This window comes from Scardinius erythrophthalmus, assembly GCF_964197995.2.
Source record: "Scardinius erythrophthalmus genome assembly, chromosome: 9".
Taxonomy (NCBI): Eukaryota; Metazoa; Chordata; class Actinopteri; order Cypriniformes; family Leuciscidae; genus Scardinius; species Scardinius erythrophthalmus.
Window position 1 is genome coordinate 28,092,128 of NC_138229.1, and position 116,672 is coordinate 28,208,799.

The following is a 116,672-nucleotide window of genomic DNA, read 5'->3' on the forward strand; positions in this document are numbered from 1 at the left end:
AATAAATATGAGCAGCCATTTACTCATCTCACTTGCAAAAAAACAAACAGAACAGATTTAGTATTACTCAAAATTAATAAAAACAGTGAAATACAATCTCAGAATACTACACAAACCTGCAATAATGAAATATATTAAATTACACAAATATACTTTATGTATTTAAAGCTGCAGTCCGTAACTTTTTTGGGTTAAAAATTATCCAAAATAAAATGTTGAGCAAGTACATTACCAGCCAGTGTTCAAAACTATCTGCTTGCCTTGGCTCGATTCAAAACGGTAAGCTTGTAATGATGTTTTTAATTCCAGTGGTACTGGTGTATTTCAGGAAATTCAAGCATGTTTTTGTGTCATTATGTCACATCTGTACACATAAAGAAGGTGTCTCGGCTAGTAGGCTATATTGCGTGTGAGGATGTTGGAGGTGGAGATTTATAGCCTTTTCTCACAGCACTTGATATAATTAAACTTATCAATTTGATGGCGGATCCAGAAAGGTTCAAACGACAATCACCAGTAACAAAACTGGAGATTCACCCGTTGTAAAATGCAAAAGACTTCGGAGTGGCTACAGAAAAAAAGAGACTACAACCAGGCCCATGAGAAAACAAGGATAAATATCGGAAGGGCTTTTGTAAGGTGGCGTGAACTGTGACCACGTGTTTTGAAGGGGTTTCTAAATGGACAGGTCAGAACCAGTTCTAAGGAACATTCATTTGTTGGAATGACAATTAGAAATTAGACTGCACCTAAATGAAAACTGAACTACAGGTAGCCCTAATAGACATTAAGGGCCCATCTTACAGCGCGATCCAAGTGTTTTTTGCTAGGTTCAGTCCGACACAGTTATCATTTTCACGTCCTGTGCCACGTTGTTTAAATAGCAAATGCATTTGCACCCATTTGTGCGCCCATGGGCGTGCTGGTCTGAAAATTAATCTGTTCTGGCGCATTGTTGGCACATTGCTATTTTGAGGCAAAAGAAATGGACCGCACCATTGACCAACTGAAACCTGGTCTGAAGTCAATGGCGCAATATATATATATATATATTTGTTTTGTTATTTAAAGAGTGCGTTAGTAATGTAAGCCTATAGGCAGGTCCACAACGCGCGTACACTCTTCTTATTAAACACACAGGGACACAGGTATAGTATAGCAGCACACAAACATGCCAAATATTTTAAATAAAAGGATTACAATATGTATAATTGTGTAATTGTTTACAAAGTGTAAATTATTATTGTGTACATAAAGATATGGTGGAATCCCGTATTTTACCGTAGATTATCTACTTGCGTACCTCACGCACGAGCAGTTCCTTTGCACTCTGGAGACGCGTTCGGTCTTTCCATTATCAAAATCCGTCATGCAGGCTAAATAACAAATCTGCCGTGGCGCGAGCGCAACTGGCATTTAAAGGGAATGGGAAATGAGACTCTGATTGGTTTAACGCATGTAAATCCCAAAACACACCCATTAGGCCTAGGGACAACCCTTTTAGACCATGGGCCTGGCGCGCTGACCATTTTTCCCGTCGTTAAACTAGCAAAAGTGGATTCGGTCACACCCTAAGTGAACTTAGCAATCTTAAGCGCGTGAGACCATGCACTTAGATCGTTAAAATACCCAGACAGCAACATAGTGTCGGCCCAGATCCGGGCCACTTCTGGTACATGTGGATTCAACGTGTACCAGATGTGGGCCGGATCTGGGCGACACTATGTTGCTGTCTGGGTAGGGCCCTCCCAGCAAACACATTTGCGTTGTGGCAACGTCTGTGGCACGTTGCATTTCTGCTATGGCAACGTCGTTGTCTGTGTGCTCGCAACATTGTAACAAAGTAGAATTGTAAGATGTTCCAGGGCTGTAGCAAAGTTGTTGCGCGACATTCAGCAACTGAGAGACGACGTTCTGGCCATTTTTTTTTTTTTTTTTTGTAATGCTATTATTATTATTATTATTATCTATAAATAGATATATACACCAGATGTCGCCTTGTCTACGGCAGTTCATTGGAACGAATGTCTTTAAGGCGACATCTAGTGTATATATCTATGCACCAGTCTGCGTACACGTCACACACCAGGATGCGCCCGCGCCCTCAGATTACTTGGACGTGGCTGTGTTTTAAGAGGTAAAAACGATATAAATACTGTTCGTTTTCTCACACAAACCGCTCGTTTCATGTCTTAGGCCATCAATGTGTACTTACGATGGGGAATTGTTTAATTTGGACGATGGGGAATTGTTTTAATTTGGACTCTGTGCATGCTCTTTGAGACAGTGACCACAGACCTGCATGATATGACTGACAGACAAGAACAGTTTGACCTAAAAATATCAAAATTGAAACTACTGCGGAAAAAAAGACACCTACATCTTGGATGCCCTTGAGGTAAGCTAAAACATACCAAAATTTAATTTCAAAGTGAACTATCCCTTTAAGAGTTTTTTTTTTTTTTTTTTAAGCTTCAGTCCCGTTCACTGTAATTGTATGGAAAACAGTGTTTACATTATCTTCTTTGTCCTCTGCAGAAGAAAGAAATTGAAACATTTGAAATGACATGAAGGTAAATCAATGAATACATTGAGCACAATTGAATTGAATTGAATGCATTCCTTGTTTTTTAGTTGTGTACCATTATTCAGAATAGCCCAGATTTATTTTCAAAATATAAATGACTCTACATCTGCAAATTTACAATCCACATAGTAAATCTTTCATTTTATTTACACAGTTCCATCTCCCAAAGACACCATTCGTCAAAAACCTTTATCTTATTCCATGAGGCCGTCTGTTTACATCCTGTGTTTTCTCTCTAGAGGAATCTGCTGAGACTTTTCTCAGCAATACAGATGTTTTTGTCTGGTGCGTACGGTTTTGTCATTAAACAATAACAACCTAAAAGCTGGGGAAATCTGAAATGTATGTCATTTCAGGTCAGTCTAATTATTATTGTTTACCAACACCGTCATGAATTCACATCTTATTAAATATATAACTGAGATCGTCTTGAGTTTTCCCCAAACAAATGAATAATATTTAATTATTTCCAGCTTACAGGCAAAAGCATAGATCATTAATGAGGGCCTAGACTCAGTAGTATTTGTCATGAACAATAATACATTAAAAAAAATTAACTGACAGCATTTTAATATAATAATAAAAAAAATGATATCCCTAAAAATCAACATAAAAGTTGACAAATGTCCTTTATTTAATACAGACTTTTGCACTTGTTGTACATTGTCATCATACAATACTGTATCTTTTTTTTTTTTTACTTCTATAGAATTTCTTGAAACATTTATACTTCTGCTCTGTAAAAGGCAGAAATGAGAGCTGTAATCATAGTGTTATTGGTGGAATCACTTGTGTGAATTGTAATGAGAGGTAGAACAGAAGAAGGATGGAGTCTTTGAACCTGGCAAGGCTGCAAATTCAGTATTCAAGGCCCAGTGTATGTGACAGCTCAAAGTTAACCCAAGGCCCAGTGTTAAAACTCAAAGGTATTCATAGCAGTGTTTTTTTGTGTGTCACTCTCACTGTGGCTGCAGTTTGGGTTGATAGCTGAAAGATTGAAGGTTTAAATGCAATGCAGAGCAGTCCTTGAGAGGGGCTTGCCCGCTACCTTTCTGCTTGTCTGTAGGACTTGTTTCCATCAATACTCAACATAACCAAATACTAAACATCTACACGCTGCAAGTAGATCCCAGGTCCAAGATCATAGCAAATGTTTTCTATTAATAATGCAGTGAAATCCACGGATTAAATTCAATAAAATAACAATATAGCAGAGTGTTTTTGAAAGTTTATTTTTTATTTTTATTTTGTTTGGTTTAATAATTAGGCCAAAAGGAGGAGTGGCACATTAACTTTGCAAGTATGACTGTGCTTTCACAGTTTGCAGTTTAGCAGATCTTGCACCCAACCACTGCAACATTGTTTATGGATTTCTAGTGACTTGTCAGGTCACCTTTATTTATAGCGGTTTGTACAATACAGATTGTTTCGAAGCAGCTTCACGGTAATAAACAGGAAATAACAATCAATGATGCAAACTTAATCAAATATCAGACAAAATCTGCTGTAAAGCAGCTCTACAGAAGACAATAGTGTCATCATTTAGCTTAAGTCACTTCAGTGTTGGTTCAGTTCAATAACTGTGTTAAGTTCATCAATGATATCAAATGAGTTCAATTCAGCAAAAACAACATAGTTTATGATGTCCGGATATGTGAGTGGAGGCATACTTCGGGGTCTGTAATCCAGTCTTGGACTGCCAAGTCATATATGGGTCTATGTTGTTTACAGTCTTTAATTTGCCAAATACCATTGCTTGGTACTGGCATTTAGCTGGTACGAGTCTCTTCTCTTTTTCTTTTTCCTTATCCATATCATTCTTTCTCCCTCCATATTTCAATGACTTAGGCAAACAAAACAAAATATAAGCAGGTATCGGTATCAATTTCAGTAGCAGTAACAGCGAGTGATCCTCACAAGATGGCGCCGCCATCCCAGCATGCAACACGGTGTGACATATGTTCACATTCTCTATATAGCACAGTCAAGAATGAAGAGGACAGATGCAGAGGATGTACTCAAATTTCAATATAGTCCTATTCTTATGCTTACTTTGGCACAAATTTTACTTTCATTCTCTGTGTTCTGTTTGTCAGAAAATCCACTATCCTACCCACCAGATTGTGACTCAACTCAAAATTCTCCGTCAGTCTCATGGCTAAAATGTGAGGTTGGCTAGTGTTAGGTAGGCCGAGGAAAAGTCAATAAACAACAGTCTAGCATGAGTTTTACTCCCTTCTAGGTGTTTAAACTCATCTCCTCTGTGTGCCCTAGGCAAATTGCATAGGATTGAGTGCATGCTCAGTTTGCCTTGCCCGCTCTATCTTCACAAGCTTTTTAAAAGTTTTCATTACAAGAGAAGTGAGGGCAACCGGCCTGAGGTCATTAAAAACCATAGGACTATTGCTACTGTTATTTCCACAGGTTAGGTAGTCTACACATTGTAGGTTATAAAGACATATTAAATATCATAAGCCGCATTTCCACCGCAGGAACTTTCCCCAGGAACTAGGGACTTTGGGGTGGTACTCGGTATGTTTCCAATGGAGGAACCAGGGTCTAAATGAAGTTTCAGGTAAATATTTCCCCCTCCAAAAGTCCATTGCAAACTTTTTCAAAAAGGGAATTTCAGGGGTGGGACTTGGGCGCTGAACATGCTGATTGGTTGAGAAAAATACAACTGATGGACCGAAAATGAGGTTCAGGTTTTATTAAGCTTAAATTCAGAGGATGAAATTCAGTGGGAACTGTGAAGTAGCGCGCAGTCCTACGTCACCGGACTAATTTGCCTAATCTTCACAGTACTTTAGACCATGGTGGAAATGCAGACAGCAAGAGGTCTGGGGGAAAAAAGTTCCTGGGACAAATTGTTCCGGGTAATTTCGGTGGAAACGCGGCTATAGAAGATAGAACTTAAATGCCTTGCTCAAGATTTCAGTAGTTTGCCAATGATATAGTCGGGACCAGGACTTTTATTTATCTTTAGAGAAAGGAAATATTTTTCAATTGCTTTCTGCTCCAGGGCGAAATGGTGGTTTCCACTTGAGGTCTAATGGAAAAGCTGGAAGCAAATCCAGTTTTTATGCTCTAGAAAGGCATTTCCACCCTTATTCTTCTGAGGCATGCTCTTCTTGCTTAACCTTTAAACATGTCCGTCATGTCTGCTGAATAGGCTTCATATCTAGGATGTTAAGTAAAGGACAGAAAACCAACCCAATTTTACAGCATCTTCTGCCTCCTGCTGTTTGATGATAAGCATTGGCTTCATGCTCACAGATTGGGCTTTTTACTGAGGGTGCTGGAGTCACTGCAGGGACTCAACTGGCACTCAATGGATTCATGTGGTCCTATTCTCACCGGATATGAACATTTCAATACCAGTAATACAAAGTATGTCTATACTGTGAAGAAAACATGAGCTTTTGGTCACATCTCTCAAAGTCCACTATTAATAAGTGTGCATTTATAGTGCAATAAGTGTGCATAAACATAAATACAGAGTTATTCTTTTACTCATCTTGTGTATAAGAACAAATACTTCTGAAAGCACATGGTGAATGCTAACAAAGCAAAACTTTATAGCTTCTGAAATGTTTTGTAATGTGCTGATACCTTTTCATACGTTTATTTTTTTATATCTATTTTATATGAATTATACATTATTCAATGTAAAATTATTTCACTCCACTGCAACTGGGTTTGGTGAATTGTTTAGACTATATGTATGAAGACAGCGGACAGAGGTATTATTAATGCAACACTGTGCTTTACTTTATCTTACTGAATTATCTTACTGACTCACTCACTGCGGAGCATGGTGTTCGGATCCCGGCACTTGTGTCTAATTTAATTTTGGTTCTGTGTCGAGGTTCAGACATTCATGCTCCATGTGTTTGTCTTCTGTTGTTCTCTGGTCTCATGGTGCGAGCGTGCAGTTTCGAGTTTGCTCGGGCCTTTCTTTCTTCGTGTTGTTTTCTGTGTAGCTTGGGGTTCATGTTTATATCGGACACATGCTTTCATGTTGTGATGTTTTGTGTGGACACAAATGGTGAGTGCTCTCATTGGCTGCATGTTTATGTCCTGTTTTGTTTGAGCACATTGTGTTCATTGGCCATGTGCTGGATGATGAATTATATCAGTTTCTTTATATCAGACTTTTCCCATGATCATCCAGTCCCATTCTGAAAACGTTTGAACACTCTAGCTAACTCCAAGCCTGTGTCAAAGCCCTCCACGGACTTTACCATCAGGACCTCCACTCCAGAGTCTGTTCCAGAGAGTGAAATTCCCGAGTCCATTCCAGTGACTGAAATTCCCGAGTCCATTCAAGTGAGTGAAATCTCAGAGTCCGTTCCAGTGAGTGAAATCTCAGTACATTCCAGTGAGTGAAATCTCAGTCCGTTCCAGTGAGTGAAATCTCAGTCCGTTCCAGTGAGTGAAATCTCAGAGTGCGTTCCAGTGAGTGAAATCTCAGTCCATTCCAGTGAGTGAAATCTCAGTCGGTTCCAGTGAGTGAAATCTCAGAGTGCGTTCCAGTGAGTGAAATCTCAGTCCGTTCCAGTGAGTGAAATCTCAGTCCGTTCCAGTGAGTGAAATCTCAGAGTGCGTTCCAGTGAGTGAAATCTCAGTCCATTCCAGTGAGTGAAATCTCAGAGTGCGTTCCAGTGAGTGAAATCTCAGTCCATTCCAGTGAGTGAAATCTCAGAGTCCGTTCCAGTGAGTGAAATCTCAGTCCATTCCAGTGAGTGAAATCTCAGAGTCCGTTCCAGTGAGTGAAATCTCAGTCCATTCCAGTGAGTGAAATCTCAGAGTCCGTTCCAGTGAGTGAAATCTCAGTCCATTCCAGTGAGTGAAATCTCAGAGTCCGTTCCAGTGAGTGAAATCTCAGTCCATTCCAGTGAGTGAAATCTCAGAGTCCGTTCCAGTGAGTGAAATCTCAGTCCGTTCCAGTGAGTGAAATCTCAGTCCGTTCCAGTGAGTGAAATCTCAGAGTCCGATCCAGAGAGTGAAATTCTAAAGCAAGCTCTTCCTGTTGGTTTGGGAATGATCGAAGAGGGGGTCCTTTCACTATAAGTTGCAGTTGCTATGTGTGTCTAGGCCAGATACATATCCGCTCTGACCCATGAGCCCACTCCAGAGTCCGCTCCAGCCCATGAGCCCGTTCCAAAGTCCGCTAAAGCCCATGATCCCGCTCCAGCTAATGAGCTTGCTCCAGCCCCAGAGCCCAGTCATGAGCCCGCTCCAGTCACAAGCCCGCTCCAGCCCCAGAGCCCATTCACGAGCCCGCTACAGCCCCAGAGCCCAGTCACAAGCCCGCTCCAGCCCCAGAGCCCAGTCACAAGCCCGCTCCAGCCCCAGAGCCCAGTCACGAGCCCGCTACAGTCATGAGCCCGCTCCAGCCCCAGAGCCCAGTCACGAGCCCACTACAGTCATGAGCCCGCTCCAGCCTCAGAGCCCAGTCATGAGCCCGCTCCAGCCCCAGAGCCCAGTCATGAGCCCGCTCCAGCCCCAGAGCCCAGTCATGAGCCTGCTCCAGCCCCAGAGCCCAGTCATGAGCCCGCTCCAGCCCCAGAGCCCAGTCATGAGCCCGCTCCAGCCCCAGAGCCCAGTCATGAGCCCGCTCCAGCCCCAGAGCCCAGTCATGAGCCCGCTCCAGCCCCAGAGCCCAGTCATGAGCCCGCTCCAGCCCCAGAGCCCAGTCATGAGCCCGCTCCAGCCCCAGAGCTCAGTCACGAGCCCGCTCCAGCCCCAGAGCCCATTCACGAGCCCGCTCCAGCCCCAGAGCCCATTCACGAGCCCGCTCCAGCCCCAGAGCCCAGTCACGAGCCCGCTCCAGCCCCAGAGCCCAGTCATGAGCCCGCTCCAGCCCCAGAGCCCAGTCACGAGCCCGCTCCAGCCCCAGAGCCCAGTCACGAGCCCGCTCCAGCCCCAGAGCCCAGTCATGAGCCCGCTACAGTCATGACCCCGCTCCAGCCCCAGAGCCCAGTCACGAGCCCGCTCCAGCTCAAGAGCCCAGTTACGAGCTGCTTCAGTCACGAGCCCGCTCCAGCCCCAGAGCCCTGTCACGAGCCCGCTCCAGCCCCAGAGCCCAGTCACAAGCTGCTCCAGTCACAAGCCCGCTCCAGCCCCAGAGCCCAGTCACAAGCCGCTCCAGCCCAAGAGCCCAGTTACGAGTTGCTTCAGTCACAAGCCCGCTCCAGTCACGAGCCCGCTCCAGCCCATGAGTCTGCACCAGAGTCCGCTCCTACCCCAGAAGAGCTTGACCAGGAGGCCACTCAAGCCCCAAAACATTTTTTTTTTGTCAAGTAAAATGTCCTCACCTCATGTCTTCATCCACACCCTGACAGGAGGTTTCTGAAATACAGACCCTATTGAATATAATCCAGCTTTTCTAAAATCATGCCAGTAGTTAACCTCTTAACATGTTTTGTTTTAGCACATCTGCCAAGTCTGCCAAACTTAAGTCTGTGCTCCAAAGTATTCAAGATTTATAACAATTTAAGTTGGAAATTCCATTTTGGGGTCTATGCTCCAAAAATGGGACTTAAATTTGATGTTTAACATCTGCCGTTTAGATACAGTCCCTGTCAGCTTTGTCAAACATTTGTAATGACATACTGTTTTTACTGTGACGGACCGACAAATGATAGTCAACTCTAACATCAGGCTGATTAAGCACAGTACCACAATAACATTATAACATTAATGTAATCAGTTGCATTACAATACTTGATTTAATAGTGGTAGATGAATGTTTTTGAAAGCATATTTTATATTTTTCAAAGAGAGATACTAACTAAAAACATTAATTATACAACACTGCTTATACAACTTCTTTTCAACAGATGAAGAGATCAGGATAGTGTGTGTGTGTGGTTTAGCTATGGGGACAAAATGTCCCACAAAGATGGCAATAGCAGAAATCCTTGAGTGACATTTTTTGGTCCCCATGAAGAAATTATAAATCAATAATTTCAAAGTGATTGTTTTGAAAATCTACAAATGCAGAAAGTTTTCTCCTCTATCACATTCAAGAAATGGTATACAGTGTCACACTGCCCCCTGGCCAAGTAAGGTAGTAATAACTTTGCAAAAAGCCTCTTATCAACATATTTCACAACCTTCCACCTTATATAAGTTATATAGATTATTTTTATGTCAGTTAAAATTTTTATGTTTAATATTTTCAATGTTTAATTTTTATAGTTTTATGTCAATTTTGTGTCTGTGGGCTAACCTTCTTTATAGACACATTATAGACGCATTTTTGGCTTAATTTAAAGTTGTTGTTTTTTTGTTTTTTTTTAAGTAACGCTTTTGAACTTAAGGCATTTGGATAAAAAAAACTGTGCAGGTCAGCCAACAACAAGAAGGGGATCTAATTGCAGCAATCAGGGCTGTCGCTGTAGGAGTGAAAGGTGGTGTAGATTCTAGGGGCCCATGGCTCTCGGGGGCCCCCACACTATTTTGGTAGAGGGGGACCACATAACCTAACCCCCTTCCCTGGAATGGGATTCTGAGGGGGGCCCTCAGAATTTTTTGTGTTTTGGCTGTTCATTTACACTGTTCATTTTTGGGGGCCTGAAAACAAGTGAAAGTTTTTGAGTGCAAGTTTTCAAAGTGCAAGTTTTTGAAAACGATACCGTTATCGTCACAGTGTGAAGTACAAAAATGAGAATTTGTGAAAACGGCAAAGTCATGCACATGCGTATTACGTGTTCAGTAATATGCATAAGCGTGTAGTTTTTCTTTACAAAGTGCCGTTGCCAACTACTGGCCTGGCAGCAGAATACAGCAGTTTTAGTCTTTTTCACTGATCCGTGTGAACGGGGATCGTTTTGACAACGTTGTCATCTTTACGTGAAAAAAGGAAAGGAAACACTTCCATCGTTGTTGTGTAAAACGTACCCTTAAAGTCCTACAGAAAAACAGAGCAAAACTAAACCCTGACAGACACTTTAGGAAGGAAGTTATTTAAACCACAATACACCCTATAACCATATGAAAGCTTATTTTCGCTTCAGAGTAAAAAAAAAAAAAAAAAAGGTAATAGCGAGGTCTTAAGTATGATATAAAAACTAAATAATAAAAAAAAATTTTGCCTTTTAGGTTTCCATTTATTCTGCAGTTTTCATTTTGATTGATGTAATCTAAAATTGGACTGCATTGTCAAAACTGGAGAAATAATCTGTTTTGTGGTAATTATGCAGCATAATTGAGATTTCCTCATGATAGAAAACATAGGTAGACTTGCATTAGCCTTCCTCTCTGGTGAGCATCTGTTTGAAATCACCTTCTCTACTGAGATCTAAAGTCAGACATATATATTTATAGAGGCAAAAAACATGCATGAAAAAATAACCCAATAAAAAGATCATTTTTTTATCTGGAAAAAAAAAAAGCAAGTCTAAATCTCCCATAATGTGAGATGAATGTTGTAATTCAGACTATTTTGTATTCTCTTTTACAAAATATGTTTTCTATTAGGCCTACATATGGGTGAATATAGTGCACTTTAAAAGTGTTTTATGCAGCTCCAATATTAACTGTTTAAAATCAACAACTGCACAAATGACTTGACCAGAGAAAATGTGGAAGTGAATGCTGTTAATATTTGTTCTCTTTCACACCATTGTCTATAAATATTTATCTGAATCTATGATGGTATATTTTTAATTTAAAGTACATGCACACATGCACATACAAGATTTTAGTATTTGCACAAGGAAAAGATAAATAAAACTTGGTCTGGATTTAAGAAGTGTTTTTGCAGTTGGTCTAACTGTGTCTATGCTGAAAGCAACGTAAACATGGCAGTCAACATTTATGGAATTTAAGCTGAATGTCACTTCAAAATATTTATCGTTTTGTTTTTAAATATATTTCCAAACACTGTAATCATGCAGAGGATTTGGCCTGAACTATAAATTTGTTCTCAGGTAGCCATTTTTAGATAACAAATTATTGTTAAACAATTTACAAATGCTACTGTAAGGGCAGCATTTACACAAGAAAATAAACTTTGTATTGTAATATCAGGTGATATTTAAAATGTTATAAAAATTAAATTACATAAGGGAAACCAGGATTTGTTGTCATACCTTTTACTGCAGTGAATATTTCTCATGATCTTTTTTTTTAAGTCAACAAAAGCTACAAAAGGCATTTAAACTTTTTCACTATATTGCCCAAAAATAATGGGAACCTGCAGTATAATTAAAAATGTTTATTCTGAATGAATATAGTAAAACAGGTCCTATAGAAAATATATTAAGAATTTTAGTTGGAGAACATAATTATTAGCCATATTCTAAAGTTTTTAAATAGGTTTCAAACAAAACCATTGCTGAAAACTGAAAACCTCAGATTTAGGAGTCAATACTGAAGTTGTATTATATTGTAGTATCTCTAGAGTCAACCACGAAGATGTTGAAAGAAAATACATAATGTAGGCTAAAACTGTTATTAGGCCTATTAAAAAACAAAACAAAAAAACACCAATTACATCTTAAGTCAGTCGAACACAACCACATGACCCCATGGCCTGGATGGAGACCGTGTACTGTAGACCAGTCGACCGGTTCCTGTACGATAGTCCATTCCGCGTTTTGCAGAAATTCTGTGCGTGTTAAAAAAAAAAAAAAAAAAAGTCGCCTCACCTGCTGAGCGCTCCAACATATCACTCCGCAGGGTCAGTTTATATTATTTTTATTTTACACTGGCGTTTGTAAACAGACTCATGTGTTAATTAAAAATACATTCTAATGTTATTATGAAGGATTATGGTGTGCACTTCTAAATGAGAAGGTGTCGTTCCTTTGAGTGCCGTGCCTAATGTTGTGGCACTATTTAGCATGGTGTCGCTCTCACAGTGCGTGATTCGGTTACACTCAAATATGGCTACCATGGAGTGCAAGCTACAACTTTAATATTTGTACTAATGCAGAAATGTAACGTTTTATTTCATTCCCCGTTCTACAGCCGCATCTAATTGTCGACTTTTACGTGTACACATTGTGAATACCCAGGCAAGGATACCATCTCGATGGGTTTAGCGTTATTAAAGTATAGCTCGAAATTTGCAGCTTGCTCCCCGAGCTGATCGAAATCGTCAGGATTGAAAGCTTGAAAGCGAAATCTGCTTTCGGTTTTCCCTCATTTGGGGATATTTTTTGGCTGTATTTCTCCGAATGTGTCCAAAGATCGGCTCCTGTCATCGCCTCGCAGGAGCTCAGATAGCGGTCGGTATGGCTTGTTTTCGGATGAGGGATGTAACCCGCGAGGATTTGGCGATGTGGGATGAAGCGGAATAAAGAAAAGTGATCCGTTCGAACCGAAGGAAAGCGGATGCGTTCTGCCTATGGATTAAACATTATAGTTTTTCTGTGGATTTTACTGGAATTCGTGTACAATATCGCCGAAGATATCGCTTTGTCACGCTGGCTTATTTTCCAGAGGAATAGTGGTGTATTCCTCCCCAACCCCCCAGCGCCATCCACAAACACTAAACAAAAGTACTATATGTCACGTATATGACGGTTCTTGTCATGAAGGAAATAAATAAAAATTGCTAGGGTCGAAGAGGTAAGTAAATATCGATCGACGAGTGTGTTGTGTGTGTTTCTCGGCACCATTTGCGAGTGCTTTTGTCGTTTCTGTCGCCTTTCTGCATGCGAACACTTGATTTCGACCGAGTGTGCAGCTTTTCTTCTTGTACTCTCGCTAGTCTCCCAATTACCTCTAAAATCATAAAAAGGTGTTTAAAAACGTCCTGCATCTTTACTGTCCACTGCCTTTAATGGTCCGTTATATGATTCCTGCATGGATAGGTGACTCCAAGCTTGAGTAATGTTTCCAAGTTAATCAGCCGGGCTGCAAGGCCTCTACTGTATCCACTTATAGCCTTTCTTGCGCATTTACAGTCATCTTTCCACTGTAACACCATCACATCTAAGTTGACACTACATTGCACGCGATGATCATCTGCCGAGCGAAAAATTTTGGACAGCACCGATACTTTGTATGCAGGTAGGTTTAGCCTTTGGACTACCCTAAAGAGTGCAAATCCGCCTCTCTCATTTAAAGTCGCCGGCTTGTCCTTGTTTTTTACCAATTTATATAAAAAAGTATTAAGTAGGAAAACCGTATGAGTATTTCATGGCATGATGGTATTATTGGCACCCTGCGTATGTAAGGCTCTGAAACACAAAGCTCTGGAGACAACTGAACAAAGGCAAAAAGCTGGACATGCCCCCTCATGTGAAGAAGCACTTGCTTTGTGTGCTTCTGCTGTTTCAGTACGGCTATCCCTTGGTTCCTGTATGTGTTATTTAATAATTTCCATATATATATACTCTCTGTATAACTTCAAAAGAAGTCCTCTATACGAGGCTTAGACATTTTTCATAATTTCAGGTAGATTGTGGCTGTTTGTTTTTCCTTAGCTTACCCTTAAAATTACTATTGTTGGTGTAACAGTTGAGTCATATTAAATAATTTTTTGTTTGAATTTAACTAGTTAGATCAGATGTTATCACATCAAGTACATTTTTATGCTACTTAGAAAAATGTGTACATTATAGTTTAGAGGGTTATGTAGATCTCTAATAACCCTGATGGTAAATAGCAAAATAGCAGGAGGATCAAGTGTGAACAGCAAGTATGCAGTTATATGACCCAAACATAATGCACATGTGAATGCATTAGCTGGTGTTGCTACCATGTTTGTTAGAAACACCTGTTCATTATCCGTCTGATTAACAGAAAACTTTGTTGCTTGTAGAGATGCATTTGCAAACTACATTTCTCAAAATGAATCCAAAGACATTTATAATTTTGTACAGCTGCGGTTTAATTGAGTGAACAGACGGAATGATCCAGAGTCTCTCTTTTTGTAAGCTTTAACCTTTTAATTTACTGTACTCTTATTTAATCTTTATAATTCCCTTGCAATACCTCCACCATACTCTTTCCTAGAAGGTTAAGGAAAAATCCTTTACCCTTGCAGATGTTAACCGTGGGCTGATGTTGACTATGGACTCAGACTTCAGATCCATATGTTGATACTTTCTTTTCTGTTAAAGAAAATGGAGTTTTGTTCATGTCTCATTTGCTTTTAGTTGACCAAATAAACATTTAGCAGATGTATGCATTTCTAGTGTTTTTCTTCTGTGAAAAAGTATGATGAGTCATGTTGCACACAAGGGCGCATCCAAATGTTTGTCCAATCAAATGCACTCTAGAATGATAATGTCCCTCCCCTAATATTGCCTACATTTGGCTAGCAATAGCATGTAGCAAATAATACTTCTCAGCTGTGACTTAAACTAAAGCCTATTGGCTGTTTTGTTTGTTTTCTTCAATATGCCCTCCCCCAGCTTCCAGTTTCAATCAGAAATCTATATAATAAAATAAAAAAACACTTGCCAAGCCATTTCATAAGGTTTTTAAATGGCCACCACAGACAATGTGTATGTACACAATAATGGTAATGCACACGGCCTCATTGAAGGCTTGACTCAACCATGTGAGGTCTAATTGTTTACTCAAGGCAGGATACAATGAGCGCAACCCAGGGAGGGATCCCACGTAGTTCCCGGAAAAGACAGCATCCCGTTGGCAATATGCCTTGTCAGCTGAGTGGACAGGTTGGCAGAAGCACCACGCAGAGCAGGCGCAAGGGTCAGCACTGGGGATCCGGCAGAGCAACAACTAACAATGTGCACAACATTCAGAAAGACTACAACAACACAACCAAAACATTGGTCCGTCAGTCTGTCACTTTCAACTGAGTTGTTTAATTTTTATTGGATTGTGAAGTCCGATGCTGTGCTAATATGCCACAAGTCAAAAACATTAAGTAGATGATGAAAAATATGAAAAAAAATATTTGCCCCTCTTAAATTGAGGTGGAAATGTTACTAAAAGCGTGTCTAGTGTAACAAAAAGCGTAATAGCATTGTGTGGATTGATTTTTATTGGAATGAATAAAGTGTGCTGACTCTTGTTTTGAATTTGTATGGAACTTTTGCTGAGTTGTGAGTTAGACTCCACAGTCCACACTATGAGCAAATTATACAAGTGTATTAAAATACAGTTTTAGTATTAACCTCAGGGATTATTTTCTCCTCCGGCATTGCCAGGTTTTTAATAAAATCAGAATTAAAACCTCACTGGTTGGAGAATGTGTTTTGAAGGTGTAAATTGCTGCAAAGCTGGAAAACTTGCTGTGTTGAAAGCTTTCCTGGAAATGTACAATTTTGTCAGCCTACAGGATAGCTGACATGCATGATGTTATAAACTTATTTGTAAAAATAATGTATGTGTTCACATCTCTTTCACAGAATGTCATCAGAGGAGAAAAGTCTGGACCCCTCTGACAAAGGACCCTCGCCACCTCCTAGCAGCTCTGGGGCCACTCCCACTGGAAGTCCGGCCCCCACGGATAAGCGGCCCCGGGGCCGCCCTCGCAAGGACGCATTATCCACGGCAACAACACTTCCATCTGTGCCCAGACAGAGAAAGAAGTAAGTTCAATTAAACTTCTGGGGTGCTGTTTTTATTAGTCTGAATAGCAATTTAAATGTATTTAGAAAGAAATGTTGATTATTGGTCTTATAAGATAAGAATCTTATGAAATTCATCCAGTTGGTCTAACTCTGTGCCTATGCTGGGAGCAACGTGAACTTGGCTGTCAACATTAATGGCATTTAAGCTGCGTGTCACTTTTTATCAACCACGGACCAATCAGTTTTGAGTTTGTGTGTCCCATTTAAAAAAAAAAAAATGGAAATCCGTTGGTGTAAAATAAAATAGGTTAGTTTTTAAAGTAAAAAAATGACCAAAAATACCATAAATAGTGTGTGTTATGTACCAGCATGGAGCAAGGTGGTTGAAGGCGAGGGGTTGAAAGGCGAAACATTGCTGACATTATTTATTTTTTATTGAATAATTATTTTTCCATTAAGATGACCTTCCTGTCAACTAATGCTGACTTAAACTTAAAATCTTCAATAGACATCAATGATTTAATAATACTGTTTAAACTAATCACAAAACAAAGACATTTTCATTCTGTACATAATTTTGAGTTGCTAAATTCACTTGTAGCATTGAAATGGACTGATTTTGTGTGTATGTGTGTATTTTTTATTTTTAGTTATTCTCAATATTGGTGCATGCATAGTCTGCATACCTAGCAGTGTTAGCAGTGCAGCACATCTTGAAGAAAAACTGAAATCGAATGCACTGTTTTATGCCACGATGGGCGCTTTCCATGATAGACGTCTTTGTTGATTTATAATGGGAACATTCTAGTTTTGATGCACCGCTCATGTCCAGGGTAGGCATGGTGTAAAATTTTGATTCATGAAAAGCCTTCCTCCTATGCGAGACGCAATGCATTTGACCAATTTAGCTTCATGGACACATGGCAGTGGAGGTCTCCTCATCTGCTCTGATATCTCTCTCTGACAGGCCGCTTTAAATTATGGTGCGTTGAATTAACCCCTCTAAGCCCTTCAGCTATTTACCCATAGAACACATTAAAGAGAAGCACCTGTTTGCCTGACTGGCATATTGATCCAGGATGGGACTTTAGGCTAACCAGAATCCATTGAATGTACAGAAGCAGTTTTTGAACGGTAATCCTGGCAGACTTCCTCTGTTTCACAACTGCATTTGAGAAGAGTATGTGCATCTTTCTTGACTCAGATAACTGTCTAAATGGAGGGGAGGTGCTTGGCATTTTTCCTGAGGGGATTAATTATATAGGAGTCTTTTAAATGAAAAGCACAGGTGCCTCTGTCAGCTTAGGAGCTTTACTATGACTGTGTAAGGTGTGAATGTCTGTGGGACGGTCTGATGCAAGGTGCTTTCGTTAATAGATCTCACAAAATCATTTTCTTCAAAAGAAGAAACTACCTACTACCTTCCATTCAAATGTCTACAAACTGTTGATTTGCTATGGTTCTTGCTTAAAACAGTTGAAATAACAAGATTTGGGCTTTTTCTGAAGACATTGCTAGTGTTAGTGCATCATAACTGTCCGCTCGTGTATCTTTTGGTTGTTTATGACACGATTTGTAAATGTTTTTGAAAGAAGTCTCTTATGCTCACTGAAGGGCCCTACACACCGGGGCGAATATCGGCTCGCGTTATTCGCCAGCGTTTTTCAACGCGTTTTTTGTGTTCACACCCAAGCGATTTTCGCTGACGATGAGCCGAGTGAACATGCAAATTCATTCCCTGACATTAGATGGCGCTTAATGTAAAACAGAAACCACTCCATAACAGTTCTCTTTTATCAAGATTTTTGTAGTCGCTGTCGCGTTTGTCATATAGTTCTTTATGTTCCGACACCAACGAGACCAGCAGCTCTACAATCATCTTGCCTTGCATCTTCCTCGTCTTATTTCTTCCCGGCAGTGTAGACGCTACTTGGTGTATATCTTCTTCGCCATTACGTATGTGTGCTCGGCAAGACCGTTTTGTGTTTGAGCGCCCCCAAGTTGTGTTTAACTGTAACTTCAGAAGCTCCAGACACGTGAACAAAAGCGCCAATCTCATTGGTCGGATAGTTTTTGTCGCGGCGCGTCAAACCAAAAAAACAAACCCGAGGCGTTTTTTAAAAAATGACGCTTTTACGCGTGGCGTTTTTCGCGCCGGTGTGCACACTCACATTGGCGCCCTTTGTTTAGTCACGAGGCGTTAAACGTCGGCGAATATCGTGCGCGAAATTCGTCCCGGTGTGAACAGGCCTTGAGGCTGCATTTTTTTTTAACAAAATACAGTAAAAAGAGAAATACTGCTTAAATACTGTTTTTCTATTTTAATATATTTAAAAATGTAATTTATTCCAGTAATTTATAATTTTCTGCATTATTACTCCAGGAATTATTACTCCAGATCCACATGATCCTTCAGAAATCATTCTAAAATGCTGATTTGGTGCTTATTTCTTATTATTATCAACGTGGAAAACATTTGTGCTTCTTAATATTGTTGTGGAAACTGTGACATAATTTTTTTTTTATAATTATATGTAACATTATAAATGTATTTATGTATGTAGACATTTTAAATGGTAGTGTATTATTATAGAATTCATGTGGTCACATCACCACAGTTGTGCTTATGCCAGCTATTTTACATCGACATTTAAATATGGCTAATTTCAAATATTCATTAATATTTTTTGTGAAAGTCTTTCATAAATGTGAAGATGTCGACTTGTGCTTGGTGTCCATCAACTTCCAAATAAAAGAAACTAAAAGATAATAAAAAATAAGGACATTTTATTTGGAAAGTCAGGGGTGTCTATACAGCATTTTTCACAAATTTTTTTTACAGAAAGCATTTTTACAGAAAAGCATCTCTAAATATCTTGAATGTCTTTGGCTGCATTTACATTACATGGTTCAAATGACCCAATTCCATTTGTTCCTCCCATGTGGCACAGATCGGATATGACCCACGAACGTGTAAGCAGAAAAAAAGCACATTGTTTTCTGATATTCTCAGATCGGTTTCAGGCCTCATTCATATGTGGAAATAAACCTGATGTGAATCGGATACGTGCATTTACGTTTGCCATGAAAGCAGACATATTGGATAATCCCTTGCCAATGCCAGTCACATGTCATTGAAAAAGCGCATTGGGCATCAAGACCTGCAGTGTAAATGCGGCCTTGCAGGAAAAACATGGCTTTAATGCTTTGTGAAGTTTTTAATTAAATTGATCACTTAAAAGAAATTATAATTCATGGTTATATAATACATTCAAAAATGGGTTACATTTCCAACAAAAATCAGTGAAGAGTGATATATACCCTAACTTAAATAAAACATACCACCCATTCATACCTGAGAAAAAGCTGCCACCATGATGCTATGGTGTTGTTGGTGGTTACTATGCAGTTGCTAAGGTAATACGAGGCTGATGTTTTGTTTACTAGCCTAAGACAACAGATACAACCCTAAAGAATAAAATTCCACATTCAGTGTAAGTCTATGGGGTTTTTCACTTGTCCGCCAAGAAGTCTGATCACTTAGAAAAATAATAGCATACCTCTCCTCAACAAACCACATTATTTGAGGTATCATCCATGTCTCTACCACAAACAATACAGGACAAATGTTATTGGTTTGTTCAAATCCTAATAGAAATAGCGAGGCTTCCCTTGGCAAACACCGGAATTCTTCAGTTTATTGTTTTCCATTCTCTTTTGTTGCGTACTTCAGTTTAGTGTTTCTCTAAGGATTTAATTGAATTTGGTCCCATATTTTTGAAAGAAAACCATTGGATCGGTTTGCTTCACAGAATCCAGTCTTTGAAATCCATTCCATAAAACTCCACTCCAGATTTTATACTGTAGTTGTGTGTTGGCTCTACTTTCTAAAACAGATCTCTCTCTCTCTCTCTCTCTCTCTCTCTCTCTCTCTCTCTCTCTCTCTCTCTCTCTCTCTCTCTCTCTCTCTCTCTCTCTCTCTCTCTCTCTCTCTCTCTCTCTCTCTCTCTCTCTCTTTCTCTCTTTCTATGGTGGGATCATGGGGATAAGTTATAGGTCTCTGGGCTTGGGGGTTGGGTGCCGAGCATGCCTAAATGGACCATGCAGTTTCTATGTTCTCTTTTTTTCTTTTTGCAAAAGCATAGACCAATACCAATGTGTATGTATATTTACACAAATATGCTTAATCTTAAACGTGTGTGCAGAACGATTTTTATTTTACCTGTGACATTTGATGCTTTGCAGAGCCAATACAGGATTTTAAAGCAAACAACGTCAGCATTACGTAGTGACACATGACTGGCAATTGCAGGTGGACACTAGATGACATCACAGCTGTCAGTCCTAAATGAGACCAGGGTCTAGTTTTATAAATTTGTACCTATATTTTGCTGCATCAGCCATCAGCATTGTCATGATGTCATATTCTTAATTAAATTTTTGTCTAGTTGAATTTGCTGTTTCACATATGGAAGTATGGAAGTAATATTGTTTGTGAATGGCTTTTCCTGTTGACTTTATTGTTCCATTCGTCTATATCAGTAAAGACTGTTCATAAGTAGGACATTTTCATGTTCCCTCATCCAGACGGAGAAGATGTTTGGCTGTCTGGGAATTGTGATGCATATTTAATCCTCTGTCTACTACAGAGGCCTACTAAGTCATCTTGGGGTTGGGCGTTAACACAATTTATTTCTATGGTACCTCCATCCAAACGATTTGAATAGCTGAAAGAGATTTACTCTAAAGGTACACATACCAAACCAATCGAATCGATCCTAAAGTGCATTATGAATGACAGATTAATGACCTGTCAGAATAGTATCATCTTCATTGTGTGTTACAAGGGTATGCTAAATTAGCATGTTTGTGTTATATGTGTACTAAATGATTTCTTCTTGAAATCATAAAGGGCAAGCTACTGGCTACCTTGGTGCTCAGGTTACAATGTAACCTTTGTGGCCTGACAAGTGACATTTTGAAGACACATTGAGCTCAGACTGTGTACACTTTGTTCAGGTATAGCTGCCCACTGCTCTGAGTGTGTGTGTCCACGCTTTGCAGTGTGTGTGTGTGTTCACTAATCACTGCTGCTAATGTGTGTACACTAATTTGGATGGGTGAAATGCAGAGGATAAATTCCGAGGATGGGTTACCATACTTGGCTTTCACATGTCACTTTCTCTTTCCCTTAACATAATTTTGTTGCTTACAGTGTCATATATGAGATGAGTCAGAGCAACAAAAACATAAACGCATTGTGATTTGTCTTCTTTCATTTTGTTGGCTTAATGCGAGTAATATTCCATATTTGTGTCTCCACGTAAAGTTCTTTAGAATACTTGCAAGTAATTCTGCAAAGCCAATTTTTTAAAGTTTGCCCTTTTTGGCATGCTTGGATTAAATGAGTGATCTTTTGGCATTATCTGCAAAAGATCACTAACCTATAGGTTGATATGTTAATCTTTTTGGATTTTCGGCATCAACCTATAGGGATCCTAGCTTGGTTGATAAACATGAATGGTCGATACTTCCAACTTGTGGCATGTTTATCTACTGATAGCTTGACAAATGTGGTTAATATACATTTTCTATTATGTGTGTGTGTGTGTGTGTTTTGAGTAAATATAGTACAAATGTTTGTATTTTACTTAGCATAAATATGTTCACTGTAATTCAGTTAATTTGTATTATTTCTGTATGTGTATACATGTATATATATATATAATACATATATAAAAATATATATGTATTTATATATATATATATACTGTATATATATATATATATATATATATATATATATATAGATCGACTTCTTAAACCCGGACATGTGGTCTATGGTTCTGAAGGTTTTGCTGCATGTGTCTCTATAACCTCTGGGGTGAAAACTGTCCCATTTGTCTGCATTCAGCCTTGTTAACTGTCTGGTATAGGAAGTCATTTGCAGGGAGGAGTCATTTTTGGCATGGGACAGACTGAGATTTCTCTCTCCAGTGGCACTGGTAATTACCCATCCGTCCCTCACACACTCCCTCCTTACGGCAGCCCTAGAGAGGGGCTGGCTTCCCTTTCAACTCTGCTTGCTGTAGCTCCTCCGTCTTCAAACTGTGTGACTTTAATTTGAATGCCTAACAATTATCACCCCGATGAAGTGATACATAGATCAGAGAAGAAGAGCCCCCGTGGGAATCTGACAGCCACGGATCTTCACTGCGCATTTGTGGGGCGGATATGTAGAAACGCGAATGGATGTTTGGCTGTAGATGGATGCGTGCTTGTTGGTTGGTTCTCAACTGGTGGATCGTGATCCAGAATGGGTCGCAGGTCTGTTTTGTTAGGTTCGCTGACAATAGGGGGAAATGATTATGCTACGCCATATGTATATGTTATAGGATTGGAATGGGTGTGAATTGAGAATAAGATATTGAATTTCTTGGAAATTAGGAATGACTCACAAACAGAAACTACTAGCCATTGACACATTTATGACCTGTTCACACCAAGATGAAATTTGACAGACAAAAATTTGGTGTGATAAGCATTTTAATCGGAATGAATGCATCTGTTCAGACCGACACAAACACTTGCATGACGTCAGACCTAATTTCCTTTTCCATCACATTGCGAAGAAAACTGCCCAACCAGTAGGATGTGTGCTTTTGGTCACATGCCAAGAGCATTCGTGTTGGTGTGAACAGGCTTTTAGAAACCACGATTTACAGTCTCGTGTCATTTGGTTAAGAAAAATTTCCATAAGAATAAAATTTAACGTCCATAAAAATAAGCATTTATTAATGGGGCTATAGGAAACTATTCGTATTCTGCAGTTGGATAACAGCATCATACAAAATTTGAATAAACACTAAGGCTCTACAAGTTCTCAAACGCAAAAAAATTGAGCAACATGGCCAAAAGGAAGTGTCAAACTAATTTCACACATTTGAGTTTGAACTAGAGGGTTCTCTTTTTGAGGGGAGGAAAACGCAATAAAGGCAATAACTGTTCACAGTTACACCTTGTTTGTGGCAGTCTGGTGAACCCTAAATGCTGGAATGGCATATCTTCAACTAAATTAACCATCTAACCATTTATCACAAATTACTCCTATAGCAATAGTGTTAGAAATGGCATTCCTATTAGAGCTTTTTGTTATTGTACATCTTGTTGTTGTTCATGTAGCTGTCATGTTGTTTTGCACACGTGTTTTAATGAGCTAAACAAATATCACCATCATGGGGTTTAAATGATCAACGTAACTAATTCAAATAACTAGTTTATGGATTAAATACCTGTTTTTTCCTCCCTATTAGTCCACAGTAAATTTTGTGATGTTGTTTTTCATACTTAACATTGTTTAATGTAAGTATCTGAAAGTGTACACTTGACAACATTCATCCTAATGGTTGTTGAAATTGTATGTACCTTATTTATTCGCTGATTTTATATATATTTAGAGAAACCTCGTGTAAACATGTCTAGCTCATATTCCATGAATAAATAAATAGTAGATTTAGAGAAAGCATTTTACTTTTGAGGGTTTTTTGTGATTCCCATAATTGTCAATGATGATTTTGTTTGATTCTCAAACCTGTAATGCAGTCAAATTTGGCACACAATCTACACATACACACACACACACACACACACGCACACACACACACACACACACACACACACACACACACACACACACACACACACACACACACACACACACACACACACACACACACACACACACACACACACACACATATATAAATCATTACACCATCATTGTTGCAAACATGCTGTAGATTATGCATATCATCCTCTGTAAAATCACTGGGGGCCCCTAGAATTGTCACTACCTTTAACCCCCTCAGTGACGGCCCTGTTAAAATGTACCTTGAGATTTCAGTCTTTTTAATTCAAATAAATAGTAGCTGTACTTGCATGGCTGGAAATAGCTGCCCGGGGTTGTAACCAAGATGGCTGCCGAATGAACTGTCTTCCTGTTGAAGGGTTTTGACATCTCACAGGGAAGCTTTAATAGTACTGTAAACACAAAGAGGAACTACAGTAACTGAATATATGTGCTAACGGTTTCTAAATGTTATATAGGGAAGCTGCATATAGACACGTAACCATTGTTCTATTGTAGCTGTCTGTGAGGCATTGGACCACCCAACCTGATCTCATGAGAAAACGTAACCATTTCATGAGGTGCCGATTTCATACGAATTCCTACAATGTGATTTGAATGGAAATGTATGATTTTTTTATAGAGAAAATTAAGGATGCAAGTCCACCCCTAAACATAAACGTAGTCAAAAATAGCAAAATATTTAGTTGCCTTTACTTGTCTTAACCATTTTAATCCCAAATCACTGGTCAGGAAATTAGCAAGCACTGCACAAATACTGTAGATAAAGTAACTTAGCACGGAATAGCCTTCCCAAACTTGCAGACGGCTTTATACAGGAAGAAGTTGTTCCACTCAATGATAATGCTGTTCAAACTGTTCATGAGTAGTTGAAAAATGTCTCCCAGTTTAAGTTTAAGTTTAATGTCAGACTAAATATTCACTATAGGGTTTAAATCTGGACTCTGACCTGGCCAAAACATGAGCTTGATGGACTTGTGCTCAAGCCACTTCTTGGTTGTCTTTGCAATTTGGGAAGAAGCATTGTCTTGTTGAGAAATAACATCTGATCATTCCTCTTTAGATAGCGTCTTTTCAATTGTGGGAAGCAAGCCATTCTGCAATATTCAATGCATTAAATGACTTTTTACAGTGAAGCAGCTCCTCACACAATGACACAGTCTCTTTCTCCATGCTTCACTGTGGTAGAGATGCATTTATTATTATATTTCTCAGCAGATTTTCCAAGACACCGCTCTGGAGCATCACCATGCAACTCGTGTATCATTGTGATTCATCACTTCTCACACAATTATATATATCCCATATTCTGACAAAAACTTAATTCTGCCTTTGATGTTTTTCTGAGATGGCTTTTTAAGTAGTGCATTTGCTTACATTTTGCTAATTTCCTGACCAATAATTTTGGGTTAAGACAGTTAAAAGCTTAGTATTTAGCCATTTTGGGCTTGGCCCATTTTCTTTGCCCAGGAGTTCATACTGTACATCAGATACTGTCCTCTGAGTACTGCGTGTTCTGAAAGACTAGAGCGTCACGCACAGTAGCACCATAGCAACAGCTTTAGGCTGGGCTCTCTCTGAGGCCAAACTCATGTGACTGGCAGCCTGTCATGCACTTCTTTGACACCGAATCCATTGAAAGGGTAAGGAAAAATGGAATACTTTATTGGCTTCAATAGTCAATAACATCATACAATGGAGAACAATAAGCTTTTTTAAAAGACACAACACAGAAGACATTAAAAGTAGTGCCAGTTTTAGTTGTGATTAAGTTCTCCTAATATCCCCAGTTCCAGACAGATCCTTGGTCAATCAAACCTTGAAAAAAATAATAATATTTTTTTGAACTCGTGGACCTATGCGGTTTATCAGCAAAATGCAGCTGGTGAAGTAGGTTGACTAAGGGGACATACACACAGAATTAGTTTTTCCATTCAACTGTGCTACTTTTCAATTATTTTCCCTATGAAAAACACACTAGATGGATGCATTTGAACGCTGCTTTTGCAGTGTCTTTCTAAAAATTCTAAAAAGCAGCACTCAAGTTGAAGGGAAAGTTCACTGTCATTTCTGTAATTAATTACTCACCCTCATGTCATTCTAAACCCGTAAGACTTTTTATTCAACACAAATGGAAATCTTTTTGATTTAAATCTGATAGCTTCCAGTCCCTCCATTGACAGCTACGCAACTACAACGTTGACGCTTCAAAAAGTTCATGAAGGGATCGTAAAACTAATCCATATGAATTGAGCGGTTTAGTCCAAATTTTCAGAATAGACTCGGATCGCTTTAAATGATGACCAGATTGAATTTAGGCTTTTATTCACTTTTAAACATTGATCACCAGGAACAAACAGAAGCTCAACGAACCAGCCAGACCCGCGAGAACAAACATTTTCCAGAAACTCAAACGCGTAATGCAAGAATTAACCTCATTGGTTCTTGCTGATTCTCAAACATGCTGCGTAACACATGAGAATGAACCTCATTGGTTCTTGCACGTCAAGCGAACATGCTTGAGCTTCTGTTTACCACAGCTGATGTGTGAGTTGATGAATGTTTATATCTGAATAAAAGCTGTTCATCTTATAACGTGTCAAAGGGTCAGTTGCGTATCTGTCAATGGAGGGACAGAAAGCTGTCAGATTTCATCAAAAACATCTTCATTTGTGTTCCGAAGATGAACAAGTAGACTAATGGGTTTGAAATGACATGAGGGTGTGTAAATGATGATAGAAATTTCATTTTTGGGTGAACTATCCATTTAAGCTTCTAGACCTTGCAGGGGTTTTTTGTTCCACTGACCTCCATCTAATATTTTTAACTGCAAAAACGTGTTCTGTCTGAATGGCCTCTAAGGAAGTCTTGCTGGTTAAAATCGATTTAAATCAAATTTCTTGGTCTTATTGTGTACAATTCTATGGAAGTCTGTTTTTGCCTCCAGATTCATTAAAGTAATGATAATAATAGATAAAAGGTACAGTTTTGGGTCCGTACAATTTTTTTAATACATTTAGTCGACTAGGATGCATTAAATTGATAAAAAGTGACAGTAAAGTATTTTATATTGTTAAAAAAAAAATATATATATATATATATATATATATAAATGCTGCTCTTTTGAACTTTCTGTCCATCAAAGAATCCTGGGGAAAAAACATGATCACGAAAATATTAAGCAGTAGTGTTGAACTTTTTTTCATCATAGTAGAATAGTAATAAAAGATGTTTACTGAGCACCAAATCAGCATATTAAATCAATTCAGCCTTGTTGAGAATAAGACATTCAAAAACATTAAACAATTTTTTAAAGGTATTGTAATTGCAAATATATAAGGGGATTTTGTATCTCGCAAAGTGACTATATTTTTCACAGTTGCCACATTCTTCACAATAAGTCTTACTCTGCCTCTGAAATGAATTTCCTTTTCACCCAAAGTCTCCAAAGTCTTTTATTTTTCATCCCCTCCCATCCAATCACCTGTCATATAGAGACCACTTTTCACTTTTCTGGTTGGATGGCTATTTTCCTTTCGAGACACATGTAACTGGCAAAGCTTTAAATATCTAGGCTAAATGAAAAAATATCTAGGCTTTAAATAAAAAGGCTAATTAATGTCAAATTACAGATCACACAGACCACATTTGCTCAAATTGGATGAAATGCAGTGATCAAAACCCGATCTGACTGGACACTGCTCGTGCAAATGAGTCACCAAGAAGATTAAACCCTGTTCAGTGTGTAATCTAGGTTTGAGTGGCGACACCAGAGCAGGGTTGTGTGTCCGCCCTCAGGGCTTCTGAGGAAATGAGGAAATGTCATCTTCATGATGCTCCTATATTGAGCGGCAGCTTTAATGAGAGGTCTCTCGCACCCGTTACTTCCCCCTCAGTGCATGTAAACAAATGTGCCCGAACACAAACACACCGTTTTCACATGGCCGTCCCACCCTTGCTCAGGGCCACGGACACTCAGTTGGGAACCAGAGACAACTGGTACTGTATTTAAATAATATAGTGCATTAGTGTCAATCCACAGCTGCGTTGGTATTTTTTCCATTCTTTTTTCCCATATGGATTTAAAACGTTTATTTAAAGCATTTATCCAAGCCAGTAAGATACAAGGTGAATTACAATATTACACATTTTTATTGAAAGCAAAAAAGTATTTGAAAGGTGGGCAAAAAGACAAAGGTACAAAGATTTAGTGAGGGAAAGAGCTACAATCCCAAGAAGCATTGCGAATGACATATTCAAATTAAAAACGATGGTGAAACGTAAATCTATTACAGTTTAACTTCGCTCATTTTCAACCCGCTTTGTATTATTACAATGTCTGTAGTATATGTGAATGAACATGTTTACTGGTTGTGGTTTGTGGTCAGTTTGAAATGTTGACTACAAACACTCTGTGAACTCTGTGGACTCAAATGAACTCTGGTACGGTTCGAATTTCTGTCCAATGAATGGATGACCTTAGCACACGTGTGGTTTTGTTTACAAATTTTGCTTCACTTGCAAAAAGGGCAGTGTGAAAGGGAATCACACCAAACAAAAAGAAATCAACATTGTAGGTCAAGGACCAAAGCAAAAGTGAACTAGCGGACTTTCCTGGTGTGAATACACCATTAGTTTGCTAAGAAGTATTTCCTACTAAAGCAAGGCGGTATTTGACTCTGGGCAAGCTTATCCATAGCACACTGAAGGGAGTGGGCTTGGACTGCAACATGCCCAGTGCATTATGGGTGTTGAAGTTTTCCAACCTATTTGACAAAAGGGAAGACAACAGCCTTTATTCTCATTTTTTTCTAGTCAGCAATTTAAAAAAAAGAAAAATATCGCCTTTCCACTGTATAGGCTGCCAAGTTTTATTGAAAGCCCATTTTGCCAGCGGTGAAGCAACTCTTTAATTTAAAGTAATGAAGATTAATGTAATGTAGTTTAAATGTGATTATTTTATTGAAAAAATTTAATTTGAAATAATACGAACAGATGTCTTATATACCTTCTCTTATACAGTATGTCCTATAAGCAATCAATTAATAACCTCGAAACTCACAGAAGGTCTGCCTTTGAGATGTGTAATTTATAGTTAAAAAATCAATATCCCTATGGAGAAAATTGATGAGTTTTTACTTCCGGAACGAACGTTGCACCCTCTTCATGATCAACCAGTCTTCCCTGAATCTAGCGTGGCAATAATAAACATCTCTTTCTCAGGAATCGGGGGCGAGGAAAAGCTCTGGTGGAGGATGAAGACAGCACAGATGGAATGGAGACAGCAGAAACAGGAAGCACACAGGAGACAGGTAACTGCAGCCCTCTTTTCCTTTTCTTACTTTCACCCTTTTCTTCTGGCTTCCTCTCCCACTCTTTCCTCTCTTTTCTTCTCTCCTCCCCCACATATACCCTCTTTAAACTTCTTTTCCCACCGCTCTGGGTTTCCTGTGTCAGTCTTTTCTTTTCAGCCGTCACATCCCCCTTCCTCAAGAGTCAGAGAGCGAGGCTACTTCTCCTCTGAGGCAGTTCCAATGATAAACAAAATCACAATGTGGAGCCCTGAATTGATTTTCTTTCCCAGCTGTGCAGTCAATCTAACTCAAACCTTGGCCGGCCGAGGAGGAGCTTTCAAGAGGCTCGGCCGTCCACACTCCTTGAGCAGGATTGATGAGATTTTCGCCCGTCTCCACATGGCTCCGCTCTCTAGCTCTAATTGAAAGGATTTGACTCTAGCCACAGCCTTTCTGCTCTGGAGTCTCCCCACCACCTTTCAAAGCATGTGATTGAGGTTCGCAGCAGCCAGTGGAAGCTAATGCCCACTGAAAGCCTTTTAAAATCTCGTCTTGTGCATTTTGCCCTCATTTTCTCGGCCCTTTTGCCTGCTTGTGGCTGGCGGCCTTCTGTTGAAGGTACGATGTGCATTCAGGTTCACAAGCAGCTTAAAGACTTGTTTTGGTTGTGATTGAACCATTTAACTTTAGAGTCATTTTTAAATTAGTGGTGCTTTCCATGTGAGCAGCGCGTTCCGGGTTCGTAGGATGCAATTTTTTTTTACAGACCAGCACATGAGAACAATTTCCATCCGAATAGGGCTTTTGACAGCATTAAAATTATACTGTAATTATTGACTGCAACAAGCTGAATATTTATATAACTTATCATTCATTTACATATTACCAAATTTATATCATTGTTAAAAAGTTTGGGATAGTGTTTGAAAGAAGTCTCTTATGCTCACCATGCTGCATTTGTTGAAAACAAAAACAGTAATATTGCTAAATATTATTTTAATATGTTTTAAAATGTATTTCATTCCTGTAATGCAAAGCTGAACTTTCAGCATCATTACTCCAGTCTTCAGTGTCACATGATCCTTCAGAAATCATTATATTATGATGATTTGATGCTCAAGAAACATTTCTTATTATTATCAGTGTTGCAAACAGTTGTGCTGCTTAATGTTTTTGGTGGAAACAGTGAATAATAAATAAAAGAACAAAAAAGTTATTTAAAGAATTGAGCTGTAAAGTTGACTAACGCTACAGTGCAATGTAAAAAACGAACAGAAAAAGTATCTTGTTACTGGAGAAGCTACGCAATACACACTATCTGGCATGCTATTTCACTCATCTAAAACTTAAAGTAGTAACGCTGTAAGGATAAAATCTGTTTTTTTTTGCAGTAGGTTATAGGCCATTATTCATTGTTAAATTGGTTGAAACTGTCATAGTAGTTTCTTCATTCATTCTGTGAAGCATACATGGAGCTGTAATAACCAGCTAAATTGTCTTGACACTGCAGGAGAACTGACGCTTTGAATGTCAAGTCACGTTCACCTTGGAGGTTGGAACACTCCCTCACAGTCAATAATATGAGCTAGCATCATTAAAGGTGCTGTCAGTAACTGAACCTAGCCTCCTGAACCTTTGAAATAACCTTTGTGTCAAGGTCACCACTGAAGTAAATGGCACCATAATTATGAAAGACCCTTCAAGTATATAGAACCACTACACTACTAAAGTGCTGCTTCTTGGATGAAGCTGTCTGTCAGGCGTTTTTATCCTTTTCTTAAGTCCACTACATTTTTACATTTTCTAAAGAAAATTTGAGTGATGTTTGCCTGTGCAAAACTCACTGGTTCAATGCTAGAATGTTGCAGACGGTTGCCAGGGCATTGCTGTTTTGTTGATAAGGTGTTCTGAGTGTTTTAGCGTGTTTCTATTCAGTTTATAGGGTGTGTTCTGAGTATGTGTAGCATATTACAGTTCAGATGCTAAGGTAGAATTTATTAGCATGTTGCTATAGAGGGTATGCATTGACATCACTTTCCCGCCGAAACACAACCCTCAACCGGACTGAGTGGAAAAACATCCTGCAGCATGACTGGCTTTAATAGGGGAAACTGCGAAAACTGGAGTAAAACAAACAATCACTTTCTTAAACTAAAGGAAGTTGGACTTGACAGTTTTCTCTTGCTAGACAACACTCTAATTACGATATAGGTAGATCTAAGTCCGCATGATTACTTATATCATTGTTATATATTGATATATCGCCCAGCCTTAAAACTTGCATTTATATATATATATATAACATTATGACTTTCTGTAAAGCACCCTGTAGAGGGTATAGAGCTGGTCCAGTGTTCCACGGTCTGGATGAAAACCACACTGTTCCTCCTGGATCCGAGGTTCTACTATCGGCCGTATTCTCCTCTCCAGTACCCTGGCATAGACTTTCCTAGGGAGGCTGAGAAGTGTGATCCCCCTGGAGTTGGAACACACCCTCCGGTCCCCCTTCTTAAAAAGAGGGACCACCAACCCGGTCTGCCATCCCAGAGGCACTGTCCCCGACCGCCACGCGATGCTGCAGAGGCGTGTCAACCAAGACAACCCCACAACATCCAGAGACTTGAGGTACTCAGGGCGGATCTCATCCACCCCCGGTGCCTTGCCACCGAGGAGTTTCTTGACTACCTCGGTGACCTCAGCTTGGGTGATGGACGAGTCCACCTCTGAGCCCTCAGCCTCTGCTTCCTCAATGGAAGACGTGACAGCGGGATTGAGGAGAGTTCATGGGAGTTTGCCCAACCAGTCCACATGTGCTTTGTGGATTTGGAGAAGGCATTCGACTGTGTCCCTCGCGGCAGCCTGTGGAGGGTGCTCCGGGAGTATGGGGTCCGAGGTCCTTTACTAAGGGCTGTCCGGTCCCTGTACGACCGAAGCAGGAGCTTGGTTCGCATTGCCGGCAGTAAGTCAGACTTGTTCCCGGTGCGTGTTGGACTCCGGCAGGGCTGCCCTTTGTCGCCGGTTCTGTTCATAATTTTTATGGACAGAATTTCTAGGTGCAGCCAGGGGCCGGAGGGTGTCAGGTTTGGTGACAACACGATTTCGTCTCTGCTCTTTGCAGATGATGTTGTCGTGTTGGCCTCATCAAGCCAGAACCTTCAGCATGCACTGGGACGTTTGCAGCCGAGTGTAAAGCAGCTGGGATGAGAATCAGCACCTCCAAATCCGAGGCCATGGTCCTCAGTCGGAAAAGGGTGGCTTGCCCACTTCAGGTTGGTGGAGAGTTCCTGCCTCAAGTGGAGGAGTTTAAGTATCTTGGGGTTTTGTTCACGAGTGAGGGAAGAATGGAACGGGAGATTGACAGACGGATCGGTGCAGCTTCTGCAGTAATGCGGTCGATGTACTGGTCTGTCGTGGTGAAGAAGGAGCTGAGCCACAAGGCGAAGCTCTCAATTTACCGGTCAATCTACGTTCCTACTCTCACCTATGGTCATGAGCTTTGGGTCATGACCGAAAGGACAAGATCCCGGATACAGGCGGCCGAAATGAGCTTTCTCCGCAGGGTGGCTGGGCGATCCCTTAGAGATAGGGTGAGAAGCTTGGTCACTCGGGAGGAGCTCAGAGTAGAGCCGCTTCTCCTCCACATCCAGAGGACCCAGCTGAGGTGGCTCGGGCATCTGTTCCGGATGCCTCCTGGACGCCTTCCCGGGAAGGTGTTCCGGGCGCGTCCCACTGGGAGGAGACCCCGGGGAAGACCTAGGACACGCTGGAGAGACTATGTCTCCCGGCTGGCCTGGGAACGCCTCGGTGTCCCCACAGAAGAGCTGGAGGAAGTGTCTAGGGAGAGGGAAGTCTGGGGATCTCTGCTTAGACTGCTGCCCCCGTGACCCGGCCCCGGATAAATGGAAGAAGATGGATGGATGGATGGACTTTCTGTAAAGCTGTATGGAAATGATGTGTATTGTGAAGCGCTAGGCTGTACAAATAAGCTTGACTTGACGCTTGGCCATACTTCAAGACGGGATTTGTTGGTGAAATGAAAGGGGACTTATTATGCCCCAAGATGTAAAATAAGTCTCTGATGTCCCCAGAGTGCGTATGTGAAGTTTTACCTCACAATATCCCACAGATAATTTTTTAATAGCATGTTAATAGCTCTTCTTTCTAGAAGAAGCCGGGGCTTCAAGAGCTCATGCAACCACTAAACAGGACAATATCACGGACTGAAAATGTTAGAAACTGTCAGAACCAGTGTTCAGCCTTTTATGGTCAAATAAATGGGAGTTGGACAATGATGCCTACAGTACACAGCCAGAGAATATATGCTGCATGGAGATTGGTATAGTTTAGTGTAATTATGGTTATAACTTATGTTGTCATCTTGCTTTTATCCATTATTAGTACAAGCCTTTTGTAGCGGATCCCGTTCGAATGATGGCCAAAATCATTCCAAAAGATGTTTACGTTTCGCTGCCTGAATTCCAGTTGCTTCTGCAAAATGCAGCAATCCATTTGCTTCCATTTCTTGTTGAATCTGTTTGCACAGTCAATCGCACAGCTCTTTCCCATTTTAGATGTATTTTGTGTGGTTTATCACTGCATTCACGCTGAACATCAACCAGTCTTTGTGCCACTCAGTGGGTGTAACCGCAGTCATTCGCACCTATTGTGACCTCCTGTGCATAACCTTTATTCAGTTGTTAGTGTGTTTAGCAAGTGTTCTGAGTATGTGTAGCAAACTGCTATTCAGATGCTAAGGTAACATGTTGCTGTTTTGTTGTTACAGTGTTCTGAGTATTTGTAGTCCATTACTATACCGTTGTTAAGGTTTTATTCACCATGTTGTTAAGTTGTTCTGAGTTAGAGCATGTTGCTATTCAGTTTATAGGGTGTTCTGAGTGTCTTAACACATTCCCACTGTTTATAGAGTGTTCTGAGTATTTGTAGTATATCACTATTAAGATGCTATGGTATTCTTAGTGTTCTAGTGTTTTTTAGCAATTTGCTATTTAGTTGCTGAGGTGTTCTAAGTGTTTTAGCATGTTGCTATTCCGTTTGTATGGTGTGTTTTAGCACATTGAGGTGTATGAAGTGTCTAGGATGTTCTGAGTGTATGAAGCATATTTTAATTCAGTGTTTTTTTGTTTCTTTTTTAGCATGTTGCAATTTAGTTGCTATGGTATTCTGAGTGTTTTAGCATGTTGATATTCAGTCTTTGGGGATTGTTCACCCATTTTATATTCTGCCACAGGGAGACTGATTGATTAGAAAAGTAATAGCACACCTCTCCACAACAACTCGCACAATTTGAGAAATCAATTCATGTCTTCTTAGGTACGAACATTATGAGCGGCTGCAAGTTTAATACAAAGTGTTTGGGCTTAAACATAAATATCCCTAACAGTAAATATGAGCTATATCAATGCTAATGTTGCCTTAAGAAGCACCAGTACCCTAGTTTTCTTTCCAAATTGACCATAATTTGTGGTGTCTGTTGTAGTTCCACTAAAGCTCTGTAAGATTAGACTGCACTGGATGAAGTGAGTAACCTGCAGGAGGTGGTTGACTGCAGCTGTGGTTGAATGCGGTCTATTTTAGACCACAACTAGATCTCAGCTCACTAGGCGCTCTTAGTCACAGGTGACTCACACCTCTAATTGTTCACATTGTGTACGTTCTGAGACAACAGTTTTCCCAGTTTCTCTTTTATTAACACATGGCACATGTGCTCTGCATATTTCCACATAAATCAAAATGGATAGGGGTACGTGTTTGTTTTTCGAACAGGGAAACCAAAGATCCTGGGTCTTTCTACACTTTTGCTTAGCAGGCTGCTGTTGACATTATACAAATTCAGCCATTGTTCACACGTCATTCGGGATCTTTAAAAATGAAGGATATTGGCCTGGATCTGAAAGGCTGGTTTACTGGAAACAATTAGCATGGTTCATGATAAATAAACATTTCATGGATGAAAATTAATTTGAGGCAAAGGTACACAGTCAGAGGTCATTCTGGCTTGTCACTGTGTCAGTCTCTGTGACATTCCTTGTGAGCAATGCAACACGTAGACTGACTTGTAAATCTCCCCGCTCATTTAAAAGAACCAGTTGTCATTTTTGATAGATGCATCGTCTGTTTGTTTACTCCAAAACACATTAGCTTGACCAACCTAAAACATACAGTGCTTTGGTGTCATTTGAGGTAAAGAAGATTTTTGTCTTTCCCAGGGGACAACTTAAAAATAGTAAATACATCTATTAATTAAAAGATTAAAATAATACATAAGTTAATAACTTTTCAAATTGGCAAATAGGCTATATAGACAATAATATAATACATTAATAAATCACTTATAAAATAGACATAAATAGACATTTAAAACACATTAAAACACAAAATACTACATTAATCTATTTTTATGCAATTGTCATGCAATTGCAATAATGATTTATCAGTTTATTATTTGTTACATTTAAATAACCCACCTTATATTAAGTGTATATAACTGAACTAACAAAAATGATAATTTGATCTAATGCACTTATTGTGTACATACATGTTTTTACATTGGTGAATAATTTCTGTAGTTACATCTATAATTACATTGTTGACTCTGCCCGTAAACACAACATTGAATTTAACCACAAAACCTGTCCTAACCTTACCCGTATCCCCCCTTAATAGAAGCGAAAGTGACCATAAAAGATCATAACTGCGTTTTTCATATGTTTTTTTTTTTTACTAATAAAACGATAATTTATTTTTATTCTGAAGTGATTTTCTGCCTGAGAGCATCAACAAGATGGCTGCTGAATGAACTAACTTGCCTAAAAGGACTTTGAACTTGCTCCATCTCATCCATCCAACAGAGTATCAGACTGCAATTAGCGATCCATGTTCTTTGATGCTGTTTGTGCTTGAGAACTTACTGAAGTGCAAGTGAAATCGTGATTGGCAACATAAATAAATGATGTGAAGTTTGTTTTTAACAGGATTTCGTTATTTTCCCCAATGTAGATATAGTGAACCACATTCTATTATAAATGACATGTAAAATATATAAAAACTTTTTAAATACTTTATTTATACTTTGACAGTTACACTATCACCTGTAGTGTGTACTTCCATTTTTATTAGATAAATGAATTCAGTTGGCGAAACGATCATGCATTTAAGGGTTAATGATCAGTTTTAGCCAAAATGTCGGTAATGGATGCATCTCTCTTTCTGTCTCTCTCGTTAGTCACTAAAGGGCAGCAGGAGGAGACGGAGGACGCCTCTGCCGTGGCAGTTTCAGCAGAGGGGGAGGAAGAGGAGCAGCCGTCATCCCCTCTTCCTCCGAGCTCTGAGACGGGGGCGGCACAAACATCATCAGCCTCTGGAGAAGCTAAAAGCAGGTCAGAGCAGCATCCTCTCGCCAGGCTGAGTCACCGCCGGGCGTGGGAAGCGTGCGCTTGTGGACGTGTGTGAATGTTTGTGAATGGCTTCGTGTTTTAAGCCTTTTTGACTCTTGCGCCTTTCCACCAAGATCTCAAAATGGAAGGTCAAACGATAGCACACGTGTGCTGAAGTATGTGTCGCTGTTGGCTACCGTTCTGTCTTTACATGGGGGATGGGCACATGATCAGCTTAATAAAAGAGCATTCTGGGTAAAGAAGACTGCAGTGCAGGAAGCCTGGAGTAAGTGCTGCCGTGGCACAGCTCTCCAGCTCAGAGAGTTCACTGTGTATCTAGGAGCACAAAGATCAGAAACGTGCTACATTAGGCCAACTGCAGCATTCATGCAAATTTTCTGTTTCCATTCCCAAAATGTGTAATATGCTGTCAAGCACTGTATCCCACATTGCAGGGGGGACTTTGATTTACTCAATTTGACCTCTAATTTCTAGTGTGACATTGCAAAGATTTTTTTAATTAGCTGGCTATAAGTGGAATATTTCAGTCATTCATTGTTCAGAACAGAATAGTTGCTTACTAATACTGTATGTTGACTATTATTTTTTGCATAGAAACCGTAGGCATTGTGTACAATAAATATTTCAAACAGAAGTATGCTACATCAGTGGTTCTGGTTTGATCATTAATCACACAACATACCAGTTACGTAATATATTACGTATATTTTTGGTAATTTCATGACTTGCTAAATGACAACATAATAATTTCATTCAAGCTCAGGACAGGAAAGTTATGAAAATAGCGTTAGAATAGTGACACTTACATATATTCTGACAACATCTTATCTGACCACAGATTCTGAATCAGGACAACCGTGTTTTTCTCAGGCACTCTTCATTTAAACTGTTTGACAAGAGTCAACAGCTTTCTCACACGTCCTTCAAAATAAAGGTCTTGCATCAGAAAAACATTGAATTACGTTTCTTGTTATTTCTTTGACTGCACACTCCGCGACCCACTAAAAACGGTCTTGTGAGCTGTTGAAAGCTGAGAAACACTGTGCTACATTGTCAAATCATGAAAAAAAAAAGAAACAGAGAGCTGAAAAAAAAAAAAAAAATATATATATATATATTTTTTTTTTTTACAATGGAAATCAATGGTCAAGTCAAGAGCATTGCATTATGGGATACCATATTCACTGTTGCATACTCCACATTTTGGCAAGTGTAATATGTTAGTATGCTATTTTAAACATATTTAATTCTGGACGCATCTTTTTCTTGGAGTCCCGTCTCTGGGTTTGTTGGTATGTATGCGCCGTGTCTGTTTGTTTATGCTCTCAGCTGAATATGCCTCAATGTTGATGTTACACTACAAATTTAAGGTTCCCCTGCCACACATGCACAAACATACATAAACACACAAACCCCTGTCCAAACAGTGAACTCACCACGGCCGCAGGTCTCCCAGGCTTCAGTCCATGAAAGGTTGCTAACAGACTGAAAGATAGCTTTTTAGGATGGACTCTACTGCCCATGAGGGCCAATGATGTGGAGACCAATTTTATATCTTGAGGGCTGCTCAATATTTACTGTTTTCCTCCATAAGCTGTGATGTCAACACAACGAGCCTCACTGACAAAACTACAGAATCTTGAGGATTATTGCAGTGACACTTTTTAAACAGAAATCACGCACTCACCATCAAAAGAAATTTGATGTAGCGACATTGCAGCACAAAAAAATAATGTTTTGTCCATCAGTCTGTAGCAAATTGTGGCAGTTTTTTAATGTCATGATGATGTGATCATTTTCATTTGAAAGTTGTAAAATAGGAATTAATCATATTGCTGGCCGTGATTTCACTGTTGAATCTGTTGTGTCTAAATGTTATGTAGCTATATTTTGCGAAGCTGTCTCCTCACTTTTATTCCAGTGAGGAATGGATATAGTGGCGTTCTTGGATGGAACATTTTCATAGACAAAAGACACAGCATGTGTGAATTCTAACACTCCCACATACTTCTTAGTATTAGAAACTTTGGTTTTGCAACTTGCTTTTTTCTCCTTTGAGTGTAACAGTCAGAGACTCTCTGGTAGATATGCATCTATTGTAGTGTATTTCATTCATTTAAAATGTATGGTACAAATTTAAATATATCAAATATTTTATTGTTATTGTTGATAGTATTCCTTAAATGTTTTTTTTTTTTTTAGAAAGCCACAAGTTATTAAAAATTATCTTTATACATTTTTTTTTTTTTTAAACAAAAACAAAAACTGGGCATTCTAGGTTGCACAATTTCACTACTGTTATATTTAGTGATAGTTCATCCAAAAATGAAAATTGTCATAATTTACTCACCCTCATGTTGTTCCGAATCCAAACACATAAGACTATATCATTTAAAAAATCGTTATAAATGTAAAAGAATGACAGAGATAAACGATATCGTAGGAATCACTTTCACAGCGATTTTTTTCCCCAGTTAAACGATAAAAACATTGACAGCCAATCAGAATCCAAAAGTGTATTAAGAGCTTGAGCATTTAAAGCAAACAGAACGTTATCGTGCGTTGGTGTGGATGCTAATACCTATAGTTCTGTCATGAAACTCTAGGTGGGGTAGACTGATAGGTCCTTAACTCATTTGGTAGCGATCACATCATTATCTACATAGCATAGCGAATTGGTTGCTGTTGCATCAACAGCCAATGAGTTGCAGGTCAACATTCAAATACTGGTCATGTTTGCTGTAGCAGACTGCAGTGCGCTTTCAGAAACCCTCCCCCTTCCCCATCTCCACCTGTATAGATCTGCTACAGGGGGTTATTTCATGCATGTTACATGTGCAGCAGCAGCAGCAGCATGTCTGTGAATGTATTGGCAGTAGCAAGTCTCTGTTTATTGCTCTGTAGCAGTAGCAGCGTAGCAGATCTATTCCGCCAAGACCAAATACATTAACATTGCCATATCCATTACCATGCCAATCTCTATTACCATATAATCTCCCAAGAGATGAATGACAGAAATATAGTTATCGTTGTAGTTATGAACAGGCCATTACGTTCATCTTCAAACACATTGAAGCCTGACAACGGCCTTCTGCTGTTACCGTAAACCATGGTTTCACGGCACTTTTTGCTTTATTAAATATTGGGAACGATTTTCTAATTTGATCTATAACAATTAAGCGTGAATTTGGCATGCTGGGAGATCTAAACTGTCCTTTCAATAAGCCCCACTCTAAAAACATTTCTGGCCAATCCTACCTTAGCAACTGTCCTTGACTGACATTTTCTTGGACGAGCTTGTGTTCTTTTCTAATGCAAGTCTATGGTACATCTTTGTGTTTGGGTATTTTTAATAGCAATTTTATGGAAATCAACTAAAATATAATAAACTGTTGTTGACGCTCATAACAGTGGTACAAGATACCCGGAAAGGATATAACTGTTTTTTGTTTAATCTTTAAATAAATCCTGAGAAGTGCATAGTGTGATTAAGCAATGTATCAATCCTCATTCCAAAGATACATTTACTCCAAGTTTCAGTTGACAGTGAGATGCATTTGACTTGATACTTGATAATGAGTTTTTAATCATGTTATTGTGAAGTTTAATAGTTTCTTTAAATAGAAATGGCAGATAGAATGGTTTGCAATGTCACAATGCCAACTAAAAATAATATCCAATCAATTTCACAAGTTTATGAGCACATTTTACTGAAAATCTCTCAAAAATCCCCTGTTCACTCCTATGGGATGTTCTGTAAAGCTAGTCTGAATTAGCACTGACCGAGGGGGAGTTTAGCGAAAGGTCAATTGTAATTATTTTCCTGCCGAAGTGTGAGCTGCTGTAATATATAGTTTGTATGTTAAACATTGAGTGAATATTTTGTTGTTGCAATTTTGCTATAGTGGGTCCCTGGGTGTTAAAGGAAAGTTCTGCATTTAACCGAAACATTCCATTAAACCCATTACGTTGCACATGTTCAGAACTACAACATGTGCCATCTCGTTTCATCCGCTAACCGCATTCCTCTCATCTCCTCACAGCGAACAGCTCTGTGCCTTCTGTTACTGTGGTGGTCGAAGCCTGTTGGGCCAGGGGGATCTGAAGCCATTCAGGGTCACGCCCGGATACAACCCTCCACTCCGACAATCCTCGACAGAAGAGGGCCATGACCATGACGACAAGAGTGGGGCTGCCAGCCAATCAGGGAGACACAGGGGCCCAGAGAGGTAAGCTGATTGGCTGGGGCAAGTGGGGCTGTTGTATGATGTGTAGTGTAATGTTGAAATGAGCTCAGCTAAATGGGGCTTCTCTCACGACAACACAACCCTCACGTTTCTTCTTCTTGGTCGGCCCCTGTGAAGTAGATCAGATGGTATTAGCCGTTGTCAGAGAGAGGAAAGTGTTACACGAGCCGAAGGATGTGCGTGTGTGTGTTTGCACTCTCTGTGACGGTGTATGTAAGGGCTGTTCTGAACGGTAGGTCTGTTACAGGCAGCAGGGCGCTGATACCTGACGTCACTGGTTGAATCACCCTCATCTGGATGAAATTTCAGGCAGACACTGAATACGGATCATTCCAGTTGAAAATTGCACTCATTGCTCTAGTATGTGTATGTTTTTGCTTAATATCCTGGAGACAGACTCATGAGAAGCAAACAGTATTCGTCCTAAAGTGACCCTTTGTGTCGTCTTAGCAAACGGCAATGCTTATTTATCCCACATACTTTGATTTAAAGCACATTGTAGCTGTTCATTGAGTAGTAGTAGTAGTAGTAGTAGTAGTAGTAGTGTATACTGGCTTTCAGGTTATAAGTTTAATGTTCGTGAAATATTATTACAATTTAAAAATGTAACCATTGTTTTCTATTTTAATACATTTTAAAATGCAATTTATTCCTGTGATGTCTAAGCTGAATTTTTAGCAGCCATTACTCCAGTCTTCAGTGTCACTTGATCCTTTAGAAATTAAGGCTGCCCCCTAATAGTCGACTAAACGTTAATTGACGAGGCCCAGTCGGACAAATTTTAATTAGTCGGTAGGAAAAAAAACTCCACAGGAAGTGGCAAAGTCACGCAGTCCGTGACGAACAGATCATTAACAGGGCTGGTCCATGTGGTAATTATGTCGGGCAGGAAATCCAAACCGTTCGCCTGTTATTCATCAACCTCAAAAATGGCTTATCTTTTGAAACATTAACCTAAATAAACCTAAATTGGTACAGCACTTACTGCATGACATTTAACTTAACATGCATTTCTCTCTATAGGAACATGCACTAAACTGTAGCGTCATCAAATTCATCTTTGCAGCCGAAACACTAGTTTATTAATAAGATATTAAAATGTTCAGGTGGTCTCCTTTCTTTCTTTTTTTCTCGACAGCACTTAATTTATATTTTAAAGGCTCGATTCTATGGTTTAGTATTTCTCTGTTACAAAGAACAGTGCTAGCAATGTTACACATAATATTTTTCTCAGCCCTGAAACTCAAACCATGTTCCGAATCCACCACCCAGTATATATGCGAGTAATTAAATTAATATCATAAATGTGCTTGCCCATTTATTTATTTTGTGATATTGACCAACTGAACATATTTAATGGATAAATACAGTTAAACCAGTAATATTCTGAAATAACTGTTTTCTATTTTAATATATTTTAAAATGTAATCAGGGCCCGAGCACCGATGGTGTGAGGACCCTCTTGGAATTGCTCCTTTTATTTATTCTTGTGATGGCAAAGCTGAATTTTCATCAGCAATTACTGGGTCACTGTAGGTGTACGTAAAAGGAATATAAAAGATTATTGGCATAAATTACCATTTATGTCGTCCTCCACATTGTGCACATAATCGAGCCTGTATTTTGCGTGTATGTAAGCAAACGCCTGTCATGCTTGAGTTACATTTAATGGCATAGTGCTATACAACCCCAATAGTATGGCATTAACCGGATAGATCTAAATCCTGCGTCCTGTGCTTCATTCAGAAAGGTATAAACACACACATGGCTGTTGGCTATTTGCTTTTCATATGTGGCTCTCTGCGAGCGTTCTCCCCTAGCTGATCATTACCCTGCAGCTATTGGGAGTCACAGAGCGAGATGTGAGACGCCGGCCCCAGCATGCGCTCAGTCCAACAAAGGGCCCTCTCCCTGCTCTCTCGCACAGCTGCCTAATTTGTCTTGGCTCTTTGGAGCCAATCAGCCGTCTCCCAGGGGCACGTGTGACGTAATGTGCTGCCAGTCTGATGTTGGCGGTTAGCCAGCCCTGCTGAGCTTTGTCATCTGTGGCCCGCAGTATCGAGCAGCAGGTCTGAATGTGGAGTAGCTAGTCGGAATGGTGGAAAAACACAATTTAAAGAGAATTTTTTGGTTCATTTACAGCAGCATGTTTTTTTAATTTTTTATGAAGCCTATTTAAAAAAAAGGTTTTTTGATTTCCATTATGACATTATTTTTATGTAAATTCTCTTTTTTACTGTTTTCTCTTGTTGTTGTTTTTCCTTTTGGCAAACATTATAATCATTTATAGGTATGTGACTGAAGCCGAATACTTTATTCGGGCACATCCCTAAGCATTAACCTTATGATAAATAGTGTATATATATATCTATAGATATATATTTTTTCTCCATTCTAACATTTATTTTACAACAATTATTGTCCTTTAGACATTTGTAAGTTTGTTCCCACTACTTTTTTGTAATCATTGAAATAATCATATATTGTAATATTTACATTTAGGCACAATCAGTTCCGTATTGAATATTGGCTGATGTTAGAGATATTTTTATAGTATTGAAACAAATTGAATATTTTATTGTTCATGCTCATTTACCGTTCTCACATAAAGATTCATTTTGCTGTCGTCTAACACTCAAAGTTAACATAAAATTACACTAAAATGTATTTAATACCACTATTAAATGTAATATTTAGCCATTTCAAAATGAATATCCACTTTTCATAGTGTGTATTATAATATTGTTCTGCCTAAGTTCGCTTGTAGCGTTTAAAAGAATGTTAAACATGTTTTTATTTATTAGTGTTAGTATGTTATTTTTAATTTATTAAGACAAAATATAATTGAATTGTAAAAATTATTAATTGATCAACCACAACATCATTGGTATATCAGTTTTGGCGCATCCCTTCTTCCGTTTTGTGTCACTGTGGTGCAAAGATTTTTTTTTTTGCATGCCACATGAAGCTCTTTCACCACTGCGTGGTAGCTATATGTTACCAAATATGTTATTTATGGAAACCTGTTTGTTTGTGTTGGTTTCCATGCTCGTGATATTGATTTTGCCTAGTGTACATCATTTAATTGCATTGTTAGGTTATGTAACATAGCATGAAACCCCATTTGTATTTACAGTATGAGCACTACTAGGTAAAATAATACGGCACTCAGAAATTATATTTCGTTTCATCCTCATCTATTGTCATGGGATTACACAGAATGTCATTCAGCTGCACACTCTGCATTTGAAATCACAGTTGACCCCTCGTATATGTCAGCCGTCCCGGCAGGTGGATAGGGGAGGGGTATAATGAGATGCGCCGAGCTGTGATGGATGCATTTTTGCCCCATGATGTGTTTACGATGAGTCATTTCTGTGTAAGTGGTTAATCAATCAGCACAATCCCACGCATACCCCCCCCCCCATTCCTAAATTAAAATGGCTGTGAGTCAAACCCCTCCAGTCCCTGAATGTCAAGAATAAATTAACACTCTCCTTGTGCCTGTGGTTCATGATAGAGGGCCAGCAGTAATAGAGATCGTGTTCACATTCATCTCACTCTATATATGGTCCATAGAACTTGGGGCTGTGAAACTTTTTAATTGAATTTAGTACATGATGTGCTGATTAATTAATATCAAATAAAAAACGGCTTATAATATTTTATTTCTATAACACTGTACAGCGACCTAGGAATTTGCAGGTGTTAGTAAAAGCTAACGGAGAGATGGAAATGCCCATTTTGCTGCTCATTCCATCATTAGTGGTGTAAATTTAAAGGCAGAGCAGCCAGAGACAGATTGTTTGGGGAATATTTGGAATTAGATGCAGTTAGGTGATCTAATTTGATATTTGGCAGTGACATTGTAGCATATTTTGCAAATAAGCTGGTGCCCGACCAATAATGGTTCTGTAAATGTTCCACGTTTAAAGGGAATATATTTTGGAAAATGCTGTTACTTGTTTTCTGTGGCATTATTAATTGTTATTACAGAAATAGTCCATTTGTATTGCTCCTTGATATAATATTTGATCTTTTCATTAACTTAGAAAACCATCGTTGGTTTGACACATCTTCATTTGCTCTTCCTTCTCTTCTGATACCATGATCCAACAAGGCATGACCAAACAAAGTGCACCCTGAGTTTTTGTCCAAACCAGCTACAACTGTGACAAGCATTTTAGCAATGGAACATTCGGATGGTTTCCATTTTAGCCGCATCTTTCTGGGTAGCCCGTCTACAGTGAAATCTCATTGGTCCAAAATATTGGTCAACACACCTGCACTGTTTATTAAGGTGAAATGTCTTAAAGATACACTAAATAACTTTTGGCCCTCTAGCCGTTAAAAACCGTTTGCATTTTGCGGAAGAACATTGTTTTGGTTGTGCTTATTCAATCAATTTTGCAACCCTTTTTCTTGGCGGTGTGAGTAAATTTTGTTAGAGGTCGCAGTGGTGTGATCACCACGTTGCCCAACTGATAAGAGCTGCCATTTCTGTTGTATATGAAAAACATCAAGTGGCAAATGAAACGTTTGAGCTGCACAGCGCTGACGGCTTATTAGCTCGGATGAATATTAGACAGTGAAGCAAGAGTTCAGAACAGGTTTACTCGTCGACCGATCTTGATCACATGACTCCGTTACTACACAGCGCTGAGAAATCCAACGAGAAAGCGTTTGAATTCATCGCAGCACTAATAAAATCGCTGCGACATCTAGTGAGAAGCATTCAAATTCGGCTCAGATTTCTGTTATAAACCATATCATATCAAACAGCGCAGACGTGGAAACCTGGAGAAACATTGTGCCGTGAACGAACAAGTTATAGAAGGCTTTTCAGTCCCCAAATCACCAACATTCACCATGGATTCAATGTAGTTACGCTAACTGTAACCATGGTTTTGTGGCAGAAATAGTCGAATGTTTTGACGTTTTGACCTTTTGAGAGTGAAATTCAAGGACTTTTCAAGGACTTCCAAGTGCCTTGTCTCATTTAAATGTTATTTTTAATGTGATGTCCAAAAATAAAAAAATATTTAAAGTTTTTAGGTTTTTACATGTTTCTGTTTCACTGTAAAAAAATTCTAACCCTCCCAAATCAAAAATTTCAAGTGACCGATAACATCTAAATTTTTCAATTAGCCCAAGTGAAATTCTGTAAATTATAAAATTAAATTTACAGAATTTCACTTGGGCCAATTGAAAAATTTAGATGTTATCGGTCACTTGAAATTTTTGATTTGGGAGGGTTAGAAATTTTTTACAGTGTTTTAATAAAGTTAAATCTCAAATTAAGCTCAGTGCTTTATTGTCAAATTTGCATTTCCAAGAACTAAACATGTAATATTATTAGTTGCTGTGCTTATTAATGCAAAACATAGCCATTTTATGATTAAATTACCTTTATGATTAAAAATCCCTGACTCATTATTTAAATTTAGTTCATTTGTTACGTAGTGCACCTTTAATTTCATTCACCAAATAAAAATGCAAAAATAATGACTGTTTTCAAACAAGATCACTTTTCCCCGTCTTCCATTGGTTGGACAAACAGATAATCATGGTTAGGACATGGTGTGAGACTAAAACCTGATCACCACTAATCACTCTGTGTCTGTCTTCAGTGTCGGGGCAGAGGAAGCAGGAGGCAGATTCTGGGATGAGCTCAGCCACGTCGGCCTGCCAGACGGCATTGACGTCCGAACACTCTTTGAGGAGTCAGGTAAGCACTTGTTAAAACTTCACCAAGGCACATTCAGAGAAAAGCAAACTGTAGAAACAATGTTGCCTAGACTGTAATTTTGAGTGTTACTTTTAAGTAATAAAGATTTTATAGAAGAAAATGTAGTTTCGATTAAGAAACCAGGTTTCACTCTCATATCAAGCGGTTGAAAACAGAGGACGATTTAAAGAAACTAAAAAAAGCAGCCTTTCAGAAAGCAGCCTAAATGAAACTTATTTTAGGTGAGGACCAGAAATTTGCTAGTCCAATAAAATGAACTTGAACTGCTGTTCTGCCAATAAATATCTGCACTACGTTGGTCAGAAAGGGATCATTCCAAATTTGGGTGACTTTATTCTGTGAAACACAAAATGAGAGTTTTGGCAGAGTGTCTCCTTTTAGGTTTAACAGATGAAAGAATATAATAAAATTTGAAAAGACTAGTATATTATGAAATTTCCCATGCCATCTTCTAATTCCTTGTCCAACTTTCTTGTGTTGGCAGGTCAGTGCTGGGCCCATCAAAGCTGCGCGTTGTGGTCAAATTTTGTGTGTCAAGCGGAGGATCAATCACTGCTAAACGTGGACAAAGCCATCCACTCAGGGAGCACAGAGGTATGCTGGGATAACTCGTTCATGTTCATCTTGGCTGAAGCATGCAAAAACTCATGAATAAAATAATGACTGTAAACTTCATGCAAATATTACATCACCTTACTAGAGTACTTGAAAGGTTATGCAAATGAGGGTTAAAATGCTCAGCTCTCTCTTAATGGTGTTTTCCCCCCTCCTTTTATTGATTGACCATAATGTGCCTGTATTTTAATTTTATGACAGCTATCTTTCCTGTTTTTAGAATTTGTCCTTAATGGCTTCCAGCAAAGCTGGACACCAGATTATGTAGTGTTATTATTATTATTATATATATATATATATATATATATATATATATATATATATATATATATATATATATATATATATATATATATATATATATATATATATATATATATATATATATATATATATATATATATATATATATATGTGTAGCTTTAATTTATTTTTTATTTCAGTTTTAGTGATTTTATTTTAACTTATTTTATTTATTTATTTATTTATTCAACTTATTTATTTATATATTTTACTTAGATGTCAAGGCGACATTTCAGATTTTTTATATTTTATTTTATTTCAGCTTTATCCCAATTACTAAAAACATTTTTTAATGGTTTTAGTAAATAATAACAAGTTATAATAATTAATAATTTTTGTGTAAATTAATTATTTCATAATTACTGTTTTTTGATAATCCAGTTAATTTCATATTTTACTAATTAAATGTATTATTTTTTTGGACACAAACCAAAGAATAACATTACAGTTCCAATATAATCAGTATAATATAATACAAAAATGTATTTTTGCCCAGCCCTAATTTTTTGTTTATATCTTGCTCTTGTTTAAAGGAGTAGTTCACTTTAAAATGAAAATTAGCCCATGATTTACTCACCCTCAAGCCATCCTAGGTGTATATGACTTTCTTCTTGCAGACGAATACAAACGGAGTTATATAAAAAAATTGCAACCAACAGTTTGAAGCTCAAAAACGTGCATCTATCCATCATAAACAAACTCAACACGGCTCCAGTGGGTTAATGAAGCAAAGCGATGAGTTTGTTTAAGAAAAATATTCATATTTAATCGAAACGAACAAACATACGGAATCGACTTAAGTCTAAGCGCAACTTATGCGAGTAATGCGATGCACTGCTGATATTTACGCTACGCCATGACGCACTACGCTACTTCCGACGTCATAAGTTAGTAAGTTGCGCTTTTTACGTAAGTCTACTACTGTGAATGGTCGTTTGTCTGGAAGCTAGAATTTTACATGTTAAATATGAATATTTTTCTTACACAAACTCATCGCTTTGCTTCAGAAGGCCTTTATTAACCCCCCAGAGCTGTGTGGAGTTTGTTTATGATGGATGGATGCACTTTTTTGAGCTTCAAACTGTTGGTTGCAATTCACTGCCATTATTAAACCTGGAAGAGCCCAGATGTTTTTTAATATAACTGCGATAAACTCATATACACCTAGTGAGGTGTGAGCGAGGGTGGGTAAATCATGGGGTTATTTTCATTTTAAAGTGAACTACTCCTTTAATATCACTCTAATGACACCTGTTAGAGTTCTTCATATACCTGCTGACTCTTATGGCCATGCTGCTGCGTTTCTGTGAAACACTAGAGTTGGATGAGAGATCTAACTGGCTGCTAAAGGTCGCCGTTGATCAGCTGTGAAATGGAAAAGGTCACGGCACTCAAAGGGGCAGTGGCGTCATCAGCTTCATCACTTAACACCCCCCATGCAGCAACTCCCTCGAATCACATTCCTTAATAGCGCTCTGCCATTTAATCTTGTGAATTTACAGCAACGCTGCATTTAATGGTAAATGCCAGTTGAGAGCTCAATTAATACGTGTGTGGGATTTGTACGTTCATATGGGTGGTTCGCCAGATTGACATGCTTTAGTGGAATCCCCCTTAGATGGATGTGCATAAATCGCGCACCGCTCCATTTGAAGGCATGTCTTATCAAAATCCATTTGCTGTGGGTGCGAAACAACTTGAGGTGTGAAACAAAATGCGCAGTTAACAAGACGCGGAGAGCAGCTGTAAACATGATGGCTGAGGACGTGTCAGGTCTGGACTCATCTCGCAGTGTTGGTTGACTTTTAGCGTACATCTGGTTTCTGAGGAGCTCATTAAGCAGGACGATGGACAGAGACGCAGAACAGATCGATTCAAATAGAAAAAAGGGAACATTGGCCTAGTGCTGGTTTTCAGAGGGAAATATGTAAGTGTTTTCAGGAAGATGTTATGGGTTACAGTTATAGCTTATGCAAATTGGAACCTAACATTAGGGAAGAGTAGAGTACATCTGGCCCATGAAACAACCTGCAATGTCGGCAGGAGTTAATGAAATGCAACTGTAGAGCTGAGATGTGTGACCTCTAAGGAATTACACTCTTTTGCTCTCCCTGAATATTCATTAGGAATCGTCTATCCGCTCTCATAGTACAGGTTTGAAAGGTTATGTAATTCGCAGTGAGGCCACAGTGACAGTTGTTTTTGTAAACAGACATTATTATTTCACAATTATTGTGTTGTCTGAGGTCTTGCATGCTCCAGCTGCTGGTTTTTGCCAGTGGTTGTTGAGTGCTGCAGGCATTTAATGAGGGTAGATGTGGGTATTGTTGTAAAAAAAAAAAAAAAAAGTTACATTATATCAACAAGTTTCACAAAATACTTTAAATATAAGTAAATTAACGTAGATACTGTTCAAATTGAATGCCCTTAATGTTGTGGCAATTTTTCCCTGTGGTTCCGAAAATGGTATTGAATAGTAATATTTTTCAAGGTATAATATCAAAATGAGAAATTCCAGTATTTTTGATAACACTAATACTGAGAGTTTGACAAGTATGGTGAAAAGTATGGAGAGAATATAAATATGATGAGAGACTTTTTTATGGTGATAAATATGATGAGAGGGAACTTTGAGCCAATAAAAATGTTGTCATCATTTACTAAACCTCATATTAAGAGCATACATTAAGTATGATAAAAGTTTAGGTATGATAAGAGTATGGTGAGAGAATGGACTAAAAAATAATGCCTGATTTATTTAAACATGCTGACTGCGTTGTTTAAAGTCCCCCTGTGGTGAAAATCAAGTTTTTAATGTTGTTTATATGTCTATGTGGTGTTTTTAATATGCTTTAATACAAACCATGTGCAAATTCAGAAGTAAAAACCATTGTTGAGTATTTTCTCTTTAAAACTGCGGTGAACCAAAGACAGTAATGTGTTGTTTATATGTCTATGTGGTGTTTTTGATATGCTTTAATACAAACCATGTGCAAATTCATAAGTCAACACCATAGCTGAGTGTTTTCTCTTTAAAACTGCAGTGAACCCAAGACACGTTCTCAAAAACGCGGTTTAAAATCGCTGGTGTTTCTGACGTCACAAACTACCTTGTGACCAATCACGTCAGTGCCGGCGGGCTTTAGCGTGTCATTAACAGCGAAGCCAGGTTATCCCAGTATATTTTTCTGTTGATATGAAAAATCGGGTAAGCGTGTTTCTGATGATTTTTAGAAGGCAGCTGTCTGACTCTGAGATGGCGAACGGGAACATGGTTTGTGTAACATTAGCAAGACATTATTAGCTATTTGATAACATAGTCAATCAAAAGGTTACCGTTATGTGTCCGACATTGTGAATAGCGATACCATTGTGCAGTGTTTACCTCAGTAAGTTGGCCGAGTGAATCTGTGAGCTGGTGTGAGTGAGTGGAGGCGGGGCTAATTAGCATATTCATGGGTCCACATATACTATATGAAGCAAGGGTGTAGAGTTACATTCAATCTATTTTAAGGCATGTAGAATTTTTTGGGCACAGGAAAAAACGTTTAAATATGTCATTTTGGTGGTCAAAAATGAGTTTAATTGACTACAGGGGGTCTCCCAGTTCACTAATGGAATTATGCAAATCCAGTAAATGCCCCAATTTGCTCGTCGCACTGTAAAAGATAATTTGTTGTTTCGTCTTAAAAAAAAAAAAAATTGAGGTTGTCAACTTGAAATGTGACATTGTATTAAATGACTTGGATATTTAAGTTATCTCAACAAGTAAAAGTTATTCTAGCACTAAATTTTAAGTTGTGATAGCTAATTGCAACAATCTTGCAGGCTGTTAAGCAGATTTCTGTGGAGGATGCAGCAGGCTACTGCAATCTGCTGTACTTTACTCTCTATACAGATGCACCACTCTCATTCAGACACCTGAATCAGCTCTTTAAAATGCAGTGCACTTGACTTACTGCACGTCTAGATCAAAGTGACTTAATTTTAATACACATGCCTCTGAGATACTGCACACAATAGCGACGCAACTGTTTAGTGAATTGGTCCCTCTCCTCTATGGTCTGTGGGAGATTACAGGCATAATAGGATAATTACACCTCAGTCAGTCTGTCATCGATGTGGTTTGTCACAGCTCTCGCTAGCTGTTAGTCTGACCACAGGCATTACACTGTCAGCTTTCATGTCTCATTGTATAGATTTGTTTGGTTTAATATTAGTTGACAGAAATGTAAGCTTGAATGTTGATTGTGATGAGCAGTTAATGCATGTAAGGTTTCAATTAAGGATTATAGACTGTTAAAATAATTGATGCCCCCTCTTTTAACATGTTTTAGCATCAAAACTGGAGTCTGCATTGTCAGTGGTCTCATCAATTATGTCTCATCTTTTATAGCATTGTGCATATTGTAAGCGCCTTGGAGCATCCATCAAGTGCTGTGAGGAGGGGTGTGATCGCTCGTACCATTACCCCTGCGCGGGGGCCGCCGGCACCTTTCAGGACTTCAGGAGGCGCTCTGTCCTGTGCACAGAGCACATTGAGTTGGCCATCAGCAAATGTGAGAGCTGTCTTTATTACTATTAATTCATGCACTCTTGTAAAGGAACGATTGAAGTTTCTGACCACTTATAAAATGTGTTCAATGTGCTGCCCATTGTGTTGGATTGTCAATGCAACCCTGTTCTCCCACTCTTCACACACTGAATGGCCCCCAAGGTCTCCCGATCTGACCCCCTTAGACTTTTATCTTTGGGGTCATCTGAAGGCAATTGTCTATGGTGTGAAGATACGAGATGTGCAGCACCTGAAACTACGGATACTGGATGCCTGTGCTGGCATTTCTCCTGCGGTGTTGCTATCAGTGTGTGAAGAGTGGGAGAACAGGGTTGCATTGACAATCCAACACAATGGGCAGCACATTGAACACATTTTATAAGTGCTCAGAAACTTGTAAATAACTCATGAACGAATAAAGTTACGTTGAAACCAAGCACACCATTGTTTTTCTTGTGACATTACCAATAAGTTTGATGTGTCACATGGCCCTCTTCCTATTGAAAAAACAAAAGTTGTATCCAAGATGGCCGACTTCTAAATGGCCACCATGGTCACCACCCATCTTGAGGAGTTTGCCCCCTCACATATACTAATGTGCCACAAACAGGACTTTATTATCACCAACCATTCCCGTGTTATTACGGTGTATCCATATAAATGGCCCACCCTGTATTTTAATATATTTTAAAATGTAATTTATTCCTGGGGTGGCAAAGCTGAATTTTCAGCGTTCATTACTCCAGTCTTCAGTGTCACATGATCCGTCAGAAATCATTCAAACACGCTGATTTGATGCTCAATAAATATTTCCTATTATTATCAGTGTTGAAAACAGTTGTTTAATGTTTTTGTGCAAACTGTGATCGATTTTTTTCAGGATTCTCTGATGAATAGAAAGGTCGGAACAACAGCATTTTGAAAATGCCTTTTGTGACATTATAAAAGTCTTTATCATCCCTTTTGATCAATTTAATTCATCCTTGCTGAATGAAAGTATTGATTTAAAAAAAAAATAAAAAAAAAATCTTACCAACCCCAAACGTTTATTTTCCACAGTGTATGACTGGCCACATTTAATTTGATATTCGTCACTTTTTTCTTTCTTTTTTTACAAGCTAATTTAGCTTTTTCTGGCCAAAGAAATCTAATTTGTCTTAGCCTGAATGTTCTAGATGTTTCTGTTGTTTTTAAAATCCCATAGGATCTCATTGGTGACCAGACAACATAAAAATCCTTTAGATTAGGAATGCACTATACCATATTGGTTATCGGCCAATATGACATTGTTTTTATCAATATTGGATATTTAATTGGATATGTAATATAGTAAAATATTTAATTTAATTGAATAAGTGATTGGAAATTGGATTAGATTAGGTAAAGTGAGCATAATGTGCACCATATAGTGCAAAATTAGACTAGAAGCTTGGATTTAGATGGTAAACAGGGTTCATGTTGATTTCTTGTCTCTGTCTCTCTCAGATGAAGAGGAGTCGAACTGTATATTGTGCGACAGCCCCGGGGATCTCCTGGACCAGTTTTTTTGCACCAGCTGTGGGTTGCACTACCACGGCATGTGTCTGGACATCAGCGTCACTCCTCTGAAGAGGGCAGGCTGGCAGTGCCCCGAGTGTAAAGTCTGTCAGACATGCAAGTGAGTTGCAGCCAAGCTTTGCCTTTTATTCTCCTGAGTCTGTATGGCGTGCCTGCGCTGTTACTTATTCCTGTAGATTAATCCTCAATAGCTCATCTTTATTTGTTCATACATCCTTTGAGGTTGCAGTAGTTTGCTTTTCAGTGGAATAAACAGACACCTTCTCTTCTTGTCTTATATGGTCTTCTTAATTTATAGTCCCTAATAAGACACATTCAATTATATGCTGTAAAAAAATCTGATTGGTGGCATAGGCTATGTCTATGTTAATCTGGAGAGTGGAGACGTCTGAACGGTGTTTTTATTTCAACCTTACCGTTTTCCGTCGTTTTCCAAAAGCTTCTAATAATCCACATTGGAAAATGCTTAAATCATCTTACAGCATATGTGTAAAATATAATAAAAGCTCACTGAGATGATACAGAAAGATCAGATTTAAAGTTAAAATAAAGTTCTCTTGCTATTTTTCTGGCACAATCATTTTACTAGCAAAAAATATCCCACCACTTACTGGTGCGTCCAGGTCACACACAATCGCCATTCTGTGTATGGTTGAAAACGCAATTGCTCCCAAGTTTTGAAGTAGGACAACAATTGCGAGTGAATTTTTCTCTCATCTTTGCAGAAATGTAATATGAAGATTTTACAAAGTAACATTTATCTTAAGCAACATTCAAGTGAATAGCACCATAGTATAACCATAGATATCTATTGGTACAATATGCGTCACGTGACTAAAAATGTTTCATTGTTTCGGAATCCCTCAGTCCACATTATAATGCAAAAACTGCGTTTTAAAATGTATCCATTTGGGAGAGCGTCTTTAAAAAGCTTGACAAAAAGGACATAGTTTTCAAATGTATTTGGATTAATGTAGACACAGCCATGGAGATGAATTAATTTAAGAAATTATGGGCCTTTGGAATCAGTTGTACAGAATTGACTGTGTACTTGTATTTTTCAGGGAGCCTGGAGAAGACACTAAAATGCTAGTTTGCGATATGTGTGACAAAGGCTATCACACTTTCTGCATGCAGCCAGCTATGGACTCTATCCCCACCAACGGCTGGAGGTGTAAGGTATGGGCGGCTCTGGTAGACTTTGTTGTTGTCATGACAAAATATGTCCCATTTCTTTAATGCAGTATAGCTAATCATAGCTGTGTGCTTTGTAGAACTGCCGGATGTGTGTTGAGTGTGGCACCCGGAGCAGTGAACAATGGCACCACAACAGCCTACTGTGCCAAAACTGTGGTGATCAACAGGACACTACCCTCCCCTGCTCATGTTCCAGCGACGTAGATCCCGAAGCCCACAAAGACCTGCTTTCTTGCCATCAGTGCAAAAGGTACATTCACTTTAAAGATCTGTACTCTGGAACAGGATTGTTCAATATACCTTTAAGCCAATGGTGTCCAAACCTGCTCCTGGAGGGCCACTGTCCTGAAGTGTTTAGCTCCAAGTTTCTAGTGTGCCTTGGAAGACCTTTATTAGCTAGTTCAAGTATGTTTAATTGGGGTTGGAGCTAAACTCTGCAGAACAGCGGCCCTCCAGGAGCAGGATTGGACAACCCCTGCTTTAAGCAGATCCAAACATTTTCCATTTCTGGAACCTGATTTTAGATGCAGTGAAAAGGTGAATCATTGGCTCCCTCTTGTTTTTCAGGTGGTTCCACCCAGAGTGTGAGCGACCAGGTGAAGGTCACGCAAATGCCCAGCCCAAAGAAGATCACATATGTTCCAGCTGTAGAAACGCCGGCTTTGAATCAGATCCTGTGCGCACGGATGCAGAAGGAAACCAGGCGGAGACTCAATCACACGTGGACGTTGAAGAAGACGCACAGCTAGTTCCATCAAACAACGATCCTGAGCCTGCCAAAGTTCAAGACGTAGAACCTCATCAGCCTGTCAGCGAGATGCCCAGTGAAGAGAAGCAAATGGATGAAAAACAAATGACGGGTGAGACCAACTTTAGTGTCTGCATTGGGAAGGCTTGCAGTTATCATTCTCTTTCCTGCCACGTTCCTGTAGAGTTTACCTCCAACACATTTGCCTGGAAGTTTCTAGTATTCCTGGAGGCATTGATTAGCTGATTCAGCTGTGATTAATTGGGTTCAGAGATAAGCTTTGCTGGATGGTGGCCCTCCAGGAGCAGGATTAGACACCCTTGCCCTAAAGTATACAAGTCAAGTCTTCGATTGCATGCTTAAACGGTCAAATACACACAGTCAAAAAAGGTTCCCGACCATGTTTCTCATCCGATAGTGTCAGTGCAGTCAAATCGATAACATTAGTGCTTAAATAGTATATTTTAACCTTTTCACAGAGTACTGCCCCAGTGATAGCATTTGTACTATTTGAATGTGTTGTTTAAATGTACAGATTGGCTGCCTTATTGCCTCTTTTTGAATGGCCCAACAAATCTATTTTTTTGCCTTAGCATGAATCATTTAAATTAATCGTTTTTGTAAAGGCTTATTATTGGCTTGGTTTCTGAGAAACTCTTTGTGGTTTTGGAATGGAATCTTTAAAGTTTTTATTCGATTTCAGTGTCTTTTTGGCTTGGTGTTGGCTTTTTACCGTTCACTTACTTTCACAGTGGTCCAGTAACTGTGAGTCCAGCTGGGAGTCTTTGAAACTTGAGGACAGAGCTTGCTCTTTGAAGCACCCCAGTCCTTCAGGCCAGAAGGTGCTGAAGTGGAAGAGTAGACCAAAGCATCCCATAGGCCCACATGCCTCAGATCTGTCTGGATTAGCCTGGACTGGTCTTGAGGAAAGGGGTATTTGAAACTTGCCTGGACCTACTTTGCCTGGGGAAGGCTTCGACTCTATGAAAGTATTGCTTATGTGATATTTTCTGCTTATGTGCTTTCAAATATCTGGATAAAGTCTATAGTGATTCATTGAAATAGCTCATTATTAAATAAAAAATGACAGTCATGTCATCACGTTCCAAAGCCGTATGTCTTCCGTGGCACGCAATTCAATTTTCCACCTAAATACCGAAGACCGTCTCACTTTACAGACCTGCAGGAAGTTTTACTTTCCTGCCAATCTCCTCCATGTGTAATATTCCATCACAGCTTTGCGTTTAACCAGCTTTTGGTGTGCGGTACATTAACACCCCGCTGTCACTGTACAAATGCTCAGCACAGTGTCAGTAACTCAATTCCTCAACCTTTCGGAGAGCAGCTGCCCACAGGCCTTTTACAGCATTATTCGTCCTGGTGCAAATCTCTAGGTGTAGAGGTGAGAGATCTGGCCTCATCCCACGCTGGGTTCATGGTTATTTAGTGTGCCACAGGGCGGCCTGAACATGTGTGCTTGCATTATGCTGTGTGTTGTAGCTGTACTTTGAAATGGTGCAATGGTGGAAAAAATAATTCGGACAGAATGTGATAATCCAAGTTTGATTTCACCCTGTGCCCAAGCAGGTCCCTTTAATGCATTATTTGGGTTAGAGTCGCAGTATGGTTCCATCATCAGCCTCAGTGCCAGGATGAGGACTAGTGGCAGCTGTTTAAAAATATATCTAGAGATAACTAATCAGGAGGAAGGGTGCCAGTTGCGCCACGTTATTAAAGTATTTGGCTTTTTTTTTCTCTCTTAAACTTAAAGGGCTTTTCACCCAAAAAATGAAAATTCTCTCAGTAATTGCTCACCCTCATGTTGCTCCAACCCTGTAAGCTAAACCAAACTTTTATTTTGGCGGTTTGTTAGTTGTTAGTTTCATCTTTTATCAAATGTTTGTCATCGATATTGTGGATTTATTTTTGTTGATACATTTTTCGATATCAATTTATCTACTTTATGAAGTCTACATAATATATCTATATATATTTTGTACATTTTTGTAAAAAATAATTGGTATTTTGAAATTTGTTACGTGGCCATAGGTGGTGGTGTGGATGATGCTGGATGAAGATGATGACTTTACCGCAACTATCTTTTTAAAGACTTCAAGGCTTCAGCTCATTGGTCTTTGACCCTCACATCGATTTTAGAGTGGCTTGTTTACAGCTGAGAGTTAACCTTGTTCACCTTTGTAGATGATGCCCAATGGCTCTTGGTCATTCTCTTTAGCTTTTACTCTGCTCTCTCTCTCTCTCTCTCTCTCTCTCTCTCTCTCTCTCTCTCTCTCTCTCTCTCTCTCTCTCTCTCTCTCTCTCTCTCTCTCTCTCTCTCTCTCTCTCTCTCTCTCTCTCTCTCTCTCTCTCTCTCTCTCTCTCTCTCTCTCTCTCTCTCTCTCTCTCTCTCTCTCTCTCTCTCTCTCTCTCTCTCTCTCTCTCTCTCTTCTTTTTTTATCTCTTTCTCCATTGCATTACATTAAATTACGTTACATGTCGAGATCTAGCAGTGTTCACCCATCAGAGAAAATCCCCATATGTGCCTTATGGATTATGAATGAGAATGAGAGAAGCAAACCTTCCATGAAATAAACATTACAGTTTATTTTGTAATTATTTAATTACTTTAACTAATTCATTACTATTTTAAAAGCTTTCTTATTAAATGTTTTTAAAGACAAACTTAAAGGGTATGATGGATGAATGGTAAAGGCAATCTAAATGTAAAAACAGAGGAAATGAGCAATTAAATATCCAATCATGTCTGATGCCAATAAATTAAAAACAGGTCTAAAATCGGTCATTAACCTATATGGTACCTATTGTGAATTTCTAACTCAAGAAAAAAAAAATCTAACAACAAAAATACATGAAATGGCCCTTAAACTTGACATTGACATTGACATTAAATGACCTGGATGTATAACCGTCGTCTATTACCCAGAACCGACTTTATCTGACATAACAACCCTCAAGTAGCAAGTATCACTTCTTCCCGTAATTAAAAGATGTGCTGAATTACCGAAAGCATGAGTCATTATTGTATGCCTGTATCTTCTCTCTATTAAAGCAGTCACAGGTCCAGATCAGAATCATGATCTATCTCTGCTCTTCTGATTAGAAAGAAACCTGCCCTCTAATTACTACAGATGGTGCTCCGCTAATGTCAGCCGCTCCGCACAATAGTCATTTAGTCTTCTGTGATTATGTGATTTCTGTAATGGTTGGTTATCTGGTCCTAGTGGAGATATGAGGTGATTGATCTGATAAGACCCTCAGGATCAATGACTTAAAGTGCCTGAGGTGGACATTTGTTGTTCCAGACATACACTGAACAGAAAAGAGCAATGTTATAGACAGTAAACGGACAATAAAGTATGCTAAAGTGTAGTCAGAGGCACAAATCAAACGTACAGCGTGTATATAATGAGACACTGGATAAATTGTCTTAATAGGAGGCGAAGATTACCGTCAGTATTTGTGTACTGCTCAAAGCCATTGTATTCTCTTGAGCGCAGTGTTTTCTGAAAAACACACATGCCATATGTGCCTGCGTTCACACTTTCCCCTGCACTTTTCTATCCTGTTGAGTTGTTTTTCCAGTCCTGTAATTATTTCCACTAGTGCTTAGAGCAGTTTGTATTACATAACATAAGTCGGGACACACTATTGATTTTTTTTTTTCCCTCCTCTAGAAATTGGTGCAGACGCTAGTGGCGATTTAGCCAAGCCAGAGTCCAGCGAGACCTCACACCACAGCACAGAAAATGAAAGGACTTCAGGTACTCTGTTTGCTTTCAGTGACACATACATATATTTAATATTATTGAGGATGCCCTTATCTTAACCATAACCGAGATCCTGTACATGTTAGTTGTTCAAAACAAGTGGTTGAGAATGAATTTGTTGAAAAATTCAAAAATCCTTTGACAGTTAAAGGAACATTTGATGATGACATTCGAGGACACTCGTCTTCCACAAGCAATTAACCAGTCCATAACCATAAATTCTGAAATAAAAATTGAAGTCAGCATAAAACAGCATTCACATCCCATTTTATTTATGTAATCTGACATATTCAGGGCAGGATTTTCACTGAGAGAAAATGTAATCGGACGGATGTGATTTTGTACATTGGGATTCGGTCGTGAAAAGTGGATGTTGCATATCAGAATGGTTGTTAATTATACATTTTGATAAAGATTATGTAGAAACGTTCTTCCTTTGTTTGGTACAAGTAGTCTATAACAATAAATAAATATATAAACAATTACAAATACATTTTAAATTGGAAAGAATTTTTTTTATTTGGCTTCTCTAGCTGTGTACTGCCCTGCTTTAGTATTCAAATTCTTATGTTTTTAATGGCTCCTGTAAGGTTAATTTCTTGTGTTTTTCCACTTTGGATAAACACATCTCCTGAATAAATAAATGTACATTTAATTTAAGGTTGATTTTTGGAACATTAACATCATTTTTTATTGCATGTGTAAGCTCGCGCTCGATCGGCCCAAAACCGGCATCCGACCAGCGCGGAAGGTCTTTACGTGTTACTGTCTTTTTCTCGAGGCGAAGTATTTTTTGATTAAACGTAATACATTTGAAAATGTATTTTCTCGTTATTTCATCTGACTCCATAAATGAAAAGGTTTTAATGATATCTTTGCATCATTAAATGTGAGCGAATGTTTGACTATTCCTTTTAACTCTTTAATGAAAATAATGTCAAAGTCAGTTAGAATAATCAAATGTAACAATTTATTATGTCAGGTAAATGTATCATGCCAATTTCATAATCAGTTGAAAGATAATCGATACAAAACATCAAATGCTCTGGAATAGAGAGAAAATGCAAACCCAACATTAAGATATACATGATTTAAATGCACAACATTTTCTCTAATGATGAATAGTCCACTTTGCTTTCACATGCCAACAAAATACATTTTATTGTATCTGACCAAATGTATAAGGTCGTCATTTCTTTTCTTTTCCTTGTTCTTTTTTCCCAGGTTACTATTCACCAGGTTACATTTACAAGACCATTTTTAATTATTTTGTAGCGTCTAATGTACAAATAATCCATTAACTCTCTCAATTAATATTTTATTTGAATCTGTCACTAAAGCTGCATTCATTATATACCATTAGTTCTGCATCAGTTCTATACCATCAATATTTCAGCTCTGAATAAAGCAGTAGTAAAATAAGCCCAAACAGCCTGCTTCTTAATATAATAATAACAATATGGTCATTATTGTAATAATAATAACATTATGGTTCAATTTTACCTTGTGACCCGCAGTGGAAAATCCCTGTGTATTTTTGTAAATCTTTGGAAGTCATTTTGAATGTTGATTTTGGAATGTTCCATGCTTGCAGTTACATCTCCTCAAAAGACAAAAGATCCTGAAGATTCAGAGCCGCACGAGCAGAAACTGGATTCAGCTCCGGAGACGTCCGCGGTCCAGCAGCTTGTGACGTCCTTTGAAACAGAGGAGCTTCCAGAGACTTCAGCTACATTCACGGAAAACATTTCCAAAAGTGAGGATGACAGCAAGCCCTGCCTGGAGGAGCAGAAATCCAACCTATCACCCACCAAAGAGCCAACTCCAGCCTGCACTTCCCATGAGGAAGAACCCATGGAGGTTTCCTCCACAGAGGAACCTTCCTCAAAGGCGCATGGAGTTACTGTAGAGCCTGAGGTCAGTACTGATAAGACTACGCCAGTAGTTCAGAGCCAGGAGGAAACGGATGTTATGTTGCGGCAGCACGACATCATTCCTGAGAGGCGCACGGAGGAAATGGACATCTCTATGGATGTTGATCAGCGATGTTTAGCCAAGCTGAGCTCACTGGTGGAGGAGAGGACGTCTTTACAGCAACCTCCATGCAGACAGCCTGAGGGGTTGCCCTCGGTTGGGCAGGGGGCGTCCCAGCTCCATGCCCTGGCCCAGGCTGTCTCAGGAGAAGCCATTAGCAATGTGCCTTCATCCACCTTCATACCATTCACTCCAAAAATCGGCATGGGCAAGCCGGCCATCTCTAAGAGAAAGTTTTCACCTGGAAGGCCCAGAGTCAAGCAGGTCAGTCATATACTTTATGATCAATTCATTATCTGCATTTTTTCTTTTTTTTTTGTAGATTAATTAATAAGCATAAAGTTCTGTTCAAACAGACAATTAAATTCAGTTGGGTTCAATTCAATTCAATGTTTTTGCCGTGTCCGATTCTGATTCGTTATTTGTGATCTAGACAGCAAATAAAACCAAAGCCACAACTTCGACTTTATTTCTTGTAATTGTGTGTATATCTTATAATGCGACTTTATATCTTATGAAATGTTTATATCTCATCATTTGATTGTATATCTCACAATTGCAAAAGCATTTCTCGTAGTTGCAACTCTCGTAACTGCATTAACAGTGACTATTTCTCATAATTTATATTATATACCTCAATACGACATATCTCTCAATTGTGAATTTCGTCCTGTAATTGTTGTGGGCCGTATATCTCACAATTGACTTTATTTCATGATTGCAACATTATTTCTCATGATTGCGACTATATTTCAGCATGACAGTGTATCACACAATTATGTTTAAAAAAGTCCTGTAATTGTGACCATATATCTTACAATTGTGACTTTATTTCTCACAATTGCAACGCTATTTCTTGTAATTGCGACTTTTATCTCAATATGATGTATCTCATAGTTGCAATTTTTTCCTGTAATTGAGACGATATATCTCACATTTGTGAGTCTGCGACTTTATTTCTTATGATTGCGACTTTATTTCTCGTAATTGTGACTTTATATCTTAATGTGACATTGCATCTCGCAATTGCAATTTTTTCCTGTAATTGTGACCATATACAGTGCTATGCATAAGTTTAGACACCCATGCTAAAGTTGACTAAAAAGAGGAATAAAAAATCATCTTTTGGAAATTGAACTTAATGCCTTAATTAAAATAATTTGGAAAAATCCAACCTTTAAGGACACCAATTTTCTTTGTGAATGAATAATGTATCGTAAATAAATAAATGTTCTTCCTTAAAATACAGGGTGCATAAGTCTGGACACCCCTATGTTAAATTCCCATAGAGGCAGGCAGATTTTTATTTTTAAAGGCCAGTTACTTCATGGATCCAGGATACTATGCATCCTGATAAAGTTCCCTTGGCCTTTGGAGTTAAAAAAGCCCCACATCATCACACACCCTTCACCATACCTAGAGATTGGCATGGTTTTATTTCAGTTAGCCCAATAGCTGGTTTGATTTGCATTGAGAGATGATCTTATGGAAAGTACTCCATGCCAATCTCTAGGTATGGTGAAGGCTATGTGATGATGTGGGGATTTTTAACTCCAAAGGCCAAGGGAACTTTATCAGGATGCATATTATCCTGGATCCATGAAGTAACTGGCCTTTAAAAATAAAAATCTGCCTGGCTCTATGGGAATTTAACATAGGGGTGTCCAGACTTATGTACCCTGTATTTTCAGGAAGAACATTTATTTATTTACGATACATTATTCATTCACAAAGAAAATTGGTGTCCTTAAAGGTTGGATTTTTCCTACTTTTTTAAATTAAGGCATTAAGTTCAATTACCAAAAGATGATTTTTTATTCCTCTTTTTAGTCAACTTTAGCATGGGTGTCTAAACTTATGCATAGCACTGTATCTCATAATTTTGACTTTATTTCATATGATTGCATTATTATTTCTCGTAATTGCGACTTTATATCTCAGAATGGCATTGTATCTCACAATTATGATTTTTTTCCTGTAATTGTGACCATACGTATATATCTTACAATTGTGACTTTATTTCTTGTAATTCCAATGTTATTTCTTGTAATTGCGAGTTCATCTCAATATGACATGATATCTCACAACTGCAATTGTTGACCGTATATCTCACATTTGCAACTTTATTTCTTTTAAGCGTGACTATTTCACAATTGCGTATTTGTTCATAATTGTGACTATTGCTTGTAATTGCTACATTATACCTCACAATTGCGATTAGCCGTTTCATGTTTTACTCTTTAGCATGTTTCGATATGTTTTAGTCTAAACACTCAGATATGCTCTCTACTGGAAATATTGGTGATTTGTGAGTGTAAAAGTTTAATTTTGTGCTGGAACACAATAACAATAGACAACTCATGGGAAAATGTGAACTTCCATGGTTGGAAGCCTGAATATAGACAATATGTGTGATAAATTGAACATTTTATGAGATATGACACAGGCTTCAAATATCAATTCAAAGGGAATTATCTCAGCATCAGACCTCTCACATACATGTCATACTCAGCCATCAGATCATCATTCATGCATCACATCCTGTTTATGATTGTGTTTTCCTGTTAACCAAACGGCCTACCTTCCTACGTATACTTCCTAACAAGGCAGCGTTTCTCCTGACAGACACGGAGAAAGATGCACCCAGAATGCTCCTCAGAGCAACTACATTCCAACTAGCGTATACACGCATTTGCATATTTGTTGAAAAACAGACGTGTTAATTTCACTTCAGGCAGCTTTACGTTTTAATTGAGCAAGTCTTAAGTCACAGCCATCATCGTGATTTCCGGATGATCGCTAAGTATTAATTAACTTTATAGCCACACACGGATTAATTAGAGGAATTAGGCGGCTGTAAGAGGCCTGCTCTTTTGCACCCTTTGTGCGCTCGAGTCATGTGTTGTCGTGCTGGCATAATCACATGCGTTTGTAAACAAGACGGAGAGTGTCTCTGTTGTCATGGCAACAAAGGTAGCACAGGCATTCTGATGCCAGGCCTCTCTATAACAGTAAAGGCCTGTTCGCAAGCAAAAGTGAAACGAATCGCAGACGAAAGGTCTATTGACAGCAAGAGAAGTGAAAGTCATTCCAGTGCTTTAATGCGAAATACAACTCGCAACTCACCTTTATAAAAAATATTTAATATTAATATTAATTAATTATTCATTAAATATTAAATGTGAATGCATGTCTGTGTGTATGTGTATATATGTGTGTATGTATATATATATATATATATATATATACAATTCAATAATTACATAGAAATTAAATATAAATGATGATAATTAAGAGTAATTTCTAAGACAGTAATAAAATAAAAAAGTAGAAAATTACAAGCAATAAAGCAAATGAAGACAATAGAAAGATATGCACTGTCTACCATTCAAAAAGTTTAGGGTCAGTACATACTTTCAATTGTTATTTATTTCATTATACATTATTTATTTAATAAATTGATCACAAGTGACAAGTCTTATTTGCTCACCAATTCTGCATTTATTTGATTAAAAATACAGTAAAAACTGTAATATTGTGAAATATTATTGAAATTTAAAATAACTATTTTCCATTTAAATATAATTTATTCCTGTAATTAAAGCTGAATTTTCAGCATCATTACTCCAGTCTTCAGTGTCACATGATCCTTCAGAAATCATTCTATTATGAGGATTTGATAGAAGAAACATTTATTATTATCATCAATGTTGAAAAATAGGTGGATTCCAGGAGTCTAAAATGAATAGAAAGTTCAAAATAATAGCATTTATTCTTGTAATATAAAAAAAAAAAAAAAACAGCATTAAACATTTTTACTGACCCCAAACTTTTGAGGCACAAAGACTGTGTTTGGACACACTTGACCTTTAAATATTGTCTGTTAAGGCACTGATGACATTTAAAAAAAAACACGTCTCATCTTCCCAGAGCAGAGGATTATGTTTCGCTGGTCTTTTCCATCATTTGCTCATGCAGTCTTTCAGAAAACAGTCTTACCCTAGAAGCAATACTTCTAATTAAAAGGAAGTTTTTTTGTTTGCATGCTCGAGAGCAATTTAATCAGATGTATGTTTTTTTTTCAGGAAATGCTTTGTCTCAAATGTCATTTTTTTTTAGTTCATTCACAGCTCTAATATGCCACATTCTCTGTTAACCATGTCTGTTCGTACATGCATGTATCTGTATGTTTCTTTGCTGGCTGTATTTAAGTTGTTGCATGTTCTCGCCCACATCTCCTCCTCCTCCTCCTCTTTCTCTCTAACCCACCCCATCTTCAGGGAGCATGGAGCGCATCCCGCAGACCGAGCTCCCCCTCATGGTCCCTTGACCCGACTGAGGGCTGGGACGGGCCAAAGAGCAGGCAGCCCCACAGCATGGCCGCCTGGATAATCCGTGTGGTAAATACAGCTAAATATTACACAGACCCTCAGCTGGGAGTTCAGCTACAACTTTGCGACATGACGATACTAAATTGTTCTCAATATAGTCAGTCAATAAAGCTGTCTACACTGGAAATAGCTGATTCCGCACACCTTCAGCTGATGTACTTCCCTCCTTTATTTATATTTACAGTTTTTTTCTTTTAATTTTTTTTATTTATGGCTTTTTTTTCTTTTATACATTTTAGTATAGTTTTTATATATTAAATATTACCAATTACCAATTTTGTATATATATATATTAGGGCTGTCAAAAGATTAATCGCGATTAATCGCATCCAAAATAAAAGTTTGTGTTTACATAATATATGTGTGTGTACTCTGTATAGTTATTTTGTATATATAAATACACACACGTGCATGTATATATTTAAGAAATATTTGCATACATATACTGTATATATTTATATATCATTTATATTATATATAAATATAATTGTTTTTATATATAAATTACACATTTTTCTTAAATATATACAAGCATGTGTGTGTATTTATATATACAAATTTAATTATACACAGTACACACACATATATTAATTAAACACAAACTTTTATTTTGGATGCGATTAATCACGATTAATCTTTTGACAGCTCTAATATATATATATATATATATATATATATATATATATATATATATGAAGAGTTCAGATGCAAAAGCCTCTAAGTGCCATCTGAAATTTTCTTTTAGAATGATCATTTTTATCAAGCTCATATATTTAAGTTCAGTAGTTACACTTAAATGACAATTAATAGGTCATTTTCATTGCTATTTAAGTGAAATTACTGAACTTTAATATACGAGCTTGATAAAAATGATCATTCAAGAAGATTTCAGATGCCACTTAGAGGCTGTTGCATCTGAACTATATGTGTATATGTATATATATATATATATATATATATATATATATATATATATATATATATACATATACACACTGGGGTGAAAACCTTCTAATAATTAAGATTTTTAATCTTTTTTTTTCATTTTTAATAAAAATCCTTTATTCATTTATTTATTTGATCAGTTTTTGTTTGATTTATTTTGATTTATTTTTCTTTTATACATTGCAATATAGTTTTATAAATTAGCCTAAATAATACAAAAATACCAATTTTATTATGTAAATTATAAATAATAGTATACATTATATGTATAGAAATTACATTTGTTTATACTTATATATAATTTAATAATAGTATTTTATCGTTGAATTAGTAACATTACAGAGTTACTAAAGTTATTGAGATATTTAAAAAAATATATAAAAAATACATATATATATATATATATATATATATATATATATATATATATATACATACACATACACAGGGATGAAAAGTTTGGAATAATTACGATTTTTAATGTTTTAAATAAAATATAAAAAACGTTATATTTGTTTAACCATTTTACTGTGGCCTGAATCTAACATCAAGTCTATAGTGCCATCAGAAATAAAAACTGCCTGCAGGGTTCATCTAAACCTGCTGATTGGTCTGTGCCCCTTCAGCACTTCCAGTGCAGACAGTCTTGAGTTGATATGGATATATGAATATATAGTCACTGCAGGGCCAACACATTGAAAAGGTAGTTATAACAATGCTCATCTTGGAAAGATTTGATTTGGATTTTGACTAGACAAATTCTATGTTGCATCTTTCATGTCAGAAACAGCCGCAGCACTTTATGAAAGTCACTAACATGGTCTGTGGCTAACCGATTTTTTTCCCCAGCATGCACAGTGCTTTTCTTTCTATGAACTGGCTTGACTTGGGCTAATGAATGAAAATGAGTTATGAATGTCTTCACGTTGTGAGCCGTAGCCCATGGGTAGGAGCAGATGTGCTGCGTGTTGAGGGGTCAGGGGCTTCGCAGCGGCCATGTTGGCTCTGGTAGGGGTCTCGCTGGCCTACAGGTCCATCTGTTCCTGAGCCGCTGGGGCCACACGGATAATCATCTGGGCGCGGGGCCAGACCAGGTCCCATTATCGTGTCTTGACAATGAGCGTGTTGGATAGTATTTGCCACATGCGAAGGGTCACTTAAAAAAAATAGTGAGATTATGATGGAGAGGAAGCAGGGAAATAGGAAGAACAAGAATAGGATTTAATGGAAAGGAAATAATTACTGAAAAGTGGCATTTTTGAAGTGAAGATCTTGGAATGTAGATGTAATTGTATATGAATATTGTGGTAATTATATGCCTTTACTGGAGTGAATATTCACAATATATTTGCAGTGATTTTTCTTGTGATAAAATGTGAATGGGCCTCATTCATTAACTAAACATATGCACATATTTGTGCATGACACCTTTTTTTTTATTCAGAATCATTCTAAGTACAAACTAACTGATGATTTATATAATGAGTAATACTGAGTAATATTAATTAACATGTACTATAGGGTTGGGTTTATAGTTAGCTGCATGTAATTATGCATAATTTACTGTAATTACTTCTGCAAGGACACTGTAAAATAAGGTATAATATTTATAAATATTAAAATAAATATATTTTAAATGTATTTAGATATCTAAATAAACATATTTTAAAACCTGACTATAACAATAAGGACATGATATTTCTGGTCTCTTTTTAAATTTAAAACATCTCTCTTTTTTTCTAATCATATAATTATGGAAGCTTGTTTCCGCCACAAAAAAAAAAAAAAAGATAATTGCGACTTTTTATCTCACAATTGCGAGTTTACATCTCGCAATTCTGACTTTATTTCTCAGAATTGCGAGATATAAAGTCAGAATTGCGTGAAATAAAGTCACAATTGCGTGTTTTAAAGTCAGAATTGCGAGATATAAAGTCAGAATTGCGTGAAATAAAGTCGCAATTGCGTGTTTTAAAGTCAGAATTGCGAGATATAAAGTCAGAATTGCGTGAAATAAAGTCAGAATTGCGTGTTATAAAGTCAGAATTCTGACTTTTTTTCTCGCAATTGCGACTTTATATAACGCAATTCTGACTTTATATCTCAGAATTCTGACTTTATATCTCAGAATTCTGACTTTATATCACGCAATTGGGAGATATAAAGTCAGAATTGCATGATATAAAGTCGCAATTGCGAGAAAAAAAGTCAGAATTCTGACTTTATAACACGCAATTGTGACTTTATATCTCGCAATTCTGACTTTATATCTCAGAATTCTGACTTTATATCTCAGAATTCTGACTTTATTTCACGCAATTCTGACTTTATATCTCCCAATTCGGAGAAATAAAGTCAGAATTGTGAGATGTAAACTCGCAATTGTGAGATAAAAAGTCGCAATTATCTTTTTTTTTTTTTTTGTGGCGGAAACAAGCTTATATAATAACATAAATTATTATAAAATATATATATATATATATGAAATAAAGTCAGAATTCTGAGATATAAAGTCAGAATTCTGAGATATAAAGTCAGAATTGCGTGATATAAAGTCGCAATTGCGAGAAAAAAAGTCAGAATTCTGACTTTATAACACGCAATTGTGACTTTAAATCTCGCAATTCTGACTTTATATCTCAGAATTCTGACTTTATATCTCAGAATTCTGACTTTATTTCACGCAATTCTGACTTTATATCTCCCAATTCGGAGAAATAAAGTCAGAATTGTGAGATGTAAACTCGCAATTGTGAGATAAAAAGTCGCAATTATCTTTTTTTTTTTTTTTTTTGTGGCGGAAACAAGCTTATATAATAACATAAATTATTATAAAATATATATATATATATATGAAATAAAGTCAGAATTCTGAGATATAAAGTCAGAATTGCGTGATATAAAGTCGCAATTGCGAGAAAAAAAGTCAGAATTCTGACTTTATAACACGCAATTGTGACTTTATATCTCGCAATTCTGACTTTATATCTCAGAATTCTGACTTTATATCTCAGAATTCTGACTTTATTTCACGCAATTCTGACTTTATATCTCCCAATTCGGAGAAATAAAGTCAGAATTGTGAGATGTAAACTCGCAATTGTGAGATAAAAAGTCGCAATTATCTTTTTTTTTTTTTTTTGTGGCGGAAACAAGCTTATATAATAACATAAATTATTATAAAATATATATATATATATTTTTTTTTTTTTGTAACTATTTACATTACTACGACATGTAATAAAAAATAAAAGTGAAAGTAAAATCTTGATATTGACACATATCTTGAATATGATGCAACAGAAGCTGAAAAACCCTAATTCAGGGTAAAGCTACATCACAGTACCGTGGCATTACTATCCAGTGCCATCACTGTACAATGGTACCCCCACAGTCTTTTTTTGTAAAGTCAGGTAGAATAAAAGAGATGATGTAAAGACCAATTTAAAAAGCATCAAGTCTGAGTGGCAGAGGCAGAAGTTGAAAGAGCGAGTGAAATTACGGTCCAGTGAGAAGAACAGTTGATGGGGGAGGGAAGGGAGAGAGTGTAATTCTTGGAAAGGGTTTTCATTGTGACAGTCAGAATGGCAGCCCCTGAGGAAAGGAAACGTGCTGACAGCATAATAGAAGTGAAATCGCAAGAATAACACGGCCGAGGCCTCTCAACAGCCTGATAGCCGTGCTGGCAGCTCCCTCAGATGCCATCTCACACACAGTGTCACAGTCTCTCCAAAATTGGTGTCATTATGGGGAATGTTGCTCCACTATGACAGCTAGTTAAATTGAAGGAGAGTCGTGTTTGGTTCTGGTTGGTTATTTGATCACAGTGCATTAAAGTTGAGCTGGTGGGCCATTCGTTAAATATAAACACAAAGAGAAAAGAAAACGTTGGACATTTGTTTCCTGCTCGAGTGAAAATTGCTTCAGTCCTGTCAATGCAAAAGACCTAAATTGCCAAGAGCGTTTGAAAAAGGCTCTTTGAAGTGGTATATAGAGAAATTACATGAAGTTAGTCTTCTCTTTTGTTTGACCAACTTCGAGATGACAGGAAAAGTAGTTGAAGGCTACACCGTTTGGACCATTACATAATGTGCCTTTCTTTTATCGCTCCATTTAATCACATTTCAGACATGTTTGTTAATCTAGTCAAATCATTTAACAAAGTACAGAGTATATTTTTTTAGGGTAGCTATAGCAAAACTGTCATATACTTGAAAATCTTTTCTTTGCTTTGTAGAAATCCTCTTCACAGAGTTCTCACCTTCATCCCTCGCTCATGTCATTAAAAAAAATGCACTTTGGAATGGTTGGAAATGTTATGCAAATGAATACAAAAATCATGGAAATTTCTATAGTCAATAGAATTTTTTTGTACTTACGCTAAGCTGTAAAGTATTAAGGAACAAAAAAAGGTTTGGGGTCCATAAGATTTTTTTAAGTTTTTGAAAGAAGACTCCTATGTTCACCAAGGCTGCATTTATTTGATCAAAAATACAGTAAACCAGCAATAATTGTGAAATTGTATTACAATTTAAAATAACTGTTTTCTATTTTAATGTTTTAAAATGTAATTGACTTATTATAGCATCATTACTCCAGTAATCCTTCATCAATCATTCAAAGAAATGGTGGTGATGGCGCAGTGGATAAGACACATGCCTTTGGTGTGAGAGACCCGGGTTCGAATCCACTGTGAGACACCAATGTGTCCCTGAGCAAGACACTTAACCCCTAGTTGCTCCAGAGGCGTGCGACCTCTGACATGTATAGCAATTGTAAGTCGCTTTGGATAAAAGCGTCAGCTAAATGAATAAATGTAAATGTAAATGTTCTCATTATTATCAATGTTAAATATTTTTGTGGAAACCATAATCATTTTTTTTTTCAGGATTTCTTTGAAAATTTTAAATTTCAAAATGACAAAATTATTCGAAATATCTTTTTTGTACTTTACTGTCACTTTTGATAAGTTTAGTACATCCTTGCTGAATGAAAGTATCAATTTCATAGGTTTTTTTTTTGTTTTTACTGACCCCAAACTTTTAAGCAAATTTTGTTAAATCCTTACCCAGTAATTACAAGATTGACCATGTGTATTCATAGAAAAGGGATTAGGATCTCTTTATTTAAAAACTATCTGTGATCTGTTGCAGAAATGTGAAATTAACCCATTACAAACAATAATGTTGTCAGTGTAATTACTATTATGTATAAGCACATGCAATTGAATTTTTTTGTAATTTATCACACTTATAAAGCTATTACTAGCTGCAAGAAGCTCCCGGTGGGCAAAGTGCAAGCCAATGCATTAACAAAATCCTTTAGCCCCTTCTTCTCGATGAGAATCACTCTCTGCCAGCGAGGATGACCCTGATGGTACCTCTGTTATGTCACCAGGGCAGAGGATCTGGCTTCCCCGGCAGGAGACGGCCCAGGGGTTCGGGTGTCACAGGCCGGGGAGGACGTGGCCGTGCCAGAATGAAAAATGGAGTCCCTCCAATCCCAATACCAGGAGTATGTCACATTAACTGTCAGCTAACACATTTGTTCTGATATGTGAACTATAGCGTGACTGTTTTTCCATTTATTTGCATGGTATGTTTGTATCTCTGCAGGTCAACATCATGGAACCAATGTGCATATTCAAGGAAGAGGAGGAAAGCGCCATGCACAGTACAGTGGTGATTTTCTCTAGTACAGACACGTTCACACTGAAACAGGTAAAAGTGAATGTTTCTGAGCAGTCGGTGCTGCTTACAGCCGTATATGTGGAGTGTGCTGCTCTCTTACAGTGGTATGTGTCGGTGTTTGTGTTCTTTTCCTTAGGATATGTGTGTGGTGTGTGGAAGTTTTGGACAGGGCGTGGAGGGTCGACTCCTGGCCTGTGCTCAGTGTGGACAGTGTTACCACCCTTTCTGTGTTAACATAAAGGTGAGCACTTTTCAACGCCACAGCACAACAGAGCACTTTACAGGATGAGGCCATCATATCCTTTTTCTACATGTGTTTGAGGTGATGTTTGTAGCGTTAATTATGACTGGGCAAAAAAAGAAAAGAAGAAAATTAAATAATGGAAAAAATTACTGAAATGACTCTGATGAGACATAGATAGTAGTGTTGTCACGATACTGGAATTTCCATGTTCGATACGATACCTTGAAAAATATCGATATTATATAACACAGGGAAAATATCTTTTTTTTTTTATAATTTAGGTCATTTTATTGTAATAGCTTACACATAGCACATAATAGGTTTTTTTTTTACTAAAAAAAGTCAAGTAAACATTCAGCAATAACAATAACAAATAAATACAAATTGCAAATGATTGCACAAATAAATACAATCGAATAAAGAGACAAATTAAATAAACATGGCTTTAAGTTTTTCAGGTGGGTCTAACAGTATTCAGGTGAGAAATACTACAGAAATGAAAGTAATCAATTGTAAAATAACACACAGATTAATGCTTAAAACTAAAGTTACAAAAGTTATTCAGGCAAGAGCATAGAGAGATTTTCTTTGTCTTTTGTTCTTTGATTAACATGACAGCAGCAGGAATATTAGATTGCTGTCACTTTAAGAGCTTATGCACAGATCCAAAGCACTGTTACACAACATTTGCGTTCCAAAACTGACTATTTATACTCTCCAAGACAGACATTTTGACATTTACTGTATTTGACTATTAAAGCGCAATAAGCACATTGCATAACACTTGCATTAACACTTTTATTCAACAAGGATGCATTGAATTGAGAGTTAAGACATTTATATTGTTACAAATTATTTCTATTTCAAAATTATTTTGAACTTAATTCATCAAAGAATCCTAAAAAAAAAAATCAATGTTTCCACAAAAATATTAAGAAACACAACATTGATAGTATTAAGAAATGTTTCTTGAGCATCAAATCATCATATCAGAATGATTTCTGAAGAATCATGTGATACTGAAGACTGGAGTAATGATTCTGAAAATTCAGCTTTCTTTTTTCTCTGTGAAACAAAAAGAAAGAAAATTTCATTTTGAATTAAAACGATGCTAAAAACTACTGTGTTCTTTTGTTTTTTGGAAAGTTCTTTGGAAAGTCTTCATATACATGCTGCCTCATGTTAAATGAAATGCATTGGTTGTCAGATCACTAAGGTGGTGTTGAGTAAAGGCTGGCGGTGTTTGGAGTGTACGGTGTGCGAGGCGTGTGGTCAGGCCAGCGACCCGGGACGTCTGCTGCTCTGTGACGACTGTGACATCAGCTACCACACCTATTGCTTAGACCCGCCCCTGCAGAATGTGCCCAATGGGAGCTGGAAATGCAAATGGTATTCCACATTGTTTCACAATTTACACTTTTCTCTTTAAAATACATATTTAAATGAATATAATGGAGAAAAAAATCATAATTTTTACATACGTTTACAAAATGATCGTACTTTAACTTTGAAAACTGCTTCAAATGTTGTTGCTGTTTTTTATACTTGTGGTTAATTTAAGAATACTTGCTAGTTACAATGGAGGACCTTTTATTAAAAAACATTTTTTTATAAGACTTATTAATGCAAATTATTTTACTTGTCATGTATTGATGTGAGCAGTTATTAGGGTGGTAAAATTGGTGGAGCCGTGTGGTGTGTGATTAATGTCATTGTGCCTGCTTGGGCCTCCCACAGGTGTGTGTCCTGTACGCAGTGCGGCGCCACGTCTGCGGGTCTGAGGTGTGAGTGGCAGAATAATTACACTCAGTGTGCCCCTTGCGCCAGCCTGGCATCATGCCCACTGTGCCAGCAGGACTACAATGAGGAGGAGATCATCCTGCAGTGCCGACAGTGTGACAGGTGAGCTGCGGTCCAGCACTCTGGGTCTGGGCTGTGCCTGTACCTGCTGGTGTGCTTGGATTCCTTTCAACTCAGGCTCAACAAATCATTTTTTGAGGCATCATTGATATCCGTAGCATAAACGCGCTGTTCCCGTGTCTGCAGGTGGATGCATGCCTCGTGTCAGGGGATCTGCTCGGAGGAGGAGGTGGAGAAGATCGCTGAGACCAGCTTTGACTGCAGTCTGTGCCAAGGCCAGACCCCTCTCTCTCCTGGTACACATAAGCTCTGCTTTAGAACAGTCTGTTTTACATTTATAAATCTTTTTTTTTTTTTTTTTTGGTTGACATTGTGTATTTGTGTGTTCATTACACAGCGCCTGTAACGCCAGCCAAGCCCAGTTTGGATTTTGTCGAGTCGGTCCTCATACCACAGAGATTCACAAAAACAAGAGATCCTGGTAAAGTTGATGTCATTTTACTAAAACGTTTATTTTTCGAACGGAATTATAAAAACGTCAGATTATAATAATTAAAAGTAATGGAATTTCAATAAAAAATTTACAATAAGGTTCAATTAGTTAACTACATTAGTGAACATGAACTAACAAAGACAAATCTTAGTCTTCATCTTAGGTAATGTTAATTTCACCATTTACTAATACATTATTGAATTCAAAAGTTGTATCTGTTAAGTAAGGGATACTGTACATCATTAGCATGTACATTTATTACACGGCTACATAAACTTGCCACACAGTAAATATTTCTACTTTAAATATTGATCCGAGTCGAAATATCCTATTAGCTCTTTAAACGCAAAGCTTCCATGGAGAGAGCAGTTGCTACTTATTACACGGTATTTCACAACATGGATACAATTATGGGGATAAGAGATATTGATTTGAGATGAAACTGTTTTAAAATTGTACCTGTTTGTTATTTTATAATCCATTACAAAATGTTTTTTATGAAACAAGAGAGAGCGAGTCTGAGATACCAGATGATATAATTAAATAACTGTACACAAAATATTGATTTGAGTTTTAATATTTTATTAGCTCAACTAACACAAAACTTTCACGAGGAAAAAACGTTCCTAGCAAAAGAAAAGCGCCAACTTCAGTGACAATTACCCGGATTGTGTTATCAGTTTTTACCGGTTGTTATCAGAATCAAGTATTCCACAGAGCCGTGTAATAATTTTATTTAACGGACCTGAACTAACATGAATGAACAATGAAGAGTTGTATTTGTTAAAGGTCCCATATTATGCCCCTTTTCACAAGATGTAAAATAAGTCTCTGATGTCCCCAGAGTGTGTATGTGAAGTTTCAGCTCAAAATGCCCAACAGATCATTTTTTACAGCATGTTTAAATTGTCATTTTTTGGGGCTCAGAAAAACGCGCTGTTTTAGTGTGTGCCCTTTAAATGCAAATAAGTTGCTGCTGCACGGCACAGGGGGCGGAGCTTCATGAGCTCGCGCTCAGTCTCTCAGGACAATTTCATCTCACGGAATGATGATAATATCAGAAACTCTCAGTAACGGTGTTCATTTCGAGTCGGACAATAATGCCTACAGAGTCAGAGTGCTGTATAGAGATGGAACAGGTATAGTTTAGTAGTTTAATTACGGTTATTATAACGTATTTGTCATCTGCTTGTATGTATCCATTATTAATAGCCTACAAGTCTGCTGTTTCGGACCAGGTCCGAATGATGATCAAACATATACTGATGAGTTTAATAAAGTTTATTGTACATCACACAAAAGATGAAGCGTCCGTTTTACTTCAGAAAATCACTGTAAGAGCTGAGTAAACACAGTAAGTTATAAGAAGTGCGCAAGTACATAAACGAATTTCGGTAGAGTTGAGGGAGCATTCCTGTGGGCGGAGGTTAGTCAAAAAACTGTTCTACTGACGTCATTAAAGAAGGAAGTAGAGGGATGTAGTCCAAATGGGCCGTTCGATGTAGGCGACTTATGTTAAATAAAATATCTCGCTTGGCATTGAAATTTGAGCTTTATAATTTTACAGATATTATTTATACTCTAACAACAACATTACACATTTGAAACATGGGATCACGAAGAACGAGACCTTTAACTAACGTTAACAAAAGGAATTGCTTCTTGTTAGTTAAAGCAATAACTAATGTTAACTAATGGAACCTTGTGTTGCTGAAATTTAAATGTTTCTGTTTATGCTTTGCTATGAAATATGTCATCAACTAGATATTGTTCTTTGTAAAATGTTCTCCATAGTAATGCTCAATTTGAGAGTGAATTGTTCTTTTGAGTTGATTCTTCGTGTTTCCATTGAGGTTCCTTAATGTTTCTGCTCCACAGACCTGTCGAGGACGTACACCCAGGACGGTGTTTGTCTCACGGAGTCCGGTCTGTCCCAGCTACAAAGTCTCGCCAATGCAGCCTCTCGCCGGAGACGCTCCAAACCCAAACTCAAACTGAAGATCATAAACCAGAACAGTGTGGCTGTGCTGCAGACTCCTCCAGACCCACAGACTGAACTCTCCAGAGATGGAGACATTGACGACATCAAAAGTACTGCTTCCTACATCTTGACAGTTTACACTTTTTTTTTTTTTGCAATAGTTTCATATCCATGGATGATAAGCGAATTGCAGTATTTAGGGGTTCACAACCTTAAAAAAATAAAACATTTAAAATAAACATTTTCATTTCTACATGTATATGTATATATACAAGTATATATTCATGTCAGTTTTAAAATAAAAGGGCCATGCATATTAACAATATATAATTTCTATCATCTAATAAATGTTTTGGTGAGTTCATGGCAAAGAATTATGGAATTATCCATAAAAGATCCATGTGATTGTGCCTCCAATTGTGAGGAAAATTAGGTATCGTAAAAGGTAACATCATTTTTCTACCAACAATTTAAAGCAGCCTTCACATTGGGAGTGCAACTGTGATACCATAAAACTAGTTATCTAGCCAGACAGCTCATTATAGTGATTTAAAATGTTATTTTTTAACACAAATGGACTGCAGTTTGCTGAACATGTTGCGTAGAACATATTAATGTGTCTCATATTCAGTTACTCAGTTACTCTTCTCGCAGAGTGAAGTTTGCTCACCTGTGTGCGATTCCTGACAGCTTTGTGTATTTGTTTGCCTGTGTGTGTTTTGCAGCAGAAGTGGAGATGGTGGATGGTGAGGGGAAGTCAGATTCAAGTCCTGAAAGAGAGGCCACAGCAGAAGATGACTCTAAAGACACAGATGCCTGCAAGAAGAGAAAGAGGAAGCCCTACCGCCCAGGTGAGAGACTTTTGTCGATTCGCATCGATTCACAAATTTCAAAAATCAGTTTTCTAAAGTGCTACATGTCTTTAACTTCGCTGTGCTACTTAGTTATTGATGCGTAGAGTGTTATCAATCACAATACGCCGCAAAAAAGGACTGGAGCACAGATCCCTAATTCAGTTCTCTTTCACAGCTTATTGCGCTTGAATGGTCAAATACACACACGGTGTAAAAATGCACATTGTGTGAAGTGTTCACATAAACACAGTCTGTTAATTCCTACGTGAACATAAACAATTGGGAACAAATCGGATGTGTAACAGCGTATTAGATCCGTGAATTTGTTCTTAAAGGGACAGCAGCCTAATAAACTGTTGCTGTCTGTTTTGTTAATTTAATCAAAAAGCAAAAAAAGAAACAGAAAATCACTCACTGCTTTTGACTGAATCACTTTTGTATCTTCATTATGAATCAATTTATATTTAACAGTGAAGATTCAATCAATTTATATTCCATACAGTGAAGACTATACTGTGTCTTATTTTTACATTTGATTATTCAATTTCTTAAGAAATGTTAAATAAACCTAGTAATAATATTCGGGGTTGACTAAAATGGGGAAGAAAAAAACAATGAATTTCAAGGTTTACAGTTAATTCAGTACGATTTTTTCTACAAGACCTATTAAACTCCTGCAGTCAAGAATGAAAAGTAACACAAAACAGTAAACTAGAATCAAATCTATGCATATATCGAATCAAAATTGAATTCAAAATGCTGAAAATTTCAGCTGAGGTGATGAAGCACATCATTTGAAATGTTAAACAATATTGAGGAGTTTCTGCTTTTACTCAGGTATTGGAGGTTTCATGGTCAGACAGAGGAACCGGATGGGTCCAGGCAGAACCAAACCTGCCTTGGTCAGGAAGGACTCCACTGGTTCTGAGACCCTGCAAGGCAAAGACGAGGGTGAGTATCATTCAACACTTTCATGTTGGATCTTAAATCAATCTTCAGTCTTTATTATTTTTGAATGTACTGTATCAACTACTGTATCAAGTGCTGTCAAATGTCCACGGCCACTGCATTAGTGCATAATGCTGGATTTGGCTCATCCTGATCGCCATGTTTTTGACAACTCTAATCTAGACTGATCTATTGATTAAAATAGATAAAAGTTATTATTACAACAAAAATATATTGCGTTGATGTAGATGCTTTGTAGATGTAAAACTCATCTGCATCATTTTTGGATTATATAGGATTTTGATGTAAAGAATGAATATGGTTTCTCTTTTCTGTTCTGATAGGCTGGGGTGATCAAGCGCCTGACACTCCAATTGATGAAAAACCTCCTTTGTCTGATTTTCACGACAATCCTGAGGTAAAAATACGGAAACGCTATAGGAAAAAGAAGACCAAACTGGAGGAGGCTTTCCCCACTTACCTACAGGTAATGCTCATTTTGTCAGCTATGTTTTATTATTATTTAGTCTTGCGTCAAATATACTTTTTAGTTTTTATCATATTTATTCAACTTTGTCCTGTTTTTGTTTAGTCTATTTTTAGACGACTAAGGCCTGGTTTCACAGACAGGGCTTAGATTAAGCATGGATTAGGCCTTAGTTCAATTAGGACATTTAAGTAGCTTTTAGAAAAGTGCCTTAGAAAAAAAATGACTGGTGTGCATCTTGAGACAAAACAATGGCACTGATATATTTTAAGATTTGTCAGTGCAAGTTGCTTTCAGTTAAAACAGCTCAAACATGCATTTTAGTCTGGGACTAGGCTTAAGCCTTGTCTGTGAAACGGGGGATACATGTCTGGGCATTTTAGTCTAGTTTTAGTCAATGAAAAAAAGTAGTCACATTTTCATTGTGGTGCATTATGGTTAAACTGATAATAATGATTGTTTTGCTCAAAATTATAATTGCAATGATTGCTGTCATTTGAGAATTTTATCTTTACATTTCATCAGAATTATTGCATTTTCACCTATAGGCCTAATCACAAATCAAGAGAATCTCAACTCATACGCATCTAGTTTCATCATTTCATCATTTAAATTGACACTCTGTGTCTACATTATGAAAACTAGTAAAACAAGAAACTTTAACAGTTAAATTCCTAATAGCAATTCCAATTATTCCAAATTACATTAATGTTTTTCTATTAAAACAACCGTAAATTCAGCAACCACAATCGCAAACAATATAGTCGAGATCTATGTTTGGATTTATTACAGTTCATCACTGGGAATGTTTGATCGCATAGTTAGCCACAGTAAATAGCACAAGTGGCTCGTGACAGAACACCGACTGGCTAAATTACACTTTCATTTAAGCAGAATATGAGTCATTCAGTGTAAGTTTGTGGGGTGTTTTTCACCCTGTTTTTCATCCACCAGTCAAAAGTCAAATCTACTTAGAAAAGCTATAGCACATCTCTAAAACAGGCCACTTGATATGAGATCATTTCTAAGCCACAGTCCTCTGGAATCAATAGAAACTTTTCAGCTGATGCTCCCTTTATCTCAAGTAAATTCCAGGGATGTCACTGGGCAACTGCTACAGATGCACTGGGAGATGCCACAGCTTTTAGTGGACTTTAGAGCACTCTGCTAGGTGAATTGGGAGCTTGTCTAGCCGAGTTTGACATGTGGACTCTTAGGGAGATGATGTAATATATCCTGTCGTCAGTCTCAAACTGATGTTTGAAAGCTAGTACAACAGATACATTTTTTTTTTAATCTTAAGCCTTTGTCCTTGACTCCTTTTGCCCTCACTTGCATACTTATAAATTTATGTCATGTTTAGGCCTATATCATTGTATGAGTCATTTTATATCATGCTCAATCTGTAAACCACAATACAGTATTTTCTGCTGGATATGTAACAGAAAATGTGATGGTATATTAATCATGTGGAAAGCCTATTTTGGGATAATCCTGTGCATCACACTAAGGATGCGTCAAATTGATCAAAAGTGGCAGTAAAGACATTTGTAATGTTACAAAAATGTACTTTACATTCTATTCATAAAATAATCCTTTCACAAAAATGAAAAGCAACACAAATGTTTTTAACATTGATGATAATAATAAGAAGAAATGCATCTTGAGCATCAAATCATCATATTAGAGTGATTTCTGAAGGATCAAGTGACACTGAAGACTGGAGTAATTATGCTGAGAATTCAGCTTTGACTTCACAGGATTACATTTTAAAATATATTTAAATAGAAAAGAGGTTTTTTTTTCACACTACAGTTTTTACTGTATTTCAAATAAATGCAACCTTGGTGAACTTAAGAGACTTCTTTCAAAAACATTTTTTTACAAAATGTTACCAACCCCAAACGCTTGAACAGTTGTGTAAATACTAATGAAAAGCACATCATCTTGTCAGATCATTTCCTCTTTTTATCTGGATGATGATGGTTGCAAACAAAAAAAGATTTATGAATATGAATAATGAATAAACCACTCACCATTGTTCAAGTAAAAAAGCAAAAACAATGATTCAAATCAGTAAAACTACTATTATTAAGCAAATAATTCTGACTCTAAATTTGGATTAAATGAGCCACTTTCAAAGTTAAAAAGCTGATATACACATCAGTTGAATTCTCTAATGTGGCACATGTAAAAACAAATACACTTTTGCTGTACTTATCAACACCCTTTAATATTGCTTTATTTGCGACCCATCCTGCCTTGTATTTTCATATTACTTCATGTTTCTGTCACCCACACGTGTAAATAGCATAAAGCAGGTCTGCACACTGATAGCTGCGCAAATGTATTTACCATTGTATAAAAGATTCAGCAAAATTGATACCGTCACACGTTGTATTAGACCATCATATCGACCAGCTCAAGAAACCAAGAATGTATGAGGTGGGAATGACGTAATTTGATGGTTGAGCTAATGCTAGCTGTTCATGCTAGCTCCTGCATCAACACTGAGAAAATCCACCCTAAAGGTGCTTCTCAGAAGAGCCACTTCAAATCAATTATTGAAAATGGAGGCTTTTAATGTCTCAGCCAGGCAGGTTCCTGAGAGCTGGAGGCTGTCAGGTCAGCTGAACTGAAATGACAGAACAGGCGGTGTGTTGGGAAGTCGTATTACGGACGATATTTTCATGCTTGTTCCTGTTATTGCCGTGCACACGTGCAGCGGCGTGTGTCTTCGTAGATTGTGCGTCCTGCGGGACTGCGCTGGAGTAGTACGAGACGGGATGAAACATGAGCTCATTTGAGGGGCTCCCATAACGTGACAGTCAGTGCAGTGTAACGGCATACGAGAGCCAGACAGTCAGCTCAGACAAACACAGAGCCATCTGGAAAATATCCACTGTACCCAGAAAAGATACTCTATCAACAATGCTTTCATTACAAATGATAACAGCACAGTGTGATTCGAGTATTCCTCTTCAGAAGATTCGCTCTGAATGTCATGATCATCCGAAGCGCGATACTGTTGTCTTTGACATGAGCGATGTTGTGTTTTCCAGCACTGGGAAATATGACATTTAGAAAATGAATCATGCAAATACTTAAATATATATATATATTAAATGTTGATAATATTCAATGTCTTCTATCCTCACCAAGTCTGCATTTGTTTGTTCAGAAGTACAATAAAAACAACAATATTGTGAAATATTATTACAATTTAAATAACTGTTTTCTATTTTAATCTATTTTTTAAATGTCATTTATTACTTTGATTGAACATCTGAGTTTTCAACATCATTACTCAATGTCTTTAATGATTAATATGACCATTCTCTTTTGATTCATTTAGTGCATCCTTCATGAATAAAGTTATTAATTTCTTGTAATTAAAGCCAATAACAGTTTACATGAATCAGTCTGAATGATTCATTTGCAGATTGGTCTGAATTTGAATGTTTTTAAAAAAACAAAAGGTCATATTGACCAAAAAAAATCCACTTGTTTGATTAACACAAGTCAATATTCTGTACTATAACAAAATCCGTTTTGTTGTCATTAAATTGTATTATGCAGTATCTGCATTTTATGGGCCATGAGATGCTCTCTAGATATTGGCATCAGCATTCAACATTAAAAACCCCATAATGGTTGACCACTAGTCTGAACAGTTATTGCTCAATTTATGAAAGCCATATTTTTTTAAAACCCATATCATCTTTACTAGATGGACAAATCAGTCACCTTGCACATTTTATACTGAAGTACTCTCACAATCTCTTCTCTTACAGGAGGCTTTTTTTGGGAAAGACCTGCTGGACAAGAGCAAACAGAGCAGACAGGAAACCACACGGCTGCTAGAAGATGACCGAGACAGGAAACAGCTCACGGCCAATCAGATGAAGCCATTGTCAAACGCATCACTCAGTGTGTCAGCGGCACCGCTGCCCAGTAAAGCAGTAGCAGCACGTACGTTTCTCACAGCTACTGGCGCAATCACACACACACACACACACACACACGGCCTGTTGCAGCCTTTTTGTCTCTTTCTGTTTGTGTCTTTTTTCCATTTGACATTCAAACCCAGTCTGATTTATAAACATATTTATATGTATATGAAGTCAATAGGAAATTTAAAAAGACCCCATTTACTTTCTTTACACACATTGTTGGAATGGGTGCTGGCGGATTCTCTGACTCTGACTTGAGAGTGCAATTTCATGTTGACTTTAAATGTGTCTAAACAATTTAGACCATTTTCCTGGAGTACAAAAGTCTTATGTCTATGTCTTTTTAGATTAATCGTAATTTGGTTTAGTTTTCCCTGCTCCCGTTTTGCCCCGTATTCCTTGGTCATTAGTTTCTGATTAATCCTTAGTTTATTTTCCTGTAAATTAACTCTCTGGGTATTTAAGCCCATAGTTTCCTTAGTTCTTTGTCCGGCATAGTATATGGTTTAACGTAGTTGTGTTCTCCTAAGTTTCTCCCTGGATTTATTATCAAAGACTGTTTGTTTCTCTGAATCTCCTGCGTCGTGTGCTTCGTACCACACACGTGACTACAATCATTAGGTCCTTATAATTACTTTCCTGCTTTATCCGCATCCACAGAAAACTCTGTGGAGCATCTAGTGGACCTCTCCGAAGAGCTGAAATCAGACACAGAGCTGCTGGGAATGTTTTCTGATAACATTGGAAAGCAAACAGAGGAGCCCGGTAGGCCATTATGACTGTCTCTAAACATATGAGAAGAAATGACAGCACATGTTTGCTGTTCTGATGAGCCCCTTTAATGGGGTCCAGCTCTCTAACTCTAATATTGTCGGTGTCTGGGAATCTGCTTTGAAATGGGAACTTCATAAGTTCATAATGTTCTCGTAATCTTAAAAACCCAGTGAAAATAAAGGCATGTGCTTAGATGACTGATATAAAATGTTATGTTAATGAATGTTCATACAAAAGTTACGTTTTTTGGGGTTGTCAAACGTAGCACGTTGGCACATGCCATCTATTTAGCAGCGTTAATTATTTTTGACGCCGTTAGCACATTAACGCATAACTCTTTTAATTTGTTCTGTGTAATTTATAAACATCTCCCTTTATCACACGCATACAATAAAGCGCAGTATGCATTTCTCGGTAAATGGAGAAAGACTTGCGTTTCATTTATTTATAAATCAAACCCAAATGGGGTGTTTAACAAAAGTCATTTGCATTGTAGGGTGGAACTTTATTATTTTAAACAAGGTAAACGCTGTCATTCGTAGAAATGTTAATGCAAACAGGTCAGCGGCAAAAACAACTGTACACGTGTAGGATTTTGTCCATAAAGACTCTACAGCAGAAATACACCTCTAATGTCTTATAGTGTACAGTCAGATGTTCATATCACCAAACAAACTTTGTTTGAAATATATAATAAAATGTTTAATATCTAAATATTTAATAACCTATAAGAGATCGTCTTTTCATTGTGTTAATTTTCTTGGCATTTCCATATTTCATTCTTAGCTCATTTTAATTTACATTGTGTATGAATCATCTGCAGAATCTTTCTTTTTCTCTTCACTGTGCTGATCCCTCATTGTGTTTGGTTTGGGTCTTTGTAGGTCTTGATTTTTGCCCTTTCCAAGTTGAGTACTCTCCTTCACCATTTGGTAAGAGCTCATGATCATGTTTTTTTGATTATTTTCTTTTTCTTCTATTCTCTCACACCCTTTTGCTTGGCTTTAATGGCACTTTTCTGTTACTGTTTGACTGTTGACACATCACTCACAATGTTTACTGCACCTGAATCCAACCATTATGTATCTGCAGTCTATTTAGTTTCACTAAGTAAAACTTCCCATAATGGACAGTCAGTAGCAATCCAGTGCTAGATTAACAGAATGTGGTCAAGGATGCTTCTTTTATACCCGTACTGAACTGAGATGTTCTATAGACCGGCATGTCAGAAAACCGAAGGCACTGATGAATGGCCTTCCCCCCATGAACAACAGTCAGGGCCTCTTTCTGAATGTATAAGTGAAAGATAGGTGCTCTGTTCCTCTGAGATCCACTGAGTCCTTGGTTTGATGAAAAGGAATCAACCCAGTAATTTGTGAAAGATGCTGAGCTATCATCCCTGCTGTAAAAGCAGCCTTGGAGGAAGAGCCCACATGAACTCCCTCAGAGCCCACAGTTATATTTCTAGTTGAATTATTTGCAGCACTAAGTTGTTTATTCAGTTTTGTCCATGGCAGATATGACGGCAGATAACAAGATCCACAACCTGCTCCTGTCCAGTTTTGCTTATTAGTTTTAGTTCAGTGTTAGAGGGATAGTTTACCTAAAAAGTTCTCTCATCACCTACTCACCCTCACTTATTGTCATTCCAAACCTATATAATTTTCTTATAGAGAACACAAAATATATTTTTGAAGAATGCATAAATTGTTTTTGTTTGTAAAATGGAAGTCAATGGGATCCAAAATAACATTGGACCCCACTGACTTTTGTTATACAACATGAGGGTGAGTAAATTAACATTTTTATTTTTGAGTGAACTATTCCTTCAATTTTTGAAGATCCACAATGACAAACCCAATTTCAGGACATCAGGGTCCAGTGGCATGTTTTGTTTGTTGAGATGAGCGTGACAATATTTGTGTGCTTTTCTGTATATGTGTTTGTGTAGGTCTGGACGTTGCTCCTTTAACAGAAGATGCATCTGCCTCATCTCAAACTCATCTAGGCCGAACTTACCCACGTCAGGTGCCCGAGGAGCCACTGGATGGCATCCTAAGCCCTGAACTGGACAAGATGGTCACTGATGGTCTGTATATAACAAATGTATGCATTGTTGAACAGTAATATTTGTTCTTGACACATCTAAATGTAAACACTGAATCTTTCTGCCATACAGAATCAATACTCAGCAGACTCTACAAAATACCAGGTAGGTTATATACTCAAAGCACCAACTGCCAGAGAGCATGTTAAGTCATTGTGTTGTTAATAACAGACCTGTTTCCTTGCAGAGCTTGGTGGGAAGGATGTGGAGGATCTCTTCTCAGCTGTCCTGAGTCCCAGCACCAGCCAACCTCCTCAGATGCATCAACAGATCCAGGGAGCTCAAACCCTGCATGGTCCCCCAGGCCATGGTTTACATCCCTCCCAACCAAACTCAGGTTTGTTGTAGGAAAATAATCAATGGTATGCTTGAGTGATATGGTTGAGACTAACAGTAATGCTTGTCTATGATGCGTGTCATTTTTTCCATGTTAAAACATTCCCATATTGATTTGAATTTGCACAGACAACTATAAATGTGACATTCATAAGTTGACTTCTAAAAGAGTATGAAAAAAAAATCTGAATTATTTGAGTATCCCCACCAGGGGTGCATTTCCCATTAAGCATTGTTAGCTAACTGTGTTCGCAAGTTCCATCGTTTCCAACAAAGTTTCAGTGATTCGCCAATCCATGGTTCCAATGAATATTCGCAAACAGCATTGCAAAGTTTTTTTTTTTTTTGGAACTACTGCTCTCAACGTGTGTTTAGAAGCATAGTTCAAGAAACCTATTTGGCAGCAGTTATTGTTTTTGTAATTTGTTGGGGATGGTAGTTGTGCAAAAATCACACATTTCACCTTTACCAGAATGCTCTGGGTTTTGTACCAACTCAGTTTTGTATAATCCCTCAAGTGCATTACTGTAAAGGCATTTTTTCTGAAGATTTTCATTCTCAGGTGAACCAAACTGACATATAACGTTGTGATAAATCTTGAAGGCCAGGCATTGTTTTATGCACTGTTGGTCAGTTGTGTTGATATGTTTTTGTACAGGAATGTCTTCACGAATGCCAGTGATGAATGGTTTGATGGAACCCAAACAGGAGTTTTCACAGTCCTCGATTGGTCCTGGAACAGGGCCTGATATGGCTCGAAATATCCCCTCAATGCAGCGCATGCCTTTCTCAGACAATCTTAGGTCAGTTATGAGTATATTTTTTTCAGACAACTGCACACCCACACATATCTAAATTGCAGTAACATGTTCTTGTTCAGTAGGTAAAAATATTGTGGCCTAGTTAGATAAAATAAGGATTTTAGATGACTGTTATCATATCCACTGTGAAGGGACAGGAAGTTCAATCTGATAGCGCAGGAGACTGCTGGTCCGTGGTCCGCTACAGGGTCATCTTCTGCATCTGCTCCAGCCGCTGCCTCGGAGGTAGAGGGAGACTCCATGTCCACCGCACAGAAAAGCACTCTGAAGTGGGAGAAAGAGGAAATGCTCGGAGAACTTGCCACTGTTGCACCCGTCCTGTACACTAATGTCAACTTCCCAAACCTCAAGGAGGAATATCCAGGTCTGCGAAGAGAATTTAAAGTGATCGGTCAAATGCAGCTTTGAAAATCAATAAAATACAATGTTACAATAAACATGAATTTCCATTAGCAGCCCATTTTACTATATTTAATATGTAATCTGATATATTATATATTAAAGTAAATAAGATCTATTTTGATTTACATGTTGAACTTAAATGACACCATCTCTTCTTAATGTGTCTCATTGTTAGTCTTCTAATAGATCATTTTATTTTTATGTTATAACCATACAGATTGGTCAACACGAGTGAAACAAATCGCAAAACTGTGGAGAAAAGCAAGTTCACAGGACCGGGCTCCATATGTGGTAAGTTGCACAGTATCAGCTGTAATACAATGAGGACATCATCATCACATTATTATGCTATGACAAAAAGTACTTTATAGTTCAGCAGCACTGTAAAATGCCTCTCTCTTTGGCTTTTGAGGGTCTACAAAATGTAGATAGAAATTTTTGAATCAATTACAGAAAAGAGCAGCATTAATTGTTTTTGTGTTTTGGGTAGCTGGTTTGCTGGTGAACCAGCACATGCAGTGTTTTGAATGCTGGTGTGCTGGTTTGTCGACTAGCTTCACCTGCTACATTTTGCTGGTTAATAACATGGCTATGATGGTCTACCCTCTAGAGCAGCATCAGACCACCACTAAACAGCATAAACCAGCATGGAATTTATTTCAGCTGGTTATAGGGACACTTTAGTGTTGCTCAAAGTCAAAAGAATAAATTGGGCCCTAGGAGCTCATTACAGTCTGAGAGATAAATAAAAAATAAAAAAGATATGATTAAAGGGAACATTACCTTGACATGAAGGAGTCTAGGCCGACTTAAAATTATGATAAAAAAGCTTTTAGACAATTAATCTTAAAACCATGTCATTTTAGCAAATGTATACAACCATTGAATTTCAATGGTCTTCTTTTATATCAAACCTGCCCGACTATACCATTTACAGCAAAAGGCCAGAGATAACAGGGCAGCCCTACGCATTAACAAGGTCCAAATGTCCAACGAGACCATTAAGCGGCAGCCGACCCAGCCCCAGCAGCCTTTAGAAGAGTTTGATCCTGCTATTCCACCACTGGACCCAGAGTTACTGTTCAAAGATCCACTGAAGCACAAGGAATCAGAACATGAACAAGAATGGAAGTTTAGACAGGTAAGTCTAATATATGTTTGTGTTTGGAAAATGGCTAAATGACAGTTTGTAAACTGTTATCTCAACAGACTAAACATACCACTGGACCCTGATGTCCTAAAATTGGGTTTGTCATGGTAGATCTACATTAAAGGAATAGTTTACCCAAAAATAAAAATGTTAATTTACTCACCCTCATGTTGTTCCAAATCTGTGTACCTGTTCCTTTTGTGGACCACAAAATAATATATTATATATATTTGAAACTGTTTGCAACAGCTGCATTTTGAGCTCCAGTTTTTAATGTTGTTGAAATGTTTGCAGAAGTGACCTTCAAAATAAACTCTACTAAAGCATTTATTTCAGAGGGCAGAAAAGAATATGAAACTTTTGTGAAACGTCATGTTCTTCAAGCATAAATTCACACATCTCAAGATCTCCTCAGAACAAATTAATTACATCTGTGTTCTCTTTTGCATAGAAATAAATAAACTGATCAAATGAAAAATATAGGCTGCTCAATTATGGGGCACAAATCATAATCACAAATATTATGGTCAATATTTAAATCACGATTATTTAACACAATTATTGGTGGGCGATATGATCTGTGGTTATTCCATGATATGAGTAATTTTAGAAAATTTCTACATTTTCAATTGGCTACTTCAGCAAAACCTAGTAGTAGGTTAAGTAATGTACAGCAGCTAAGTAAAAGGCCCTCAAAACAGTTACAAAAGACAAGTTCTTATAAAAATACTTTATTAATTCTCACTAATTACTATTACAAGATTTTTACTGTTACTGTGCTGCATTGTGTATTTTAAATGAATCATAAATTGTACATTTTCTTACTATTTAATCATTAGAATATATATATTTTCGCTTATTGTTGCAGCAAATGAGACAGAAAAGTAAGCAGCAAGCTAAGATTGAAGCTACACAAAAACTGGAGCAGGTGAAGAATGAACAACTTCAACAGCAGCAGCAACAACTCCCATCAATCAGCCAATCTGAGGATGACTCTTCCAGTGGCCTGAAGAGTCCCGTCTCTGTGCATTCTAACAATGAGAACATGTCTCCCAAGCAACTCAGTTCAAAGAATGGGGTTTCAAAGTCACAGCTGCCTGGCACGCCTACATCATGTTCTCCTGATGATGTATTTTTGCGCCCTCATCCTCCACCCCCATCTTCGGGATCTCAGCCTCAATCCCCTCAGATGTTCTCCCCAAGCTCCTCTGGCTCTAGACCATCCTCACCCTGGGATCCCTACACCAAAATGGTAGGCACACCCAGACCACCACCAACTGGTCAGGGAACTCCACGCCGTAACTCAGAATCAGGGAAATCTCCCAGGGGTCTTTCGGAGCCAATTGGCTCTCCAACAGCCATATGTAATGATCCATATGCCAAGCCCCCAGACACTCCAAGGCCAGCAGGAGCTACAGATCCTTTTCTCAAGCCTATGTGCCCTCCTAGAGCAAGTCAAACTTTGGAAGGAAGACATGTTGTTGGCTCCCCAGGCCATGATCCTTTCTCTAGGGTGTCTGTGAGAAAGGAAGCCTACCAGAGAATGCCTCAAGGCAGGATGATACTCTCAGACCCTTATGCTCGTCCTTTACTCACTCCTATCCCAGGCAGCAATGAATCGGGGTCCGTCCAGGTCTTTAAAACCCCTATGCCGCCACCTCAGGCTCAGGAACAATATGCAGCTATGCATGCACGGAGAGTAAGTGGGGATCCCTTTGAAAGATCAATGATGCCCCCTCGTTCCTCTGAGGGATTCTCTCAGAATCAACATAATGATCCTTATGCACAGCCTCCGCTCACTCCACGTCCTGCAGTAAGTGATGGCTATGCAAATCAGAGGGTTTCACGGCAGCCCCAAACCCTCCCATTTCCTCAGTCTGGACCAATTGCACGCCAGCCTTCCTGTAATCCATATGCTCGAGCACCCTCTACTCCTCGACCAGACTATTCTCAGTGTGATCCCTATGGACAACAACCTGTTACACCAAGACCTTCGAGTGACCCTTTTGCCCAATCTCCGTTTTCTAATCCCTACGCCAGAATGCCAGGCACACCTAGACCACATGACCCTGAACCCTACTCTCAGCAGCCTACATCTCGCCATCCAGTCATGATGAATCAACCCTCTCAGCAGCAGACTCTTAACCCCATAATGTCCCCTATGTCAATGGACCCTTATGCACAACCCCCTGGGACCCCACGCTCAGGAATGGCAGACCGGTTCCCCAAGTCTCCAAGTCACCAAAGGACTGCTGATCCTTTTAGTCAATCTCCTGTACTGCCACGGTTGGTAGGGCCTGATCATCATGCACAGTCAATGGGAAGGTCCCAGCTATTACCTAATGATTCATGTGCACATCTAACACAAACACCTCACCCTGGAGGTGTCGGACAGGGATTGGGACCTGGGCCCATGTCCAATCAAGATCCATTCTCTCCTCAAGTGCTGATGCAAGACACATTTGCCAGTCCAACAAAACATGGACCTCAGACCCTCAAACATCTAGGTATGACAGATGATACCAGATCTCAGCAGCTATCCAGTCAACCTAATCAGACTCCCATCCATGACCCCTTTGAGCAGGCCGCCATAATTCCCCATTCTCAGTGTGGAGAAAATAAGGAGCAACAAGGATTAGTACAGAGTATCAGTTCCCACACCATGGGGCAGCCCAACACCGGAGTTCAAACAGTACCACTTGCTGAAGCAGAAGAAAGACTCAGACAGGTGTTGTTTTATTTTATTACTTTATTTAAGATGGTTTTATTTTCAATGAGGTGCATTATATCAGTTACAATGTATAATTTGTACAACACCAATTAACACATACCATTAATTTGTTCACAGCGTCAGCGTATTCGAGAGCTAATCCTCAAACAGCAACAGCAGAAAAGTGCCATACGTCAAGACAAGGGTGTACAGGATCATCCACTGTCCATGCCTCCAGGAACCCCTCAACACTGGAGTCAGGAGTCTACAGGCCAGCAGAATGAAATTTTTAATCGCCCACCACCACCATATCCTGGTCCAGGAGCTGTAAGAGCCCCTCAGAGATTTCATGGGCCATACCCAGGGGATCAGCAGGGGCATTTCCCTGAAGGCCACTTTCCTAGACCACAGTTTCCTGGGGATGCTGACTCAAATATAAGGCAGCTTGGGCCAAGGTGGGTGAATTTGCATATTACCAAACTTGTAGCACTTTGCATTAATGAAGGGACTACATTTGTTCAAAAATGCAAAAATGGTAATCTTCTTTTGTTGATTTTAGGATGCCCCTCACTTCTAGTGTCCAAGGTCCTATGGGAGCTCCAAGACCTCATCAGATGCAGGACTCAATAATTGAAGCTCATCCACAGATGAGAAGATCCATGTCTATGGACTTGGGAAAATCAATAGGTTGCAGCCCTTTAGTAACCTCACATTTGCCACCTCGTGGCATGCACATGCAACAGCATAACATTATGGGGGCTTTCATAGAACTGAGACACAGAGCACCAGATAACAGACTGCGGCTTCCCTTTGGACCACCTGTTATGCAGGGAAATCGAATGGAATCGCCCTCACACCAACGACCCCCAGGTTTCTTGGTGGGCCAAGAAATGGGATTCCCCTTCAATCAGGTTCCAAAGACAATGAACACAACAATGAATCAGTCTCAGGTAGCTGTTACACAGATGCAGGCATCTCTGAGCTTGGGTAATTTACAGCAGGCCAATATTCCGCTGAGAGCTGGACATCCACAAATCCCCCTGACAAGGTCTATTAGCCAACCTGCTTCCAATGAGACTCTCAGTGCTCCCTTACTCACAAATATTGCTACATCTGCTGTACAAAATGATGAGGTCCCTTTATCCTCAAATGAAGTACCCGAGGAGAAAATTGATACTGATGAATCTGCTGTGAAGGACCTTGAAGATGTTGAGGTGAAGGACCTTGTTGATGCCGATTTAGAGAACCTAAATCTTGACCCAGACGATGGAAAGGACTTGGATCTTGAAACAAATGACCTGCATCTAGATGACTTCTTAACATCTGGTAAATTTGATATTATTGCTTATGCTGATGCTGATTTAGATCTTAGTGAGGACCTGGATCTCAGTGATCCTATGGAAGACCACCCTGAGACGTCTGATGTCCAAAAGACCAAAGCTGAGAAAAAGACTGAAAGTTTTGATGACGCATCCTCATCATCATGTTCTACAAGTGGCGAAGTGGTGGACAAAACTGCCCAGTCTCAAGGTCACATCAGTAAAGACGTTCCTCAGGATCAAGTGTTGGTTTCTCTGAAAACAGAGGATAGCAAAAATGGAATTAAAGATTGCTTGTCCCAAAACACTTCTTGTAAGAATCAGATAAATGATAGTGCTGCCATTAATCAAGCGGGCTTTGAAAGTGATATTGATGCCAGTTTACAGGTTTCAAAGACTGGAATTCACCCTGATGCTACTCCAGTGCTTTCAAGTATGCTGGTCAATGTACAACCAGAAGGTGAATCACTAAAGCAGGAACACTGTGGTCAGTCAGCGGCACAAAGCAACCCTCCAAATCAGGAAGCTACAGTGTCACTCAGTAGTTCTATGCTGGAGCAAGGAAACTTCTCAGTGCAGGGGATGGATTCTGGCATCAGTATTGGCCAATCGTTGGTGTCTTCTCACGGCGAAAGTGAATTAGAAGTCCCGGGCTCCATTCAGGAACAGCAGCAAAGCCATATTTTCGGTATGGATCAAAAAGATGCTGTACTCTCAGGGGAACAACACAGTATTCTTACACAACAGGCAATGTTGTCACAGCAAGGTCTTCTGAACAGACCACTGCTTCTGGAGGAGCAGCCACTTCTTCTCCAGGATCTCCTGGATCAGGAAAGACAGGAGCAACAACAGCAGAAGCAAATGCAAGCGATGATAAGACAACGTTCCAGTGACTCATTCTTTCCCAACATAGGTAATGTTTAGATAATATAAAACTATGTACTTTTGTTCTTCCTTGATGCCTCAAGATTAGGCCTTTCTCTGTTTTACATGTAGTAAACAGCTGGTCAGAAACTGAAAAGATAAGAAACTCATTGTACAACATTTGACTGTTTCAGTGTACACATAGAACTACTTGCTACTTGCTTACAAACTGGTAAATTCAGTTTTGAACTGCTGCTTGCCTGGAAATTCAGTCTGTTGGTAATTACATTTGTAATTTTGAGTAAATGGCATTTGAGTAAAAAGCATTTTTCATGTCATTACATATATGAAACTAAAATAACACAAAGTACAGTGTTCAGTGTTATTCCAGCACAATTTTCTAGTCCTGATGTGTACTGTCAAATGCATTTTTGTGATTTACATCATAAACCTTATAAAATCAAATTTCTTAAAGAAAACAAAACTAAGTTATGTAATTAAAGGAATATTCCGGCAGCATCCTGTTGTGCATTTCCACAGAAAATAATTTGAACTCATTTTTATACATTTACATGTTTTTACAGTTTTAATTTTTTTTCAAACAAGCTTATTAACAGAAATGCACTTATAATTAAAGTCTGTAGGATTGCCCCATAAACCTTGATTTGACTGTTTTTACAAACTGAGGTCTAAAATTATTGTCGGTGATAATTAGTAGCATGCTACAGATACAGTCAATAGAGTTTTACTTCTATATAACCCAAAATAATCATTTAAAATGCATTCTGTATGTTTTATCCCAAGCTAAATAATTTATATATTTGTACGTTATATTTTGTAAGAAACATATTTTGACTATATACATGTGACTATAATTTACATAAATGTGCATACTTTTTTTAATGATTTATTCAGATTTCGATGCTATCACTGACCCCATAATGAAGGCAAAGATGGTTGCATTGAAAGGAATCAATAAAATGATGGTTCAGAACAACATGGGAATGACTTCAATGGTCGTAAACAAGTGAGTTTATAGTCTTGTTTGTTTAACTGAAATATTATTAGATTTATTTCAGTGTGTATGTGCATGTGCACTAATGGCTCATCCATTATTCCCCTTTTCACAAAATCCCAATTAGTGTCCAGACAGGGCAGGCGCTACCTGGCCCTGATGAAGTTGTATCTCCGATGCAGTTGGCTGGACAGGTGAGACTCTTTGCAGATTAGAACGTCTGGTCTACACATCCTCCACCGCTTTCGTGTTTGCTTATTAAATGTTTTGGCTAATTTACTTTTCCTTTAGAAACACATTTAGTGTAATATTCTCAGCTGTAGTTTCAAAGCATTTCTCATAATTTCTTTCTTAATCAATGCATAAAAGGTGTGCAGATCAAGTCCATAATGATTGTGTCATTTTGTCTTAAATCTTACATTTAGGATGGCAAACTTGCTCCTCAAATGGCACTACCCAATCCCCCAAATTTTGGAACAGCATTTGCCCGTAAGTTGCCCGTAATAATTATTGATATCATTATACAGTTCTTACTGTTTATCCTCCAGTTATAGGGCAAACATTCTGAATATGAATATGTATACTGTGTAATGTAATTCCAGATTAAGCATTTACTGAACATATTTAAATGTTATTTTACCTTTAATCACAAAAATGTACTCTTTAAACCAGTAATTAATAATTCCAACCTTTCCCCCATTAAGATGACACACAGAAGGTTCAGTATGAGGACTGGCTCAGGGAAACCCAGCAGCTGCTTCAGATGCAGCAGAAATATTTGGAGGAGCAGATTGGGGCCCACAGAAAGTCAAAAAAGGCCCTGTCAGCCAAGCAGAGAACTGCTAAGAAAGCAGGACGGGAGTTTCCTGAAGAAGACGCAGAGCAGCTGAAACATGTGACAGAGCAGCAGGGGGTTGTGCAGAAACAGCTGGAACAGGTAAAGCACACACATAATATCAGTCATCCATGGTTTTATCTTCATGAGCTGATTTGTTTAAATGTGTCTCTGGACTCTTTCTGAAAACTAAACCTATTAAAACACTTCTCAGTTCATAAGATAATCCCAAAAAGCATTGAAAAGTACATTTAAAATACATTTCATGATTGTCCTTTAACAAAGAACTATTCACTTATACAATATCTATAAAGACAACTATAATGATAAATATATTAGCATCCTAGCTAATGCATGATAACCTGCCAATTTAAATGTTCAAGCTTTTTAAAGTAAGGTGGATTCTGATTAGCTGTCAATGTTTTTATCGTTCATCAGATGGAAAAAAAAAAGTTCTGGGAGTGATTACAACGTGTGTCAATATTGTTATAGTGGTTGTGTGGACTACCCTATTATCATAAAATTAAAACGATTATTAAAACTTTGTAGTTATAGATAAAGTTATAGTTATCGTCCTTGGTGTGAACAGGCCTTTAATCTTCTCACCCTTCAGTAGTTTTTCAGAATGTTTTAACAAGTGAATACAAATTCCTTGAATCCTTAAATATTTGTATGACTATTTCCCTTTGTAATAGTCAAATAAAGAATTTTAATAAAGTAAGATTTTTTTTGCAGTAATCAAGGACAGAACATGTTCCAAGAAAAATGTAAATCATTTAAATCTGTGGTTCAGCTATGGTCTTTACAATTTGAAAAAGTAATTTTCTATAAAAAAACAATTTCTGATGCAAGAAATACTATTACATTTACTAACAATTAATGTCTAATGAAGAGTAGTAGTTTTGACTGTATATTATTTCTAATATACAGTTGACATTATATATAGTTTAGATGTCATGTCATTATCTTTCAAATCTCCCTCAAACTTTGTGACATTTTCTTGTAAGTTCAAGGACATTTTGGAATGAATGGGACAAGTACATGTTGTAAATGTTTCAGTCCAATTTAAAAAGATTTTTCTCTGCTTTTTCTAGATTCGCAAGCAGCAGAAGGAGCATGCAGAGCTGATAGAGGAGTACAGAGTTAAACAGCAGCAACAGGGTGGCATGCAGCCCCCAGTGATGCCTGGAATGCCACCAATGCAGCCTCATGCTGGCATGATGCCAGTTGGGCCCCCCATGAACCAACCTATGATGGGTCCCATGATGCCCATTCAGCTTCACCCTGGCCAACCAGATGCAGTTAATGTGTCCAACACAGCAGGCTGGCACCCTGGTGCACCTGTTCCTAGTGGAGGACCTCAAATGCCAGGAGTAATGCCTGCTCAAGTAGTCCAGGCACAGCCTCCACAGCCGACAGTGGCTAGGCCCAGTCAGGGGCAGGCAGGTGGCGAGTCTCCTCACGTGAATTTCGATGATACCAACCCATTTAGCGAAAGTTTCCAGGAGCGTGAGCGCAAGGAGAGACTACGGGAGCAGCAGGAGAAGCAAAGAGTTCAGCTCATGAAGGAGGTGGAAAGGCAGCGTGTGAAACACTGCATGGAGCAACAGCAGGTTCCTAACTGCCAAGATGGTACCATGAGGGCCCTGTCCCAGATGCCTTTTTACAACCAGGACCTACCGCAGGACTTCATGCAGCCACCCAGAATGCCGCAGCAGATGCAAGGGCCACCATTTCCACAGCAACAAGGCATGCAACCAGGGTTCATTGGAGGACCTTCCAGACCAATGATGGGTAACGGTCCATTCCCTCAGGAAATGGGACCGGGATTTGCTTCTGAGAACTTAGCACCCCATGGGCCTAACTTTGTCCAGGCACAAGCTAGACCTCAGAGATATCCTGGGCCAAATATGATGCCTCAAAATGCAGCTCAAGGGCATCCATTTCCAATGGATGGACCCACGCCCTTGCCTCCAAACTTTCCAGTTCCCGGTCCATCACTTATCCAGCTGTACTCCAACATCATCCCGGAGGAGAAGGGTAAGAAGAAAAGGAACCGCAAGAAGAAGAAAGATGATGATTGTGAGTCACTGAGAGCTCCTTCTACACCTCACTCTGACCTGACAGCCCCGTTAACACCCTGCGTGTCAGATACGTCATCCACACCGACAAGGAACCCAATGGTCTTCGGCGACCATGAGTTCTGCGAGATGTCCCAACCTGGATCGTCTACACCAGGCTCCATGAGCAGCCAGCCGCACTCTGAGCTGGAGCGCCAGCTCTCTGAAGGCAGCTGTGGTGGAGGGCCAGAGATGACCATGAGCCATCAGGAGATGCATGACAGGATCCTCTCCAACATCAAATTGGAGAAGGTGGAGGCGAGTGACTGTCATGGACATAAGGGAATGGAAATGGAAATAGGAATAGGCATGGTCAAGGTAGAAGGAGAGAGGGAAGGAATGATGCTTCATCATGCGAATCAAAGTCCAGCCAACAGCTTGAAAGGAGAAGCTGGGAATGAACTCCTCAAACACCTCCTAAAGAATAAGAGGACTCCACCTCACCAGAGGTCTGAAGACAGTCTGAGGTCAGAGGAAGAGGGATCCACGGACAGCAAAGCATTTCTGCGACAGTGCTCCATGGATAGCAGTGGGGTGAGTGATTAAGGATTCTTAATTTTCATTTTAAAACATGAAACATGCAAACGCATGACTGTGTTATTTTCCCTTCCCCACAGACATTCTCGGATTCAAACCACCCTGATTTCCCTGGACCATTACTTCCAGAGGACAAGAAGAAACAGAGGAACAAGAGGGCACCCAAGAGCGGAGACAGACCCGCCCCCCGCTGTAAAAAGAGGAAGAAAGAGGAGGATGAGAGTCAAGCAGTGTATTCCTCGACTGAGACAGTGATGACCCAATTAAAACAGGTAAGATGCAAAATCCTTAATCTTTTCAGTCTAGTAGGGTCGTATTTACTTCCACTTTTTTGACTAATTTTATACTGGTTATCATTTAGCATTTTTAGCAATGTGATGGCTGAATTTTCAGGATCATTACCAGTCTTCAGTGTCAGCGTGATCCTTCAGAAATCATTATATTAAGCAACTTTCTTATTATTATCAATGTTGAAAACAGTTGTGCTACTTAATTGTGCTACCGTGATTTTTTAAATGTACTTCTTTGATGAATAGTAAATTCAAAAGAACATCAAACTTTTTGAAATTGAAGTAATTTGTAACATTTTAAATGTCTTTACTGTCACTTGTTCAATTTAATGCGTCCTTGCTGAAAAAAACCTGTGTTCTTGAAAGTCTTATTACGAAGGTATTTTTATATTGTAAAATAATCTTCTTTTTGTAAGGATATCTAGATATTTATTTGGGGGGGGGGACTAAATGCTAATTAAAAAGTAATTTTTTGCAGTAACTTAAACTTGTTTAATTGCTGAAACTTTTCTTTAGTTATGCACAGTGGTCTGATTTATGTGTGTAGGTTATAACAATTTTGACATGCAGTTTTAAAATGAATCTAGAATGTTTGCAGACATGATTACAGAGAGGCTGTGCTAAATTAACTCATGACAAAAGGAAGATGGTGCTGTGAAACATTTTGAACGCTTATCACATGAAAGAAAGTCACTGGTGTAGACAATGAGCTCTATGATTGAGGAATCTGAGGCCAATTACAGCAGTTTTGCTCCTGACTTTTGAAAATAAAGATTTCTCAATCAAAATTAAATTGTTTGTTTATTTGCATGTGTATTTTTTTAAATATGACAATTTAATAAAAAAAAAACAGGAATCAATACTCTTATTTAAAAAGGACACATGATATTTAGAAATGACAGTAAAGACATTTAAACTGTTTTAAAAGAGTTATTTTTCAAATAAATGCTGTTCTCCTGAACGTTATATTCAAGAGTTAAGAAAAAAATATATTTCCACAAAAAATTTAAGCTGTTTTCAACATTGATAATAATCAGAAATATTTATTGAGCAATGTTTACTGAAAATATATTGAAACAGAAAACTTTCACATTTGCTGTTTTTACTGTATTTTTGATTGAATAAATACAGCCTTGATGAACACATACTTGACATACTTCATACCTCTTGAAAAAGCACCCTTATTTTGTCTGATCTAACTATACACTTAACAGAAACAATACTATTTTTGACAAAATATTTTAAAATATTTTTTAAGTTTATTTTATCTTTTATCATAATAAATTCTCATCACTTAAGAAGTTGTCAGGTTTCTGACCGTTTTTTTACATTTACATATGACCTCGGTAGCACAGGTTTCTCTCTTCTAACGCTTTTTCAAACATGACCTTTATCTCCCATTTCCCATATGTTGCTCTTTTTGTCTCATTGTTTCATTGCAGCAGCAGCTCTCTCTCTTGCCCCTAATGGAGCCTCTGGTGGGGGTGAACTTTGCCCATTTCATGCCCTATGGGGGCGGACAGCTGGATGGAGAGAGCCGTCTCTCGGGCACATTTGGAAGCGCCTCATTGGACGGTGTCTCAGACTATTACTCCCAACTGATTTACAAGGTAATTAAGAATAGCTAATAAAATACTCCATGACTACATTTGCTACTGAAACATCAAGCGATCACTTTTATTACTTACATAAAGTCTCGTGATATCAGCAGTAAACTTCACTTATTAGATTTCATTTATGAGATGTGCAGATGGTCAGTCATATTTGTATCTCTCTACAGCAGAATAACCTGAGCAACCCGCCCACTCCTCCTGCCTCCCTGCCCCCGACACCTCCTCCAGTGGCACGGCAGAAGTTGCTCAATGGCTTTGCCACAACAGAAGAGCTTGTCAGCAAAGGTGGTGTCATTGTTGGACATGATGGTGAGTGGCAAATTTGAATTTGATGTTGATAGTGATCATTTTGACTAGATATGGACAGGCCAATGAACTGTTTACGCTTGACTAGAGATAATAGGTTTGGCCAGTGATTTTTAGCATTAATCACATATTTATCGTTTTTGGTCAGTATTGAGTCTTCCAAAAAACGCCGCCATTTAGAAACGTAGCAGTTTGTAGTAGTAGCCCAAAACAAAAATAAATTTAGATCACAAAACATAATATTTCTAATGCACAATGGGAGCTAATAAAAATACACTACTGACGCTGGCTGTTTTTTTTGGGGGGGATTTGTTTCAACAGTCACCAAAGGGTTGCTTTCTCGACCGCTGCAGTTTAAGGCTGAGGAGGAGCTGTTGGCTCGAGCACTGGCTCAGGGGCCCAAAACTGTGAATGTGCCGGCCTCTCTTCCCACCCCACCTCATAACAACCAGGAAGAGCTCAGGTCAGTACACGGATACCGAGAACTGGGATTACAGTTAGTCTAGCACAGTGCATGTAAAAAGTTTATTTTAACAAATAGAAAAAATAGATAGAATAGAAATAAAAAGTGTAAGTATTAATGAAAAAGATGCATATTTAGCCGTTTATTGAAAATGGCTAAGGACTCAGCAGCTCGGGTTGAGTTAGGCTGGTCATTCCACCAGCTTGGAACAGTCAAGGTAAAGGTCTGTGAAAGTGATTTTGTGCCTCTTTGGGATGGCACCACAAGGTGCTGTTCACTTGCAGAATGTAAGCTCCTAAGTTTAGGTATAGAGGTGAAGAGCCAGTGGTTGTTCTGTAGGCAAACATCAGTGCCTTGAATTTGATGCGAGCAGCTTTTGGCAACCAGTGAAAACTGATGAAGAGAGGCGTGACATGTGCTCTCTTTAGCGCGTTAAAGACCACTCTTGCTGCAGCATTCTGAATCAGTTGCAGAGGTTTGACAGTGCATGCTGGAAGGCCTGCCGAGAGCATTATAATAGTCCAGTCTGAATAGAACAAGAGCTTGGGCCTGATCTTCCTAATGTTGTATAAGGAAAATCTGCAGGGCCAGGAAGTTCTAGCAATGTGGTCTGATCATCAATCACAACTCCATGGCTCCTGGCTATCCTGGAAGGAGTTGTGGTGGATGAGCCTAGCTGAATGGAGAAGTTGTGATGAAGTGTTGGGTTGGTCCAAACCACAAGCAGTTCTTTCTTGGCAAGGTTGAGTTGAAGGTGATGGTCCTTCAACCAGAAAGGAATGTCTGTTAGGCAGGCAGAGATGTGAGCAGCTACCCTCGGATCCTCTGGCCGCAATGGGATTGGCAGTTGTGTGTCATCACCATAGCAGTGATAGGAAAAGCCATGTTTCTGAATGGCTAGTGACATCATGTAGATGGAGAAGAGAAGTGGTCCAAGCACTGAGCCCTGAGGCACCCCAGTAGCTAGATGATGCGACCCTCCAAGATACCCTGAAGGACCTACCTGAGAGATAAGACTTGAACCACTGGAGTGCGGTTCCTGAGATGCTCATTATCATTAGGGTTGACAGGAAAAATAAAAAAATTTGTTTACTTTTAATTAAAGGCAGTGTTGAAAGTTGACATTTCTCTATTTTTGGCTTGACTTTTACCCAGACCTTTAAACTTCCCTCTATAATAAATTTAGTGTCATAATCAGTAAAATTGTATCATCATTATTACACCAAAATCCACTCAAAGGTTGATCAAGGCCTTGATCAGGTCTTTATTGCAGAGCAAATGTTTTAACACAGATGAAAACTTTTTTAAGGAGTTTAATTTTCCAAAGCTATCAAAAGTGCGTAAAGGTAATAGTGGACAGTACTTTGAAATGTGATTGTGTATAAACATGGCACACAAATATCTTGAATTACGTATTTTCTAATTTCTGCACATTAGTCTATTTTCAGTTTCTCAGTTAAAATGTAACCAATCTATTTCTCTCGTACACACAGGGGACAGGAGCACTGTGAAGACAGAGACACCCCAGACAGCTTTGTCCCATCTTCTTCCCCAGAGAGTGTCGTTGGCATGGAAATCAGTCGCTATCCTGATCTCTCATTGGTCAAGGAGGAACCTCCATCTCCAGCCCTGTCTCCAGTAATTCCAATGTTTCCTGTCTTTAGGGGCAAAGGTAACTAGCTCATTCCCTTTTGTGCCTACAATTACAAAATTACAAATGTTCTGGGTGCTGCTGAGTGCCCACAGTGGATTTGATTGATTAAGACATTTTTATTTATTCCTCTTATTTTCAAGGCTCTGAGGTCAGGTTACGAGAGGTCAAGACGGAGCCTTCATCTGTGTTCTTCGGCTCTCCATTTGGATCGGTGCAAAATGGTTCCAACACTGGGCTGGTGTCCATCGCCATCACACTGAAGCCAGCTGCTGCTGAGGTGAGAAACACTGTTGGTTTACCAGAGAAATTTGTTTCTGCAGGGGTACCTGCAGAATTTGTTTCGATAGACAGCACAAGAACAGTACATAAAAAACAACACTGTACAACAAACATGGAATAACAAGTACAACAATTTCCATACCGCAGAATGGGTGCAAAGATGGGGCACTTTGACACAAGATTTGACAGATAATTTAAATTCACAGAACAAGAAGTCAGTGGGATTGGAGTGAGTACAAATGGTATAAATAACTAGACTTTTACATTTTCTGAAGAAAATGTGAGTTGTTTTTGCCATGAAAAAACTTGCTGCCTCAACTCTTAAGTATGTGTACTAAGAATAGTGTTGCTTGCATCAGCAAACACATATCTATACTGCTCTCATTCCTCACTGTGTGGTTTCCTTATGCTTTTTCAGAACATCACTGACGTTGTCGCAGCCATTGCTGACCTGATCCGTGTGAAGATCCCCAGCAGCTATGAGGTCAGCAGTGGCCCGGGCTCTATGGGGGCCATCAAGACCTCTGTGGATGCACAACGTCTAGCCTCTGCACTTCACGAGCCGAATGGACCACGGCCCACACGGCAAGCGCCTTACCAGCTACAGCACAACCATAACAAAGGTGAGGAATGCCTGCTTATCCATATTTTGGTCTTATGTCATAATTACCTCTTAGTGTCACATGATCTTTCAGAAATCATTCTAAAATGACTGTGATCTAATTGTTTATCCATCAGTTGCTAAATGTGCAGTATTATGTCTGTGTCTGGCTCAGCCACTGACAGAAAATCACTATTGATTTTGTGAACGATTGGGGAAGCTACTTAAACACAGTAGTGATCTTGGCCTGAACTATCCAATTGAAGTCTGCTCATCTGTGTCAGATACTCACTTAATGAATGTACTGAATCAGATTAAAAGCCTCAGTACAAGATTACATTTCATTCATTACAGGGAAATGACACCGCTGTCTATTATCGTTGTGTAATTGCTGTTTTTACACTAATCAGAGCTGGTGGAAGGATGACTTTTTCTGTTTTTTGACAACTGTGGATCTCTTTCAGGTGTTGTTGGTGGCAGAGAGCAGTATAAGAAGGGACAGGGCAGCCCAGGACAGAGGCAACAATGGTGTCAACAATGTAAAGTGGTAGTCCTGGGAAATGGCGTGAGGAAAATGAACAAAGATGGGCAGGGCAAAGCACAGGTAGGAATATGTGATTTTTGTTTGCCCTTAATGTATTCAAAAAGGCATTTGCAACCCATTTTATTTATAAAATTTGACATATTTCCATGTGAAATGTAAAGTGTGACTTAATTTGATTGATTGGGAATTGATTGGATTATTGTGGACGTTCTATGTCAGAATGAGGCCAGACTAATGCTAATGCATAAATAGTTATTTTGCTATTGGCTAACATTAACCAATAGAATGAATGGCCTTGGTGACATCAGCAGGAAAGTTGTTTCAGAGGTGAAGCAAGTTACATTATTACAACGTCTCATCCTCTGATTTCTCCCAGGAGTCCCAGTTATGTTCTGATGGGGGTTTGGTGTTCTGTAGTCATAGCTGTCTCATTCTGCACTCATCATCCACTCAGTCCAATGGGAACACCGACACCAAGGTTTGTTTTCTCAGTCATAATCCATATGCAAACAGCTTTGAGACTGAGCATGGCTGATTTTATTTAACAGATAGATGAATTCCTCTTGATTACACATGATGAATGTCGTACATATGTTTCATGTTTCTGTATTGTACTTCCAGACATCTGTTGCTCTACTTTCTGAAAGTGCTCTGAAACAGAGTCCTTCTAAAGTCCAGCACCAGTATAGCAACAACATGTCCTCTCTGGATGTCCACTGCCTGGCCCAACTCCAGCACAAGCCATCCCCTCCCTCTCCGAACCTTCACGCGGTTTTTAACCCAGCTGGTCAAGCGATCAAGACAGAATCCAAACCTGAGAGCATATCGGAGAGCCATCTTAAAGTGACGGTTAAGCTGAAACCGCATTCAGAGGGCCACGTGGAAGACAAACCGTGGCATCATGGCAAACGGTGGAAAGGCCTGCGCTGGCGAAAATGGACAATACACATTGCAGTACCAAAAGTTACCACCCAAGAGTCGGAAGTTGAGGAGTTCTTGCAGCAGCTCAACTCATCTCTGCGGCCGTGCTCAACCACCCGTGACTGGCGCCGCTGCTGTTTTTGCCAACAAATTGGCGATGGGATGACGGATGGCCCCGCCAGGCTGCTCAACTTGGACTTGGACACCTGGGTGCACCTCAACTGTGCCCTTTGGTCCTCTGAAGTCTATGAGACTCAATCCGGCGCCCTGATCAATGTGGAACTGGCGCGTCAGCGTGGTCAAACGGTGGTTTGTGCGTTTTGCCAGCGCTTAGGCGCCACTAGTGGCTGCCATCGGTTGCGTTGCCTCAACATCTACCATTTCACCTGCGCCCTGCAGGCTGGCTGTACGTTTTTTAAGGATAAGACGATGCTGTGCCACCAGCACCGGCCACGGGGAGCCGGCGCTGCAGCCGGCTTGCACTTAGAACATCAGCTGCGCTGCTTCTCCGTGTTCCGCCGTGTCTTCATACAGCGCGATGAACTGCGACAGTTAGCGTCGGCCGTGCAGCAGCCTGAGCGTGGACATACTTTCCGTGTGGGGAGTTTGCTTTTCCATGCAATGGGTCAGCTGCCACCTGCCCTGCTGTCCACCTTCCACTCGTCTACGGCCATCTATCCACCAGGTTATGAGGCAAGCCGTCTCTACTGGAGCATGCGGCACGGTCAGAAGCGCTGCCGGTACGTCTGCTCTGTTGAAGAGCATGAGGGGCGTCCCGAATTCAGCATCCGTGTGATTGAGCAGGGCTATGAGGATCTGGTGCTAACAGACACCACTGCTAAAGGTACAGCTCCCACACTCTCCATCACATATACCGATATAATAACAGACAGGGTTCCCGCGGGTACTGGATGGACATACAGTATTTGGGCAGTTCTTAAATAACATCTTCAAAAGTCCTACATTTGATTTAAAAAAACTCGAAATGATAAACATTCAACCTAAAACAACAGTTAAAATAGCAAAACCAAAAGAATAAAAAGATATAAAATCCCATTTAAACAGCAGCTTTCATGCTCAGCAGGGATGTAAAAAAACTACAAACTTGCAAGCAATGCCTTTTGTCTCCAAACCAAGTAATGTTTTGCCCACAATCTGCTGCCAATTCAAAGTCCAGTTAAAAAGAACCAAATCAAAGCGCTTTCAATTTGTGTAAAAGGACCCAGTTCTTTGAGCATTCACATTGTAACTGAACTGACAAGTGGACTCAGATGTCTTTTTGCTGTGCACATATTGCCAATCACCCTGAGACCGAAAAAAAACCCGCTATTATGAGCCCCACATGTGCTCTGAATGTGTAGTAGAGGACAAAACAAAGCTGCCCCAATATGCCTAGGGACCTCATATTTATTTAAACAATTTCAGTTGCAGCTTTTTGAGGTTCAATAATTGCACTATGCCATATCGTAATTTAAATTTCAATGCGATCAATTGTGTAAACCACATTTAAAAGTTTAAAATAATCACATCAGTCCTACTGCCTGACAGACAGCAGTGTGATGTTTTTTGTTTTTTATTCACATTTTATTTATGTGCTCTAGGAGTCTGGGACAAGGTTCTTGGGCCCGTGGCTGAGAGGAGGGCTGAGACGGGCATGCTGAGACTCTTCCCTGTCTATCTGAAGGGAGAGGACCTGTTTGGGCTTACCATCTCAGCAGTTACCCGCATCGCCGAATCGGTATTTACAATAATTACAACCTTAATATCACTCACTGTATATTGTAAAGTGAAATGCCCAGTTATGTAGTTTGTTACGATGCGCTCATTTTGTGAAATGTCACTGTTGTAGCTGCCGGGTGTGGAGGCGTGCTCAAGGTATCGATTCCGTTATGGACGGAATCCCATGTTGGTGCTTCCACTGTCGATCAATCCATCTGGCAGCGCTCGTTCTGAGTTGCAGACGTTCCCCCATCATGAGAGGTCAGTATTGTGAAAAATTACGGTGTGGTCACATTAACGAAATTTCAGTGAAATTTTGCGTGCAAGAACAGGTTCATTGTCCATTGTCATTCGCGTAGAGATGTGTGACGCACAGCTCACACAGAAATCACTTTCAAGCCGAGCAGATTTCTGTTGGTCAGTGCGGTGAATTTGCATGACCAATTTTAACACAAGCAAAATTGTTACGTTATGTTTATTTATACGCAGGCAATTTTTCCGTGTTCACACGAAACTCCCACTCGCACAAATTCCTATTGGAATGACTAGATTTCGCAAGTGAAATTTCACAAAGCAACAGTAAATCTTTGTTCACACTTCCAGCAACTTTGTTGCTGGATGTCGAAAGTGGCTGGCGGTGGGGATGCTAGTGGGCGTTCCCACTAAGGAAAAAACTAAATACGCTGGACATACCTACATGCTGTCGCCAATGTTCACTGTTGCTCGTGTCGCTGGAAATCGCCAGTTCTCTAGTGAAATTAATTTTGTCGCTGCATGTCACTGGAAGTATGGACAGGGCTTAAAGGGTTAGTTCATCCAAAAATGAAATTTCTGTTATTAATTACTCAACCTCAAGTTGTTCCACACCCGTAAGACCCTCGTTCATCTTCGGAACACAAAGTCAAATATTTTTGATGAAATCCGTTAGCTTTATGAAAATTTCTACACAAAATGTATTCTCGTTGCTTCATAACATTACTTTGAACCACTGTAGTCACATGGACTATTTTAACGATGTCTTTACTACCTTTCTGGGCCTTGAAATTGGTAATAACATTGCAGTGTATTTGGAGAGTCAGAAAGCTCTTGGATTTCATCAAAGATATCTTAATTTGTGTTCCAAAGATGAATGAAGGTCTTATGGGTTTGGAACAACATGAGGGTCATTTATGGGTGAACCCTTTAAATGTGACCGCACCTTTACATTTTGCGTTTGTTGGAAGAGCAGTATTAATGAAATATTGTTTTCTTTCTCTGTTTCTGCCATGTTCTCTTATACACTGCGACAAACTCGCATATACTCACACAGGTTAAAGATCCTCTCCGTGTGGGCCAGAACATCCCGCTGCATCCAGAACTCCACCGTGCCAGAGAGTGGATCATCTCACAACAAACACTTTGTGCACTCTAAGTCATCTCAGTACCGCCGGCTGACCAGCGACTGGAAGACAAACGTGTATCTGGCACACTCCCGCATCCAGGTGAGTCCGTTCACTGACCATCTGATGCATATTTGAAAAAGCTGGCTGAAATTGCCAGGTTCATCTGATCCTTTGAAAATGTAAAGTTTTAAAGGGATTGAGATGGACCTCGCTGGATTGAACTCGAGGAAGCCTTAAAATACTCAGTGCGCCTTGAGTGACTACAGTTTCTGTTGTTCCTCTAAGAGCATCTTAATGAAAAATGTCTCTTTTAAGCTTGTGTTATTGGCATTCCTCCCTCTGGCACGGTTGTGTGGTCATCTAAAAGAGCCACAGCTGATCCAGAGTCTCTTCTAGTTCCCTGCCGAGCTTTTTAAAACCACACAGCCATACAAACAGATAAATCACTAACTAATGTTAACTAATGAAACATTATTGTAAAGTGATACCAATAATTTAAATAATATTTTCCTGCATTACATTAATGACAATAAGCTTACTAGTCATAAAAAATAATGTCATAATGCAAAAAAAAGCTTAATGGTTTTAAATGACCTTTTAATCATTGTGTCTATTTATAAATATTTATATTTATAATATCACTGCTGAATTTATTCATTCAATTATTGAGAAAACAGAGAAATCTCTTCAGGGACAATCATTTTCAGGGAAACAAACTGTATCCAGAAATGAACAACTTGACAAAACCTCCCTTTTCTATTTATAAAAAATTATATAGAAATAAAGTAAAAAAAAATTGAATTATATAAATGCAGAAGAAAGTTCTTTTAGGGTGTGGGTTTGGGTTAGGTTTATAGTATTGATAATTAGCTGTTCAAAAACAATACAAGTGTACTGAATGTCCCAAGTAAACATGCATGGAATAGCTTGAGGAAGTAAATGTGTTTACTCTGTGGATAAATACTCATACTCAGAAGTGAGCAAAACCTTATTTTGGAGATGTCCTCATGTGTAAAAAAAAAAAACAGTATAAAAATTAAGTAAACTGCAAAAATGCATAAAGTTTTCAGTTAGGGTTAAATTATAGTATTTGTAACTAGCTGTATATAAAAACAATAGACGTCTATGGAACATCCCCAGTGTGTGTGCGACTGTGCGTGCGTGAGAGAGTGATCTGTAGCCTTGGGTGAGGATGCATGTCTAATGCGTCTTGTGTCTGCAGGGTCTTGGGCTGTTTGCAGCACGTGACATAGAGAAGCAGACCATGGTGATTGAATACATGGGGGATATTCTGCGCACTGAGGTGGCCATGAGGAAAGAGCTGCTGTACAAGGCTAAGGTAAAGCTCGCTCAACCAATGAGGGAATAGTGCTGGGAATAATGTTACCTTGACATGCTGTCTAAATGCGTTTGTCTAAATCTGTGTGGATTTCTCCCACAGAACCGCCCAGCGTACATGTTCCGCATCGGCAGCGACCGAGTTATCGACGCAACCCACTCTGGAAGCCCTGCAAGGTACAAAAATGAACTTGACGTGTCATATCAGCTTTCAGATGTGTGCATTACTTGATGAGGCATTATGGGCAATTTCAAACCTGACATATTACTGTCATTTTTCCTGTCACATTTTGCACAATTCAGAACACCTGTGAATTGGACGCAAAAAGAAATGAAGTTATAATTCATTTTAACTGGATGTTTCCCTTAGATACATCAATCATTCATGCTCTCCAAATTGTGTGGCTGAGGTTGTGACGTTTGAACGGGGCTACAAGATTATCATCAGTGCCGCGCGCAGGATTGAGAGAGGAGAAGAGGTAAGACTGTACAAGTGTGTCATTTATTTTCATGCACCGAAATAAACGGAACAAACATGCCCCAAAAATAGCGTTGCAATGCACAGCACAATCTTGCAGGGCGGTTCTGGTAGACTCTGAAGGATGCAGCACACAATTGCAATCTGGCATACTTTTTAGTGGTACCAAATCAGTTATCGGCCGAAATTGTATATTTAATTGTTCATGCTCATTTCCACTATTTGACATTTGGATTTCCTTTACCGTCATCTGACGCTCACTTAAAGGTACACTATGTAACGTCTAGGTTACTAATGTAACCCTCTTTCGTCAGAACTGAACTGATGAATTGGGATCCCAATTCGTCAGTTCAGTTCTGACGTAACGTCGAACTTGACTGACTGATAGGGAACTTTTGGCCTTCTAACTTTTGGCCAGTTCTAACTGATTGCCCCCTGCAATCAAAATGTACGTTTTTTAGCTTTTAGTATGAATATGTTAGCCTTAAGGTTATGAATTAAGCTGGTGTGTTCCAAAATAATGACAAAATTCGCATTAGTAGATATAAGCATTCAAAACGTACAGTCTCTCACTTCAGCTAAAATGGATCACACATTTTTATGACATTACTGCAGACTTTAGCTTCTCATCACATCTACTGTCCAATCAAATGCTCTCTAGAATCTAAAGTGTCCCGCCCCCTATGCTATAAATACCACCTGGCCAAAACGACCATTGACACGTCACAGAACAAAATGAGTTGGAGATGTGTGTTCCCGGTCGGTTGCTCGAACGTTCAAGTTTTATTCTGTTTTCCAACTGTACGTTGGTTAAGAATGAATGGCTAGAATTTATTCACACCTCTACTATTGAATCCAACGTATCATCAGCGCTCGGATTCGCTTCCATGGTGCAGTCAAGTATGACTTGCAGTCTGTGGGGTGAACTAAACGCTATTGGCTATTTGAAAAGGGGGAGGAGCCATTCAATATGTCCCGCCTTGGCTTCCTATTTCAGTGGAAATTGTCAACGCATCAAACAAATCTCTACGTCACTTTTACAACATTTCAAATCCCTCAGTTCTCACCATCTCCAAAAAGCCAAGCCAATGTTGATTCTTGTTTTATTACGAGCTCTGTCGCGTTCTCTTTTTGCCAGCAGAATCTCCTCTGTTCGGCATTTGTTTAAAACGGTTGATTCCCCGGAGGTTGAAAATTTATCGTGCTCCATGTCAACATTTTTCGCTCGTTGCCAAGTTTACCAAAACTTTGGTGCATACCTTTATATTTTACCGTGACTGTTCATTCAGACCCCTGAAACGACCCTTTAAAAGTGCTCTGGATTATGTGCCCGGTTATAATGCTCTTCTCGATCATGTGATTTTTAGACTGCCTGTTCTCATAAGAACTATCCGGAGAGCTTATGATTTGAGATTTGAACCACCTTTGAATGATTTTGTTGCAGCTCTGCTATGATTACAAGCTCACCCCGGTTGAAGATCAGAGCAAGATCCCATGTCACTGTGGAGCCGCCAACTGCCGCAAGTGGATAAACTGAACAACTCTGAGGTGCCAATTTACCAGAGGAGACATAAAAAAAAGGAAACAGCCAATCCTGGAAGTTGTTTTAGCTGGCGATCATTTTTAAAACGTGCAAATCTAAGAGGAAAACACAAGGCTGGAATACAGCATTGTGTGAGAGCCATTCGTATCATTTTCTTGACTTGAAAGGAAAAGGTTCCGTTTCTGTGCATGTGCCATGAGTCTGTGTGTGCGTGCGTGTGTGTGTGTGTGTGTGTGTGAGTGTTTGTTTGCCAGCTCGAATGCGTGTGCGTCACATGGGGCAGATTTCACCAGCGAATGAGGACGGAGAATGAGCGAGAGCACTGTGCCGGGTATGCCTTATAGGTCGATGGAGAGGGCAGGCCCATCTGTATGACGTGATCTGTACCGTAGAAATCAATGTAGAACATCACTGAATGGAGAATGTACGGAATTGACTTCCGCAAAGGGAAAAACATGTTGCACTAAAAAAAAAGAAAACGAAAAAAAAAAAGAAATAGAAAACGAACTCACGAAAAAAACTCAAAAATACTTGATTCCATGAGTCAGTTTTATCCTAGATATCTCTCATTGTTTAGTGTAAGAAAATAAAGGTGTTTTGTATTTATTACTGTGTGAGTGAATGAATGGGCCTATTTTTAAAAGCGGTTTTATGCCGATAAAAAGGATGCCCGACTGCGATTCTTGCACGCAGTTTGAGATTCTGTTACATCTGTAAATACCGTGTAAATATAGAGAAATATCAGAATGATTGACCAAATACGACCTTATTCACTACCTTATTCATATCGATATTCAGATATTTTAGATGTGCTTGTTCTGTTTTTGTTTTTTTTGTTTTTGTTTTTTTTCCTTTCCGGAATTATTTAACAAAGACACATCACGATACCACGTGTACACGTGTAATTACGAAACTGTACAGAATTACAAAGGTGATTTCACAAGAAAAGTATTTTCTCTGTGCTTAGGATGTGGTATTTGTAGTGACTTTGTGGTTTATTCATTATTGCTGACCATTTTGTTGGTTTCCATTTCATTTTATTCCATTTTATGTTACGGATAGCAGCGACACGGAATTCAAAACGAGAGACATTCTAGTAAATCAGGTGGGATTGTAGATGTAGGGCTAACTGTGAAATGAACTTTAAACCTCACAAACCGATTGATCACAAGCGTAACCTGAACAGGCACAAGTAGATCATGCTCATTTTTTATATAAAGGCTGTCTTATGGATTTTATAAACATGCAGCGTCGTAAAGAGACGTCGTCGACGGACGCTTTGTGTGTAATCGGTTGGAGGAAGGGTCAGCGTAACTCTCTGAAAAATGTGTACATACGAAAAACATATGCTTGTATTAGTTTTATTGATTGAAGTGAAGCATCTGTTAAGAGAGCGCTATTCATTTTGTAGCCAAAAACTGTTTTTCACACTTCACATGCCTTGTTATTTCAATTTGGGAGTTTCTGTGTGCACAATTTCACGTTGAAAAATGGACAGTTTAGACTTTGTATTGTACTGGGCATGAATTTTTTCAAAAGAGTCCGTTGTATATATTTTTTCTCAATGAACAGCTGTAACAAAATTGTTTCATGGATATTTTCCTTGTCTTGTAAAATACATCAATTTCCTAGTGTTTTTTTTTTTGTTTGTTTTTTTGTTTTGTTTTTTTGCTCTGTATAGTAGTCTAAATTGTTTTGGAAACTGAAGCTTTTTTGAAGTACACAGAGCGATATAGGGTTTGGTATTTGAGGAATTGAATTTACATTTACAAAAAAAATAATAAAATATTTTACATCATTAATTGACGCACAACTTATTTTTCTTCTGGTAATCTGTTAGTTTTATTGAGATGCTATTATACTTTTGATCAATATTTTAAATTATTTTTTATTATTGTGTTTTCTGGTTTTGTTTTAATTTTAAAGTTTATTGTACTTTTTTTTCATTTGTATGTCTATAGTTTTTAATTAATTATTATTTCAGTTTTAATTTAGTACATCAACTTAAACTTAATGAAAACGAGAAATGTTGCAATTAGCGGTAATAAAATAAATATTTTACTTTTTACTTTTTTTTTCAGTTCAAATTTATTTTATATTAAGTGACAGGTTTTTTTTTTTTTTTGGGGGGGGGGGTCATGTTTTTACTTTTAGTTAACTATAACCGTGATGTGTTGATATTTTTGGAGGTATGCAAGCTATGCAAGATTTAATAACATTTAAAACATTTCAGCCTTCAGCAATTTTATTCTGTGGATTAAAGGCATTTTCGCACCTAATGGCACAAACCAGATTTGAAATTAAAACAATGTAGCTTTTGACAGCAGGGGACAATCATTCTGCCTAACAACAGATCTTCATTTTATCTCAGGGAGGGGGCCATATGTAGAGGTACATGATGTTAAAAGACCCTCTCGCCTTCCTGGGACAGAAAAACACTACAGCACACCCTGAGGCCTCTGGTAACTCATGTTACTGACTGTGTTCTTCAACCATAACAAGGTCCATGTCGCACCCTGATCTGACAGTCTTCTTTCATGTTCCATGTTATAGTCTTTGAAACTCTTTTTTATTACTAGTATGGTACTTGATTATTGTTTTAATTAGCTTTCTTTTAATATCAACATCAACAAATGGATCTAATACCATGTGTATTTATATACAGTGGTGTTAAACGGTAGCCTATGTAGGCTACACCCCAATACAAAGGTCAGTCTTTAGTTTGAATCTTTTTTTTTTTATAATAAAATTTTCTGCTACCATGATGTACAGCTTAATGTGGCCAGGAACTGCCCATTTAGACAGGAAGACAGTCTGAATGACATGTAAAATGACAATATAAAAAAATATATTTTGGCCTAAATTTAAGATTTATGTATTTGAATTGCATAATATTTCCATCCATTTGGATTTCACAGTTTTAAAATAAACTAATAAACTTAATGTTATTTACATTTGTCAGTTATACATAAATGAATCAGGTCCCTTCTTCAAGCTAAATGTGTATGCATGTGTCTGTGCATGCGTCCATGTGCGTGCGTCCATTTTACCATAACAGTGGTTTGCAAAGCAATTTATAGTCAGTTGTTACACTGTCCAAATAAATATTCTTCCAATTTATCTACATTTCAAACCCCGGGCAATTTATTCATAATCAGGAGGTTGTCCCACCAGTTTCATCTTGAGAGCTGACTGAACTGGAACAATGCGCGATGCTGACCAGAATAAAGCAGGCTGTTTGGAACATGTATGAAAATGATGAAAACCAAAACCTTTGACCAAACATACATCATGCTGTATGTCAGTCATGATGGAAGCGTTTGGTTTCAGGCTGCTTTTCTGCCTCAAAGAAAGGCCATCTGATGATCAGTCAAACACAAATTGTTATACCGTATTTGAGGAGAAAGATGTAATGGTCTGGTGGGTGTACGTTATTTTAAAGACCCACGTTTGGGGTTTCATTTATTTATGTATTTTATACAATCGTTAATGGTAACCTTTGTCATGTGGATCATTTACAACACACTATAGGTTACGAACTGAGGCAATTAGCTCAATTAAAGTTCTTCATGTTTAACTTGAGGTTGACATCCCTGCAAATAATAAAGGATTATACTTCTGCTTTCCTTAATTAAGACAAAGCCTCACTGGGTTACTATGTGGAATCATTAATAAAAGGCGCCACCTGCTGGTAAACAGAACATAAAATGAGAGACATGCCCAGAAAGTGCAACAACTGACTTTAAATGTCCATAAGATTTTATGACGTCTACATGTTTTTGTCACGATTACTTGTGTCTTAATATTATTAACATATTTGGGGAAGTTGTTATACCAGCCCGTTCTCATCCCAAGGCGTCATATACTGACGCTTTTGACATTTCATGGCACCCTTTAGCGTCATGTATGGATGTAGACGAAATGTCAAAAGCGTCAGTATATGACGCCCTAGGATGAGAATGCGTTGGTTATACCCTGTGTGAGCAAAGTCAGTAAGATTTAGTCCAATACAATTACATTAACTAGCATTTTCAGGGGAAATAAAATCCTCTCCGGGTCAAAATGACCCGAACACAATGACCGGGACACACAGTACACAACGACCGAAACCGAAGTTTCAGGTAGGCCTATGACAAATTATATTCATTTAAAATTCAAATCTACACTTGATGATGTTGCGTGGCTTTCCTGAAAGAGAACACTGCGTAGGGACCCTGTGAATCAGAACATGACATGTGTCTATGAATAGGAGAGAGAGAGGAAGAGTGGAAACTTGAGCCTGTTGACACTCAATTTTACACGACTGGCTACAGAATATCAAATGAACTACACATCAACACAACCACAGTGCTCTGAAGGGCAATATTGCATAATGATGAACTAAAAGAAATGATCACTCTGTGGGATATGAAACATTAGAGTCATTGTCCGAGCGCACTAAATTCAGTTTGCTCTATTGGATCCATAATGAAGATCGAATTGACTGATCATTCTAGCATATCCTCAGACACATGAAAACAATGCAGAGACGTAATAATTATCAAACTGAATTTAGCACCTAAAGTGGGATGTGATGTTTTAAAGCAATTTTTGTGTTGCAATCTAAACAATCCCTTCAACTCACAATACTGTATCTGCTTCCAGGTATTAAACTTGGCAGAGAATCCATAATGACACAGGAGTCATTAGGTCTGTTGATTGCTCTACAGAGTCCTATTACAGCCAAGCTATATGAGTCCATTTTGCAGGACCAGCTGCACCCCATATTCAAACACTGCTCCATTATGACGATCCCATATTCCAGGATGATAATGTCTTCACACACACTGCTACACAAATACAAACGCCAGGATGAAATCAGACACCTCCGAAGGCCTCCCGAATCACCAGATCTAAACATTAATAAATCTGAGGAAGCGCTGAGCAGATGTTCAGCCTCTATGTAGCTATTCAAATGCAATTTTTTTAAGTTTATGTAAAATACTAAGAGTGTTTTACTGCAAAATTGCCTTTTATTATGCATGTAGACTCCATAGATCTATAAAACTACTGCTGAGTCTCACCACAAAACAAATTGAGTTAACATAATCTAATAATATCTTGTTTACCATTCCAGCAAACAAAAAAACAACTTTATTTTAGTGTAGTTTTATGAAGAAATCTCTGATTCATTGGCCCCAAAAAGTATTAGGCTGTTTAAGTCTTTAAAATGCAGGCTTTTTTCATTTCCTTTACATATCTTTTGGTGTTTCACAAAATAAATTGTGTTAGATAGATGATGAAACAAAAGATATACTGAGTGATGTATAATTTGTTTGCAAAATAAGCCAATTGTAGGGTCTCTGTAACAAGTGCTCCCATCAAATAGCTTTTACATGTAGGCTAATATTTTCGCTAAGAAAGGGAAGTGGAATGTGGGGAATATGTTGTTTGCACACATTCAATACTAAATAAAGTTGT

At 38.5% G+C, this 116,672-nt stretch overlaps 1 protein-coding gene across 9 annotated transcripts; it reads left to right on the plus strand.

Moving 5' to 3' along the window:
- Positions 1-12,457: 12,457 nt before the first annotated feature.
- Positions 12,458-113,007, plus strand: kmt2cb (lysine (K)-specific methyltransferase 2Cb). Of its 9 annotated transcripts, none has more exons than XM_081375412.1 (61): positions 12,458-13,171; positions 15,931-16,113; positions 28,967-29,055; positions 36,281-36,434; positions 40,496-40,681; positions 46,330-46,427; positions 46,933-47,042; positions 51,763-51,925; positions 53,407-53,578; positions 54,543-54,657; positions 54,753-54,925; positions 55,243-55,535; positions 59,119-59,205; positions 60,806-61,509; positions 65,526-65,645; positions 71,979-72,095; positions 72,197-72,301; positions 72,408-72,512; positions 73,723-73,904; positions 74,253-74,417; positions 74,562-74,671; positions 74,773-74,856; positions 76,747-76,959; positions 77,575-77,700; positions 78,541-78,654; positions 78,996-79,138; positions 82,933-83,110; positions 83,752-83,856; positions 84,750-84,797; positions 85,817-85,954; positions 86,045-86,077; positions 86,160-86,309; positions 86,967-87,111; positions 87,261-87,493; positions 87,749-87,822; positions 88,469-88,672; positions 89,550-91,409; positions 91,530-91,846; positions 91,951-93,623; positions 94,490-94,601; positions 94,717-94,783; positions 95,015-95,078; positions 95,294-95,526; positions 96,519-98,078; positions 98,162-98,353; positions 99,814-99,981; positions 100,152-100,293; positions 100,612-100,753; positions 102,247-102,425; positions 102,548-102,684; positions 103,105-103,309; positions 103,752-103,891; positions 104,208-104,309; positions 104,453-105,596; positions 106,354-106,490; positions 106,602-106,732; positions 107,781-107,952; positions 109,076-109,192; positions 109,295-109,368; positions 109,562-109,670; positions 111,114-113,007. In XM_081375412.1, exons 2-61 carry the CDS (start codon positions 15,932-15,934, stop codon positions 111,204-111,206), a joined length of 14,688 nt encoding a protein of 4,895 aa, XP_081231538.1. In that variant the 5' UTR covers positions 12,458-13,171; position 15,931; the 3' UTR covers positions 111,207-113,007. The 9 variants fall into 9 exon arrangements, with proteins under 9 accessions (XP_081231538.1, XP_081231541.1, XP_081231540.1 ...); XM_081375415.1 differs by having other exon boundaries at positions 100,155-100,293; XM_081375414.1 differs by having other exon boundaries at positions 99,817-99,981.
- Positions 113,008-116,672: the final 3,665 nt, after the last annotated feature.

Coding starts and splice junctions, on each gene's coding strand:
- kmt2cb (XM_081375412.1), top strand. CDS start 15,932: ATGTCATCAGAGGAGAAAAGTCTGGACCCCTCTGACAAAGGACCCTCG. Junction 102,426..102,547: donor TCCTGTCTTTAGGGGCAAAG/GTAACTAGCTCA, acceptor CTTATTTTCAAG/GCTCTGAGGTCAGGTTACGA. Junction 106,733..107,780: donor ACGTTCCCCCATCATGAGAG/GTCAGTATTGTG, acceptor ATACTCACACAG/GTTAAAGATCCTCTCCGTGT.